The following is a 144,179-nucleotide window of genomic DNA, read 5'->3' as shown; positions in this document are numbered from 1 at the left end:
GTTAACCTCTATATATACACACAGTATATAATTCCCACAACTACACTACATAATAATGTTCACTTCTTTCCATTACTGATGATGTCTGTACATGACATTACCTGTTTTTATCCTTTTAGAAGATTTACATCTCCTTTAATTTCATTATAAAGAATAATTATCAAATTGTGAGGGGCTCCTCACCATGGAGGGCACAGGAGAGTTGATGGGGACTGTGGAAGGAAACCTAAATCACAGATAATGCATCAGATGGAAAAGTCTGCTGCATTCTGGTACTCTAAAATCAAAGGGAGTTAGTTATTACACCGGGGGCTGCTAAAGTAACCTGCTTATTAACATGGTCGGTAGTTGAAACTGCAGAACCAGACCTGGCAAATTTAAAATAGCATCAGTGGGCCGAATAATGTGCATCCTAATTGTGAGGGAGATAAATACCGTCCTCTAGTTTACTGTTCTTTGCTATTTTTATTACAATTTTTGCTTACTGCACCTGAATTCAATCTAATCTGGTCTAAATGCTTTTCATCAGGCTCTCTTCTCCCACACTGCAAAAACATGTTTGTTTGGTGTCAGTAAATATACAAACAGATGCACAGTGCTCATTTATGCACGCTGTGTATGTGAATCGAGCATGCAGGCCTAATTTGTCATTGTTAGCACAGAAGTATAAATTCAGTGAAGTTCAACGTGATGCTTGCTCAATAAGTAACATTCAGTAAATGATTTCTGGTACTTCTGGGAATAACAGAATTTTGAGATGAGCATGTGAGTGCAAGACAGTACTGTCATGTTGCTGTAATATTGATGTCTGATGCCTCAAAACACACAGGAGAATTGGGTTGGAATATTTCTCTAACATTTCTTTTTTTTTTTTCATCAACATTCATTTGAATATTTCTACAACATTCTCTAGTATTTCTTCAACATGATATAACTCCAGAAATAGTAGAAGACTTGGAACTTGAATTAGCTTCGATCGGAAACAGAGAGGCCTCAATCGACAAGAGTGGGATAGTCGGGAGCTGTCTTTGAACCTGCTGAAAAACTTCTCCCGACCAGTAGAGCGAGAATGGGTTGGGAAGCACGGAAGTGAAATGGGAATTGGAAATTAAGCAGCGACAGCGTGAATGAGACGGCATGTCACATTTTGGTGCGAATTAAGTTTATTCGGACCCACATTGCAGACAAAGCACTTTATTCACACAGGAATGTTCAAACACAAAACTAACTTATGTACAAAGAGTGTCCGGGACTGCAGGGACTGGACCAGAGATCAGGGAAGCTAGAAGCTCCAGGGGAAATCCTGGAGTCCAGAGACATGGAACACTGAGTGACTTAGGAGATTCAGGAGAGTGTGGTGACTCACATGGAAAACACAAATGTAGCAAAAGGAAAACCCCACTTCAATTTGCACCTCAAACATTCCAAGAGGTGGGGGTTCACCATAAACACATCAAGGAACTGAGTAATGATCAAGAAAACTGTCTTAGAACAAGCACTGTAAAGACTTATCTTATCTTTGAACCTCAGCTAAACCTAAACAGGATACTCCACTCAAGCTACAACAACGGGACCAGTGACTACAAGCAGGAAATACATGGATGGGTCATCCTGACCTGACAACCTCAATGCCTCAGTGTCAGACATTAGTTATAATTCATTACTGTTTTGTAATGAATTATAACTGACAGGATTCAACTCAAACTGGAGAGATTATCCCTATGTAAACAAGTTAGATATATGAATTGTCTATATTAATCAATGTATTTCAATACTGTAATCATATCAGATCTGAATTCTGAGTGTTTTTTTCAAGTCGAGAGACAGCTAAATAATCAACTGTCACCAGGGGATTAATTTGCAACTGTCATTGAATCAGTAACTTCTGTATGTGCTTTGGCTTCCTGATAAACTTCTGTTATGAACGTTTGCTTTATTCTAAATAACCATCGTCTTTAACTTAGTCATGAGTAATATAAAACTATCAGAAGAGTCACAGTGGCAGTGAAGTAATCACTCCTTTTAATAAGGTCCTCTGAAATCCACAATTTTGAACAAAGGAGTAATATTTTCCCTGTCTGTAGGCAAACCTCCAAATTAGCTTATAGCTTAGATTTTCCTGCTTCTCGACAAAAGCAGATAAAAGTTGAGATCATCCTTTGTTCACGCTCTTCGGCTTCTCTTCGCTTCTTCATCTCTTCCATCACCATGGAAAGGATCCTGCTCGTTCCTCTCGTTCTTTTGCCCTTTGCCCATTTTTCCATCTTTCTGCAACAGCTTTTAGGTTCATCAACCCAAAGTTCGCCTCGGGAACTCCCAAACTGAACGACATCATGGCGTACTGCCAGCCAGCTTGGGCGAAATTGAAGTCAAAGCAGGCTAAACCTGCCTCTTTCTATTCTCTGAATCTGGTGGTGTCTCACTTATTGCTGCACCCAATAATTTTCCAAATTGTCCTCTCTAAGTAATTACAGTCACTAGTTCCTTTTATAAGAGTTGGTGATCAAAGTGCAATGCCACTTTGACTACTAATAATCAAAATCACCTGGAGGTAGATTAATTCATTTGTCATTAATATTATTCACAGCCATATCTGAGGCAGTTTAAGTCAGACTGAAGGCTGAAACTCATGGACATCACCAAATGCAGGGTTTCCTCCTTTATGATGCATTGCCAGGCCTTTACTGCAGCTGTCTTCAGTTATTGCTTGTTTGTGGGTCTTTCTGCCTTAAGTTTTAAGCAAGTGAAATACGTGCTTGATTGGGTTGAGATCTCCTGGGTTGCTTTTGCAGTATGTTTTGGGTCGTTGTCCATCTGTACCGTGAAACACCGTCCAATCAACTTTACAGCATTTGGCTGAATCTGAGCAGAAAGTATATCCCTATACACTTTAGAATTCATCTGGCTGCTTCTGTCTTCTGTCACATCAACAACAAACACTAGTGACCCAGTGCCATTGGAAGCCATGCATGCCCGTTAACGCTGTCTCCACCATATTTTAGAGAGGATACGGTGTGCTTTGGATTGTGAGCTGTTCCAAGCCTTCTCCATACTTTCTTTTTCCCATCATTCTGGTACAGGTTGATCTTAGTTTCATCTGTCCAAAGAATGCTGTTCCAGTACTGGACTACTACTTTAGATGATTTTTGGCAAAGTCTATTCTGGCCTTTCTAATTTTTTAGGCTGATTAATGGTTTGCACCTTGTGGTGAACCCTCTGTATTTGCTGTCATGAAGTCTTCTCTTTATGGTAGATTTAGATACTTATACACCTACTTCCTGCAGAGTGTTCTTCACTTTGGTGGACGTTTCGGGTTTTTCTTCACCATGGAAAGGATCCTGCAATTATCCACCACTGTTGTCTTCCGTAGACGTCCAGGCCTTTTTAAGTTCCCGAGCTCACCAGTGCGATCTTTTTTCTCAGAATGTTCCAAACTGTTGATTTGGCCACTCCTAACATTTCTGCTATCTCTCTGATGGATTTCTTGTTTTTTCATCCTAATGATGGTCTGTTTCACTTCCATTGAAAGTTCTGTTGATCGCATGTTAGGATTCACAGCAACAGCTTCCAAACAGAAATGCCACACCTGTAATCAGTTCCACACCTTTTCTCTGCTCAACTGATGATGGCTTAATGAGGGAACAGCCCATGCAACCCATGAAATAGCTTTTAAGACAATTGTCCAATTACTTTTGGTCCCTTGTAAAACAGACGGCTACATATTAAGGAGCTGCAATTCCTAAACTCTTCTTTCAAGGTTGATGTGAATACCCTCAAATTAGAGCAGAGAGTCTGCACTTTAAGCCAATGTTAATTATATAACTGTATTTTGAATATGTTTTGGTAAACAGCTAAAATAACAAAACTTGTCTCAGTGTCCAAATATATATGGACCTAACTGTATTTCATCCACTGATCCCTAACCAGAATCAGGTTTGGCTAATCACCTCGTTGCCTAAGAAGAGGCGGAGACCACAAGGTGGAGAAAGCCAGGGCCAGGGCACTAATCAGTCAGATTGAACATAAAGCTAATGAGGACTACCTACAAGAGGCACAGGAAATAAACACAAAGTAAAAGTCCCACACACAGGAAGCCAGAACTAGAACCATGACACAGTATCAGGTCAGGAGGCAAAATCTCACTTCCACTCTCTGCCAATCTTTGTTTCAATCAATCCATTTCCGTTTAACACCTGACTAACTTACACTCATGGACCACTGCTAATTACATCTTAAGCATATGTGTATTGTAAGTTAAGAGTATTGGTCATGGGTTGGAATGTCACTGAAGTGTGAGTAATGCGCTGGTAAAGAGTTTATTCATTAAATTTCTCCCAAATGTTCCCGACCTGAGCATAAACGCCAAGTTGGGAGCAGTGTTAATTTTGACAGCAATATTAAGTGTAATTTAGTTAAACTATTGTAATATACAAAATATTCTAACTTTAAATTAAATAAAAACAAGTTTCATTAAATATATATGGAATATGGTCTTTCCATAAAAGACCAAAAATTAGATATGCATTGTTTATAACTTGCATATGACATTCTTCTTTCTTTAAAGCAAAAGTGCAACTCCAAAATATTTAAAAGAAAAATTGTATTTGGCAGTAATGCCATTGCATCAAACGTGAAATTGATCCATATATCTTCTCTTCATTTTCTCCCAGCTGTTGCCATTTCATTATAGTTTAAGTCAGACAGAAACTCAATGTAGGCTATGCAAGATAATGTTGTGGACTCGTGTACTCGTGCATCCTGCATTGCCAGGTGGATTAGTTACTTTTCAATGTGCATGTGCATCTTACAAGATTAGTTCTGATTGGATCTTTTCCAAAAACGTCCCTCACTCACATTTTCCATTTTCCACGATGTCTGTCGTTAGTTAAGGAAAATGTCAATATATTTTAATTATAGTTTTCTTCATCATCACTTAATTATTATTTAGTTATCGTCTCATTTTCGTCAGTGAAAACTTGTCGTTGATGAAACTTATAACGAAAAAAATTTCGTCAACAAAATTAACACTGGTTGAGAGAGAGCAGGAGGTTCGAACATGGCCCAAAACATGTGTGGCTGTCACATAGTTGCGTGAATGTTTCAATATGTTTTAGTAAACAATTGCCACCTAATGGTGACAGCATGCAAATAAATGAACAGACGTTGAATGGGCATGTTTACCATGGAATCAAGACACACCATGTAGGGGCAGTTGTTCGACAATCCCCAATTTAATTAATGAATCTTTTCAATCAATCCATTTAAAGGTATGCTGCTGAGGTTTGACCACTAGGAGTGCTGTAAAGCAATGTTTCAGTAAGCACGTTGCTATTTTGTGCATACATGCAATTAGAAGACCCCTCAGGACCTTGCCTTTTTGAAATTCCATGAAATAAAAATCTCAGAACTAGTTACACTGTCAAACAAAAAAAGCATGTTATAATCCTATTTCTGTGATTAAATGCTATTGCACTGCAAATCAACCTTCCTGCCAGCAGTTGATGTGCATCTGAGCAGTAGCACTGGTGCACTGGCAGTAAAGGAAACAGTAGCAACATATTTTCTGTTGTCTGGTTTAATGATGTAATTTTGTTGACTTCAAGCAACATGTTTGGAAGACTTTCAGGATATACACCGTTCAATTTTGGTTAGAAACACAAAAAATGTATTGACTGCAACACTGTATTTCTCCACTTACTGCTGTATGTGCTTTGGCTTGCTGATACATGCTAAATATACACCAGGACAAAAGTACACAACTAACTTGCTAATTAGCAATGTAGAAATGCATTTGGACAGGTCAAAAAGAGGTTCTTAATTACCACCATTAACTATCTTAAGCTTTGTAAGCTACAGTAGAGAGCGGAACCATTGCTATCCAGTAAGTTCCATAGTGCTTGACTGTGCATTTATATCAATGAGAAACGCTGTTGTTTTGCACAAACAGCATTTTCCACTGAGGGGAGTATACAAGCTTGATTTGCAGACATAGAGTTACTCACTGTTATTTTTAAAGTCTACCTGCACCCCATTAGCTAGCATGACAGAGGCACAGGAAGAGTGGCACAGCAGCATCAGTGATCAACAAACATCACACCATGAGGTTTTTTTACGTAATCTTTGGCAAACAGTTTTGCTTACAATCCAATATGTGTTCTAATTTCCTAACTTCTTCAGTTTTTTTGCACCTATTTATTTATTTGTACATTATTTCCTTAATGTTGCACTGAAGGAAATATAAACCAAATCTAGAAATAGGTGCATTCGGTACAGCTCTTAATGACAGCTGTATTCTCTAAGGCAGAAATCATGCACCATAAGCATTTAATGTATTTCCACAAGACTGCACTTTACCACAGATTGCGGTTCATTTTGAAGTGGTAGAGTCAAAACAGTTCATCACTTATTTTCTGTGTAGAGAGAAAATGACATGTTTACTAAAAAATGTAGCTTTAAAAACTTATGGTGTGGTGTAGGAATTACTAATTCTTCTGATACTTTCTTTGTAAGTGATTCAGATAGCTTTCGTGCATTCAGGTCAGCTTGCTTCATGATAAATTCATGAATGAAAATCAACATGATGAAAAATGCTTAATGAAATAAAAACTTTTGCTGTTATTTCTGTTCTTCAACCACTGTATATACTTCCATTAGTTTGACTGTAAATGCATACAGTATTAATAAATTTTTACAGTGTCCTTCAGCTGTTCCTGTCATCATGCAGTTTTGATGGCCTTGTTGTCCTCTGTTGTGTCTTTCTCTTTCTTTGGGGCTTTACATAACATCCATTATCTATACCCACTTATTCCTAACTAGGGTGATGGGGATTTGCTGGAGCCTATCACAGCTATCTTTGGATGAAAAGCAGGGGCACTTGCTGGACAGGTCACCAGTCCATTGCAGGCTTTACATGTTACATGTAAAGACAACTAGGCGATTGGTCTAACCTGTTCCTATAATGATCAGAGCAGGAGTATTTAGTCCTGCTCTCTGCCTCAACTAGTTGTTGGATTGTGGTCTTCCCTGTGTTCATTCCTTTTATTATTCCTCTGTGAGTACTCACCTGTTCACTGTGCATGGCTCCCTCCTTCTGTGTTTCCTTGACTTCTTCCTTGTGTGTGAGTTCGGCATCTTCTGGTGTGAGAGAGCACACTCTCCCAAGTCTCCGTGGTCTCTCTCCGTTCCTGTGTTCCGTGTCCCTGGACTCTAGCTTTCCTGTCTCCCTGTGTTGCCACGCAACCCTCTTCGTTCCTGTTCACTATACTCTGTCTCGGAGACTGCGTTCCTGGCCATCCCATGTACATACTTCAGTTTGGTGTTTGAATTTACCCGGGGATAATAAAGTGGCTTTGTCTGCATTTTGGGTCCGATCACCTTTAATACGCACCGAACGTGGCTTGTTTAACAGATACCCTTCTCTCAAATACTTTGAGAAACAAATATTTTTAAAAGGAGTCTTAAACTACCAAGAAATAGGGCAGTTATATTTTATATGTAACATAAGGGATTAAAGAGATACACTGACTTTAATCTGAGTACTATTTATCTTCTGAAGACTTATGTTGATTTTGGCCCTGGAGGGAACTTTCTAAAATCTTGAAATAACACTAATGACAACATTAGGGTTACTGTGTCAGGTCATGTTAACCAGGTTCGCTCAACTCGATCTTAAACATTACAAAGTTTTAATGGAAAACCTGCACTGCAAATCAGGAGAAATGGACATTTATTATTCTTTATTTTGTATCCCAATTAGCTTCCCCAAAGCAGCTGCACAAAAACAATAACAATAAAAACAAACAATTAAAAGTCTCAACGTATAAATAAAACGATAATCAAATAATCAAAATTAAATTTACACACTGTGTAATGGGAAGTGGACTATAGGGACCAAACATCAAGATATCTCAGTCTCTGCTTTACCAGTGTTTTCACCAGCTGCCCCAATTTATTCCTTTTTTAGTCTCTTGCTAGTTCCCCTACTTTATGGAAGTGCAATAGAAAATTGCTGCAGTACTCCTTTAAACCCACATTGCACATAGGGCCATCTACTGTATAGTTTCCTTCATGAGACTTAAGCTAATGCAGGAGGTGCATATGAAGTGCTCCTGTAAGTAAGCTAATAACATCAAATTACATTTGATTGACATTTATGTATATGTTCTCAGGATAGGTTACTGCAGACAATTAATAATTAAAGATAGATAACATAAGGACACAGGGTTTGAAAGGCTTTAAAGGAAAAATTCGCCCTTTTTGTTTTGTTTAAGAGGTTGAGTCATGGCAACTGGACTTCTAGTGTGGAAACTAATGGGGATCCAAATAAAAAATAAATAACTAGAATAATAACTAGAAGTCCAGTTGCCATGACTCAGCCTCTAGATAACTTCACCTGGACAAATGAGAATCTTCTCAGACATATTTGTTTTGTTGTTTGCATCAATAGGCCACCTTTATCAACAGCTTTAGCCTATCAGGGAAAAGCTTATATACCAATTTATTCATATACCATGACTGGGTTGAATATTTAAGAAAATATACCCAAAGAACATGTTATATAAGGTTTATCACACTGACTTTACAGAGACCATGTACAACACACAGCTTAATGTGCTCAGGTCACATCCTACTCTCTCGCAGTTGTCAAAAATTCCAGGACACACTAAAAACCATTAACTGAAGTGAAAATAGGTGAAGCAGGTTGAGATGGAGTGAGTACACTAAAAAGGTAAATTACCACATTTTGTCACATAATAACTCCTGGAATGTATTGGGTATCACACATTGATTATATAGTTTAAGAGTATCCAAGGGTGGAATATTCTACTTTTTATTGAGATTCTGGCTGTGCTCCTTGACTGGAGATAGAGGAGTGACATTTCATTTCACATTTTTGTCCAACATGGAGGTGCTCTAAATGAATTGCCTCCACTATTACAACCACTGCATACTGGTAAATGGGTTATTTCTAGTGCATTTTGAGCAATGGATCCAAGCTCATGTGTGAGGAATATGACAAGCAGTTCTGCAGGGCTGCCAACACATTTGGATGTTAATTGGCCTGGTTCTTGCCAAGGTGAAGTCAGCCATTGTTAAAAGTGACCTTTGGAGAGAGTCTGCAGGCACAGATTTTTCTTTTAAAGGTGTTTTATTCTGAAATCGCATTCATGAACACCAGGGTATTAAAGCATCATTGTGATTATGCTTGATTTGGGACTAAAGCTTGTTTTCCTCATCTGTGACATCCTGTTTTTTAAATTTCACTGTCTCTATATCACTGCAGACATGAATATATCTTTATATGGCTGGAGATTCTACTGTTGTAAACTGAAGGAGTGCTAGGTATCAATGCTACAACATATTGATGTCTTTGTGCTGATTCAGTCATTGAAGTGTGTGAGACCTGAGTGTGTAAGAACCTATTCCCTATTCGCATTTCAAACTGTTTAATTTATGGACTCTGGTGGAGCCTGTGTTTCTGAAATTCCTGTTGTAAGGTATTGTGTTGGATTTGTTTTCCCAAAGTGTCTTTCGCTGCAAGTTCCCCCGAAGTTGTTAAACTTCCGTGTAAACTGCTTCAATCACCTGATTAGTACACTTGTTCAGGTCCTCTGGTCCTCTGGGTGCCGGGCCGTGTTCCCACTGACATCGTCACTCCTGTTCCAGATCTTCTTAGTGGCTTGGCCACCACTGCGTCTTCTGTTCCTGTCCATGGTTCTGCCATCTCTTCCAAGACGTCCAATTCTGTTTGCCTGAGAGACCGCCTTCCCGAACGGCCCTTTGTACCTGTTTTCCAAATTTAGTTGTCCGATATCCAAATCATGTTTTGTAACTTTATGTAATCAATTCAATTCAGTGCCTGCAAAGCAAATCATCCAGTGGCCTGTATCGCTTGGCAGCCACCTGGACTATATTTATGCTCTTTCTCTCTCTGAGCCGCTGTTGTCTGGTGTTTGGGTCATGTTGACCACTTCAGATTCACTCTTATAAACCAAATGTACAAAAACAGTCCAGGCACATAAGGTACATCACCTTCTGTCGCATTTACACCAGTTCAAGAAACCTCTAGCAGAACCGCGCTCAGTTTGGGCAGTCACCTGCTTCGACCGATTGGGGTGAGTGGATAGAGGAGAGAGAAAAGAACAGTAAACCAGTTAAACAGTAGGCTACAGCAGAAAGAATTCAACATATGTCACAGACAAATGTTGCAAATAATCACAGACTGACCTAGACCCAGAAGCTGGGACTGAAGAATGCACACCTACCTACCACTTCCTATTACGATTTTTCAGTTACCATATTCTCAGAAAAGTTACAAAGACAACACTGCTGCCACGAGACTTTTGTGCCAGAATTGAAACTGAAAAACTTTAAATTGAAACAAAAAAATTAGACTTGAAACTGAACAAATATGTATTTTCTTTGTGTCCTCATTTCTGTTCAGCTATTCCACATTCCACATCAGTCAGTCATGTAAATCACAGCTGCATGACATATACACAAGTAAATACACAGTGGTCAGTAATGTGATTAGCAAGTCTTCCCTACTGCAACACAAAGCAGTGTCAAAATTCTTTGTCAAATTCGCACATGGAGGTAGCAAACATAATGTCTGTTAAATTCACACAGGTATTCTATAAAAAATTTTCCGTCACTCATCCCTCCTTCTTTCATAACTCCAGCTAGAAACAAAAATGGACAGGATTCCTCAAGGCAGAGCAAAACTCTTTTTCAGAAATGTTAATTCACAAAGATTTTTAAAACATTTTGTCATTATCTTCCCAGAAGTAATGCTCAGCGCTAGACACTGATGTCATCTTCATGAAAAGAGCTTCTCAATCAGATATGTAAAGAGGTTCAGGGGAGGCATTGTCTTTCAATACAATTCAATTCAATTTAATTTGTATAGAGCCAAATCGCAATGCAATCATCACAAGGCACTTTACAAAAAGACTAACAGAAATCCAACAAATCCCTTATGACCAAGCACTTGGTGACAGTGGAGAGGAAAAACTCCCTTTAAGGAACGAAAAAACCTCCAGCAGAACCAGGCTCAGTTTGGGCGGCCATCTGCCTCGACCGGTTGGGGTGAGTGGATAGAGGAGAGAGAAAAGAACAACAACAATAAACAACAAATAGACACTGAAGGTTGGTGGGGCCAGTAACTGCTGATTGTCTTTGGAATACCCCACCATACAATGACATGTCTGATATGATATGAGTAGGGCTATTGCTACTGTGGATACATCCTGTTTGGAAGAAGGAAAAACCTCGACTCACTTGCTGAACATGCAATATTCAAGCAATATTTCTTATTCTGGCATGGTGACAATTCAATGAAATCAATCATCCAATGTTGAAAAGGGTGGGGGAAGGCTTTGCAATGGCATTGTATTGGCACCAGAGGTGTTATGTGCTGCACAGATACATCTTCTGCAGTACTCAGCTGCATATGTTGCATATGTACCAGTGGGTATTAACGAATATGCACATCCTCCTTTGGATGCATGATCTTTACCATGAGCAAGCTTTGCATAGAGATTGAACTAAGCCTTAGGTAAACAAGGTTTGTCGTCTGGGCCAAGCCATATCCCCAACCTCTCTCAGCCTGATGAAGCCACTTGGATGGGTGGCAAAATGTTTCAGCTTTAAAAGGAAAGTCCAGTTGCCATGACTCAACCTTTAGATAACCTCCCCTGGTTGACTGAGAATCTACATTGGGATATTTGTAGTATCTCCTGTAAATAGTTTTTTTGTGGGTGGGGGATAGTAGAACAGAGGCAACAGCAGCAGTCTTTGTTCAATAGACTTGTGTCAAATTTATCACTTCCACTTCCTGATTTTCTACGAACCAGTCTTTCATACTCCTCTGCTGGTCCCACATCTACCTGTGCTGTGTGAGGGTACCTGCTTGTGTACAGTGTGAGTGTGCAAAGTCTAAGAGTTGTTGTGTAACAGGAGTCTCACCTACAACCTACCATTTGTATGCAAATTGTGAAAGGACATTAACCATCTGGGTGAGCTGTGTTAGATATTCCTCATCTCCCTGTTTCAAGACCTTTATTCCATTTGGTGTTGAGTGTAACACTATATCAAACTGACACATCAAATCTCTAAATAATGTATATGTTTTCCGGTTCTGTTTAGACTTTTTGTCTCCATCTTCATACTGCCTTCTAATAATCTTACTCTCCCTCACATGACATTCTTTTTTCCACATGCAATACGCTTTCCAGTCAGCTTGGAACACCTTGTGTTTCTTTCTGTCTCTTTTGGACAAAGACCTGTGTTGCTCCGCACTCTTTCCTTCTTTTCAAGTTTCAGACTGCCTTCTACAGGAAACCCCAGTTCCCACCATACTGTTAGTTGGTTACAACGTCTGTTGTACTTTTTTCTCATTTCTTCACATAACGGTGACAATTCAGTTGGTAGACCAGGCCTTGGCCAGTAATTTGCTTCTCTCTTAGTACCCAGTCCTAAACCCATTTACTGTAGTAGCCATTCTCTCGCGCTATCTTTCCCTGTGCGACTATCTCATTGCACTGATACAACAGTAATCAATAACACAACAGTCTCTACTAAGACGACGTCTCGTCAACTACGCAACCACGGAGTGAGTTAGAGCTCTTTCTTACCATAATGTTACAGGTCTGTCTGTTTGTACGACGACGTGGCAGAAAATTCAGAGTCCAGACCATGCATCCATCCCACTTCCCACTTCTGACACCGAATCTGTTGTGGCAAAAAATAATTAGGAGGCAGAACTTAGGTTATAGGATGGCAAGCTTAATAGGCAAAGCAGCAGAGTCACAAGCAGAGCATTCGTTCTGCAGAACGGGCCAATACTCATTGACACAGGACATAGGTAATAGTTTTTTTATACATACTCAGCAGTTTCTATCACATGTAAATCACACTTGCAGTTACAAGCATATCACATCCAAATCTTTGGCTGTTAATGGCCAATTTTTCATTGCAATTAATGTACCAGGTTTTGGCACAGAAGGAGGAGGAAGCTAAAGTACCAATGTGTTACAAACAACTGCTTACCAGCTGTATAGACTGGATGTTTGTTGATACATCCAGTCAATACAGACCAACATCAATATTTATTTGTAATTATGTTTTTGGGCACCTGATAAATGCAAGGCCAATATTCACTCTCCTCTTAATTCAGTTTTGTTCATCACAAACTCCTGATGGATTTATCTGGCTTTTTGGCTCCTTAATGTTTACAGTGGTGTTAAAAAGAATTGACCCCCTTCCTGATTTCTTATTTTTTGCATGTTTGTCACACTTTAATGTTTCAGATCAAACAAATTTAAATATTAGTCAAAGATAACATAAGTAAACACATCATGCAGTTTTTAAATGAAGGTTTTTATTATTAATGGAAAACAAAATCCAAAACTACATGGCCCTGTGTGAAAAAATGTTTGCCCCCGAAACCTAATAACTGGTTGGGCCACCCTTAGCAGCAACAACTGCAATCAAGCGTTTGCGAGAACTTGCAGTGAGTCTGTTACAGCGCTGTGGAGGAATTTTGGCCCACTCATCTTTGCAGAATTGTTGTAATTCAGCCACATTGGAGAGTTTTTGAGCATGAACCGCCTTTTTAAGGTCATGCCACAGCATCTCAATTGGATTCAGGGCAGGACTTTGACTAGGCCACTCCAAAGTCATCATTTTGTTTTTCTTCTGCCATTCAGAGGTGGACTTGCTGGTGTGTTTTGGATCATTGTCCTGCTGCAGAACCCAAGTTCGCTTCAGCTTGAGGTCACAAACAGATGGCCGGACATTCTCCTTCAGGATTTTTCGGTAGACAGCAGAATTCATGGTTCCATTTATCACAGCAAGTCTTCCAGGTCCTGAAGCAGCAAAACAGCCCCAGACCATCACACTACCACCACCATATTTTACTGTTGGTATGATGTTCTTTTTCTGAAATGCGGAGTTACTGAGGATCTTTTGGTCTACTTCACTTTGTCAGGCAGGTCCTATTTAAGTGATTTCTTCATCGCGAACAGGTTTGGCAGTAATCAGGCCTGGGTGTGGCTAGAGGAATTGAACTCACGTGTGATAAACCACAGTTATGTTCTAACAGGGGGGGGTAAACACTTCTTCACACAGGGCCATGTAGTTTTGGATTTTGTTTTCTCTTAATAATAAAAACCTTCATTTAAAAACTGCATGATGTGTTTACTTGTGTTATATTTGACTAATATTTAAATTTGTTTGATGACAAACATGCAAAAAAAAAAAAGAAATCAGGAGGGGGCCAACACTTTTTCACACCACCGTATAGGCCCATATGTTCACCAGCTAGTCACTAATGTTGAGTTGTGTGTTTGGTGCTGAACAGATAGCGTACAATAGGTTTATTCAAGTCCTTTCACTGAAAACAGCTGCTGGCTATAACTGGAAACAAGGCTGATGAGAGTGATGTCTGTGAACCAAACAGTAAGATTAAAGGCCATAAAACCAACACACTGACCTGAATAATGCAGAAAATCTCCATGGAGTGGAGGTCAACTGCAGAGTCAGGTGATAATTCTTTGTGGGAATAACCCTATTTACATTACAGTCAGTAGAATTATTGTTAAAATGTGATTCTTGTAGCTCCATGTATTTTGATTTCTCACGTTACTGTATCTACACACATAGTAACAGGAATAGTTTGTCTGTTTAATGAGTAACTAGTGTCAGGGTGATGTGTAGACTGACATAGCCATTTTAAATAATTTTTAATACACCTATGCACATAAACCATGTCATTTGAAAAACCTTAGGTACACGGCCTTTTCAATTTACTGCTTTCCAATGTCCGTTGCATCATTTCAACAGCTTTGCTCAAAATCTTTCTGGGGAAAAAAAAAACGTGGCAACCCAGCAACAGAGACTATGCAGCCAATAAGCTCAGTCAGTCTGATCACTGCAGATACCAGCAACAACTGTCACAACAGAAATACAAAAACAACTTCAGCATTTACCCTGTGGCTGCAATGTTAAAGAATCTTCTAGGCCCCCGACAAGGGCCCAGGACATTAATCACACTCAGTAGGGTGTGGAGGATGTCAGTGGACACTTCTAATGCTGTGGCTAAAGATGTTATATTTAATAGTTTGCCTCTCTTTCTCTTTGTCATCTTTTCCACATTCAAACATCCTCATTTTATTTACCTACAGACACTGTGGAGGAGTATGAGGGACTGGCTGAGAGCAGAAAGGTAAATACTCCCTCTAGTGGGGCGTTACACTGTGTAATGACTGGGGATCATTGGATCAACTAGTTCAATATGGCTCAACATACACAACACTTACTATTTTTTTTTTTTTTTTTTGGTTAGAAAAGACATCATACAGTCTTCTTAGACTGACACTGACCACTTGTTTCATATATTACTGATTTAAATTCCTTTATTTGGCGGTTATGGAAATTTAGAACAACATAATAAATTGATAGACTGTTTAAAGTGCCTATAATTGTTTGATTGCACATCTGTTATAATGTGTAAACAAGACAAAAACTATTCAGTTGTTGGTAATTCAAGGCAAATAAATTATTATGACTATGTCTTCTTCAGATTACAATGCTAATGTGATTATTTTTGTGTACTCATTCAGCAGTGATTGAGAAATGCACAAACCGTGACTGTCATTTGAGGCTGTTTGCCTCACTGATTTGAATGGTGAAATATTGTAAAAATGACCATCGTAATTTGCTGGTTGAGGGTGATAAAACTTTCCTGGCTAAATATAGCAAGTGAGAGAGGATGAGATCAAATATATGCAGGGAAAACTGCCGTGGAAGCCAAGGGCTCCAGAGTGAGAAAATCGATCAAAATGATCATGATGCATGCTTTGCACACATGCACACATCTAGTATTAATTCAAGCGGTATAAATATGTAAATGAAGTCATAACATTTAACAGTGTTGACAAAATATGAGTCAATGTCAAATAAGTTTTAGACACAAAGGGCCACATCACTCACCTAATCTCCAGATAGCCACAGTAAATTCTGACCTACATCATAAAAATGTGATCTCCTTGGCCGCAACAGTGAACCTTCAGGTTTCCTTTTGGGTACAATTATAAACAAATGGCAAATTGCATTGGTATAAGAGTTGGTCACGCAGCTTATATCTTTATTTATGCAATGAAATTCTTATCAGAAATCCACTTCAGTGAGATTGTAATCTGTTCACTAATCAAAATTGTGTCACAGAAACAACTGAATTGGATGTGACCAATCACCTACACTGCTTTATCAAATCAAACTCAGCAAAAGACTCAAACAACCTGCTCCCAATAGACTGTACCTATCTATCCATCTATCTATGATGTAGCGATTTAGTGATCTAGATGTAGCGATTTGTGCTGCCCTGGCAGTGGCTTTGCATCAAGAATGTAGTGGTTTTTAATCCTGCACTGGGCTAAAAAATTCTTACGGATGCACAAACATACAGGTACAGCATCAGATAATAATAATCCTAATAATTATAATCTGTTACATTAGGTTTCATGTATCTAATCAAAGATCTATTAAACATGGAACACAACACCAAAAGTTACCAAAGCAGGAAACACCATGTACAGTTTGCTAGAATTAGTCTCAAATTAACTCATAGTGAATTCCCCTAAACTGTTGAACAGAGAGGTATGGGGTAGGGGTGGTTGACAAGGTGTTGGTTTTCTACCTCCAAAGGTGTTAATACCTTTTGACAATCGCATTTACGTCTGAATGACAACTTCCGGCCTTGTTTTGTTTCAGTCAGGAACTAGTCAGTTCTCAGGACCAGTCATTACAGCTTCTTAAAAATATCATCCTGCTGCCTGTTTTCGCTTAAACTCTTGCCAATTATCTGTTGGAAGATTCATTCATTCATTATCTATACCCGTGAATTCTTATTCAGGGTCACTGGGATCTACTGGAGCTCTCTTTTGGTTGAAAGGCTGAGGTACACCCTAGACAGGTCACAATAATTGACAATGCAGCTGCTCCATACCACACCACAAGGCTCGGATGGAGACACCAATCTCCCACACAAGGACTGCCACGGAACATAATGTCTGTGGCCGTGTTGCATTCTCTTGCAATGTGCACTGCTTTTATGGAGAGAAAATGTGTGTGAGCCCACAGCAACAGGTGACAAGCAAGGAAGAGGAGACGTATTGAGTGCACCCCCACCTATTGATATATGCTGCCACCATCCTGTTTTTTGCCTGGACCCATAATATGGTAGACCTTCAACAGTGGGGAGAAGTGCCTCAGAGCTCCAGTTCGTTTATATGTGCTGTCTCCGCTGACTGCCTGGGAGAGGCACATTCCCTCCCAGCCAAACAGAGAGACATCTGTGAACACTGACACGAGTCGACGGAATGCCCAGGGGAACCCCCGTGTGAGTGTTAGGGGGATTTCCCAGTACCGCAGATCCGGGCTCACAAATCCGGCAAATGTAATAGGCTGAGCAGCACCACTGAGTGAGCTGCTGCCAGCATCCCTAGTAGGCACATAACTGATTGGGCCATGACGACTAGGCGGGGAGCGAAGTGATGCCGTAGGGACGAGACGGTTGTCGCTCTAGTGAGTTCAGCTCCACTCCCAGATACAGTCTGAGTGGGCTGTGGGGAGCTCTTTTTCCAAATTATTGCAAAATCGAAACTGCTCAAATCAGCCAAGTCTCATTTCCTGTCTCTACAGGGGCTCTGGTGCTGTCTTGACACACACAAAAGGTACGAGGAGTCAGTGAGCAGTTGAACAGCAGGCAGTTGTTCTGGTAGCTTATGCCCTGAAAACGAAAGCGCAAAAATTCCTGGTTCCCAATCTGTTGGGAGTTGGGGAGATCCCTGGTGAGTGGTAAGACAAGGAGTCATGTGACTCTGGATCCAAGGCCAGCTCCAGAATGGGCTGGAGCTCATTACCTGGGGCCGGAGATTAACCATGGGAGTGTAGGGAGGAGGCATCTCCTGTACTTGCCTGTACTTTCACTCGCCGCAAATCCTGGTGACATTGCAGTCTGCTGAAGTCATCATTTCAAAGAACAGGCAGCTCTTTAGCTTATATATATATATATATATATATATATATATATATATATATATATATATATATATAGATTCTGCTTGTTCTCTGTCATAAATTCCTGCTCCACGCATCATCTTCTTCTGACTCTTTCCCTTCATCTTGGATGCAACACACAGGGTGCTAAAGCCAGTACTCTTGCAGCGTGCAGGGTTGTCAGTCACCTGGTGATCTACAGTAGCCAGAAACTGTCAGAGCGTGAGAGCACCAGGATAGCACCATATCCTTCAGTCTTTGCTTTGATCCAGTGGCTCCACTGCATGAAAGATACCACCATGCGGATCACCCATTGGTTTTTGGTCTTACAACAGTTCCCTGGCCTAGGTCAAGAAGTGGGGGTATGTTGAGCTGGGGCCATGTGTGAGATAGTTACTTAGATCCAGTGATTATCGTAAGGCATTGTCAGGTGTGTGTGTGTGTGTGTGTGTGTGTGTGTTGCCTGCTTGTGTAAATGCTGTATACAATTCTAATGTTAGCTTCTGACAGTTTGAAACCAAAGAATGTAAGATGCCATGTAATTATTTTGTTTTGTTCAATAAGAAGTTTCAGTTTTGTAAACTACAATGTTTAAAATAAATTCCAGCAAAGTTTGGAAGCAAATTATGACATTTTATCTATTATGAACATCTATGAAAATATGATTCAAATTTGAAATGACATAAGGATCACTTCAAACTAAGTTACTTTTCTATTTCTGTACCTGAGGTCTACTTATTTAAATGATTTAACATGCATGCCAGTCAGGTCCACCAAGACATCCATCAATTCCTTTCACAGTGTCAACAAAGGGATACCATCAGATGAGCTCAATCTCCCTGTACTTATTAGGGGAAAAAATCTAGGCTTTATTCAGTTTATTCAGTTTTTTATTAAAGCTCAAACTAACTTTGTCAAACCCACAGTCAGTGTGTTTTATTGGACACCTTTATAATAATACGCCCCTACAATTGTGTCCTGTGCCATTTTGTGTGTAATTGAAGAAGAACAAAAATAAAATGAAGATTAAATAAATACTAAATAAACAGTTAAAGTGGTTCATCTGTCTAGTGTTCTTCTGCAAATTGACGTGTTACAAAAATGTCTTACATTTCCCCTGCTAAGTGGACTTGGACTTGGTCTAGGCTTAACCTTTTCCATTGTGGCTCTTGCATTTGTTGGCCAGAGTACAACCTTCACTGATTCCTACTACATCACTTGCAGTAATGGGATTTGAGCACTATGAAGACAATAGCTTGTGACATTACATGGAAATGCTTCCAAGGCAAATGGCTTAAAACACTCTGTCCTCCCCTCCTTCTTCCATCTCTCACTCCACCTTTGATTCTCTATTTCTGTCAGAGTGAATAACAGACCAGTTGTCTTATCCATCCCTAAACATCAGCTCCTTGTTCTCAAAGCTGGGCACAGCCAGACATACAGTACTTGTTTCATCATCAAAGCTAATACAATGCCAATAGACCATAATGCACCTATTAACAATTCAAACCGCAGTGTAAACAAGCCTCGCTGCTGCATTTGACACTGTTTTCAAGATTCGTATTTTTGTTTGAGTATGTCTGACCCAAAAATGAGCAGCCAGAACTTGTTGGATTCCTTCAAAGAGGAAATGTCTTGGGAACTAATTTACCAGCTCTACGGGACAGCATTGTTTAAACTTTTTCTGTAATGAAACAAAATATTTTTAGCGAGATTTTTATAGCCTGTCCTATCTTGTATTTTGATGGTGCTGCAGATAAAGCTCAAGGTGCACCAAATTCAAGTAAGGAGTAGTATATACTTTTTTTTCCTGGAGAGCATTTCCAGACAACAACAGTGACAACTTTGTAAGTTGAGACTGTGCATCTGAGGGCTGAGTGAATTTTATACAGATATAAACTTGTGGCAATCAAAGGAAAGTCAGAGAGAAGAAAATAACTGCCATGGAAAATAACAAAAACTGCTATAAAAGTGGAGCTGCTGGAGAAAGGTCTGTGCCTAGAGACACAAAGTAGATGTGTTTTTAACCTGTTTCCAGAAAAACTCCTATTAATGGCCCTTGTCATTACTTGCTTGTCTGGCTGGAGTGATGCTGATGATACGTATTGACAGACAAAGCCATAACAAGATGCTGTGGGCATGATTGGTTTCACAGAGAAGATGAGATCAGAGTCAAGACAAACGTTTTTAAGAGTCACCTGCTGACTTTAACAACACTTAAACTTCACAAGTCTCCTCCCTTGTCTCCCAGCAGAGTCCACTGTTAACTTTACCCCAGAGAGAGACACCGTCAATGTACATCCCATATTTCAAAGTTTAAAGGTGTATTTCATTCTTTATGAATAAAACTCAAATATGATACATACACTCTCCCTGTCTTTTACCCTTTTCTTTTTATACTGGGGTCCAATGACCATATTCTTTGATACTTATACTTCTACACAATAAAGGGACATTTGCATTTGATCATCATTACACAATGTTACATTCAATAAAAGGTTATTCAAAGGGAAAATACAGTATAAGCTGTAGCTCTAGAACTAGCTGAGTGCACAAGCTTGATAAATGCCATGCTGTAACTGCACAGTTTCCCCCAAAAATATACTGTTTTTGTACCATTATTCGCTGTCACATAACTGTCTGCAACTGGGGATATACCTCCTCTAAAGTTGCTTGATGTTCTCACAGTAAAATCCAAAAATAGTAAGTCTTTAAAAAACCTCCAAGACATCTGAACTGGCTTCAATGTTTAGTAGTTTAACTGTAAAAGTTTGCAACTGTTTTTAAAGCTTTACATTTTGTTTTGTTTTTTCACCTTCTACAGTTTTTTTTTCCAGCCTCAGCTTTGTTTTCTTCTAGTTCTACCTTTTTCCTCTAAATATCTAATGCCTTAGTGCAAAGCACCTTTAATAATCCTGTTAACAAAACATGCAGTACAAATGAGGCTACCTTGCCTGGGGCCTGTTTCAGAAAGCGGGTTGAACAAACTCCAAAGTTAACCCAGAACTTTGGGTTGACTGACCTGACATGGGAAACTCTGAGTTTCCGGTTTCAGAAAACCAGATCAGAATTAGTTCAATCAACCCGGACTTAACTTACCTTAAGTAAAGTGTGTGCCTGATAGCATATAAAAGCCCACATCAGTGGAACACAGATGCAATGATTCACCATGGCAACAGAGAAAAAGACACTCCGCATATTTTTCCCCAGTGGAATTGGGAGTTTTAATCGCCTCGTATGCAGAACATGAGCATGTTTCTTAAAAAAAGCAATACCAACACCACAGCAAAAGAACGTGAGTTACCCATTGACACAGTCAACTGTTTTTACTTTCTGTATTAAAACTCTGTTATAAAACTTTTTCAACACTTTCTAAATTTTTTTTAAACCTCTCGTGTTCCAACATTGATGTGCTCCTCTGAGCGTGTTCATTATCCATGCAGGTGCAACCCTACAGGTGTCAAACCAATGTGGCAGCAAATTAAAATGAAATATAAAAATCTCCTTCAAACAGGTAGATATTATTATTATTGAATTATTTATCATTACATATATAGGGCTAGTAGACTATGATATATCCCCTGTAGGCTAAAATAAATATATCACAATGTTCAATTTCCATATTCATATTTCATGTCCATTTTTATAGCTAATAGGCTGAGGCCCAGAAAACAGGTGGGGGTCCAGCTCCACCACCTCTCACAGAGGCTGAGGAGATGGTCCTCAGCCAGAACAGTGGCCGACCCATGGTAGAAGGCATTGCTGGAGGAACCTCATCTGTCCCAAGCACCTCTCAGGACCCATCAGTCTTTGTAAAAGCTTGTTTTTCTATCCTTTGTCAGGATTTTTTCAGTGATTCAACATATCAATGGTGTTACATTGACCTTCTGTAGTGGTAAAAGACTAGTCCTCACTTGATGAATACTATCGGCTACTTCTTTGTAATGTTTTTAGATATTCTCAGACAGTATAGACAAATCATAATGTACAGGGGGGTTTAAGTTTGAGCATTTATGTGGGCTCCACGCTTAAATTACCATGATATTGTGGGGTACAATTTAATCTATTCTTTGTCTCCAAACAGTGACTGATGGTGCAACATGTTTGGTTGAGCCTTCTGCCATGACAGAACTCCATGGGCCTACTGTTGGAAGTATTTTTATTCTTCTTAGTGCATTGTCCTAACAGAACAGAATGGAAATGAATAATTCATGAATCTTGCACAGATCCAGGCCACTTTGCTTCCATGTTCGTTTTCACGTGATGCATCACATATGACCTTAAGCACACAGACAAAAAAAATCTGAATTAACTGTGATGGAATTATCTTTTATAATTAATGCTAAAGGCCACTATTTACCTGTACATTAATGCTGTGGAAGGACTTCATATTGACATAATTGCCTTCATTTACAGAGGGAGCCATGATAAGGATATGAGTCCCATCTATGCAGCTGATCAAGCCTGAAAACCATAAAATATACAATTGATTTGTGCAAATCTACAGGCTGGATGTGCCAATTGTTGCTTGTAGTGATACCTGTAATGTAGATTCCCTCTTTGATAAGATGCATGGGTCTGTGACTAGGGAAGACAACAAAACTGTACACCAGACATCTGAGCGCAAGGGTCACATTGTTCTGATTTTGGAGCGTGTCCATGACAAGTCATATGGGCTATATAAGGGTGTTAGGACTCTCTTCTGGGACTTCCACTGAGGACCTTTATCTTGACACTGTCTTCCCTGCTCAGTCTTTGGCAGCTTTATGTTTCCTAATTATTTTAGCCTGTTATCTTTGGGTATTTATACATCTGGTTTTCCTTTGTTCTCTGTCAGAGCACTAACATAGTTAGGTTTATTCCAATTCATGAAGGATAGAGCCTCAGTTTCACACCGAGTGGCGACATTGTTTGCTTCGTCAAAGAAAGCTGCTTTTCTTTGTGGCTGAACCTGGTGAGCCCAGGTAAATAATGATTAATTATATACTGCATTTGGGCCCTGTGCCTCGCCCTTCCCCATCCCACCGCAAATCATACCAGGGGGTGAGGATATCATGAAGATAATGACGCGAACTGGCAGAAAACGGTATCACTCATAAAGTTATTCTTTAGAAAAAGAAAAGACATCTAGATGGGATTTGATTATCCTCACGACGTAGAATTCTGCGAAGCAAAAGGGCACGCCATATCTCCTGCCTCTTCTTCAGTCTGAATGCCTTATAAATAATAAGAATAAAACCTGCCAGTGAGCAAGTTTGGTTCACAGAGTAAGTTACCGCGGTAACTGACTCAGAGTTAATCTGAACCTGCTTTGTGAAACTGAAATCCCTGCATATCTCTCATTTCAAGGTTAACAAACTCTGGGTTTTCACTAAACCCACTTTTTGAAACAGAGCCCTGTTTTTGCTGCAGTGTACGCTGTGAAACATCAGGAAATTACATAGACAGCAATGACAAAAAACCTAAAAGAGCAACAGTGGTGGCTGAGGATGAGGATTCAGGCTATAGCTGAACAGTCTTGAAAGGTGTAACTGTCATCTATCAAGCTAAACAAGAGATGCTGCTGCTGGAACCAGCCCACCTTGGAAGTGAAATCTGCCCCAAATGTATCTATTTTAAAGTCTAGGGTGAAAGACATTTCTTTTTTGCTTTTAATTACTATGCTACTTTTTATTTAATTTATAAATCACCATTTAAACTTGCCTGTAGTTTATAAAACATGTCTGCACTCACGTTAAAATTGTCTCTGTGTTTATTTTATATATTATATTATTTTCTTAATTCTTCCATTTTAATTTGTATTTTAATGATTTATGATTTCTATTTCCTGTAGTGTTTTCTGTCTAAGGTGAGTGTGACCCTTTGTCAGTTTGTTTAGTGCAAACCTAACACAACATTATTTGAGAAGCAGCAAAAATTTTATAAATTGATATGTGCAACATTTTACCATGCTCTGCTTAATGTTTTCCTGATCACTGCTTTCTGTTTTTATCATGACCCAAACTAGATTCATAACAGTCAGCTGGTCCAAATTAGATATTATTTATGCAGCAAAGCAGTTTTATTTGTAGACCATGGTTTAAGAACAAGTCATAGTTTATTATCAGCTTAACTGCCCTGAGATCATGTTCATCCTGTTCCTACTGCTGATTGCACCCTGTGTCATCATGAGCCTGATCAGATAAGAAGCTAAACAGGCTCCATAGTTCAAATCGAATGAGAATCATTTCTCCAACTCATTCGTTTTGTGAGCAAATGGGCTTGAGCCGATTCCTAGCTTTCTCCTCAAATGCCACATGACTCATTTTTGAAAGAAGCATTATGACTACCAGTAAGCAAAAAACATACATTGAGGGAAGAAAACTGGCTACAGTATTTCTAATGTCATTTATGTGTGTCCATTGAGTTGGGTTCACTGCTTGTGGCAATGTGTTAATTAGTGAAATGACGATATCCATTCATTATTTGGATGACAGGTTGGAAAGAAGAAGAAGTTATATTTTGCAAAACCCACATCTCAGTGTATAGAACTTGTTAAAGTTTGGTTGCTGTAATTTTCAATCAATTAATCTATCAACTTTTTTTTCTAAATGATTTATTGTTTTGGCTATTTGGGGTAGCACAACAAGCTGTAAACACAGTATTCATCAATTATTACTTAATAAATTTGCTTTATAATCAATCACTTGCTTAATTATGTATATATCCATGACACAAGGACCAATATTAGGCTCTATATCATTTCCTCTACTGATGGGAAACTCGATTCTTTTTACTGACTTGAGTTTATATGAGTCACTCACCAGGTTTTTGAGTCATTTGAGTCACTGAGTCAATCACCTAGAGTAATAGTGGAGTAATAGTGGATAATAGTGGAGTATTGCCATCGTAAACCAGCAACTATATACAATCTAACACATTTTACACATTTTATCTGAACCTCTTTTAACATGATTGCCCACAATTATTTGAAACTGAAACTTTAGTGACAGTAAAGCTTACATATTTGCCACATTTCTTCTGCTACTTAAATATTGTCAGAGTGATTTGTAAATTTTAAAACAGCACTAACTGTTTTTGTCCACTAGGCGGCTTTAAAACTGTAGTAATAAACAATCCTCAATAAAGTTGCATGATGCAACAACTTCACTATACAATATAGCTTAAGCCTCGTCTGTAAAATTTAAAAAGATAAAATATTTCATATTAGTTTACTATAGTATAGTATAGTATAGTATAGTATAGTATAGTATAGTATATTAGTGTTCATCAATCTTTAAATTATCTATTTTCAATAAAGACCAGAGTAGGTCTTTAACATCAATGTTACCACTTGAAAATGATGACTAAAAATAATTACCTTGTGCTTGTATCTTCTCATCATCATTCTTCTTTTTTTTCCTTTTTTCTGCACCTGAAGGATAGATTTGCTTCATTTTTGGTCCAATTTACAAAATAAATCAAGGTACAGAAAATGGGCAGGTGGCAGGAGCGAGCAGGCAGGTAATGAGGCAAAGGCCATGTATATCAGTGACAGCAGCACGCTATGCAACGTAATGACTCGGACCACTAGTGGGGGCCCCCTAGTGGTGACGGGCCCTAGAAAGCTGCTTAGTTCGCTTATAGAGAGGGCTGGCTCTGTCTAAAGGCTGGATGCCATTAGACGTTAACACTTTTTTGGCTATCTAAAAGTGCCCTTTAATAGACCTTCAATACAATTTTTGCCACTGCTTTCAGTTTGTCAATCTCGCCTCTTGGCAACACTGGCATTTACCAGTAACTTGGTGTATTGTTAAAATACTGCCAACTATTATGTTAGAAGTGTAATGGGGGTCTAGTTTACAAAGCAGATAAATTAATTTGTTGATTTACCACATCACCAATCCAACAAGTAGATGGGTTTCACTCTGCCATTTCTTGTCTGCCTATGTAAACAAAGATGAGCGATGGTCTTTGTGTGACTAACAGATCTTACTGTGGGGGTCTTTAAGTACATGTTATGTGAATTATATTTCAAATAAAGTATAAGCTTATCTTCACTTTTAGAATTGCATCTCATAATAGTCTATTATTCATGGCTTTTCATGCTTGATTATTAAATAGCACTTCAAGGTTCTGCAGGAGTTAGCCAGTAGCAACAAATGAGGCAGAGAATTGAGAATTGATTTCTTATTGAGCAGAGAAAACACCCTCCCCTCCTAAAGCCTACTGTGCTAGGCACTTCATGACAACTTTATGCAGGGCTTACATATTTCACTGCCATTGTGTTTTCCACAAGAAACAAAGAAATGGCGACACAGACTTGCTCTTCTGTGGATTTTGTGATGCAGCAGTGAATGCTGGTCTGTGGGGAAAAGAGCTAATAACAGCAGTGAAAGCACAGAGTTTCACTCCTGAATTATGAGTCCCTTAGTCCCAGAGCTTTTATTGTAGCCTTTATGACACACAATATATGCTGGTACCCACACAAGCATATGTACATTTGTTAACACACCTACAGATGCTATAAGATATGCTGTGCACACCTTCCTTACAAAAGTGCTTCAGCTTAGCCATATTTTTAGGATGTCTGGTGTGAATGGCTTTTTTGTGCTCACACTGACATACACACATATCGGGCATATATTTATACATGTACATATCCATTACTGTGCAGATGACACTCAGCTATATCTACTTATGTAACCTAATGAATCAAATCAGTTAGCTAAACCTCACACATTCTGTGAGGAAATAAAGGTCTGGATGACTACTTCTAATTTCAGAGGAAACAGAATTTATTGTATGTGGGCCTAAAAACATCAGAAAAGATTAACTAATAAAATAGCTATTCTAGATGGGATAGCTCTTCCCTACAGTACTACTATAAAAAAACTTGGAGTTATTTTTGACCAAGCTATGTCCCTTAATTCACACATAAAAGAAATCTCCAGAACTGCCTTCTATCACTTGCACAATATTGCCAAAATTAGGAACATCCTGTTTCAAAATAATACAGGAAAAATAGTCTGCATTTGTTTTTTCAAGGCTAGATCACTGTAACTCATTAATATCTGGATGCCCCCAATATCTCCATAAAAAGTTAATCCAGAATGCTGCAGCCAGAGTCCTGACAGGAACTAGTGAGAGAGATCATGTTTCTCCTATATTAGCTTCTCTTCATTGGCTCCCTGTAAAATCCAGAAAAGAATTTAAAATACTTCTCCTCACATAAAAATCCCTTCATGATCAAGCTCCTTCATACCTTAAAGATCTCATAGTACCATATTATCCCAATAGACCACTTCGCTCTCAGAGTGCAGGTCTACTTGTGGTTCCCAGAGTTTCCAAAAGTAGAATGGGAGGCAGAGCCTTTAGCTATCAAGCTCCTTCTGCTTCTGGTGAAACTAGCTCCCAGTCTGGGTTCAGGAGGCAAACGCGTCTCTACTTTTAAGGTTAGACTCAAAACTCCCTGCAGTTTACAAATGTCATCATCTCATCATGGACTAGACTGGTTCTTCATGAGTGGGTTAAGGCTGAAGCATGTTTCTGCATGTACAGAGGAGACTTTTGTATACCTTTTTCTTTCATACTCACCCCTCAGCAGGAGCTTGCTCAACCCAGTTGGCACAGACTGATGGAGATATTTATGTGTGTTCCCACAGAAGCCTAGTTGCAGATTAAGGCAAAACCATTGGTAGTATATAAACGCAATTTATAGTAGACAGGACTGGAAGACTGGTGTTTAAATGCCATGCATTCTAGCAAAGCCACTATTGATCAGAAAGAAACCAGTCATTTGATGGATGCCTAGCTTAATTACAACAATTAGCACACACTGGAAAGCTTTCTGCATACCTTGGTTGACAGAAACGTACATTTTACTGGAACTCCTGAGTGATGTCTATTTTCCTCTTACACCTTCCAAAAATATAGAGCATCTATAGCTAACCAGGCTAAGGATTTTTCAAAGAGGAGATGTAAAATATAATTTATAAGAAGAGATGGATTTATCCTACAGTAGTGAATGTCAATAAGACTCAGAAAAGCAAGACAGTCAGAGCTGGAAAGAATCATATCCAGAGCCTCTGCTGAACAAAATGAATGCAGGCAGGTTGTGTGATTTGCAGTCTGCAGAATTTCTGTAATCAATGTTCTGGTTTAATATCTAAGTTAACCAATATTACATAATTTCTCCCCCAAATCAAATCATTATCTCACAGATGCCTTATATGAAACAGACATTTTAAAACCTTACAAAGGCATAAAGGATTTTTTCATCAAAAACAATCAAAATGCTAACTTCCTAATGGAATCTATTTTTTTCTATGTATTCACAATATCCCCTCAAAACAGATAACGAAATCCCCTCACAACACACATCATCAGCCAAGGAACACAATGATTCATTGTACACTACTTCATGTTGATAGCTTGATATCTTGACTGATTTTTCTTTCTTTGCTCACTTAAGAATGGCACAAAATGTTCCTGCTTCAAGTGAGAATGTTTTCTATTATTGGTGTGTGTGCATGTGTGCAAGAATGAGAGGAGGGTTGGCAGGGGATTCCAGGCAGCATGGCAGAGCAGGTAATTGTCTCCCAAATATGTGTGTAGGCCCATGGCTAAACAGGGTCTATCAAGCAGGCGCCATGGTGATTGTTGTGCAGCACTATTGTTGTTCCATTTTTCATTCCCCTCGCAACAATGGAGTCTTCCCTCCACATTTTGCCACAGCAGTTGGATGAGCCAACTTATCTCCGATTCATCCAATGGGAGAAAGTCCCCAAATGCGAAAACCTTTTGAGCTTTATGCTGTTTGGCTCCCTGGGGAAAATTAATAACTGAGAGAGTAATGCTCTCAAAGCTAGCAAGACAGATTTAATGCCTCACCTCAGAACACCTTGGCATGCATGTTTCTCTTACCCCCACCCTTGGCCCATGCACTCTTCTTCCTCCCTTCCTAAACTGCCTCATGGGGCCTGTACTTAGTGTTAGTACAATACAGAGGACTTGAACTCAGAGCCCTGGTAAATGCTCCATGAGAAAAGATCAATTTTTCATGAACAGGTCCTTGGGGTTTTAAGAGTCAGGCAGTAGCAGGCACAGTGGTCTGCTCTCAGCAACCTATTAACAAAAGAAACACTGTGATCCCACAACACAATGTAAATCTGTGAGGATTTTCTTTATGGTGAATGTGATTTCTCTGATAAAGCTGCAGAAACTACGTTGGAAGGATAAAAGCCACACTTTGTAAGATTTCAAGAACTTCATGTCTACTACTTAACAAGTTCAGCCATAGTGTTAGTATTTACTTTGTTTAACAACTTTGAGGAAAATAGTGTGACTATGAATACTGCTATTTTCATATTTTTGGTTTCATGACTTGACTTGTGACTTCTGGCCAAGTATGGTGACCCATACTCGGATTCTCGCATTAAACCCATCCAAGGTGCACACACAGAGCAGTGAACACACACACCGCGAACACACACCCGGAGGAGTGGGCAGCCATTGGTGTGGCGCCCAGGGAGCAGTTGGGGGTTCGGTGCTTTGCTCAAGGGTCTCACCTCAGGCGTGGTATTGAAGGTGGAGAGAGCGCTACCTATTCACTCCGCCCCACCGACAATTCCTGCCGTTCCTGACATTGGAACCCCCAGTGTATTCATGCAAATACAGTATAGATATCTAAATTGTTAGCTCAGAAAAATGTGTATGTTTTTTCAAAAGAATAAAAATTTTAGAAAATGGACAGAAAAGGATTCAAAAATAAATATCACATCCTTTAAATGGCAATGTTTAATGTGTAATGCGTTTCATGTTTGATGTGTCTTTTGCAAAAACAAATCCAAGCCATTTAATTTTAGCTGGACTTTGGTATTGTGCTTTCAATACGATGATATCTGTGAGTTTCAAACATAAATATACAGTTTGTGTCTTGTGGACACAAAATGTCTGTGATATTTTGGCTCAAATGACAGTAAGTACATAATATTCACCTATAGTTGTACTAAATAGTGGAACTGGTAGCAGAACAGACGTCTCATCACCCCAGTTCTTTCTGTGGGTGAATTCTGAAGTATCACTGTGGACACTTTAATAGACTTTTCAAGAGGCTCTTTTTAGTATTAATTTCATAGCTGCATAGCTGCAGGAGGATTTAATTTGTTCGGGTCTGTTATGACTCTTTGGGTCACAGTGTGAGACTGGAGAAAGTCCAGTTTGGTGGCTACACAGCTAATTGTGTATGAAATACAGCATGCCTATTTCAAGCCAAATGATGTTTCTCCCTTTTCATCAGCTGCATTTTCAAAGCAACAGGGGTCGCTGAGTGGCACTGAAATCAATGAGGCATTAAAAACCTATACATTTCTGTATTGTTAAGTACATGCTTTAATACTTCATGTTCAAAGCGTCCTCTAATTTAGCATGTCATGTGCCATGCTAGTGGATAGCATATCGCCAGCATACATCCAGCATACTAAGACAATGGTAGAACCTCTTTGAGAACCCAGAGCATGATTTTTTTTCATGAGTCTTTTTTTAAATATCATTCACTGGAGCTGAACAGGGAGAAGGAGCAATCACCCAACTGATTAGATTAGTGGACATGGGACAGATAAAGTGTTGGTCACTGATTGAGAGAAAACGGAACACAGGCCAAAACCTGCTACTGTGGATCACATTAATTGTGCTTTAAGTCTCCCAGCCTGTAGCTTAGCAAACCCTTCTTCCCAGGAACACAATTAATATGGAAAGTCTGGTTGCCACATCCTAGTGTGCTCATCACTGTGCACACACAAGAATACTTACAAACACACACACACAAACACACGCATGCATTCATGCTGCAGCTCTGGGGGTGATTAGAATGTACGTTAGGTGCCTCACAATGAGTTTTAGCACAGTCCACATCAGTCCTGCCAGTCCAGAGGGCACAGCATTAATCCATTGCTCATTGCTCATATCTTGTTAAAAGTCTCTTATAATGTAAGTGCACAGGATCATAATAACTGTTGTGGCTGTTGATCAACAGCTGGTTTGAATTGTTGGACTTCATTCAAGAGTCAATGACACCTTTCCCAATTAAAATATCTACTATTGCCCATCCATCAATAAAATGAAAAGGGACACAATAGTAATATATGTGTGTATGTGTGATTGGCTCAGATCAGAATGGTAATGAATTATCAGTATCTCCTCCACAATACTTTCTCCTGAGCTAACTTGTGGACGGTATAGTCAGATGGTTTTGCACCAGGGAGTTCTTAAAAAAGTTGTAGCTGACCTAACAGGTAAGAATGCTGCACTGAAGGGACAAGACCGGAGATGTTGAGCAGAGAGGAGTCTTGGAAGTCTTAGGCTCTTATGTTTACATGTATGAGCTACATGAGAAAATAGCAAAACAGACAAAAACTATATGAGCACTGCCTGCTTTATTTTGCATTTTACAATCTACCAGGTAAGCAGCTTGGCTTGGTGTATTATCTGTTATTTGTTCTTTCTTGTTTTGTTGTTACACAAGAATGTTTACATCAGATCTCACATGATATGCATCCTACTCACACAATAGACACATCATACAAGTTTCAACCCATTTGTGACCTAAACATGGCAACCAACCCAGTTGTGCTGTTGTTATCTGCGCAGGGAGTAGACGCAGGAATTTGAATCAAGCATCACTGGTAGAAATTGGAGAAGTCTCAGGTAGTGTTCTGGTGGAAAAAAAAAAATATATATATATATATATATATATATATATATACATACACAATCTATTATCTTGAAGTTTAATATATATATATATATATACATATATATATATCTCAAAGTCAAATTGGCAATGCCCATGCCTTTTGCAAAGTGTCTCGCACTGATTTTATTATGTGACACAGTGGGAAAAATTGCATTACTCAGCATGTTAAATCACAACGGCACAACAGCACAGCTGAGGCACAGAAGGGCACACCGGCCATCATCAGTAAAGGACATGTGGCGTCAACCCCTATTGCCAAAAAAGAACTGAAACCACTCCCACATTAGTCTGTAAAATGTGATGCTATAACCAGTCACAAATTAATATTAACATAAAGACACAGGAGGTACCTGCTCATGGAGCTGTCCAAAGGTTGTAAACAATCTACCTTTACCTTTAGAACGCTGTAATTAACGTGATGCATTTTAATTCTTTAATGTCTAAAGACAAAAAACCCCCTCAAGCTTAAAAGACACGACTGTTTATATCTGAACAGATTGTAAGGAGTTGTTTCTGGACTTTAACTACCATTCACATAACAACCCACTGCCCTTTCAATCCTCAATTTCATCCTCATCCCTCTCTTCTCATTCTTGCTCATTAAAACCTTCCCCATCACACCAGTTCCTCCCCATTAATTCTCATGCTGGCCTCTGGAACTTTCTCAACTCAAGAGTTTTTGTCACTTCATTTTATGATCCTCGTTTCTCCTTTTCTCCCGTTTTACCCTCCTTTCACAGGAGACTCACACATCCTCCTGTACCAGTTTTAATTCTTCTTGATCTCGGGGCAGTCTCCCTCTAATTCTCCGGCAGCCTTCAGTATTCTACCTGCAGGACAGATTTACACGGACCTCGTTTCACACTGAATCAAATTCTGTCAGCTTTTTGGATCTAATATAATATCTGTGCTGCAGCGCATCTTCCTTTTTTCCAAAAAAAAAAAAAAAAAAATTTTAAACCTCGTACAAAGTGCAAGTCTGTGCGAATTTGTCAATCCATCTGAAGTTGATTACAAGATGAAGTCAGAAGCGAGATTTATGTCCTTGAAGGGTAGGAAATTAAAGGTTTATGATGCCAAGTTTAAACAAAGGACTTTGAAAGGATAAACAAATGAATAGAGAGATGAATGGATGCACATGGTGGATTTCGCAACATTTAAAACCAGATCATAAAGTGTAGCGTTCTGAGAGAAATATTACATATTTTGTTTCAGAACAATGATCAGCAGCAAAGACTGCAATTTTTAAATATAAACATGCATATTCCGGTGCAGTGTAGAAAACTCTGAAATTTAAAGTTAATAGTTTTTATTTTTATCAGGAGGATAGTCTTGTGACTGTGAGCCACTCTGTCACTGTCCTTGTGGGTGACTCTTCCTTCTGATGCCATACTACACTGGTCACACTGACACAAACAGCTACTGAAAGCTCCCTTAGAAAGTGTAGAAAACCTATCAGACAGTGTCAAGTGAGACAATTAGACGCTCTATCTTAAATTTACTGCCTGTCCAATAGTATAACATGTCAACTGTTGGCTAGCCGATCATTGTGCTGATGATCACACTCATAAACACGCCGTGCGTTGCTGAATAACTAACCATCTGATGTGAGATGACATTTTTTTAGATAAGAACAAATGGGGTCTTGTCCCTTTTTCTTCTGTCCACAGCCCTCTCACCAAACAGTTTAAAGTGCTAAGAGGTTATTTCCGATCTCCACCATGTGCTTTCAATGGGAGTGGTGAAAAGGTTAATGAATTCAACACTGTAAGCCATGACTCTCCTTACAGTGGGCACAGTGAGAGGTGGCATGTGCACAGGGCTTCAGCGGCATGCTAATGAAGGGGCAGTGATCAAGGAGAGTGTCGCTGCCCCCTGAAGGTGGAGATCAGCAGGTGCAAGACTTGTGTGAAGGGCCAATGAAAGGCAGGATGAGGAAATGTCAGATTTCATTTCATACAGTGCCTTTAATTATATGATCACTCTGGACTCATAGATGTTTTGCTATTTATTGGTTAAGAAATAGATTTCAGTTATCAAATGCTTCAGTGGAGAAGTATCACATTTTTTTTACAATTTAGAAATGAAAACGAGATGATATTTAAATAAAAATGAAGTGATGACGAACACTAAAATATATTGACGTTTCTGTTAACTAATAAAAACGAGAGGAAAAGATCCAATCAGAATTAATCTTGTGAGATACACATTTGAAAAGTAACTGATCCACCTGGCGACTTGGCAATGCGCGAGTCCACGACATCATCTTGCACACATTGGGTGTCTGTCTGACTCAAACTATAATGAAATGGCTACAGCAGTGAGAAAAAGAAGAGAAGATATATGGATCAGTTTCAAGTTTGATGTCAAGACAAACAAGACCTTGTGTAAGCCGTGTGGACCGGAAATTGCTGAGTACAACATCTGCAAGTGAATCATCCTGAAATTCACCCAAAGGTAAGGACATTTTTGCTCATGCTATTTTGTGTTCTGTGCTGGAGGCTACTAACTAGAGAAGTGACTCCGTTAGATCGCACCTTTAAAGTGATTGACATGCTAAAGATAAATAGTATTTGTTGCTGTTCTCAAATTGAACCGGTTATTCTAACAAAGTGAAGAGCGCACGTTTGAAAAAAAAATGTTAATTTTTATTTTATGTAAGATAGTGATGTTACGTTTGTGAACGAATCTGCCTTTTAAAGTTTTAGGTAGGCCTAAACTACCTCGTCCCCTTAACGCACTGACTCATATTTGTTGTTCACTAATGTCTTTGGTGTGACAGCACAGCGCTGTGTGTGTGCGCAGGCGCAGCTCTGTCAGTTCGTGGCACGTTCATGAACGAAATATTTTGGTTTACTATAAAGAAAAATGAATGTCATATGCAGGTTATAAACTTGTTTTTATTTAATTTTAAGTTTGAATATTTTGTATATTACAATAGTTTACACTAAATTACACTTAAATTAAACCCAATATATTTTAGTCGACTAAATCTACTAGTCGACTAAAATCTTATGTAAACTAAAACTAAAACAAAGCAGATGACTAAAATATGACTAAAACTAAAATTGCATTTTAGTCAAAAAACTATGACTAAACGAAATTAAAATCTGCTGTTAACATTAAGATATTGTTTAGGACTTTGACGCTTTCCTCCCTTTTATATTAAAATAATAGAATCTCTATGGTCAAACAAAAGAAACCCTTTACAGATACCGCCAGTGGCTCCAGAAACTTCTGATATATGCTTATCATTCATTTTTTGATTATTTTGGCAGCAAAATTATGAAAATTATAACTGCAGTCTAATTTGCACAAATGCACCATGGTAGCATTCATGTAAGATTAGAAAACACTACTGCAAAAAAAACAGCACTGTTAGATCACACTCACACTAGCCAACAAACCAAAAAAGATAAAGAGAAAAGAAGAGGCTTAGAGAAAGAAGGAGGAGCAGTTTTAAATTTGCCACTGTGCTTCTGTATGCTGTGTGTGTGTCAATGAGAGAGACAGAGCAAGAGAGACAGGGAGGATTTGTGTGTGTCTGTGTATTCCTGTCTCAGTATCTGAGCTTTGCATCTCACACTGCATCTCAACAAGTTGACAGAGGGCGTCAGCAGCAAGGGACCTGAACCAGTGACCAGAAACAATCCCCAGACAGACTGTGTATTTCTGTTTTCCCTTTTCACATCCCTCCTCCCTCCCTTATAAATCAAAGTCACATGCAGGCCAGTGCACAGCTCCAGTACATCAGGTGGAAGAAAATCCAATCTCTTTGATTGGGATATCATTTGCATAGTGTACACAGTCGCTATTATGATTATGATTAAAACAATCACTCCAAATCCACACTTACAAAAAGTCAGCAGAGCAGAAATCACATTATTGCTGTGATTGGCTGTAGATAACTTTAGCCATGCATGACACTGAAGAATAAATTCTTTGCAGATGCATGTTTGCATGGCATTAGGCCATATCAGTCAGTAGTGATGTAGTGTATGGTTCAGGATTCAGAGTCACAGGCCAGCAGCTTTGTGTTTACCCAGTAGTTATGAAGTCTATGGAATCAGTGCAGGGGCAGGCTGTGTTTTTCTACTCCCCTGTGCAGTTTTTGCCTTCTGCACTTAAAATGACAAGCGGCACGTCTCTGGCCCCTGCAGCTCCGACCGGGAAGGCGTCCAGTCAACAAAGAGAGGGTGAGGGAGCGAGGGAGCAATAGGGATGGATGCACCATCCTTTATTTATGGAGCTGGAAGAAGCAGCCATGACTGACATCCTAGGATAGCAGAGAGGTCCATCTCCCTCCACCCACTGCCTCCTGCAAACCTCCGGCAGTCTCACACCCAGGACGCTGTCACAAATACACACCCACATAAAACATCAGGGCTGTCGGGGGCAACCCTCCTAGCTCCTCCTAGCTTCAAAATGTCACCTTGTCAGGATTGCTCTGTGTTTGACAACCTTTGAGTTTGCCAAGCTATAGAAGAGCAGGTAAACTTTTGAGTTTCACCAATAAAGTTGAAACTCAACAAATTTTGGAGATACACGTTTATGATATGACAACTTTGAGTGTACACTCAGCACACTCACTGACATGCACACGGCCTCAGAAAGAGAGGCCTGGATATGAAAGTGAGGCATAAAAACAGTTACATATGTCTTGAGTCACATTCTGACACACTTTCATCCAGTAAGAAGCATTATTCTCCGTTGAACTTCAGTATAGGCTATTTCTCTTGTTCTGTGCTGTCACACACTGCTAGCTTTAAAACAGCTGAACCAGTGTCCATGCTGCCCCTGTTGAAGCAAAGCAAGTGCACATGAAAGCCTTTGCTCCAGCAGTGCTCCATAAATATTGCACCACACAAACATGTTTGGCCAATTTACGTGTTTTCCTTTGTCTGACAGCTCCATCAACAAGCAACTGGTTTGTTTCAAATCACATAAATAAAATATCAGGAGGAACAATATATGTGTGGTTTTTTTCTCTGCTGCATGGCATGGATATGTTGGACTACAAAGAAATGAGTGACAGCTCATACAACTTTGATTTTATCTGTTGTAGAATGCAAAAGTGCATTTTATTCCACGGAACACCATAGCGCTGGTCTTTTTCTTAAAGCTATATATAAACTTCAAAGCAATCGAGAACGATATATAATACCCTGGAAATAAAATGCAGAGGCTCCTTTCTTGAGCTTGCCGCAGAATGTTTAAAATTTAAACATGCTTGTCGCAGTTTTTACAAAGCGCCTGACAAATTATTAGCAACAACTGTGAGAACATGAAATGCCTCCCCAGATCGAATGCTTTTTTAATAGTGTGGAGATGGTACATCGGTGAAGTGTTAGCTTTGTTTGGTGAGAGATCACTTCACAGAGCTTCCCAATTGGTCTGACAGCTGGGGAGAGCTATGTAATATGTGCCTTAACAGTTGAAATATCTAGCAAAAGGATGGCAGTACCTTTATACATCATGTTTGCTGATCGATAAAGGAAAGAAAGCTGACACCTTCTTAAGAGTTCCACTTGTCCTGAGACTTTGAAAGGATCTGAAAAAAAACTCAGAGTGAGCCGCTTGGAGGTTCAACAATAGGAATAAAAGAACTGTTCCTTGAGGTCAATGGCAAAACTTGATCAGCTGTTCACCCATGGCTTGCAACACACAAGGATCAGTAGCCCATCCTTGGGAGCAATTTGAGTCACAGAAGCACGAGCACTGTCAGAGCAAAGAAGAATTTTTTCTTTTTCATGCAGTGTCCCTTCTTTTATCTGCAGGTTTGTGGTTTGTAGTGTGATTTGAGTTTTACTGTGGAGACACAGGCTCTGAACTGGAGAGATACTGACAGAGATCAGGCCAAAGCTTGCATGGCAGTTACAGTGGTGCACACAGGAGGTGGTCAAGTATACAGTTCTGTGAGCAATGAGAGGAAGAATTACCAATTCAACCTATAGAAACTAGAAGCTTGTTCGTTTCTAGCAATGTCAACCAGTACATTAACGCAGATGTTATCTCTTTTAGGGGGAGCCCAAAATCCCGTAGCATTTCATTTTCAAAAAAGGCATTTTAAAAACTTATTTTTAATAGTTGTATAAATGTTTTTTTTAACAAAATGTAATTTTCTGCACTGTCAGTTGTGTGACTAAAACTTTATTTATGCATCACACACACCACTAGCACTGAAATTATTCATTAGAGTTCATTAACAGAAATCAAATCTACACCAATTGATTATTCGTTATGTCAGTTATGTTTTACACAAAGTAAAAAGTCAAGATTCTAAGATTTGAATATTAATTGGTTTTCTTAGTCAGTTTTGGTAGTAAACTAAATACCATAGACTATACAGCGGGTTCTAACAAGCAATTAATGAAAAAAATCCTCTGCAGATTAATCAGTAATTATTTTACTTGAAACCCTAGACAAAATCATTCAATAAATTTTTATTGAATTTATTTTCATAAATACATTTTCGATCTATCACGTAATAGAACTAACACAGGTCACAGGGACTCTAGTGATACATTAGTGTATATCAAGTTTGACACAAAGAGACTATGCCCAACCACACCTACAAATACTTTAATGTGCACTGAATAATTAGTGTTGTAAAGGAAGGGAAATATGTGACTATGAAAGTTTGGGGTGGGGTTAGAGAGGAAGGATAGATTTTCATTTATTCTCAGTATTAATCAAAATAAACAAATATGAGCATAAGTCTGACTGAAAATGTTAAATACTACAAATATGACCAGTTTTCACCAAGCATTCCACAACAGTGTAGGAAATCCACAAAACGGAAAATCCTTACTATTTAACAGTAATAACTGAAGGTTACTGTTACTGTTTAACATTACCCATGTTTCCTAGTAATGCAGGCTTGAAACCATCGACGCACTTCATTGTTGTAAGACACTGTTTAAAAAGAAATAAACTAGTGACCTGTAAGAGCAGCATTTAAGTTAAACTGCATTGGTAAGTGTTGAGCTGGTGCAGCCTTTAAAGTGGTCAGCTTAAGACTTTGGTGCCTCCAAATGGCAGAAACTGGCAAGTGCTAGAAATTATACATTCCACCAATCTTCAGACCTACATTTGTTTACCAGAATATAATATAATATACATTAATGTCCTGAAGATTTATCTGTCTTGATGAACGTGACTATGAGCCCTATTATAAGTATGATAAAAACCTTGTGTGTGTTTTCATGCAACCACGTGTCTATCGGTTTAAACAGAGGTGTGTAGGTTACATGATGACATATTAGACAGCTTGTTCATTCTTGACCTTGGTAACAATAATAATAACTGAAGGTCTAATTACTATGCTTTTTTAAAGTTCAAAGTTTGTCTGTCTCTGTTGCCATGGAAACCGTTAAGCTGTTATCATCTGACCTAAGACACTTGGTCCTAAACACGGTTTTTAGTCTGTTCTGTATTCTCTGTGAACATGTTCATTCATTCCCATATTAAATCACTGTTGTTAAACATATTTAATATGCACCAGCCAGCGTGTACCTACTGTTATTGGTAAATGTATCTGTTTGGGTGTTTCAGTAAAACAGAAAGGGGAATTATCTCAGTTTCACTTTGCTCACCCTGTCAGCTGTCTTTTCAAAACGACATCTGTTGTTGGTTTGTTAGTAAACTGTTCCAGTGTGAATCAACAAGCCTGTCATTGTGCTGTCAAAATAAACACAAACTCACAGGTAGAATTTCCCTTCCATTAAAGAAAGAAAAACCCATAATGAAATAACTTGAAACTGACAAAAGTAATAAGTAAAAATTTACTGAAAATGAACTAAGGAAAATCAGACATTGCTTTTGAATTGTGGTTCAACAGAAGCATTTAGGAAACAAACTAATGAAACTGGCCTGGACAAAAATGATGGTACCCATTTAATATTTTTATATTTTGTTGCACAACATTTTGAGGCAATCACTGCAATCAAGCAATTTCTGTAACTCTCAATGAGACTTCTGCACCTGTTGATGGGTATTTTGGCCCACTTCTCGTGGGCAAACTGCTCCAGCTCTCTCAGGTTTGGAGGGTGTCTTCTCCAGACTGCATGTTTCAGCTCTTTCTACATATGTTCAATGTGATTTAGGTCAGGGCTCATAGAAGGCCACTTCAGAAAATTCCAAAGTTTTGTTCGTAGTCATTCTTTGATATATATTATCCTGTTGGAGGACCTGTGACTGAGACCAAGCCTTCTGACACTGAGCAGCACATTTCGCTCCACAAGGCATTCAGATTCAAGACACCCTGTGCCAGATGCAGCAAAGCAGCCCCAGAACATAACCAAGCCTCCGCCATGTTTCACAATAGGTAGTATTCCTTTCTTTGTATGCTTTGCTTTGCAGTTTTGCATCTGTGAACATAGCGCTGATATGATTTGCCAAAAAGCTCCAGTTGTGTCTCATCTGTCCAAAGGACATTCTCCCAGAAGCTTTGTGGCTTGTCAAATATTCATTTTGGCAAATTCCAGTATTGCTTTTTTATGACTTGCTTTCACCAGACCCTCCTGGGTCATTCTCCATTAAGTGATGGATGGTGACACTGTTGTACCTCTAATCTCTTTGGAAGTTGTTCTGAGCTTTATGTGGTCCATGTTCAGTGTGGTACACACCATGATACCAAACAGCACAGTGACCACTTTTCACCCTTTAAATAGGCCGACTGACTAATTAGTTTGAATTAGTTTGAAGACACCTGTGATGCTAATTATACGAGACACTTTAGTTTAACATGTTCCTACGGTCAAATTATTTTCCATCCTTTCTAGGGGTACCATCATTTTTGTCAGTTTCAAGTTATTTCAGTGACCACTGGGTTTTTCTTTGTTAATAGAAGGGTACTAACAATTTTGTCCACGTGTGTACATAGACAGCATGAGCACAGCCTTAGCCCTCAGAGAAAGGCTGAACTTATCAAGGATCTATTCTTTCCCACACTCTTGTGCTCTGAACCAGGCTAGGCCTAGTCTGATTTCCCTGGAGGGAGACCACAGCAGCTCTGATATTCTCCAGCAAACTTTGTCTCCTCAGCAAACTTAATGCTCAAAAATCTGTATGTGTTGGTTCAGCTGTACACGCAGAAGCTTGTGTGGCCAAAAGGCAGAGACAGCTCCACCCAGTCAATAATACATCCAGCATTTTCTTTTTTTTTTAACCTGTCCTGTGCAGGTGCTTGGACAGTGTAAGGATCTGGATGCCTTGTTTAGCCAACAGTTGCATTTCCAAGAGGTCTTCAACCAAGTCCTCTTGTTGAATAGATCTTGTGATGATGCCAGCTACAGGACAAGTCAATGGGTTGAAGGAGAGAAGGGATAGGGATAGAGAAAGAGAGTAGATAGAAAGATATAAAGACAGATAACAGAAAACAACAATGGCAGGGGTGCATATACAATATAAACAATAACATTGCTTACACAATGTTAGCAATATAATGTGAAACAAAGTCACTGATAATGCATTACTATTGACAGTGATAAGAATGCAATACAATATTGTTAATAATAATAGTAATAACAGTAATAATACCTATAATGTTAATGTAATTTACAGTGTCAGCAATAATAGCAACCCAAGACCAAAGCCCGCCCAATACCAACCCACCCAGCTGCCCCACCTGGGGACAGCACGATCCCTGAAGACCCAGGACTCAGCCCACAGACCCACCCACATCCAGGAAGTGAGGTCACTATCCGACACAAGGGGCCCATAGTTGTCAGAAGTATCACCCGTGCAGTGCATATATACATTAGAATTTTTAAGACCCATTCTGAGTATCATTTGTCTTGTGTAGTGTGTTCTGTGGAATATTTTGTATTGCATGAGCAGTAAATCAGGGTTTTTAACTAATCATTTCGAATCAATATAAGCGTATCCAATTCCAGAAATTTTGATCTCCGCCAATGGATAGATCTGCCTCCCATTTTGAGGTTGGGAAAGAAATCACATCATCAGTTTTTGATATTAAAACATAAATTTTGGATAACACAATTTGATAAATTTGCTTACCATTGAAGGTGGGCATAAGTCAAGTAGACTACATTTGAATTTTGCTCAAATAATGGATTTCAATTGTTGGTATTCAAGAAATTTAATGCTGCTAATAACATGCTGTGTCACTAGTTCATGGAATGGGATAAAGGTTCCATATTGGATAATGTGTTCAAGATACTGTTAAGCTGTGTGTGTGTTCGAAGGAGGAGAACCCACACGCATATACCGAGACAAGAAAAAGTTTATTAGGAGTTAGGGTTATATGAGACGAGTGGCGTCCAAATCCGGTAATGAAAGGTCTCTTGAGCAGTGGAGCTGGAACGTGGACCGGATCACCCCGAGGGAGTCCAACTGACACTGTCGGTGAAAAGGTAAGCCCACGAGATGAAGAAGCACAGGTGGCAGAGGTAAAACTGGTGACTTGCGGAGAAATATCCTCGTATTAAACAAAGGTAATTCAAATTGGTAGTAAGCCAAGGTGAGACACTACCGTGTAGGTAGACTGATGAACTAGCGGTCTGAGTGAGGAATGAGTGGATGGAGGCTGTAGCTCACTGGTGGTGACCGGTTTTAGCTGGGATACATGAAATACTGGGTGGACTCTCATGGTTGAGGGCAAGGCTAAGTGGACCGCTACTGGGTTGACCAGGTGAGTGATCTTGTATGAGCCGATGAAACTTGGGGACAATTTCTTCACATCAGACCTCAGAGGAATGTTTCTGGTAGATAACCAGACCGATTGTCCTACTTGATACTCCGGTGCGGCGGTCCGACGACGGTCCACCACGCTTTTTTTCTGTGCCATGGTGCACCAGAGGGCCGCCCAGGTCTGGACACAGGCCCGTTTGCAGCACCGGAAGTGATGCTGAACAGAAGGCACAGCGATTTCCATCTCTTGAGAAGGGAAGAGAGGAGGTAGGTAGCCGATCGAGGCCTCAAAAGGCCTCCTCCAGGAGGAGGGGTTGGTGGCAGTTAGACACCGGAGAGTGGCTTCCACCTCCTGGTTTGCTCGTTCGCATGGAAGCCGGAGAACAGGCTGACTGATACCCCCAGTACCCTACAGAAAGCCTGCCATACTCTAGACGTAAACTGTCCTCATCCTGGGGGATCCCACGTGCTCCGTGAGGCGTCTGACCATCTCTAATGCTGTGGGGAGTTTAGGAAGAGGAACAAAATGCACCTGCCTTGGAAAAACAGTCGACTATTGTGAGGATAGTAGTGTTACCTTTCGAGGGAGGCAGACTGGTAACAAAGTCCAAGGCAATATGACACCAGGGCCGCCTTAAAGGCGGTTTTCCATTCATCACCCTCCCTGATTCGGACCAGATGATATGCGTTACGGAGGTACAATTTGGTAAAGATTGCTGCCCCGTGCAACGCCTTGAACACCGAGGAGAGCGAAGGCAGAGGATAGCGGTTCTTTACGGTGATCTCATTGATCCTGCGATAACCGGTGTCTTTCTTTTCGACGAAAACAAAATCCTGATCTGACTTCGGAGGACGATGGATGGATTGGCAGTAGAGTTTTTGACTGGGCTACTTAACAAGATCTTGGCGAGTGAGAGGATGCCTGAGGAATGGAGGAGAAGTGTATTGGTGCCCATTTTTAAGAACAAGGGAGACGTGCAGAGTTGTGGAAACTACAGAGGAATGAGTCACACAATGAAGTTATGGGAATGAGTAGTGGAGGCTAGGCTGAGGTCAGAAGTGAGCATTTGTGAGCAGCAGTATGGTTTCATGCCAAGAAAGAGCACCACAGATGCAATATTTGCTTTGAGAATGCTGATGGAGAAGTACAGAGAAGGCCAGAAGGAGCTGCATTGTGTCTTTGTAGATTTGGAAAAAGCGTATGACAGGGTGCCGAGAGAGGAGCTGTGGTTTTGTATGAGGAAGTCTGGAGTGGCAGAGAAGTATGTTTGAATGGTGCAGGACATGTATGAGAGCTGTAAGACAGTGGTGAGGTGTGCTGTAGGGGTGACAGAGGAGTTCAAGGTGGAGGTGGGACTGCACCAAGGATCGAGCCCCTTCTTGTTTACTGTGGTGATGGACAGGTGGACAGATGACGTTAGACAGGAATCTCCGTGGACCATGATGTTTGCAGATGACATTGTCATCTGTAGTGAGAGCAAGGAGCAGGTGGAGGAAAATCTAGAGAGGTGGAGGTTTGCTCTGGAAAGGAGAGGAATGAAGGTTAGCCACAGGAAAACAGAGTACATGTGTGTAAATGAGAGGGACTCAAATAGAACGGTGAGGTTACAGGGAGCAGAGGTGAAGAAGGTGGAGGATTTTAAGTACCTAGGTTCAACAGTCCAGAGCAACGGAGAGTGTGGAAAAGAAGTGAAGAGACGTGTGCAAGCAGGTTGGAACGGGTGGAGGAAAGTGTCAGGTGTGATGTGTGACAAAAGAATGTCAGCAAGAATGAAAGGAAAGGTGGACAAGACAGTGGTGAGACCAGCAATGTTGTCTGGTTTAGAGACAGTGGCACTGAGAAAAAGACAGGAGGCAGGGCTGGAGGTAGCAGAGCTGAAGATGTTGAGGTTCTCTCTGGGAGTGACGAGGATGGATAGGATCAGGATGAGTACATCAGAGGGAGAGCTCATGTTAGATGTTTTGGAGACAAAGCCAGGGAAGCCAGGTTGAGATGGTTTGGACATGTTCAGAGGAGGGACAGTGAATACATTGGTAAAAGGATGCTGAGGTTAGAGCAGGAAGGAGGCCTAGAGGAAGACCAAAGAGGAGGTTCTTGGATATAGTGAAGGAGGACATGAGGATAGTTGGTGTGGGTGAGGAGGATACAGAGGATAGGGTTGAATGGAGGCAGATGATTCGCTGTGGTGACCCCTGAAGGGAGCAGCCGAAAGAAAAAGAAGAAGATTGCACATATTAAATTAAGTGTAATACACATTAATTTTAATAGAAGGTTTAGGAATACTTGAAATCATTTGTGGGCTATTATGTTTTGTTTAAGATGGGAACAAGGAGAGGAGGATATGTATTGCATGGAGTGATCACATTAACCAAGAAGCAAAGGAAAAATGTGAGTAGTGAGCAGTGATGAGTCAGGGTTAGTGATGGGATGAGAGTGCTATATTATACAGCTATTAATCCAATGCCCACAATATATGAACCACACACACGTACACACCAAAATAAAAACAATGCATGCAGGATTGCACAAGGCGTTCATGGTGACTGTTAATACTTACCAACTCAAAAGCTGCAATTTGTAAATAGAAATATTTAGAGGTTAGGTGGCTTTCATGTAAATCACTAAATACACAGCATACTGTATCACTAGTAAAAACAATTTGAATTTTTACTTGAGATATAATACGCTTGTTCGGCGTATTTAGTATCACTAAAGTCATAAATTAACAGTGTTGTCTGCATCTAACAGGTATCTAATAAAAGGACAGAAGAAACTGTTTTTGTATGACTTGTTTTACATGAGCTATGGTTATTACATAAAAGCTATTGTTGCAATGATATAGTACAACAGCAGTGTTATTTCAAGTTCCACACAGACACATGTACTTGGTACTTGTAGTTTATACTTTTTAACTGCAGTGTCATCTAAGCCTGGACAATGACAAAGGTCTTTTTTTCCAACCTTCCAGTCGAATGATGCGTGCTGGCTACTGTTCACTGAGGCATGATTCTTTGGATCGTGGGGTAAATGCCTCTGGAGCTGATCCGCATGTTGATATACCAGGCATGAGGCAAAGCAAGTTGATCTTGGCTGCTTTTCTATTTTGCAAACTAATATTATTTGCAGTACACAGTTCATTGAGGCATTTTGCTGAGAGCTTACTGAAGTGTGTGTATGTTTGTGGAGTAGCATTTCTGTCCTGTATCCATCCATCCATCTTCTATACCCGCTTTTTCCTGAAAGCCAGGGTCACGGGGATCTGCTGGAGCCTATCCCAGCTCTCTCTCGGGTGAAAGGCAGGGGTGAACCCTGGACAGGTCACCAGTCCATCACAGGGCCACATAGAGACACACAAAGACAGACTCTGTCCAGTATGAAAAGGTGAAATAAGTCAAATATTATACTTAGTTAAAGTCTATATGCAGTTCAGTCATATATATATTTAAATTTAACTACAGATAATAAAATTGTTAATTATGAGGAACAACATTATGTTATGTGTAAACTAGCCTCTCGTCCACTACATTTGAGTTTGTGTACAGATGATACACTCATTCTTAGTTATTATAGCATAAATTTAAAAAGAAATAGACAATTTGAATATCTATTTTACCATACTAACATCCATGTTGACGAACAGCGCTTAACTGCATTTGGAAAAAACTTTTATTGGCGTTATCACGGACTAATAGTCAATATCACACTATCCAAGCCTATTATATTTACTTTCGCTCCAGACCGGAACCTTTCGCAGTGGTCGTATTTTTAGGATTGGAACCTGCTGAATGGGTGCACTAAGCTCCTCTCTTTGTCTCTCCATCCCTCTCTGCTCCTTTTTCTATCCTTCTCTCCTCTACTCCCCCTTCTACTCCCCTTTCCTCTCCACCTCTCTTCTCTCATTCCCCCTTCTCTCCTCTTTTCCATTTCCTACTCCTTCACATGTATATGCAACCACTGAATGTCACTAACTTTGTGCCTTCTCTCTCCAGTAGTTTGTGCAGTTGTTACTGCAGTGTGGAGTTACTGGCTCGATCAACTTGCACATTGTTAAATTGTTGTTTAAATTGTTGTTGTTTATAACAAATAAATTGAATTGAATTAAACAGGGCTAATAAGACTAGGTCTATACTGTACCTGAAAAGTGCTGTTTTTCATTTCCACAATCTCTACATGGATCATTGGTGCAGATGCTGTGCTTATGCCTGAGACATACAGTTTTACTGCTATCTCATGCATCAAAGTTTAACATAACATAACATAATATAACGTAACATAACATCTGTGGAGATTCTCAGTCGTCCCAGTGAAGTTATCTAGAGGTTGAGTCATGGCAACTGGACTTCTAGTTTTTAGGTCAAAACGAAATGTTTCACTACTCATCCGAGTAGCTTCATCAGTCATCAGTCTGATGAAGCTACTCGGATGAGTAGTGCATGAAACTCTTGATACTGTGGCCCCTCTGAAAAAGAAGTTAGTGAATCAGAGGAGATTAGCTCCATGGTACAGTTTACATATTTGTACCTTGAAGCAGGCATCACAAAGGCTGGAAAGGAAGTGGCGTTCCACACATTTAGAAGAATTAGCCTGGAAAAACAGCATATAAAAAAGCTCCCCATGAAGCCAGAACTGCATACTATTCATCACTACTAGAGAAAAATAAGAACAATCCCAGGTTTCTTTTCAGCTCTGTAGCCAGGTTGGCAAAACATCACAGCTCTGTTGAGCCCAGTGTTCCCTTAGCTCTCAGCAGTGATAACTTTATGAGTTTCTTTACAAAGAAAACCATAACTATTAAGAGATAAAATTCATGAGATGCTTCCTATAGCTGCCATAAATGAATCTTCTACAACAGTAGCTCTTGAATCATCTATAAGACCTCAGTTATGTTTAGACTGCTTCTCTCCCATATATCTCTCTGAATTCACAGTTGCTTCATCTAAAACATCAACATGTCACTTAGACCCCATCCTGACTAGACTGCTTAAAGACACCCTGCCATTAGTTGCCTCATCTTTATTAGACTTGGTAAATGTATCTCTAGTATCAGGCTACGTACCACAGGCTTTTAAGACTGCAGTAGTCAAACTCTTACTCAAAAAACCTAGTCTTGGTCCGGGAGTCTTGGCAAATTATAGACCAATAACCAACCTACCATTTATTTCTAAAATCCGTGAAAAAGCTGTTGCTAAGCAGCTATCACACCACTTACATAGAAATTAACTATTTGACGATTTTCAAATGTTAAAAGTCACAAACGATCTTCGCTTAGCCTCAGATAATGGACTCATTTCTGTACTTGTCCTGCTAGACCTTAGTGCTGCATTTGACACTATTTACCACAGCAGCTTATTACAGACTGGAGCATGTAATTGAAATCAAATGAACAGCATTAAAATGGTTCCAATCTTATTTATCAATTTGTTGATATTCATAATGAACCTTCCAAAGTTAGTTATGGGGTTCCACAAGGTTTTGTGCTAGGGTCAATTCTGTTCACCTTATACATGCTTCCTTTAGGCATTGTTATTAGGAGGCACTCTATTCATTACCACTGCTATGCAGATGACACTCAGCTTTATCCAAACCAGTTAGCCAGACTTCTGGTGTGTCTAAAGGTCATAAAGGCCTAGATGACCAGTAACTTTCTACTTTTAAACTCACAGAAAACAGAAGTTATTGTATTTGGGCCTAAAAACCCCAGAAACAGCTTTTTTTAACAATATAGCTACTTTAGATGGCATAGCCTCCAGCGCTACTGTGAAAAACCTTGGAGTTATTTTTGAACAAGATATGTTCTTTAATTCACACATAAAACAAATCTCTAGAACTGCCTTCATTCACTTGCGTAATATTGCCAGAATTAGGCGCATTCTGTCTCGAAATGATACGGAAATCATTCGTATCAAATCATCTATGCATTTGTTACTTCAAGGCTAGATTACTGTAACTCATTACTATCAGGATGTCCCAGTAACTCCATAAAAAGCCTCCAGTTAATCCAGAATGCTGCAGCCAGAGTCCTGACAGGAACTAGCAAGAAAGAACATATTTCTCCTACATGATCTTCGCTTCATTGGTTCCCTGTAAAATCCAGATTAGAATTTTAAATCCTTCTCCTCACACAAATCCCTTCATGATCAAGCTCCTTCATACCTTAAAGACCTTATAGTATCATATCATCCCAATAGAGCAGGGGTGTCCAATCCTGGTCCTCGAGGGCCACTGTCCTGCTTTTTTTCGAACTGTCCCTGGTCAGTCCATTAGAATCTGGAAGATACCATCTCAGATGAAGGTGGAAGTGAGGGAAGACAAAGTGAAATGGTATCCCCCAGCTTCTGATTGGCTGAACACACCTGATCCAGGTAATGAGTAGTGGGTAGCTCAGGGATAGTTGGAAAACAGTTGCCCTCAAGGATCAGGCCACCCCTGCACTCAGTCAGCGAGCGCAGGTCTACTTGTGGTTCCCAGAGTTTCCAAAACTAGAATCGGAGGCAGAGCCTTTAGCTATCAAGCGCCTCTCCTGTGGAACTAGCTCCCAGTCTGGGTTCAGGAGGCAGACACTCTGTGTACTTTTAAGGCTAAACTTAAAACCTTCCTTTTGGACAAAGCGTATAGTTAGGGCTGGCTTCTTAGTTATGCTGCTATAGGCCTAGACTGCCCGAGGACCGTCAGTGCACTGAGCTCCCCTACCCTACATTACCCTACCCTAATCCTATCCTCACCCTCCCCCACATGCATATTCCACCATTGAATATCACTAACTTCGTGCTCTCTCTCTCCCCTAGTTTGTGCTCTCTCCCTGTCTCTCTGTCCTCTCTCTCTCTGTACCTTCTGCAGGTATGCCTGGTCCTGCAGTTGTATATTGCTCATGTGCAGTTACTGGCCCCACCAACCTTCAGTGTCTATTTGTTGTTTATTGCTACTGTTCTTTTCTCTCTCATCTATCCACTCACCCCAACCGGTCGAGGCAGATGGCCGCCCAAACTGAGCCTGGTTCTGCTGGAACTCGCACTTCAAGCTCGCCAAGTGCTTGCTCATAAGAGATTTGTTGGGTTTTTTTGTTTTTTGTAAAGTGCCTTGAGATGATTGAATTGTGATTTGGCACTATACAAATAAAACTGAATTGAACTGAAATGACATCTGTGATTGTTCACTCTTAACCATTATTTATAAGTGTTAAAAACATATAAGCCACAGAAATTCGGAAAACGGAAAACTCCCTGGGAACATAATAAGGTCTGAGACCAACTGCCAAAAGCTCAATGTCCTTACAACATATCCTTTCCTTAATGATAATATGACCAAATATTATTATTAATAATAAGTCATATAATAATGCATTATTATATAATAAGACCTCAATAAAACACATTATGCTACACTCACAAAATACTCTCTGGGTCTTAACCAGTGCCTCCAGCTTTTTGTGTAGCATCAGCTCTGTTTTCACCTCTTCAGCATAGCTGAAATATATTCCAGATTTGTTCCATTGTAAGGAAAAGGATGCCAACTCTTCTATAGATTATTTTCCCAATAGTAATATCTATAAATCATTAACCAAATAGTAGTCAAAAATATATCAAAAAACAGTGAAAAAATGGTGAAAACTTTCCTATCATTTGCTCATGTACAAATTCTAGAATAATGGGTATAGTGTCAAACGAAAGTGCAGCACTAAGATCTAAGAGGACAAGTACAGACGAGTCTATTGTCTGAGGCTAAGAGAAGATTGTTGGTGACTTTAAAGCTTAGGGGGTTAAGAATGTTAGAGTGAAAAGTGACTGACTGTAGTTTGTTGGGGGGGTTACGTAATAATAATAATAAATAATAATAAATTTTATTTCATGGCGCCTTTCAAACTCTCAAGGTCACCTTACAGAGAGAAAAAGGAAGCATACAGCATGAAATACATAGAGTGCATTAAAACAACAATAACAACAATGCATAAACAGAGGGCCAGAATGTAAAGGCAAAAGTGCAGAGCATCCAGGAAGTGGGCGATGTACAGCAAAAGCAAATTGAAACACAAAAACCCAGATGACAGAACAACAAATATGAAACAATATGAGACAATATGAAATAGGCAGAGGGTGGTAGAACATCACGGGCTGCATTGGGAAGTTAAGAGAGTTAGGTGGAAAACGCTATATGGAACAGATACGTTTTGAGTGATGATTTAAAAGTTGATAAGTCCGGAGACGACCGGATGCGATGAGGGAGAATGTTCCAAAGGCGGGGCGCAGTGTGGCTGAAGGATCTAGCGCCCATGGTGGCCAGGCGCACTGTAGGGGTGCAGAGGAGAGTGGAACTGGAGGAGCGGAGAGTACGAGGCGGAGAATAGATATGAAGTAGATCAGTGATGTATGGTGGGGCAATAGAGTGGAGGGCTTTGTAGGTGAGGAGGAGGATTTTATAGTTTATACGGAAGGACACAGGGAGCCAGTGAAGTTGTTTAAGGACAGGGGTAATATGATGTGAGAATGGAGTTCTGGTGATGATTCGGGCAGCAGAGTTCTGGACAAGTTGTAGTTTATGAAGTGATTTGAGAGGTAGACCAGTGAGGAGTGAGTTACAGTAGTCCAAACGAGAGGTGACAAAGGCATTAACGAGTATGGCCGTGCTATCGATGGTGAGTGAAGAACGGATGCGGTTTATGTTACGGAGATGGGAGTAGGCCGACCGGGTAGTGGTATTGATATGCTGAGTGAAGGAGAGAGTACTGTCTAGGATGACACCCAGGCTTTTAACTTGGGGGGAGGGGAGGACAGTATTGTTGTCAATTAGAATGGAGAAGGTGCTGGTTTTAGAAAGGGTGGATTTGGTGCCCACGAGGAGAATTTCAGTTTTGTCGGGGTTGAGTTTCAAAAAGTTATGGGTGAACCAGGATTTGATATTATGTAAGCAGGTAAGGAGGGAGGGAGGGGGGAGGGCAGAAGATGGAGCAGCAGAGAGGTAGAGCTGGGTGTCGTCTGCATAACAATAATAAATTGATGTTATGTTGCCTAAAGATATGTCCGAGAGGAAGGAGATAAATAATGAAGAGGAGGGGCCCCAGGACAGAGCCACAACTGACAGTAGAGGGCTGAGAGTGGAAGTTCTGGAGATGGACGGACTGGGTGCGGTCAGAGAGGTAGGAGGTGAACCATGAGAGGACCGAGCCGGCTATGCCGATGGAAGCAAGGCGATGGAGGAGAATATTGTGTGAGATGGTGTCAAAAGCTGCAGTTAGGTCAAGGAGGATGAGGATGGAGACAAGGCCAGAGTCTGCGGCTACTAGGAGGTCGTTGGTGATTTTGACCAGGGCAGTTTCAGTGCTGTGAAGTTGGCGGAAACCAGATTGAAAGTGTTCGTATAGGCTATTGGCGGCAAGGTGGGTATGGACCTGGTGGTGGACAACTTTTTCAAGAATTTTAGAGAGGAACGGGAGATTGGAGATAGGGCGGAAGTTGTTAAGGTTCGCAGGATCGAGACCAGGTTTTTTTAGGAGTGGTGTGATGATGGCTGTCTTGAGTGATGGGGGTACGATACCAGAACTGAGGGAAGTGTGAATAATGTGGGTAACATGAGGAAGGAGAGAGGGGAGACAGAGCTTGACGAGGTTGGTTGGTAGGGGGTCAAGTTTGCAGGTTGAGGGTTTGGATTTGAGGATCAGGGAAGAGATAACCGTGGTGGGTGGAATGATAAAACTCGAAAGCAGGGAGGATACTGATAGACAGGGTAAGGTACAGTGGAGGCAGTTCGCAGTGTCACAGATGGGGGGAAATTGCTGGTGTATATTTTCGATTTTTGATGAGAAGATATCCAGGAAGTTATTGCACAAGGTGGTGGAGAGTGAGGGGAAGAGAGGAGTATCGGGAGGGCCCAATAAATTTTTGACAGTGGAGAAGAGGGAACGCGTGGAGCCAGAGGCGGATACAATAAGAGAGGCATAGAAGTCAGATTTTGTTTGAGTAATGGTTTGCTTGTACTTCAGTATGTGGTTTAGGTATAAGTCCTTGTGGGTGGATGAACCTGTTTTTTTGAAGAGACGTTCAAGGCGACGGGCTTGGGTTTTGAGGAGGCGGAGTTCGGGGGTGTACCATGGAGCAGAGTGCGTAAAGGATACAGATCTAGTTTTGAGTGGGGCGAAGGTGTCGAGTAGATTTCGTAGCTCACGGTTGAAATTGGATAACATGTTGGAGAGGGACGGTGAATAATTAGTACATGAAAGTTTGTTGAGAGCAGCAGTGAAGGAGGGGAGGTCGATGTTCTTTAAGTTACGGAAGGTGATGGTGCGGGAGAGGTGGGATTTGAAGATAGGTAGTTTGGAGTTAAAGCAGACTAGTTTGTGGTCGGAGAAGGAGGTGTCGAGGGTAGAACATGACTGAGCTGTGACGCCAGAGCAGCAGACTAAGTCGAGGGTGTGGCCTAGAGAATGTGTTGGGGAGGTGATGTATTGTTGGAGCCCAAAGCTGTCCAGACAGGAAATGAAGTCTTTTGTTGTGGTGTTGTTGGGATTGTCGAAGTGGATGTTAAAATCACCAAGAAGAATTATGTTGGCTGACAGAGAGATGAGGTTAGCTAAGAGGTCAGACAGTTCATCCAGGAAGGTCGGGTTAGGTTTTGGTGGGCGGTAGATAGTGGCCAAGAAGGTTGGTGTGTGACCATGAATACGTGCTATGAGAGCTTCAAAGGACTGAAAGGTGACAGTGGGGTGGATGGATATTTTGTATTTAAGGTTGAACAGTATGGCGAGGCCGCCACCACGTCCCGAGAGGCGTGGATGGGTGAGATATGTGAAACCAGGAGGAATAGATTGATTAAGTTCAGTGAAGTCGTTGGGCTGCTGCCAGGTTTCAGTTAAGCACAGGATGTCGAGATTGTGTTTTAGAATAATGTCAAAGATGAGGGATGCTTTTTGAGAGAGGGAGCGAACGTTAAGTAGTCCAAAATGAGTGTTATGGAAAGGTGTAGAGTCCATGTATCTGGGGATGTTAGCTAGAACAGAGTGGTTGATCAGGCGTATACCTGGTTTCCTCGGCTGAGGTCGGGAGGATGACCAGATGGAGGGGATTGGTAGTATGGAGTCAGATAGTCAGGCTTGTGGGACAGAATGGACAGGTTGTCCAGTGTTAGCGTGTGGGGTACAGTGAACTGCATGTTGAATGTTGGTGGAAAGTATATGGGAGCCCAGGCGGTTAGGATGCAGACCATCTCCTGCAAAGAAGGCAGGTCGGTTCCAGAAGAGGTTGAAGTTGTCGATGAATTGGAGATTGTAGGACAGGGAGACAGACTTGAGCCAGGTGTTGAGACTGAGGATTCTACTGAAGCGGCCAGAGCCTCTTCCAAACGTGGGGATGGGACCAGACATGAAAATAGTCTTACCACAGTTGCTTAGGAGGTGGAGGAGAGAGAGAAAATCCTTTTTAGTTAGTTCAGACTGGTGGAGTGGCGTGTCACAAGTTCCAATATGAACAATCATTCTAATGATGGAAGACGGAAGTGTTGGCAGTAATCCAGGAAGCATGGCCAAGATGTCTGAGGTCGTAGCTCCAGGGAAACAGTGAGTAGTGGCGTTGAAAAAGCGTACATTCCTTATAATTGAGTCTCCGATGATTAACGTGGTTGGGGGGAAAAGGGGGCGTGGAGAAAACGCCAGTAGTTGGCCGTTTGAGTCGTGTCGTCTTGCTGACTGGCGGGGAGGCGGGGCGGTGACATCAGGTGCTGAGGTGGAAGATGGAGGCGGCAGTTCGGTTGGTCCGTAACTAGGGAGCCCGTGAGTGTGCCTGAGCACGGCCTCGCGAAGGATCCTACGGCGCACTGATGTAGTAGCTGAGCGGGATGGAGACTGTTTTCCGCCGGGGCAACGGGCTTCGCGAGGAGCACTTGGACTAAGGCGGGGGCAGCGGGTGTCGTCAGAGGGGAGCGAGAGCAGGTGACGGCGCCGAACAACATTGGCGGGTGACGGGGGTTGTTGGGATACCGGATCGTTCCGCTCCGGTACGTGATTGACGGATGAGACAGTATGTAGGTCCGGAGTGGCAAAAGACAGAGGTGCAAATCGATTGGAGAGGTCTAGGGAGGGACGCGGAGACCCGTGGTGGTATTTTTTCCGCCCACGGACCGCAATCTCGGTCCAGGAGGACCGAAGACATGGTGTAGAAGAGGAGGAGGGTCGTGGACAGGTTGACGGGTCCCATGGGGCAGTGTCCTGGAGAGTGAAGGTAAGTGTGGAGATCTTCCTCGACTGCTCGAGGGCAATGTCCCTGAAGCTAGTCAGTATGGAGTCTTTCTGTTGGAGATCGTGAGAGAGGCGGCGTATTTCCTGCTTTAATTTGGTGATTTCATTGTTTGCTAGATGCAGTAGTAGATTGGCATTGTCCGAGTTGGTATTGTCAGGTAGTGTTGGCGTTGTTGTTGTTGTTGTTCTTGGTGTCGGTGGCGTTGTAGGTGCCTCGCTGGTTGTGTTGGTCGCCATCTTGTCGGTGTTGAAACATCAGCTGTGATGTTACGTAGGGGTAACTTTGGTACTGTTCAGCAGGCTGACTGCAGTGGGGAACAAACTGTTCTTGTTGCGTGAGGTCCTGGTCCTGGTGGACCGTAGTCTCTCGCCAGAGGGGAGGGACTGGAAGAGTTCTTGTCTGGGATGAGAGGGGTTGGCTGCAATTTGGTTGCACGTCTGTGGGTCATGGAGATGTACAGCTCCTGGAGAGATGGGAGACTGCAGCCAATCACCTTCTCTGCAACGTGGATGACACGCTGCGGCTTTGCCTTGTCTTTTGCTGTGGCTGCAGCAAACCAGACCTTGATGGAGGATTTCAGGATGGATTCGATGATGGCAGTGTAGAAGTTCACCAGCATCTTTGAATGGAGGTGAAACTTCTTCAGCTGCTGCAGGAAGTAGATCCTCTGCTGAGCCTTCTTGGTGAGCGAGCTGATGTTCTGCTCCCACCTGAGCTCCTGGGTGATTTACTATTGTTAATAGACATTGCTTAGTCTCATCTGTGCTTTGAGGAGTCTGAGAGTCTGTGTTAACCTGTGACTCTTTTTTTGAATTATGTGTAATGTATAGATTACTGAGGTCACAGGACTACCCTTTGGGAGTTTTGACTGTCTGCTCATTTATCATAACTACAACAGGACTCATGTCATTCAGCCACTACTACTTCCACTGTCCAAATGAAGCTTCCACTTTTCAAGTAGAATACCACGTTTACATCATATAGGCCTTACTGACACTGTAGTTATAGGGAAATGGCATGTTTTCAGCTTCTGATGTGTCAGAAATGGTCTCTCAAGTGATTGTAGTCTAAAGACACCTATGTCTGGAAGGCCCAGTCACCGGTTAATCAGTATTCCTGGCTACCATTACACCATGAAGACAAAAGCACACTCCAAGCAACTCAGAGAAAAGCTTATTGAAAAGCATAAGCCATGGGATGGATACAAAAAAAAGGCACTGAACATCCCCCAGAGTTCAGTTAAATCCATCATCAAGAAATGGAAGAAATATGGCATATGTCTAAGTCTAACTAGATCAGGCCATCCTCATAAACTCATCCTCATCCAAGGGGGGTGAACAATTTTTATAGGCACTGTAGGTCAGCTTACTGCTCTCCCTTTGTTTTATGGGAAATACATAAAAATTGTGCAAGAATTTAAATTTCATTTTCACCTCAGGATTATTCTCTTGTGGCTCTAGTCACGCAAGTATTTAAAACTTTTGGTGTCATAAATAATCGCATTTCCCTCAGTTGACAGAGTCAGAAATCTATCTCCCCTCTGTCATGCAGCCTGCAGCTGTTGCAGACAGCTGTGGTCAGATTTTCTCATGGGTATGTTTTAATTATTATCATGCAAAGCCCCCCTCTCCCTGCAGAAAGAGCGGTTTTCTATGATAACAATTAATGTGTTGCTCCCTGCAACAAAGTCACTCCAGTGTCCTTGAGGGCCAGCTGCATCTTCACTGCAGAATAATAATAGTTTGATTTGATTTGGTGCTGCGTGGCTGCTTAGCTACACAAATGCTGGTGGTGAGCCACAGATCTCATTAAAAGGGTTAGGAAATGGCAGTTGGAAGCAGATGCTTCTCAGGAATCCAACAAGTGATTTCCTCACCAAGGAATTTAAATTTGATGTTTATGCCAGAAAGCAGATAAAAACAACCAGAGCAAACAGTTGTATTAAAATTTGTATTATTTATTAGTATTATCAAAAAATTAGAGAAATAAAAATTTGACAATAAATATGTCAGCATAAATAAATAGTCATGTCAAGCAAAAAAGAAAGAAAATAGATGTGTATTCCAACAGTGCCCTTCTTACACAGACTTGCTGCTATAGTACATTTGTATATATTTACATTACCTAACTATCCATAGCATCTTGACTTTTGGCCTCTTTACTTATTACCTCCTAGCTGTTAATCATCTCCCCTCCCAGTGGCTCTTCCCTTGTAACTTTTATTTCCCAATCCTCTTCAGTACAGGAGTTCAGTGAAAGCGCTGCTCTCAACATTCTTGGGCTTGTTTCAGTTTTCACTTGGTCTCAGGGAATCTGGTCCGGATAAGTTTCTTCTTCAGTCAGGTCTCCCCCTCTTGTACTTTCACTCTGCCCTTCTTTTTCTGTCAATGCACTCCATCTTACGGCTCTCGTCTTTGTTTATCCTTGGAAAAGTGATGAAGAAAACTGGGGATTAGGCCAAAGGACCAATACAAAACATCTGGAGGTTTGTCCAATAAGTCACATATAAGCACATAAGCACATTAATATGAGGTGAGATATGTTAAGCCAACATTTTGTACTTCTTTTATCTTGTTTCTATTATTTTGCAGAACAAATAATAAAGATTTCCAAGACAGGATTATAGTTATATGAAATAGAATCTGATACTACATCTTGGGATTAAATCAAACATTTTTAAGTTGACTTGATTTTTCTGCCATCACCCTGCATGAAAAAAGTGCTAAATCCATTTAAAGTTGCAGATTTAGCTGGTTACTGTAGCACTGCTGTCTACTTGAAAACACATTGTATGCAGATTTAGACTGAGTCGAATGACTGTTGAAGCTGTTGTGTAGTTTTTAAAAACAATTCTTCAGATTACTGATGTCACGGCATAAAGAGCAATCAAGGCAACGTACTTCATCCAGTATTATAAGAATAGCCTAATATTTAAAAAAGAAAACATATCGAGTTCCAAAGTTAGTCTAGTTGAAGGTGATAGTGTGTGTGAGGTGATGTGTAGGTCTTTTGTATGGTGTAACTTACCTTTCCCAGCATTTCAAAAAAGCCTTAGCCAGCTTTCCCTCAGTGTTCATACAGATTTTCTCAACGGAGTTGTCTGGCCAATTCATGCTTATGCTGAAAAGTAGAAAGTAAGAAATCAGAATGATAAAATAAAAGACAGACATCTACATATTTCAATGTTCTTTTAAGCTTACATTAATTCAGTTTTATCACATCCAGGCCGTCTCTCAAGTACTTGGAAATCTGTCATGTTGCCTTTGATGAACTTGATTGTGTTGGGACATGAACAACGTCCATGAAAGTCATGAGCTGCAGAGAAAAAGTAGAAAAAGTTAGAAAGCAGATCAGGCCTGTGGCAACAGAACAAATTACACATAGTCACTTTTAAACCGTACAACAGAATGAAACAGAAATTCTTAATCCTTTGTAAGCCACTTTAACAATTTAACTCACCTTCATACAGCTGTATACAAATTACAGCCACTACAACCATCAGGAGGGTGCAACTTTTCTGTGATCTTTGCATTTTTCTGTTTCAGAGATGTCTCTAAGGAGAAAGTCAGAGCTCAAGCAGGCAAGATCCACTTGAAGTGCAGAGTCAAAAATGAAAAGCTTCTCCCCACCTCTTTCCCTTTTATAGGCACTGCAGAATGGCTCTATATTTTTCCAGTCAAGCCCACCCTCTGGAATTTCCACCCTCCCTCTGAGGAACCCAGACAGAAAGATGAGGAAGGTAAGGGGTACATAACACAGCATGCTCAATAAGTGGATTCCTGATTAAGTAGACGGAGTAAATCATAAACAGTGACTGGACTACATATATAAGTGGTTAATACAGCACAAGAACTGCAGATATACACTCAGAACATAACAAAAGTTGGACTAGAAGTGTAGCTTTTAAAAATAATACTTCGAGGTAGAGATTTTGCAAAAAAGCAGTTAAGGCAAGGTACTTCATCTCAGATGTTCAGTGTGCCAGCTGAAAGGTGATGTCATTTGTGTGGGTCTTTCGCCTGGTGTCACTTCCAGCATCTCAAAAAAAGCTTTAGCTATGTTTCCCTCAGTATTCTTTCTCAGTGGAGCTGTCTGGCTTGTCCATGCACCACAACTTACCATTGCACTCCTCTGTAAAGCTGATTAACAACTGATAGCTTACAGTATAAAATGAGGATAAAGCATTCATTTTTTGTGTAAATGAAAAAAAAAAAACGACTGGCTTGTTCTCAATAATGAACAGTGCTCATGAAATTGTTAGTTAGAAAATCATCAGAAAAGTTTGTCTAATCAGAAGAACAACTTTGTGTTTTTGTATCCCTGAGTATCCCTCATGCCTGTTAGCAGTTTATTGCCAACCAATTACATGCTTAAACTGTTTGCATACTGCATGCATGCTGTGGCAAGTATCAGCTTTTTCATGACTGAACAACCCGCTGCATGTGAAGAGATCGCTTTCCCATGGCCCACACAGTAAATAAATTTCACAAGAGATAATCATCTGTCACTCACTTAGTCTTTGCTGTGCCAAGAGCAGACGTCTACATTTCCCGGACACAAGATGAAAAGGTTCTACATGCAAAGAAGTACTATACATGAAAGAAATCAAATAAATTGCAGATTCACTTTAATTACACAGAGTCCATTGATCAGTTATCCACCTATGTGACAGAAAACATTTTGGGGTTGCCAACACACTTATTAAATACAGATCTAGTGATTCAGAATGTCACATTTTTTCACTGCGATATGCTTGCAGTGCCCTGGCAGTGGTTTTGCATCAGGAATGCAATGGTTTTAATTCTGCAACTATCCTTACTTTTCCATTTTTAAAATCTTTTTTACATGCTTGCTCATGTTTGAGTTGTGGCAAACCTTGTAAAACAGGAATGTGGGAAACAACACAGAGATGGAAACCTATCGATGGCCTTGTAGAATTGCAGGGTGTAGGTGATGTTACCCTGTTGGAAAAGAAAATGCTTGGCAGCCTTTTAAAACCAGATTGCAGTATCCTCATTCGAAATGGACTCACAAATTAGTAATGAATTAGTGATGTATCCCTAAACCATAACCTTGCTCAACAATACCTTTTCTGGTTATGTATGTCTAAACACCACCACAGACAGGTCAAGTTCAGAAATGGCATCAGCATCAGGACAGGGCAGAATGGTATAGATATTTTATAGACAGTCACGACTACAGTAATAAAGTTTTAAAAAATGACATAAGACAAACACATAGGTAGATGTAATCAACAAGTCCAAGGTTGGACGTCTGCGTATTGCTCAGAATTTGAGATTGCCCAAACCTCCAGCACATCAAACACACAGACTGCAAATGCCTAAAAGTCCTTTTCTTTTTAATTGTTTTCTTTTTTTTTGACTAACGTATAACATAACAGGACCAGCAACATTTCTTGGGGGTTGATACAAGCTGATACAAGCATATTTCTGTTGTTACCTGGAAACAAAACGTGACAAATTAATTGTCGGTCTTGAGAGTCATGTAAGAACAGCAAATAAGACAAATAAGGAAAAGGAGACATTTGCAGCATGCACTCTCACCACAGAAATTCTGATGCAAAAACAACAGGTTGATGTCCCGACTGAGCTAAAGTCAAAATCACTCAGAAATAGTCAGGGCGTCATCCCATCTTGACAGCTGCTTCCTGCAGCCCAGCCAAATATGTGACTGCGGCACAAAAACTAATGACAAAGCTACTGTGACATTTAGTACCTCATTAGGTGTTTCAACTGGATCTCTGTTTTAATTATTTTTATTTTATCTACTTTTTCACTAGAATACAGTTACGTTCTGCTGAAAGGAACGAAATGAACAAAATGACTCAAAAAAAGATTTGTTCATTTTGCTGAACGAGATTCAAAGAACCGAATCAGTAAAATGATCCGAACTTCCCATCACTAAATTCGAGGGCAATTTAGAGTCACTGATCAACCTGACCTCAATGTGCTTGGACTGTAGGGGGAAACCAGAATAACTGGAAACAACCCAGACAGACCAAGGGAGAACATGTACACTGAAAGATCTCAGGTGGTCAACACATAACACAAAATTCCACCCACAACAAAACTTGGAAAGAAACTGGAAGAAATTGTGCCCTCAAACTGCTCTTGAAAAAAGATAAGTATTAACCCCCACATACAAATGCACCTTTAAAAATTAGATGCAGGTACTAGACTGTATCCAGTTTGAACTCAGAAGACTCAGTCATACATGTCATGCTAGAGGTATAGCAGTCATGCTGAAATTAACCTGAACAAGGTAACAATGTGTCTTGCGAAATAATAAAATTATGCAATGTAACTGTACTGTGACTGGTTTGATTGCCAGCAAGCATTTCAACTCATCCTGTCTATAACTTGAACATTTCCTGTGTTTTGTCCAAAACTGTAGTGCATGTCAAGACTGGAGACTGGCAGCTTGCAGCTATAATACATGTCTGTATGTTTAGGTCTTCCTTGCTGTCTTTGTTTGCGGTTTCTCAGTTTCAAACTGTAGGCTATTCCTTTCCTCGCTGTTTGATGTGTGTTTGAAATCTCCCTCTATCTTCTTACACTATGTTTTATTTCAGCCATATTTCATTCCACATCTCAGAGGGTTTACACATCACGCGCGTATCTTAGAGATATTACAACCAAACTTTAAATTGAATGCAGCAAATGTTTTATATGTTTCTTTTGACATGCTGTAGTATATCTTATTGCAGGCTGCAGATTAGAGTAACACACTTTTCTAAATTAATGAGCTTTTGAGAATAGATGATTTCTGCACTTCAACATCACCATGGATTCAATTAAGAATAGATCCCATTTTATCAACAAACACATTGCTGAACCAGCTTTTTACTATAAATGTTGTGCAATAGTCAGTATAGATAAGTTATGGCTCATTAGTCTTTTCTTCTCTGTATACCATGGACTTATTGATGATATATGAGTTAGGTTGTTTCTTTAAAATATCATTATGTTTCTTTAGGTTTGTTTTTAACATTTTTTAAAGGAATATGTCACAGTCATGTTCAGCTTGCTGTACACGGCATTGCGCAATGTGTCAGAGCAATTTGAGGTCAGTTAGAGTAAGACTCGCAGGCTTGTTCTGTGGAAATTTCCCCAAGGAGGTCACTCTGCTCACTCTCTCACCCTCACCACATGTTTGTTGGACACAGCTCAAGCTATTCCTGCCAAGACCCAGCTGGAGAAAGTTTCCATAAAGTCACAAAACTTGAAGGAAAAAGAAACTAAAAGTAGATGGGTGAACAATAAGCAGCCTCTAAAGATAATGAATGACAGCAGTGTTTAGTGACAGAGAGAATGTTTACACACTAAAGAACAAAGTAATTGTTGAAACTTAAGTTGTTTCATATGCTTTCTCACCATAGTTTTATTTAAAATGCAACAAAATGTCTTTAAAGATGCCAAGCATAACAAACGTTTAAATGTACACATACAGTATATTGTAAACTATGTACATTTATACAAAAAAATTAAGGTGCCTTATTTCTGTATTTGCCCATCTCTAGGACCAGCCCAAGCCTAGTCAGAGCCCTCGGCACAATATGATGAAAAAGGCAGGATGTATGTCTTAGAACCCATAGAAATTTCACATTTTTAGTAAATTCTGGGGAGGGAGTGGAGTGTAGCTGAGAGGCTGTTTCCATCTATTTAGTTTTTATATATTTTATGTAAGCCTTTTGGGGCCTCACCAAGATCACACCATCAATTTGTTCTGGAGCCCCCTATTGAGCGGCGGGTCCTGTGCAACCACTTAGCTCACTGAGTGATTATTTATTTGTTCTGCCCATGACATTTATTCCTTCTCATCTTTTGTTTCATGTGTTGTTCTCATTTAGAACTTCAAAGGGAATGCAATCACTTTTGGAAACTAGTACTCAATTACTTCTTACACATAAATGAATCATGCAACATGGAGCATTTAATTAAATTAAATTAAATAAATCCTGTCATGAAGGTTATCTTTTTACCCATTAATCCCAGCCCTCTGGTTCACAGAATGCCTGAAAACAGACTGTGCAACCAATCTAACAGGTGCCAGATCACAGTGATAAGTCACAGTTTGATGGATTGTTTAAGATGAGTGAAACATCATAGGTCAATATGAATCCAAAGTGTGCAGGTCCTCAAGGAATTTAGAAATATAAATATACATGTAGCTCTGATGCATGCCATTCAGTAGTGGTGACCTCTGAGGGGCCCATGGAGATAATAAGGACTTGGATAAGGGAGAATACTTTGACAGTGTCTACACACTCCTTCATGTTGTGGAATCACTCTCATCAATGGTAGGAAGCCTGTCCACAGCGGAGAGGAGGCATCCCGATTTCATTCTGCAAAGGAATGCACAACCTTTATGGCTGCTATTTAATTATGCTATTGACCTGAACATTAAATGTGCTGCCTTTGTTTATCAAAATGGATATCCTGTGCTCTTATGAGATATATCCTCACTAATAAACAATGATAAGCTGTTCAAATGTTTAGCTGATTTTGATGCCATAATTTAAATTTGAAGTGTGTGACTGAATTTAAATGTACCCTGAGAAGCTATAGAACAATGGGAAAAAAATCAAAACGCCCTGTGTATCACACTGTACAAATGTAATTAAAATTGCAAGAAATTAATTTTGTTATGTACCTATTTATTTTAAATATTCATTAATATAACACACTTACATGTCACTATAAAATGTTCTGTACAAACCAGGTGACTGATAATTACACAGTAATGATTTGTATTCTATTAGATTGCACAGTTCTTGCCAAGAAACTTTGATGTAAATTATGAAGAGCACATGAGAGTCCTGTGATGGACTGGCGACCTACAGAAAATAGGTAAAAATAGAGTCTGAAATGAGGGTCCTTTCTATAGAATTTTCATTCAAACACAGATTCACCTGTAATGTCTGTGATTCTTCCTGATTTCCTGTCTGACAGTGCTTCCTAGTTCTCCTCCATATTCTCACCCAGGATGCCAGGAGTCTTTGGGTGTCAAATGTGCTTTTGCTAAGGCTCTCAGCATGTACAGAACATGTTGCAGCGACATGGAGGTGTGAATCTGTAAGTGCTGTTGGAGGATAAGTCAGGCCAGGGGAGCTTGTATAATTCATCGCCCAGACAAGGCTAACAGAGACATTTATAGCCATGAGGCTGCAGAGTGACAGTCAGTAAGACTGGATGTGTGTTGGGATGTGCCTTGCAACTGGAGGGTAACTGTGTGGTCAGGGGGTGACAATGTGATCAGTGAATGTGTTATCGATGGGGAAATATCATTATCTCAATATACAGCTGGAACTCTGCTTTTATTGATTTTCAGTTGATGTTGTGGTTGCAGTATAGAAGTAATACAAAAAACTATGAATTTTAGACAAACATGCCTCCTATTAAACCATGGAATGTGTTGTGAAGTTAAGTACTGTGAGGTTTTGTGTCATCAAAGATGTAAATAAATGTTGCATAAATGCAAAAACGCATAAAGTGCAGTATTCAAGGAACAGTGAAGCATTTTTGATTCAGGAGATAAAACACATTACTTGTTTTATGTTCACTCCAACCTCTTATCAGTTACAGTGGTTGGTCCTGGTCAGCATAGAGGGGATACTAATTTGTTTGCTGCGGAAATACTATATTTCAAAGAAGAGTGTAGAGGCCAGGTGTTCAGTTGGTTTCGAGGAGAGATGAGACCTTTAACTTGTGAAAAAAAATATTCCTAAGTATGAAAGCCTTTATTTAAACAGGCCATTGGGTACATATTCTGGCAGGTTTCTACCTATTTGGCTCGCTTGATGTGTGCAGTCATTACACAGCAAATGCATCTAAAAGCTAAAACAAAGGTAGTTTTTCTCTTTATAATCAGTGTTAAACCAACTTCAAAACACAGAGAATGTCTTGCCTAGGGCACCTAAATGTCCAGAAACAGCTCAGCCAAAACACGCTGAATGTACTGTAGGTTTTGGACACTCCTCCCCTGTCATGTAGAGATGGCTTACCATCACAAACCATGACATATAGGAAAAGCTATATCAATAGGAATGCGTCAGCAATATGGGACAGAAAAGCTTCAACAAATCAATACAAGCAGCTAATAAAATAGTATCATCTCCATTTTATGGTAACATGATTATTGACATTTAGACCTAAGGAGCAAACTGAAGAAATAAGGTCTGTGGGTTTTAAAGGAGTGGAAATAGACTTATTCAGTGTCTCATTGCATGACAAGAGTGATTGTGGTGTGTATACCTAATATGAAATATGAAGCAGGAGCCTGGAGACTTAGTGTAGCATAAAGACTGGAAATGAGGAAAGCATTTACCTGACTTTGTTCAGCAAGTCGCTGTGCTAAAGCGCATGAATAGATCTCCAAGGATGTATTAAAATTTTCTCTGGAACCCAAGATCCCTCACAGGAAAGGCAGAAAAAAGCTGACTTACGTAAGGCCTTGTGTGTTGGTGGTAAGTCAAAGTGGAGTCTTAACTACAGTAAAACAGGTCAAACTGTTCAAAATTAGGATGTAATGACATAAATGACAAATATTTAGTCACCTTATATTGGACATTACACACAGCTCAAGGCAATTTCCAGTAATTCTAACATCCTCAAAAAGGATTTTGTAGATCGGATTTCTTCATTTTTTTTTATATTACATATACAGTATTACACACAAAGACTGATCTCTAGATACAGGAAGCACAACTAACAACAATTTCTTTTCAAATTATAAATATGGGTGTTAGACATTCTGAAACTATTTAATTTGAGATCTATTCAAGAATTGAAGAAATCGAGAGGTGGCAAATACTGTTTAGAGTGCTGTACACAAATTTGTTTGTTTAGTTATTATTATTGGTTTAAAGAATAACACAGCCAACATTGCAGCAGTTGGTCCTTGTCAGAAAAAATAAACAGATGAAGTCATTGGTGATCCTACTGGCAAAGAATTTGCATGCCTGGTAGCTATTATAGCGGTAGAAGTCAAAATGGTATGTTATAGGATTATGTACAAACATACAAATGTTTCATAAGGAATGGAACACATTCAAAACATTTTAGACCTAGGATAAATACAGTACATGTACACGTATTTTGACACTAACTTTGTTTTAAATTCCACAAGGCACACTCCAAACTCTAGATCCATACTAACAACAACAGTTACTTGGCAAATTTTGTTTTAATAACTTTAATAAAGAGCCTTCTCATTTTCTCTGTAGAAGAGAACAATATGTGTTTATTGCTATTTTTAATGAAAAATTGATATAAAGACATATTTCAATACAGATAGAGAAAATCCTGATGAATGGAGTTTCCACTGGGTGGGTGAAATGGTTTACCCTCATGGGTATGCATGAAGCACAGAGAGTGACTTGTTATTTAGGATTTTAAACCGTCGTCAGATATGAGGGGATAATGCTGAAAGAATGCTGCACAGCCTTCCATTAGTAATTCACAGGCTTTTTCTCAGAGACTTACTGAATCCCTTCAGATGTGCTATTTTTTCACTTTCATTTGTCATCTGTGCATATTTGCCGTTGTCAATACTCTACAATACTGTTTTGTCTCACTGCATGGATCTAAATAGCCTCCTGGCTAATTACAACCACTGCAAAGCCTGCCAACATAGTCAGAGTGTCATTTTGTTCAGCGGAAGTGGGATGGTCCCTGAGAGCATTTCCAGTAAGTACATTTTAGTCACTGTCTAGGAAAACCTTCTAGGAATTTAGCATCACTGTCAGCTGTGGTCAGTGAAAGTTAGTCTAGCTAGGCCGCGTTTTCAGTAAGTCAACATACTGTCAGAAAATATGAAACATGCCCATATTTGTCTTTGCCTCTGAATTTCCTTTTTGGCAATGAATAAAGTTTATCTTATATAAATTATAAATAATCCATAGTCCACATACAAATTAAAAACAAGAAATAAATAAAAGAAAAATAAGAGAAAATCAAAGCAAACAAAATATAAAACCCAAAAAACAAAAATATATAACTTATTAAATTAGAATGATACTAAGTACAGTATATGAAAAATGTTTAGTATAAGTGATGAGCAAGCACAAAAAGCATGTTTGATTCATTATAATTTTTTTTTCTATAGGTAACTAGAGCTAGATAGATACAGATAGATAGATAGATAAAGTGATGTTATTGTGACTATAAGTATCTTTTCTTGTTTCACATTTTTCAATCATCATACAAAAATTATATTTTATTTTGGATTTATAACACAAGAATAAGTAATGTGTAATATAAAAAAATATTTTTTATATGGTTATGACAATCTCTGGTACTGGGTTAACTATGCCAGGGCTTTCATTTGGCCAGATCGCAGCAGTTCCTGACATCCAAATCACACGTGAGCTTTATAAAGTGTCCAGCACCATTAAAGCTGTCCCTACATTTTTGATTATCAGCAAAAGTTCAAATATTGTCTCTTCTGGAAAGTCATCTGGATTATTGCTGTCCAATGCAATATTTGCAGAAGTAGCCGGAAGCATAAGGTGGTATTTTTCAGTAAAGCTAAAAATTGTCACTCAAGTCAGTCAGCCACAGTTGTCTGAAAATGTTTAGTCACACTGAACTTCGCCCACAAAAAGTATTTAACTGATGTTGTTTTGAGAAGTGACGTCCATGTGCAAATGCTATGTAGTCATAATTGTGCTGGAAGAAGTATGGTAGCAGAAAACAAGATGTTCCAGTAATGCATTCCAGCCAGAGCTGAGAGCTGATAAACAATGTCTATGAACTGCAGCACTTAGGGAAAGTGAGTCTCAATAGGAATAGCAGACACAAGTGAATCCTTTGTGTCATATCCATAGTTTCAACATTTCATCCCACTGCTGTTGCCGTTACAGTAAAAAATGTGAAACATGATTTGTTTTTAAACAGAAGTGTTAGTCACTATATTCAGTTGATCTGGAAGCTGATGCTTCATTGTAAAAGTGCGATCATCCTTTTCCCTTTAACAGACATCACCTGCTATATGGTTTACATTTTAAAGTTTTACTCTGACCCCTTATGGCTCATGACATTGAGATATTATTTCAGTTCATCTCTTACATAATTCCCTCTCCACCATGAATTGTGAAATATAAAATGCAGCACAGTCATTAATGCAATAATGGTAATAAATTTAATATGGCAGTTTATCCTCATTAAAATGTGGTTTTATCTGAGCCCAGATAGTTTTTAATGAAAATAAATGACAGAAATTTGCATTAAGGCTGGTAACACAGCCGCTCCTCATGCTTTCCTCACTGAGACTGTTACCTCAGATACAGCTCCACTGAGAGCTACTACAGTATAAAATGGTGAACACTAAGCTTGCATGCTAATGTGCTATTTGAGGTGCATTTATTTGTCAACACAAACCCTGAGATTAAGGCCAGGCCTGAATATAGATGCTACTGTGACTAAGAATATACTGTGAAACTTAGGTGCTGCATCAACACTGGTATCGTTGTTTAGTAAAATGATATGAGTGTCAAAAAGTGAATTGACAACACATTACCCTTTAAATTTAAGGACATTCTCAGCTGATGTTAATTTTGTTTAGTGAAGAATTTACTAAATGCTTAAGGCAGATCAGCACAGCCAGGTGACATCATTTTGGCAGACACGCCCCTCCGCGTCACGCCCACCCAAAATGATCTAAATACTTTTTTGCTTTCTTGCTGAAAGTTTGAGTAAAGCATTGATACTACTCTTATTTGTCTAGAAAGGCCAGCAGTTAGCTTAGCTTAGTGTAAAGGCTGAAAACAATGGAAAACTGTTACTAGGTTCAGTCCAAAGGAACTCAGCTTACCTACGGGTTACTGTAAAGCTGACTAATAAACACGTCTAATTTCAACACTCTTAAGTGTCTGGGAGCTGAGGAGACCAGTTGCTGAGGAGTTTGGTGTCTTCTGGGGGAGTTTCATTGCATGAGTAAAGAAATGGGGGGGGGGAAGGTTATCACTGTCACATGTATTTGAGAAAAGACTTGAAGGCAGGAGAAAGGCTGGGGGACTTTTCCATCCATCCATTTTCTATACCCCCTTATTCCCAGGGTCACGGGGGTCTACTGTAGCCTATCCCAGCTCTCTCTCGGGTGGAAGGCAGGGGTACACCCTGGACAGGTTACCCTGTCCAGGTCAGACACACAGAGACAAACAACCTCACACACTCACACTCACTCCTATGGGCAATTTAGAGTCACCAATCAACCTGACATACATGTTTTTGGACTGTGGGAGGAAACCAGAGTACCTGGAGAAAACCCACACAAGCACAGGGAGAACATGCAAACTCCACACAGAAAGGCTGAGTTGCGAACGCACGACCTTCTTGCTGTGAAGCAACAGTGCTAACCACTCAGCCACAGGGGATGTTTCTTAAATTACAAAAAAAAAAAAAAAAAATCCTCAAAACTAGATGCAATTCATATTTGACAGCTTTTATTTAGAAAACCAAATGTCAGAGAGGTGAATTCATGTAACAAATTTGAGGATGACTTAAAACTTACTTAACATGTCATCCTTAAGCAGCTGTTGAATAAGTATAAGAATTTTAATATAATTTGACTTTGGCTTTTGACAAGGCTGAAAGGTGGCTTGGTGGTTAACTGTTGAAGGGCCCAGGTTTGCAACCCACCAGGGACCTTTCTGAGTGGAGTTTGCATGTTCTCCGGTTTCCTCCCACAGTCCAAAAACATGTATGTCAGGTTTATTGGTGACTCTAAATTGCCCATAGGAGTGAGTGTGAGTGTGTGAGGTTGTTTGTGTCTATGTAGTCCTGTGATGGACTGGTGACCTGTCCAGGGTGGACCCCTGCCTTTCACCCAAAGAGAGCTGGGATAGGCTCACACAGATCTTCGTGACCCTGGTTAGGAATAAGTGGGTATAGATAATGGATGGATGGATGACTGACAAGCTACTGTATAACTGCCTTGGCTATGTAGTGCCCCCCGCTGGTCAGAAGGGATTACTACACACTACTTTACCTCATCTGTAAATGAACACCCTGGTTCAATTGTGCAGTACATAACATTAAAAAAAAAGATGCATAAGAAAATGAATGTTACCAATTGCTCAGTCCCATAACACAAACATTAAAATGTATTATTAAAAACAAATCATAAAATCATATTATTAAAACTATATAACTAAAATCTTCAACTCAAGGTGAAGAAATGGCCCATTTTATGCATTTAAACCCAGCATGTTCAGTTTCCATGGCATCACATCACAATATTGAAAATCAGCCACAGAGACAAAACATCTTTTGCTTCCACTTCTATCATATTCCTGTGTGTGCCTCAGACTAAAACAACTCACACTATACATATTCTTTTTTTCTTACTTTGTGTATGTTATTAATAGAAAGTGCTAAGGTCTATGGATTCATTAACCAAAGGCCGATTGTTTGTATGTGAAATTCCACAGTTCAGGTAGGAGAATCTGTCCACGGGACAACTATTAGTTATGTACTCCATGAATCTGGTCTCTATGGTGGCAAAAAGATAAGCTATTGCTGAAAGAAAACCATAAGAAGTCCTGTTTACAATTTGTAACAAGCCATGTGGGGGACACAACAAACGTGGAAGAAGGTGATTTAGATATAACCAAAATTGAACTTTTTGACCTAAATGCCAAATGCTATGTATAGATAGATAGATAGATAGATAGATAGATAGATAGATAGATAGATAGATAGATAGATAGATAGATAGATAGATAGATAGATAGATAGATACTTTATTCATCCCCCATGGTGGAAATTCAGAAAAATGAGACAGTATGCATTGTAAGAAAAAAAAAACATATGATAAAACTATGTATGGTGGAAAACTAACAATGCACATCACCCTAAACACGTTTTCTTCAGCAGGGAAAGTGAAGCTGGTCAGAGTTGACTGGAAGATGGATGGAGCCAAATTCAGGGCAATCTTAGAAGAAAAACTGTTACAGTCTGCAAAAGACTTGAGACTGGGGTGGAGGTTCACCTTCCAGCAGGACAATGACCCTAAGCATACAGTTCAGGACAGAACAAAGAGTAAGCAAACATGTTATTGATGAATGGAAAAAGCTAAGAAATGAAATACTTCTAAATAGTAGTGATAGTAGAAAAGAACATGTTTCTTTCTTTCCCTGGCCTTGCATCTTTTCATGGCATCTTATGTGGGCGGGACTTAGATGCAAGTGAGGGAAAGCTGGCTGCAATTAGTGGAATTGGGATTCACCCTATAGCTCCTCAGTGTTCAAAAACATCCATTTGATTATCGTTTTTTTCTTTTATCCCATAAAGTTGTCACTCTATTTGGAATATTGTTTAAAATGGTTTTGCGTGGCATATACACTCCCCTCCAAAGGTATAGGAACGGTGAGGCCAATTCCTTTATTTTTGCTGAAAACATTTGGGTGTGACATCAAAAGATGAATATGAGACAAGAGGTCAACATTTCAGCTTCTATTTCCACTAACTACTAACTAACTTAGAAGATTGCACCTTTTGTTTAAACCCATCCATTTTTCACGTGAGCAAAAGTATAGGAACATGTGACTGACAGGTGTGTTTTGTTACCCAGGTGAGTCCTATTACCTTAATTATTCAAACAATAAATAGTGCTGAATGTCTATGCTCAGTTTCAGATTTGGGTTTTGCCTGTGCAGTCTGCATTTATTATTAGAGGTGTAACCAACATGAAAACCAGAGAGCTGTCTATGGGTGAAAAACAAGAAATTGTGAAGCTGAGAGAAGCTAGAAAAGCAATCACAGCCATTGCACATTGGCCATAGCCAGTATAAGCATTTGGAATGTCCTGAAGAAGAAACCACTGGTGTACTAAGTAACAGATTTTGAACACATAGACCAAGCAAGACACCAAAAGTTGACCGACAAATTGTGAGAGCTGTAAAGAAAAATCCTAAAATAACTGTTAGTGACATCAGCAACCACCTCCAGAGGGCAGTATTGAAGGTATTACAATCTACTGTAAGAAGATTTTATGAACAGACTTTATGAACAGAAATAGAGAGGCTACACCACAAGATGCAAACCACTGAGTAGCAAGAAGAACAGGAAGGCCAGACTGGAATTTGCCAAAAAGTACAGAGATGAGCCTCAAAAATTCTGAGACAAAGTTTTATCGACTTATGAGACAAAGATTAACCTTTACCAAAGTGATGGAAAGGCTAAAGTTTAAAGAAAGAAATGATTTGCTCATCCTAAACATACAAGCTCATCTGTGAAACACAGCGAAAGTAATGCCATAGCTTGGGATTGTGTGGCTTCTTCTGGGACCAACTCCTTAATCTTTGCTGATGATGTAATACATGATTACAGCAGCAAAATGAGCTCTGAAGTCTACAGAAACATTTTGTCTGCCAAAGAAAGATGCAACCAAATTTAACTGGGAGATCCTTCATCATGCAACAAGATAATGACCCAAAACACACTGCCAAAACAAAACAACAAATTACTTCATCAGGGAGAAGAAGTGGAAGGTTTTAGACGGGCCAAGTTTTAGACGGGCCAAGTTTATCTCCAGACTTAAACCCACATACACATTACCTGCTAAAGAGGAGACTTTTGGAGTAACCACCCAAAACAAACTGAAAGAGACTGCGGTGAAAAAGAAGAATGCAAAATCTAGTGATGCCACTAGGTCACAGGCTTGATGCAGTTATTGCAAGCAAAGGATTTGCAACTACATCTTAAGTCTTATCCATCCATACATTTTCTATACCCGCTTATTCCTTAACCAGGGTCACGGGGATCTGCTGGAGCCTATCCCAGCTCTCTTTGGGTTGAAGGCAGGGGTACATCCTGGACAGGTCAAGTCTTATTCACTTCAATCTATTTTAATTCTATCTGTTCCAATACTTTTGCTCACCTAAAAAATTGGTTTTCCATTAAAAACAATGCAATCTTCTAAGTTGTAATGAAATACCTGGAAATAAAAGCTGAAATGTTGAAATGATCTCTTGTTTCATGTTCATTTTTTTTATTTCAAACCCAAATGTTTTCAGTCTACAGCAAAAAAAGAAAGGAATTGGCCTCACTCTTCCAAAACTTTTGGAGAGGAGTGTAAATTAAGTCTCTGTGGATTACCCTAAATGGGCAGGGGTTGTTGTTTTTTATGTATGTTCTCCACCTAATCAGCTAACAACACATCTGATGGCGAACATGTACGGAGTTAATAAGAAGCCTCAAACTATCCTCTTCTACAGCTGGTAGCTCTTCTTTAGCCTCGGTCTGCCTGGAATACAGAGGAATTTATGTTAGATAGCATACTGAAAAAATGAGGGAGGAGAGGTGGAATTCATAACTGCCTGAGAAAGAGATATGCTAGCCTGCTACCATTAATCTTACCTATTTAACCCTCATGTACTGTTCGGGGTGTTTTCATCCACCAAGGGTCATTTTTCACTCTTAATTTAGCCATAACTTTCACTGTGTTTCAGCAAATGCAATGATTTTTGGTTTAGATAGGTCAATAATACACTGTGGGCAAATTCACTACGCTTCCGCTATGTTTGGGATGAAAACATCCACTGAAATAAACTATAATGATTTAAGGCCCCAAGAACTACAGCTGGTACATCATCCCTGAATTTACCTTCAGGGATGAATAAAGTTGTCATATCATCTCATTTTATTTCATCTCATAAGGATATTTCTGCTGCAAATTATATACTTGCGCATACAGCACAGATTATGATACATCCAAACTCTCATGGCAAATAGGGTATCAAAGTTATGTGCCTCACACTGAACTGGTGGCTCCAGAGATCACTGATGCACAGACAAAGTCCACCTGCTTTACATTTCCCTGAATCTGAGCACTTACAAAAGTAAATCTATTTATGTCAAACAAACAATTAGGCATGTCTGGTTGAAGCCAAACCTCGGTGAAAGAAAGTGCCTTGCATAGGCCTGAATTTTCAACCTTATTATTCAGTGACTTGTGCACTGTGCAAAAACACTACCCTTTCGTTATGTTCAGGATGAAAACATCCACTAAAATAAACTGCTGTAAAAATATCCATCCAATATCCATCTACGAAACAAGCTTCCTAGCCTGTTTCCATACTGTGTACGCATTCCACTAAAACCCGGTAGGTCCCCGTCTGACTGAGACTCGTAGTATCTTAGAAGCCTCTTGCCGTTATCGTGCGTGTAAGGCACAGGCATCATCATCTTTTCTGGCTATTTCAGAATCCCCACCTAACAGGCCTGAAATGTAGTTTTACAATAACCTTTCCGTAGAGAAATGGGATATTCTCGTTCTGATTGTTCTTTAATGTAATTTCAGTATTGTCTATGGCGGTTTTTGAAAGGGACATGTAATGGGGCTTGTCAAAGCATATGTATTTTTCCTCTGCCCTCGCCTGATATATTAAAACACCGCCCCTTTTTCTGGACACGACTGAACAACACAAACCCAAATTAAACTAGTTATTGTCTTTACATTTTAAGGGTTATATTGATGACCTTGGTGTCATTTAAAGGAAAAGCCTCCAGTCTATTATTTCATGCTGTAAAATATGAAATATTACTCCCCTGCCCCAGCTGTTGGACTTTATTCAAATTTGTCCGACAAACTTTTTTAATGAATCTAGAAATACAATTTTGGTCCCAGGGCTGGGACCGGGTGCATCTGAGCAGAGGCACATGCATGTCTCCTACCAGCTGATGATCCACAATATCTGAATACACAAAAATATTATACAATCCGGCATGTATGTCTGCGGGGTGGGGTGCCGCATGTGTTTTGTCCCAGGGAGGAATGGACACTTCTCTTTCCGGGTCAAACCCTAGTATTTCGCCAGCCGGCCTTTAAATTTCACAATCTGTCCCTCTGCTCCTAAAATATATACTCTGTGGGAGATATGACTGTACCGCATTTTTTATGAACAATGTGTGTGTAACAGACATGGAGAGTTGAATTCTTGTGCTATTCTATCCACAGAATCATAGTGACCCACAGGTATAGACAGCATAAGGTTCTTGTTACTTAGTATCCTTTATTAATATTTTTGCATCGTCTTGGAAAAAGCTGAGCCATGTAGCAAGGTACTGGATTTCACTGATTCCAACCTCGTAGGGTTCATCCATCTGTATCGGTCTGGCTAATTGTGTTCTGTAATTCCATATCTTGTTATTAAGGTATAGGTGAACTGATGCATTGCTGGGCAATGTAACGTAAAATCCGGTACCCCTCTTGTCCATCCGTCCTGCAGGTATCCCTGGTCCTGGAGCTGTCTATAGCTGATGTGCAGTTATTGGTCCCATCGGCCTGCACATTGTTTAACTGTTATTTATTGTTGCTGTTCTTTTCTCTCCCCTCTATCTGCCCAGATGGCAGATGGCCTCCCAAATTGAGCTTGGTTATGCTGGACATTTTTTCTGTTAAAGGGAGTTCTTCTTCTACACTGTCACCAAGTGCTTGCTAATAAGGGATTTGTTGGGTTTTTTACGTAAAGTGACCTGAGATAATTGTATTGTGATTTGGTGCTATTACCAATTGATTTGAATTGAATTGATTAAATTGAAAAGCATGCTAAGACTAACCAGCAACATTCCTCTCGTGGTGAATCGAGGTGAATATCAACTCTTGCCCTTTAATCAGTGTTACAGAGTCCCTCAGTTTAGGAAGAACCAGCTGAAAAACTCTTTTGTCCATCATTGTATTTGGCTGCTCAATCAGCACCAGGTTGGGGCTTAATGAGATCAAACTCCAGAGAATTGGGTTTTGCCATGGTATGTTATTGTATATGTGATGTAAATGTAATTTTTGATAGTGTTTTATGTTTTTATGATGTACTTTTGACGGAGTGCCCCTGGGACACAAAAAACTTTTAGTATTGACTGAAAATAAAGGTTTATTGTATGGTATTGTAAATAAAGCTGGGTATTAACTTTAAAAAAAAAAAAATTACACAATGTTGTCTCATCTTGATTGCAAAGTACAACTTTATGCAAACGCTTTAAATACTGATGCTGCTGATTGCATGGCAAAAATAACTCCCTTGTGATTTTGAGTGCAATTTCATGGAGGTAGGGTGTGGATACTACAGTTACGTTTTTTTCTTTTTTGTATAGAAAAACCAACCCAAAATAAAACACAGACTCTGGAATGATAAACGGCCCTTTACTTTGCTTGGAAAAATTGCATAAGACTCATTTTGAGAAGAAAAATTGTGCCTGACTTGAAATATTCCATTACTCTGTCTGTCCTGTGTGGGAAAGTGCAGCCTTCACACAGAATGAAGGGAAGTACTGATTACAGTTGTAATTGATCCAACCATCTGTGAAGACAGAAAGACAGAATGAATTGGATATAATGCCAATATTTAACATGTTGTCATGTCCTATACAGAAAACTATGTGTAGACACATCATGGGTGGATGGCAGATAATCGACAGATAGACAATGGACAGATGGATAATAGATACAATGTCTATAAAAAATTAATCTTTACCCTTTTATGATTTTTATAAATAAATCATGTTCAGTATAATTTGTTTTTGACAAAAACAATTACAGAAAACTCTTTAATCTCAAAGTGAAAACAGGTTTCTACAAAGTAATACAAAATAAAGGAAAATATGTAATGTGAAATAAGTAATTGCATAAATATTCACCCCCTTCACGTTAGTATTTAGTAGATGCAACTTTGGCTACAATAACAGTCTGGACACTGCAATTTTACTCCATCCTTCTTTGCAAAATTGCTCAAGCTCTGTCACGTTGCGTGGGGATTGGGCGTGAACAGCCCTTTTCAAGTCCAGCCACAAATTCTCTATTGGATAGAGGTCTGGGCTTTGACTCAGCCACTTCAGAACATTCCCCTTGTTGTCTTTAAACCATTTCTATGTAGCTTTTCCTGTAGGCTTTAGGTCATAGTGTTGCTGGAAATTAAATCTTGCACTCAGGTGATCCCAGTTTCACTTTTTGAGAGACTACTAGCACCAATTAGCTGAACCTTTGTCAAATTAGGTCATTCATTTTAAAGGGAGTGAATATTATATATCACTTAACATATTTCACATATTTTTATTAATTGACATTACTTTGTAGAAACCAGTTTTCATTTTGACATTAATGAGGTATTTTATAATTTATTTATTGACCATGATTGATTTTAAAAATTAATACAAGGGTAAAACTTCTAAAGGGGTGAATACTTTTTATAGGTACTGTACATAGATAGATAGATAGATAGATAGATAGATAGAGAGATAGAGAGATAGAGAGATAGACCGATAGATATGCGGATGGATGGATACTGCATGTGTGTATTTTACCTGAGCTGAATACTGAAAGACATGGGTTGGTGTTGTATGGAGAAGGCTCGGCAAAAAATCCCTGATAAAACCAGGAACCATCAAGCCACATCCACTCGCCCTAAAGTGAGACAGTCATAAATGATCATTTCATGGAACTCCTTAATGGATGCATTCTATGGCTGAATGTTGTGGTGACACAACATTATTTAAAGCCACTGTGTGTAAAATTGATATTTTGCTAACATACAGGTTTGTTAGTAGATAAATGACTTCTAGTGAGCCCTGTTCTGCTGTCAGGTTGACAAGCAACACAGATTTGGGCAGAGACTTATCATGTGTATTAGCAAGCTTTATAGGTGCTGCTGTTTTGCATGAAAGAAAGGTTAACTGTTTCTTTTGTTTGCAGTCTTTATGTTAAGCTAGACTTTTGTTTTATCAATTCACCTCAAGGTAGAAACCTCCCAGCCAAGTCGCAGAAATGCCATTAACAGGGACTTGCTGAAAGAGGAAGGTATACTCCTGGGGGCTGTGGATGGAGACCAGGCTGGCCTCGAGACCAGCACAGTTAGCCTGAAGGAGACAAAGACCAGGGAGGATGAAAGATGGAATGGAGCAGCAGACCGAAGTGAGCACAGTGTATCAGTAAAGAGGGACAGAGATTTACAGAGAAACATAAGGTTGAATGATTAGAGGAGAAGGAAAGGAAACGATTGTGGGAGGGAAAAGTGAGTTACAGAGGGGGTAATAATTTGGTGTGGATAAAAGCCAAGAATCTACTGTACTGGACTTAAAGACCCTCATTTCCAATAACTGAACATACTGAAACATTCTCAACTTTTACTATAAGCTGATACAGCAAATATGTTTGTAAAGACTTGCTTATTTATATGTCAAACAGACAGAGAGTAATGTTAGCTAGAGATTTCCTTAAGCTGTGTTTCTTGTCAATCAAGTCTTGTGTGAGATCAACAATAAAATGAAGCTAACTCAGTCAGGACCACAGAGCGAAATTCACAAAAAAAAAAGTCAAACTGTTTTTCTTGTTAATGTGAGTATTACAATAGCAAATGATGTCCAAAACAGAAAACTGACCTGTTTAAAAGTTAGGTTGATTGAGAACTGAATGTTATTTATGACCAATCTTGATATGAAACACTTTCTAATGACTTATAATGAGTTATATTGGGTATTTACATCAGCTTCAGGCCAGGTGAGTGCTTCAGTGTTGTAGTAGTAACAGCGGCCCTGGAACCTTGTCCAGCCTTCAGGACACACAATCTCTTGTGCTATGAACACCACAATGAGAGAGAAGAAAGAAAAACCTCAGACATGGCATACAATTTATAACAGTCCTGTGAGTCCTTGGACAGTTCACCTACAATAGCTTTTTTTTTTTACTGCTGGCAATTACTTCTAGGTGGACTTGTTATACAGCAGTCACAATTTTTGGAAAGAATGATCCTTCCTTAGAGCCAGAAACCAGAGTATCATGTTGCAAGGTTGTAAAGCCTATCCTAATGTCTTCACAAATCTTAATTTGATTTTTTTACAGACTTATTTTTATATTGACTATTCTGTCAGATAAATATCAGAACCTTTAGAGGCTCCAATCATAAAAGTGTAACAGCGACCCTTGTGTCATGTGTTGGTAAAGTAGGATAAGTGTATCCTTAATTAAAATTAGTTTGTGAAAAAGGTTCATTCTGAATGTCTTCAGTTTCCTGTTCCCTATGAAGAATGTTTTGTGTCATGCAAAGAAAAAAATGGACTTACAGACTTTGGAGTTCTTCACACAGATAGAGGGATAGAGAAAATTGCATTGGGAATTGCTCCATGAGTCTGTGGAAAGAGATGATCAGAAAAAGGCCCTGAGTATAATTTAGCAGAGTGTTATGTAATTCACCAAATACTCTTTCTGCCTGCTGCAGACCATCAGGCAATTTACTACTATAGTCTCTAAAGCCCATTAATTTAATGTTTTATTAGGGTCCCTGGAGCCTTGTGTGTGTGCTTCTTACTATAAGAATTGAGCAATAGGCAGGGATTGCTGCTGTCTGGGGACTCACTGCTCCAGCTGTTGTTGTAGAACCAGGAACCATCAATCCATAACCACTGATCCTGGAGAAGAAGCACAAAATCATCAGCAGTGCTTTGCTGTATAGTAAAGATTAAAGATTATGAACATGAATAAAAAAACAAGATATAATTATAGTTAATTTACTCAAGAAGGATATTTATTAAGTGAACACTCCATTGGCAGGTGCAACACTAGCTGCCAAAGGTTCAACTGAACAAACAGTTGTTGTTGTATACTACCACTACTTCCTGGTGCTTGGCTTGTCCTCAGTGGACATGTTTGTTTTTGGATTAAATAAATACCCAAAACCCCATGGAGTCTGCTAAGCTTAGCAAGAAAGGCTAACCAATGAAATTATGTTTAATTACAGAGGGTTAAAATTAATTATTAATTAAAAATATATTAAAATATATTTTGGTTATCACAGGACGGACACATTGAGTCACTCACACTCATATTCACATATATGAGCAATTAAACTAAGCCCAAACTGCATGTATTTGGAATGTGAGAGGAAGCTAGAGTACCCGGAGAAAACCCATGCAACCACAGTTAGAACATGCAAACTCCACACGGAAAGGTCCTGGTTGGCCATGGGCTCAAACCCAGAACCTTTTTGCTGTGAGGCAACAGTGATACCCTTTGCTCCACTGTGCCCTGGGATCAAACTGTCAGATCATTTAAAAATATATGCATTGAAGTTTCTATCTTATATTGCTCTGTAGTTAGTGTATTTATTTATTAGTGTCTGACTTTCCCTGCCATCATTAGGCATCGGGTGTCTGGAAAACACAAAATTCAGTTGTCCTTAACCCTTAGGAGTCTACCATCATGCTGGCATGATGAAATCACATGTGACTCCTAACGGTTAATGCCTTCATTTCTTTGCAATGCTGCAGAACTTTTCCATAATGTTCTGGTTTGTACTTTACCTCTAGGTAGAAACCACCCAGCCAAGCATTTTGAGCTGTATAACTGTTAGTGAGCTGATGGAGAAAACCATACTGTTGAACACTGTGGACGGAGACCAACATGGACTGAAGCAAGACACAGTTTGTCTAGTGAAGAAGAACAGGACAGAGGGACAAAAAGAGACACATTAAGGCACAGAGTCACAGTCCTGCTGGTCTATGACTCATGTAGACAGACCCATACTCATGTAGAAAGATGTGAGGTTCAAACAGATGATTATCCACTGAAAACATTAGAAAAAAGGTTTTCTTCAGCCTGCATTATGTGTAACATTATGCACAACAAACCACATCACTAAATGGATGAGGCTCCATTCTAATATTCAAATGAATGCAGACACAACCCACTACTAAATTATTAGTGAGATTTTAACTTCAACAGATGAACCTGGTGTTTTTTTCATAAATTGTGTTTGGTGCTTCCGTGTATACCTGAGCCTGGGGCCAGGTCATGGCCTCATTCACAAAGTAGTAGCAACGCCCCTGGAACACCTGCCATCCGTCAGGGCACATCTGGCTTGATGATGCAGGTGTTGAGGTTGTAGTTGTCATTGTATGTTGTATTGGTGTTGAGGTTGTAGTTGTCATTGTATGTTGTATTGGTGTTGAGGTTGTAGTTGTCATTGTATGTTGTATTGGTGTAGTCATACAACAAGTAACACTTGTTGTAGTGTGTGTAGTTGGAGTAGTGGTGGCTGTATAAGTACTATCTAAGACTGTGGCATTCTCCACACTCTCCACTGTGTAAGACACAGAAGGAAGCACTGTGAAAACAAGAGTTAAAGCATTAAGAAGTGTTGTACTATAAAAAGACAAGACTTTGTGTTGTTTTGTGGGGCACCTGTGCCTCAGGTGCTAGAGCAGAACATCCATAAACCATAGGGGTGGTGGCTCGACCCCTCGGTTCACTAGTCCGTATGTCGAAGTGTCCTTGGGCAAGACACTGAACACCAAGAGTGTGAGTGATTGTGTGTATGACTTGTTTAACGGACAAAATAATGTAGAAGTGCTTTGAGTGAACTTAAGTGTAGAAAAGTGCTATGCTTTCATTTAACTCCTACGTGCTTACATGTTACATTGCTTTCACATTTAAATAACTGCCCAAATGCTTTGCAGGGGCAATGTTCAGTGCAGGTGTTGCTGTAGATGTTGGCACACCTGCAGAGTGGATGATAATCCTCTGGGTTCATTACAACTCTTTGTAGTAATGTAGTAATACAAACAACATCTTTCACATTATAATATATCATTTCATCTATTGCTAATTATAATAATGACTATTGATTAGTGGAGCTTACTGAAAGGTAACTGGAGATATATATCTCTGCAGGAAAGAACAGATGTTCATTCAAACCTTCTTGATTTTGCATTAAAATGCAGTTTCTATAGAGACAAAACTGTTTCAAATAGAGCAATCCCAAGGCAGTCAATATGGTAGGGTAATGTGAGCGACATACCTGTTGCAGTCCTGACAGAGACGAGAACAGCAAGAAGAACACAAAGGACAGGAGAAGATTTCATTGTGATATTGTGATGACTGACACCTTCCGAAAATATTCATCAACTAGCTCTTAAAATTCACTTCAGCCTTTCTTGTTGCTCTGATAGAGTGAATGCAGCAAAACGGATCTACTTGGATCTGGTGTATGACAGATGGTTCGCCAAAGAGAAACTTCAACCTGCTCTAGGCTTTATAGTCCCAGATCAAATGTTAACACATTTCAATCTAATGTGTACTAAACATGCATTTGATAAACTAATCAGCAAGTCCACATTCAGATCTCAATTTATCAGTGTTTGTTCAGGCATTTTCCCGAAAGTGTTGCACAAAGTGTATGTACTTTTCCCAGGAAATTTGACATTCTGAGACATGACTCAAATCTCGTCTCGAATACTATGACCTATGAGTTAGCTTCAGCACATATAGTTTGAAAATGAGCACCAATAGCAGTAAAAATGACCTGAAGTAGTACATGCTGACTTCAGTTGCTGGAGCTGCTAATCAGTGAGTGAAGGTCACATCTGAAATCGCAATGTTCTTGAAGGTGGACCCGATGGGATTAATTGTATTTGCTGTAGATACACTAGTAATATGTGAATAAAAAACTTGTTTATATAATAAATGTGATTTCAAATGTGAAATAATTTGATTTTGATAATGTAAAATCTGAATGAAAATGTCCGAAATTTTAACTTGATAACATTGATATCCACCTTTGACTATAAATGGTCTCTGATATAAATTTAAAACAACACCAGTAAAAGATACTACTCTCCCCTAGTGCTATAGCTCCAGTTAAAAGACATAGAGTGACTAAAAGAGTGACAGTTATACTGTCCAATCAGAGAAATCTAATCAATCTTGATTTTATGTTTTTAACAGAAACATGGTTAGATAGCAGGACAGGAAATGCAGTTCTTATTGAATCCACCCCACCTAATTTTACATTTCTATCAGAAACACGGGAAAACAAAAAAGGGTCGGGGCATCTGTGCCTTTTTAGGGATAATATGGTTACCCACAGGCTGTCATTTGGGGAGTTCTTATTATTTGACTATGTATCTTTTAAAATGGAGCAAAAATGATGTCCCTCTTGTCTCTATATAATCATTTACAAACTTCCCCAATGCTGCCAAAATTTTATTGATTTTACTGAGATCTGTACAGTTCCCTTATGTGGATAAGGCCTGTGACAGATACCCCAAAGAACTTTCTGCCGTCCTTGAAACCTATGGTCTTAGACAACATGTTAGTGAGCCAACCCATACTCATACCCATAGAGGTCATAGTCTGGACCTTGTTATTACCAAGAGTGTTAACGTTTCTAATGTCACTGTTACTGATGTTGCTTTGTCTGATCATTTTTGTGTCTTTTTTGATTTGTCCATAATTCCCAAAGATGCAGCTGGACCTACATTTGTTCAGAAAAGACACATATATGATAACACCAGGACACTGTTCATGGAGATGATTAGGTTTGAAAATACCACTTTTTCTCATGTTAAACATTTGTTGAACTCATACTTCAAGTGTTCTAAATGTCATGGATGTGAAAATGGCTGAAAATGGATGAGAAAAGGGAGTGCCGGAAGGCCGAACGAAAATGGTGTAAATTAAAGCTCCAGGTTCATTATGACATTTATAAGCAGATGTTGTGTGTGTTCAATGAAACACTATTTAGAAAGAGAGAAATGTATTTTTCTGAAATCCTCAACAACAGCAGTAACAACTCACGTGTCCTGTTTGCTACAATGAATAGATTAACAAACCCTCCGTCTCCATTGCCATTGGAACTAATTTCAACATCTAAATGTAATGAATTTGCATTATTTTTTAATGACAAGATTCAGGGTATTAAACATGCAATAAATTGCACAAGGCAGATACCAACTCTGCAGCCATCCAGGAGAAACTTGTTAGAACTGACACATTTTACACCTGTAAATGACAAAACAGTTCAAGAGACCGTCTGAGTTCATCCACCTGTTGCCTTGATGTTTTACCCACCAGATTTCTGAAATCAGTACTAAGTAGTTTGTTGCAATAACTCACTCAATTAGTTAATAACTCATTTCGGTCTGGTGCATTTCCAAGGGCCACTTTTTCACACACAGCCATGTAGTTTTGGATGTTGTTTTCCTTTAATAATAAAAACCTTCATTTAAAAACTGCATGATGTGTTTACTTGTGTTATCTTTGACTAATATTTAACTTTGTTTGATGATCTGAAACAAAGTCTGACAAACATGCAAAAAAATAAGAAATCAGGAAGGGGGCCAACACTTTTTTGACACCACTGTATGTATCATTTCAAACCGGTCTCACATCATGTTAAATTTACTAAATTGAACATATAGGTTCATACACGCAGACATGATTTATCCACTTTTTTCGTAACAGCAAGTACGACTTTTAAACTCATTTATTTAAATTGAAATTGTCTTTTGTGCCTCCTTGTTATGTGTAGTGGGGTTGAGGTGGTGGGAGGATCGTCACAGGACCTAAATGCAGGACACAGTCTTTATTACAGGACATCCAGGCACAGGTACGGCTGAGAGCTCTCTCAGCAACAAACTCGTGGAAACAAAAAACACACTAGACTCTGTCACTGTGTAGAAACAAAAAATAAACTAGACTCCACCACAAAAAACATTCAAGACTGCCACTCGGCATAACTTGTGCCATCCTTCACCAACATGGGACTAACCTAATCAATCCAAACGAGGAACAAATGAAATCAGGAGGTAAATCAGGAGGTAAGGAGAATAAAAGACTAATAGAAGACAGGTGAAATTAATCAAGTGGAACACAAAGCTACCTAGTAACTCAACTAGGCTAGACAGGAAAACCGAACCAAAATAAAAAGAGTTCATCCCTCCCCCCTCCCCGATCATATTTTGATCAACCTACAGTCTGGCCAAACAACAGAAGTATAAATACATAGAATTTGTAAACAGAGCAATTAGATCTAAGAAACTGTAAGAAACTGTGGTTGAGTAATAAAAAACCATATGAGTGGACTCAATAACAATGCAACTAGCAGAAAACAGTATGCCAAGATTTTCTTTGCATGTTGGTTGGTGTCTCAGACAGGTGCTCAGACAGGGAGGAAACCACTGTCTTTCCTAAAGTTGGAGATTCCTTGATGTCCATCGTGGGTTGCTCAAGGCAACTCATATGTGTTTTCTCTGGAACGTGTATGTGCTGATAAGTTAATCACCGGTGCAGCTAAGGTGGTGCTTGGCACACACCCTGAGCTGTGTTGGTCAGCACATTCTCACATTGTGTGTGTGTGTGTGTGTGTGTGTGTTTTAATCTTGCTGGGGCCACACCTGGGATGTGGCAGCCGGCCTCGTCAATCATCACCTGGTGGATTACCTCACCTTCCCAGCTCACCCTGGGAACACTACTCCCCGGCTAACCAGCCGTAGTGAAGACTGATCTCTCTTTTTGAGACGCATTTTGTTCTAGTTTTTCCTTAATTTCTTAAGATTTAAATAAAGAACTGTGTCTAGCATTTGGGTCCTACTCCTTCTCCTTCTCTCTCACACCCATACGTAACTAGAGAATCATCACACCATCATGGACAATATCTACTGTTTTTCTAAATAATTCAAACACTGCAGTGATTTCGTCAGTAGCTTCCTGTTTTAATGGATATTGTCAGCAAAGCCTGTAATTTAATTTTAAGGTGATCACCACTAGGTTTGCTCCTTAATATCATTGTTACTATTTGGCTAATATAACATTTATCTTATGCCCTCATAGTCCTAGGGACTTCCTGTAGAGCAGGTATGGCTATCTGTACCGGTATCGAAAAAAACCCCTAGCGATTAATGAGTAGAAATCCCTCTTTTTCACATGGTCCGTCAAGCCGAATGCCCCACTTACCACGTGAAATGTCACAGAAAAGAGATAGAAGGATACGTCAGCAGCAGCATCCCACGCCAGCTCCCATACCGCCAGCATTCAAGCAGCATCACTTGCCAGCTCCTATGCAGCCAGCATTCCAGCAGCATCCGGTACCAGCCTACACTCAGCAGGCACTTCAGCAGCATGCAGTGCTAGCGCCTATGACGCCAGACATAGCACAACTAGCCACCCAACCGCCATGGCCTGTGGCGCCCAACACACAAGCCATGACTACAGCACACGTCATGCAAACGTGCCAGAGTGATGCAGCCAGTCTACACCCTATCCAGCCAGTTCCTGTACCAGCACTCCCAAAGCTTTCAACTGAGAGTGAAAGAGAATTCACTGACCTCAAGAAGGCTTTAGGCCATCTTCTGAACCCTCACCCCGAGTTGTCAGAGCATGCTCTCTCCATCTCTCTCTGTTCTCTCTCTCTCTGTACCTTCTGTGGGTGTCTCTGGTCCTGGAGCTGTATATTGCCGATGTGCAGTTACTGGCCCCACCAACCTGCAGTGTCTATTTGTTGTTTATTGTTGCTGTTCTTTTCTCTCTATTCCAACACTCACCCCAACCGGTCGAGGCAGATGGCCACCCAAACTGAGCCCGGTTCTGCTGGAGGTTTTTTCCGTTAAAGGGAGTTTTTCCTCTCCACTGTTGACAAGTGTTTGCTAATAAGGCATTTGTTTGTTTTTTTGGGGGTTTTTTTGTAAAGTTCCTTGAGATGATTGTATTGTGTTTTGGCACTATACAAATAAAACTCAACTGATTACAAATTCAGAGTACTGATGGAACATTTGCTACTAGATGAAGCCCACCTGATGCCCTCACCATCACCAGCCATATAGTGAAGCCATGAAAGCCTTACAGTTTCAATGTGGCCAACCACACCAACTGGCCCAGAGTGAGATCGCAGCTATCTTAAAGATGCCTGACATAAAGGCGAGTGATACCAAGGCATTTCAGAGTTTTGCCCTTAGCATCAATCTTCTGGTTGGTATGCTGACAGTACTAGAGTGCCCATACGGCGTAGAGCTGACCTGCACAGGTCATGTGGATCGGCTACTTAGTAAACTTTATGCGTCTGTGAGGAGAGGTGACAGAGATAAAGAAGACAGAGAACGCACCGTCTGCTTTCTTTAATTTACAAAAGCACAGCATTTTGTTATGTTATTCGAATGATGTATTGCTCTTACCTGTACGATCAAAACTGACAGAGTAATTTAAGTTCTTTTTTTCGTTATCAGGAGAAGATGCCACAAAGCTCGACAGCACGTTCGTCGGTCCCAGAGGGTTAAGCCAGCGTAAACAAAACACCTGCCTACCACTAGACCAAAGCAACAGTCTACAGCAGTTTATCATGGTGCTGAGCAGCTGAGAACACAGGAGGACCAGCCCAATAGCAGTAACACCACTGCAGCAACAAAATGCAATGGTAAACCCAAATTCTAAAACCCAAACAAACCTCTGTATATTCTGCTGCACTATCTGAGCACTATCTGTGCCCTAAGATCCAGGAATGCAAACCCAAGCAGATCATTAGATGGATAAAGGATGGAACACACTGCTGGAAATGTGGAAGCACTAATCATAAGTTTAAGGACTGAACACACAACCTGTGAGGAATGTGATAAGGTGCACCTCAGGGTCCTTCACAATATTACCTCACAAGGCCATACTATTTTCCTCATGACACCAGCACAAGAGCAAGTTTACCCCACTAATCCCAGCCCAATGGGGCATGTGTACTTGAAGATAATGCCGGTTCTGCAGCGGAACAGGAAGAGGACCCTTAAGACCAATGGCATCCTTAACGACGGTGCTGAACGAACAATCCGGCTATATGCTGCTACACAACACCTCAATCTCAAAGGGAAGACAGAATCACTAAACCTCAGGACAATCCGCCACAATGTGGCCTGCATAACTAGCTCTGTAGCAAACTTCCAAGTGTCTGTGATAGCCAAGTCCAAATGAGCGCTACAGCATCAAGGGTGCATTCACAGCTACTCGCTTAGCCTTGGCTGAGTAGTAATACCCAGTAAAGCACTTACAGAGACACTATCACCACCTGAGGGCGTTTCTTTACAACCCTTCAAACGCATCCAGACACTTATCATCATTAGTGCCAACCACACTCAACTAATAATAGGCAAAGAGCCAGTGAGAGCTGGAACAAAGGGTGGAACAGTGGCAGTGCACACCCAGCTCATATGGACACCGCAGGGACCAGATTGGCTGGTGCAGAACCAAGTGTCAAGACAGCAGTGTTTCCTGACTACCCTCAGACCCGTGCCGGACGACATTTCCACCACATCGAACAATTATGGCAGGTAGACATATAGGGGTTGGACAATGAAACTGAAACACTGGCCAATTTAGTGTTGGAGGTTTCATGGCTAAATTTGACCAGCCTGGTGGCCAATCTTCATTCCACCAATACGAGCAGAGTGTGAAGGTTTAATTAGCAGAGTAATTGCACAGTTTTGCTTAAAATATTGCAATGCACACAACATTATGGGTGACATATCAGAGTTCAAAAGAGGACAAATTGTTGGTGCGCGTCTCGCTGGCGCATCTGTGACCAAGACAGCAAGTCTCTGTGATATATCAAGAGCCACGGTATCCAGGGTAATGTCAGCATACCACCAAGAAGGATGAACCTCATCCAACAGGAGTAACTGTGGACACAAGAGGAAGCTGTCTGAAAGGGATGTCCGGGTGCTAACTCGGATTGTATCCAAAAAACATAAAACCATAGCTGCCCAACTCACTGCAGAATTAAATGTGCACCTCAACTCTCCTGTTTCCACCAAAACTGTTTGTCGGGAGGTCCACAGGATCAATATCCATGGCCGGGCTGCTATAGCCAAACTTTTGGTCACCTGTGGTCTAAAACCAGGCGTTTCAGTTTCATTGTCCAACCCCTGTAGTACCATATAGGAGTGGGAAGCTAGTAACTCACTCCCGACAAGATAACAAAGCTATGTCTATCATAGGACAGCAATCATGAGAATGATGGTGTCACTCTGCGCTATACCACTCCTCTTCTCCACACATAACACATACACAGACTTAAGGCTTCTAAAGAAGTCATGATGCCGAATCTCAGGAGTACCGAGACACGACTGTCTAAGAATCCTGAGCAGGCCAAGGTATACATTGATAAGATACAGAAGTTTGTGTATGCCAGATATATCATCAAAATCAGCCAAGAGGCCGCAGAACAATCAGATGAGTCATGGTTCATACCCCACCACCTTGTACACTATAATGGCAAGAACCGACTTGTGTTCAACTGTTCATTCAAACACCAGGGCCTCTCATTCAATGACCAGCTTCTTCCTGGGCCAACTCTCGGTTCTACTTTGGTGGGTATCCTCCTCTGGTAGCCCATGTTGTGCTATCTCCGCCGTACAAAAGCATGTTCGTGACCACCACCAGAGCAATGAGGAGGTGCTAGCAGCGATGGAGCAAAGCTTTTATGTAGACAATTATCTGCATAGCCTAACAACCTAGTATTCGGCCAAGCTGGGCTGAGTGGGCGAGCAACCATGCTTCCGTCCTTGCACATCTACCTGCAGGTGCATGCACAGAGAGTGCCAAGTTATGGTTCATAAAGGACCGCACTGATCCCCCAGAACCAACCCTGTGGTGGCACTGCTCAACCAATACACTAGGTTACAAGGACCAGCCTCTGGAAAGTCATCTACCCATTATGAGGTACATCTACCAAGTCACAACCCACTGGGTTTCCTCCTCCCATACACCACCCATGCAGAGGTGTTGGTTCAGAAGCTGTGGGCAAAGAAAAGGGACTGGGATAATCCTAACCTCATTGCAGACTTTCTTGAAGCTTGGAAAGAGAAGTCTAATCAACATCATCTTGCCCAGATGCTATGCCACACCAATGGTCAACACAGAGGCCAGAGTGTATAACCTCCATGTCTTCTGTGATCCTGGAGACAGTGAATGCAGGAACATCAAGCACAAGCTTGGCTTGTCATAAGGCAAAGACAATCTCACAATGAGTGACTGGCAGCAGGTGGTTTGAATGCAGCATGATGTTGATAGGAAACAGGTGTGAGTGCTGGGTTCAGTTCAGAGGAAGGGGCAGGACATGCAGTGAAAGAGGTGCAATACCTAAAAAACAGAGGGGACACATATGAGAAGTGGATAGGCAAAATAATAGAATTTCACTGCACAATCTAAAAATGTAGTAGTAAGGAAATCAAAAGTAGGATAAAATTTCCTCACCACTGGATGATATAATGTTTTTGGACATGAGGACATTACAGTTCTTGGGCTGAGTGATAAACAGGGAGTTTGATTTTTGTATTTTTTTTTCTCTAAGCTCTGCTGGCAGTTTCTACTTACTTTTTGGAATGGCCTGTGGATATGATGAGGCAAAGTTAGTACATAGGACATTCAGCAGGTGGGGCAGGAATTCCACTTTAAAATTTGATGAAACCTGCATAAATAAAATTCTCAGTACAGCAATTTGACAATCCATTTTAATTCTTGACACATTCATCAATTAGCAGAAGATATACATGAGAAAAAAAGAACGATTCTGCAATGGCGGCAAAAACAAACTGTGCATCTTGTCTGTCTGAATTAAATTAACTGAATATACACTTCCATTAACTTCAGAGATGCAGAATGCTTTTTACTTTATATACCACTCTATAATTATTATGCAATTATACAATTGGCAGTTGTTCCTGCTGTCGAACTACACATTTCATAGAGTTGCAAGCATTACAAATACCTTGTTTACAATTCATGATGCACCACAGTTTATTGCATATCACTACAGACACAAACTGCAGAATGAAGAGATGCCTGTTTCTAACAGTGGTATGACTAGCTGTTTGTTCACAGCTCAGGTTCACACATGTACCCACTATATGTCCAGTGTTAATGAAGAAAGGCTGGTGGAGAAGGTAGGAAGACATTATGTTTCAGACTGGTTTCCTGTTACTCTGATCAGGACAAACTGGAAACAGGAGCAGGAAAACTTTTAGGATTATTCCTTAACAAAAAAAAAAAAGCTTAATGCTATACATACAATTGTTCAATATCAAATAAGCAAGGTATTATAACATCATCATTTGATTAGATACAGGGAATATATCTTATCCTGATATTGTGCAATAATGCATTTTCAAACTCATTATCAAATGTTACTTTATCCTGCTTGTTTTCACTGTAACATTATTTGCTATTTCAGTGGGTTCCATTTTAAAATGTCTGTCTTATAAAGTTGATTTTATTCCACAAGGACATGTCAGCCAATTAAAGCTGACATGAGAAAAGAAAATTACTAGTTTTACAGTGCTAATGCCTCTCTGACCTTGTACACAATATGGTGCTTTGAGCTAAATGCTAAAGTCAGCATGCTAATGTGCTAACAATAATAATATTAACATACTGATGGTTAGCAGCCAGTAGATCCCAGATATCCATTCAGAAAGTAGTCTGACTGCCTTTACGTTGTTTTAAATTTTGTTGCAGCCTGATACTGCAATTTGTTTAAATGAATTTTTTTCTCATTAATCTACACTCAGTACCACATAATGACAAAGTGAAAATAGAGGTTTAGGAATGTTTGTAAATTTATTAAAAAGGAAGTATCACATTTACATAAATATTTAGCTCAAGTGTCTCCCTTTTTTCTTGCTGAGATGTTTCTACACCTTGATTTGAATCCATCTGTGGGAAATTAAACTGATTATACATTATTTGGAAATGCACACACCTCTCTATAGGTGGTCTCACAGCTGGCAATGCATATCAGAGCAAAAAAATTCTGCTGCACTGAAGGTTCCCAGGAGCACAGTGGCCTCCAAAATACTGAAATGGAAGAAATTTGGCACAACCAGGACTCTTCCAAGAGCTGGTCACTCAGCCAAAGTGAGCAATAGTGGGAGAAGGGCCTTAGCAAGAGAGGTGACCCAATGGTCACTCTGACTGAGCTCCAGAGATTCTGTGTGGAGATGGGACAAAGTTCCAGACGGACAACCATCACTGCAGTCCTCCACTAATTTGGGCGTTATGGCAGAGTGGCAAGACGGTAGCCTCTTAGTGCCAAACACATGAAAGCCTGCTGGGTGTGACTGTAAGGAACAAGATTTTCTGGTCTGATGAAACTAAGAACTATTTGGCCTCAATTCTAAATGTTATGTCTGGAGGTAACTAGGAACCTCTCATCAACTGTCCAATAACATCCCAACAGTGAAGCATGGTGGTGGTAGCATCATGCTGTGGAGATGTTTTTTAGCAGCAGGGACTGGGAGACTGGTTAAAGTTTAGGAAAAGCTAAATGGAACAAAGTAAAGCGATGTCCTCAATGAAAACCTGTTCCCCCTCAAACCGGGCCAACGGTTCACCTTCCACAAAGACAACGACCCTAAGCACAAAGCCAAAACAACACAGGAATGGCTTAGGGACAACTCTGTGAATGTCCTAGAAAATCCACCAATCCAGGTATACAAAACCTGTTACATTATACCCAAAAAGACTTGAGGTTATAATTGCTGAGAGAGGTGCTTCAACTACCGAGTAAAGGGTCTGGATAGTAAATAAATGTGATATTTCAGCTTTTTCTCTTTAATAAATTTAAAGACATTTCTAAAATTCTGATTTCACTTTGTCATTATCTGGTACTGAGTGTAGATCAATGAGAATAAAATGAATTTCTACAATTGTAATATCAGGCTGCAACATAACAAAATTGAAAAACATAAAAGGGGTCTGAATACTTTCTGAATGCACTGTATGTAGATAATTTAGCCTGCTAGCATACTGATATTTGGTACAATAGTATTGGTTGAAAGTGTCACTCTGCCACGATAAGTTACCACAGTAAACCACCACTGTTCGCTATTTGTACTGTGGCACAGCATGTGATACACTGTAATGTCTGTCGGTGGCGCTCAGCTTACACTCACACATATAGCACCCTGCACATGCACAAACCACAAACTGTAGCCCATAGCCCACACTATAATGAATGCGTACTTGGAAACTGAAGTAAAGAAAACTTTCAGTTTTGCCATGCCATTTTTTTGTGTTTTTGCTTATACATATAACCTGTACTAGTGGAACAGAAAAATGTTGTCGCAGACAGGTATTATGGTAAACCTTTGTCTTCCCTGTTAAATGTCCCTGCATTCAGCTGGCAATAAGACAGTAGAAGATGAAAAAAAAAAAAAAGTGGGATGTGTGTTTGCAGCTGGACTGGTTATCCATCATTTAGAAAACACATAGGCATAAATGTTTGAAAAGAGGGAACAGCAACAAAAATAAAGGCAGTAAACACTTCCAGAGATTTAAAACTTAAATAAGAGATGTATTTCTTCATCTTTCTAAGATCAAATTGCTTGGATCCATGTTACTGTAAATTTTATTCAGTAAAACGTGAAATATGTTTTTCTTTTTTTCCCCCATCTCTTAAACTAAACAAAAATAAATTAGTGATCTGACGTTCTGCTGAAAAAAAAAAGGACATGCAGCACTCCATGATAGCAAAATGGATCACTATTTTACACCATGCCCCAGTCACGCCCAGACAGCCACCAATATTACAGGGATTGTACAGTGTGACTACACTACATTGTTTTCAATGGGCTTTTCCTTAGGAATGTTGCACTAACTGGTTTTGCAAACACATACACACTTGAACAAACCTCATCTTTCTTTTACAAGGAGCTAAAATGTGTGTCCCTGTTTTTTATTTGTGTGTTTGCTTTTTGAGAAAATGTTCAGTATTCTGCCTAAGAGATGGAAATGAAAAATTTCATGATTTAGATTCATGGATTCTGGTCGCTCTTGTCTTAGTGCTGGAGATATTTAATAATAAGCAATGAAGTTATGCCATTACATGTGCGCAACATGTGTTGCTGTCGTGATTGTTTCTGATTTGGGCCTGTGCAAAAATGATTAATGAAGTTAAGAGACAAAACAAAAAAAAATGACCCCAGCCTTACTGCCAGAGCAAAACTCAGGCTGGAATTAAACCTAAGCTGCTGCTTTGACAGTGCCTTCACCATCCTTCCCAATAATCAGCCGTACGCTGCTGATGCTTGTAGGAATGACACAGGCCGATTGAAAAAAGTGAGACAAAATAGTAATTTGGGAGAGTTGATTTAAAACAGACAGCATTACATTGTTAAACCTCCGGTCTCACTTCTCTGTGGTCAGCTATTTTGGGTTTTAATGATTTTAATAATTATTTTTGCTGATAAAATTGAAGACAACATATGGTTGTGACAGCAGCTGTGTGATATATCAGATTTGAAATGAGTGTTCACAAAGATGTTTTCATTCTAGCAACTGTACATGGTGTTTACTATTTTAGTAACTTATGATGTTGTGCTGGTGTTTTAACTTAAATGTTGTCTGCTGTTTTTGATATAGTATCATGGGCCAGAATTTGGTTTAATTGACCTCACTCCGAGTAATTCATTAAAAAAAAAAGAATAAAACAGCTAAAATAATACTGCCTTCAAATGAACCTAACAAACCTCTCTGTGAGCTATCCAAATGTTGAATTTATATTTGATTGAAAATCTATTCTGGTGACCCGTGTACATCAGGCCACAACTATTAAACTCTTCAAACTGTGCAGGATTTTATTTATTTTTAATACTATATGATGCAGGTTTTGTGTGTAAAAATAGGTTTCTTCAGTAACCCAAAATACTCTTTTTTTTTTTTTTTTTTTTTTTTGTATAGCAGATTGTATTTTGTTTTCAGAGAGCACCAGTTTTAACAGCCAACTTTGACTGTATAATGCATTAATTACATAGATGTGTGTGTTTTTGCACACATGGTAATACTTTATTTGCTTAATTTGAGAAGGATGGCCCATTATATTAGAGGCCGCTAAACATTAAAATTTATGGTCTTCTCATCGTGTTAAGGCTGTAGAGATGAAGGTTCTTAATGAGATACCTGGAAGAATTGTGGGCCTCATGTGCAATGCAGCGTTTCATTCAATAGACTTCTATATGATCCAGTTACACCCCAACATATCACTTAAGTTCCCCATGCTGATTGAGCAGAGAATAACTTCTTGATAACCTGACAACTCAAGGTCAGTTTTCATGTTACAGCCTTAATGTAAGAGAGTAACGGCTTCAATCAAGTGATCCTTCATCAGTACTCTAATTAAAATGTCAGCCTGTGATAGCTAACCTCACTACACAAACTCTCATTTACTGATTAAAAGCTGATGAACCAGTTAAGCCAAAAAACTGTCACAGCTTCCCTTTGATGTGATTACTGTATAGCAGCATGTACATACATAATAAACCACTTACCAATCAATCCACCATTTATATGACTTTGTTCGTGACACATTGAAGAAAGCTGGCAGTATAAAAGACAGTGGTTCTGCTGCCTCCTTTCACTGCTATTTGTATAAACTGTTTAATGTAAAGAGTTGACACATGGGAGCGGTAAAGCACTATAGTGACCATGTGAGGCAAATGATGAGGGTACACAAGAGGTACTTGTGTTAGACTTGACAACAAAAGTATGAATTCCACTTGATTCTGTGAAATTTCTGTGAAAAGCTCTAATTATCATTATAAACAGAAATCGCTAAACAATAAGGCCCAAGTAGTACCATCTGTGTTAAGTTTAAAGTTTAACCACTTCAAAAAGCATGATGCCAGACAAAACAAAGCATTTCAGTTCTGTGCCTCAGAACTCCCTGTACATGGAAAAAGTAAATCTGACCAAGCTCTTGCAGTATAGGCTGGCTTCTTCTAAGACGCCTTCCTCATCTCCGATGTCCCTTCTGCTTCTTGTTCCTGGCAGGGGTGCTAATTGGCTGACTGGCAGCTCCATTTTCCAGCTGCACAGGAACTGGAGCTGCTCCTGATGAAGACATTGGCAAGAACGGGTCTGCCTCATTGTCTATGCTGGACTTGAAGGGTCCAGCAGGGGAAAATTTCAGGGGACTAAAAAATATCAAGACAAAAAAAGAGGAGGGAGAAGTTACAAATGTAAGATGAAAGACAGGAGATAAGTACATTTACAGTGCCTTGCAAAAGTATTTTTCATGTTTTGTTGCCTCACAACCTGGAAATAAAATGGATTGTTTGAAGGTTTGCATCATTTCATTTACAGAACATGCGTACAACTTGGAAGATGTGTTTTTTTTTTTATTGTGAAGCAAACAACAAATAGGGCAAAATAACAGAAAACTTCAGCATGCATAACTTTTCACCCCCCTAAAGTCAGTACTTTGTAGAGCCACCTTTTGCAGCAATTACAGCTGCAAGTCACTTTGGATCAGTCTCTATGAGGGTGCCACATCTTGCCACTGGGATTTTTGCCCATTCCTCAAGGCAAAACTGCTCCAGCTCATTCAGGTTGGATGGTTTCCACTTGTGAACATTAATCTTCAAGTCTGACCACAGATTCTCAATTGGATTGAGGTCTGGGCTTTGACTAGGCCATTCCAACACATTTAAATGCTTCCCCTTAAACCACTCAAGTGTCGCTTTAGCAGTATGCTTTGGGTCATTGTCCTGCTGGAAGGTGAACCTCCATCCCAGTCTCAAATCATAGGCAGGCTGAAACAGGTTTTGCTCAAGAATATCCCTGTATTTAGCACCATCCATCTTTCCCTCAACTTGGATCAGTTTCCCAGGCCCTGCTGCTGAAAAACATCCTCGCAGCATAATGCTGCCACCACCATGTTTCACTAGGGATGGTGTTCTTGGAGTGATGGGATGTGTTGGGTTTGTGCCAGACATAGCGTCTTCCTTGGTTGCCAAAAAGTTCAGTCTTAGTCTCATCTGACCAGAGCACCTTCCTCTATACATTTGGGGAGTCACCCACGTCTTTTGGCAAACTCAAGTAATGGCTTTTTTCTGGCCACTCTTCCATAGAGCCTAGCTCTATGAAGTGTACGGCTTATTGTGATCCCATGCACAGATACACCAGCCTCTGCAGTGGAACTCTGCAGCTCCTTCAGGGTTACATTTGGTCTCTGTGCTGCCTCTCTGATTAATGCCCTCCTTTACCAGTCTGTGAGTTTTGGTGGGCGGCCCTCTCTTGGCAGGTTTGTAGTGGTACCATGTTCTTTCCATTTGAAGATGACGGATTTGATGGTGCTCCAGGGGATCATCAAACATTTGGATATTTTTTTAATCACCCGACCCGGACTTGTACTTCTCAACAACTTTGTCCCTGACTTGTTTGGGCTTCATGGTGTGATGTCTCGTGCTTAGTGGTGTTGCAGCCTCTGGGGCCTTTCGGAAAAGGTGTGTTTATACTGACAGATCATGTGACACTTAGATTGCACACAGGTGGACTTCATTTCACTAATTATGTAACTTCTGAAGGTAATTGATTGCACTAGAACTTTTGAAGGGCTTCATAGCAAAGGGGGTGAATACATATGCACATGCCAATTTTCAGATTTTTAATTTTTAAAATTGTATATATTTTTATAATATATATATATAAATAAATATTATATATAAAATATATTAAAAATATATGTTACAGATATTCCATCACATAAAATTCAGATTAAAGAATTAGAATTTCATTACAGGTTATAATATAACATGAAAAATGCCAAGGGGGGTGAATACTTTTGCAAGGCACTGTATCTATCGTTCAGCCATATCTTTTTTTCTACTGTCCTCTGCCATGCTACAGAAACAAACACTTATTTCCTTCTTTTTTTGTGACGGTAAATATTTCATTCTAAAAGTGATGTGGTAGATTCCCTGAATATTAGTTCATTCAGAATGTTCCCCAACCAATACCTTCTGTTGAAAAGGGTAGGCTGCAAACTGAAATGCTGATACTAATTAAAATGACTGAAAGATTTATTAAGGATTTTTTGCACCAGAAAGTTGGTAAGCAATGTCTAATTACCATAAAAGATTTGCATGAATCTGTAGATTCTATCACAGTGTAGCTCCTGATCAGTAGAACTGTTGTCCCTACTGCCCAAAGGTATCTGTTGTTCATGTGTTGATTTCACCCTGCATGCTGCACTACCATTGATACAAAGCCTCTCTCATTACATTCTATCTCTCTCAGTCATCTGATGTTCTTCAAAGAAATTGACTAAATTAATTCAAATTTAGAGACATGCAGGCAGCAAGCCAGCATTTATTTAAGTTAATCTAATGTTATCAATTAATGTAATCAGTCAACCATCTAAATCTTTCTCTAGATGTTCACTAATGATATATGACTATTGTATCTGATGCTTTAGCTTCTTCTGTCAAGCTAAACCCAGACAAAGAACAGCACACTGAAGAGGAGAATGATTCCAGTTTATGTATAATCAGCTTCTCTGCAGTATTACTACACAGTAGAGTGACATGGATAATGTGTGTGCGATCTGTGCCTTTCCCCCTAACCTGTCAGGAGAAGACAACACCTGTAACCCTAAAAAAAAAATAACAATGTAGGACAAAAAAAAATTGACTAAAATTTAACTACCAAATTTGACTAAAACGATGTTTGGCAAAGTCAGCAGCCAAAATTAATACACAAAAAACATTAGACATTAGAACTGTGATGTTTTTCCCTGTTTATTTCTAAATATATATTCATATCTAAAATATGTATTTGTGGCCAGTGAGATACGTTTGTTATGGGGCCAATTAGGTTTTGTTTTATATTTTGTCTGGTTTTGTGTGTTTGTTGTTGTAGCTTGTTTTACTGTCTATTTTGTGGTGTTGATTTTGTGATGTGGGGACTTTGCTTTGCTGTATTAAAAAATGATAATAAAACACAAGAAGAAGAAAAGGTTATAGGAAATGGACATGTAAAATAAAAAGATTGTGTAAAGACTGAGAAACTCTTGTGAAGGGAATGTCAAGTTCAACAAGTTTCTTAATGTGTGCGTGTTACCTGATGGGTGTGCGTGGGCTGCTGTTGTGTCGGCGTACAGGTCGCGTTCGGGGTTCAAATGAGAAACCTTCTTTTAGACTCTCAAGAACAGATGGTGCCACATAGGTGAAACCCTAATGAGAAATGACACTGACTAATTACAAAACTGAGGTTTCATTTCCAGTGGTTTCTGGAGTCCAAATGTAAAGATAAAAACAGGTAACAGCCAGTATCTCACAGCAAATGCAAGCTCTGCGCTGTGGCTGAGTGAGGTATCGTCTGGACTGTCCACTGGCGTCTGCCTGGTAAACCTGGTGTCAAACTGGCTAACATCCTCGTCTGACTGCTACACACAGACAGACATAGGAAAACAAAGATAGTCAAAAAGTTAGAGAGGCAGAAGTGATTGAGAGAAACACAAAGCTTTCTTGTGCCATGCAATAGTGTATACAAATGTAACAGTGAGACGTTTGGGGGCACAAAACAGGTGTACAGCAGGAGGTACTATAATAGAGAAAAAAAAAAAGTAGAGAGCTGAACTGACTATTAGCGCAGAATAATAAGCATAACATTAAGTTATCCTATTTGATAACATAATTGGCTCAAAACAAAAAGTCAAGACATACCAGCTGCGGCTTGTAGGGTGGCTCCACCCTTTTGTTCAACAGGTCATCCCAATTAATGTGCTTGAAGAATGGGTGTTTCTGTAGAGGAACAAAGGACTGCCAGTTTACAAAGCGTATTTTCACCAGCCACTTTCCAGCTTAACCTTGACCTTAGACACACACTGCTTTATTAGTTTGTCCAGATTATAACAATGTCAGTGGCACTCTTACGCACATCTAATTTAAGAATGAACATGCTCTATGTCCAAGGTTACTGGTTATTTATAAAGAAAGAGAAAGTAATACAGGAAATTATCCTGACAAAGAGCTTTGGATGGATGGGAAGAGATGCGAACAGCAGTCCAATATGCATCAAAGAACAAAATGACAATTGCAAACCTCACTACTAATTTCTGTGATGTATTGTAATAACAGTAGATGTCATGACTGTATACATTTAAAGTAATGCTGATGAAAAAAACAAACATATGTTTGAGAGCGAGAGAGAGAAATACACAATGTGTAACACAGTCGTTGAATATGTTTTCGATTCTTATAATACAACACCATCAGGTGATCCCATAGTGCATCCCACTGCTGTGCCTAAGAAAATGGAAATGTTACCTGAACATCAGCACAGTCAGCTTTACTGGAACCAAGTCTTTGGGTTGGATTCTTCTTCAACAACTAAAAAAGGAAGAAGGAAAGAGTGAGGCATCTCGTTATTGAGCTTGATGACTGCATGCAACAGCATTTTAAAACAATTAATTACTTTTGCATTTGTGAAACAAAGCTTTTTTCATAATTAAAACAACTTGCAACAGGACAAACTGACCTCTCATGGGTTCACATACCAAAACTAGCTACATGTTCATTATTCTTATTCATGGCAAAAATGACAAAAGGACATTTGTAACATCTGAGAGGAGAAACTAATTAATGGTTGTTATCTACAAGCAAGATCAGAAAAAGCTGTGTGGTGCCAATTTTGAGTGTGTTTCAATTGAGGGCAAAAGCTTCACAGGCATAAATGTAAACACATGAAACATTTTTACTTATTCAATTTGGGCTAACATCTCTATTAATTTAAGTGCAAACTGATTAAGTCCCACAGATAACACAGGCACCTGTAGTTCTGCAATGTATTTCTCATGTTTCGGCAGAAAAAAAGAGATATCACATATGAAGAAAATTGGACTACAACTGACAAAGACACACTGGAAATAAACTCAGTGTTAATAGGGCCAAACTGTGCAGCAGCTATAGTAAACCTCTCTAAGTCACAATTAGCTTTGTTTACAGAAATGGGATTTATCCCTCACATTGCATTGACAAAATAACCATATCAGTCCTGGGAATAGGTCTTTGGGTTAAAAAAGCCCTAGAGGTTAAAGAGTGGCAACCACAGTGTGATGGTAGATTATATTGCAAATCATTGAACACTACATCCTGTTCCTTACAAATAAAGGTAACAGTCGTGCGAGCCATTCATAGGTTTCATTCACAGTCTAAGGCAAATTTATTAATTATGCCTTTGACGGCTGGAGAGGAAGCATTAGTTTCAACAGTGTCTAGCAAATTGTGGGCTACAAGTAAATTTGATTTTGGGGAAATAAAAGGTGCAACTCCTGTTGTTGTACAGCCAAAGTCTGATTTTAGGCCTTGTAAAAAAAAAAAAAAAAAAACAGTATACACTAAGTCCTGAAGCTGTTGAAGGCATTGCTCCTGTCATTCAGTCACTAACAGATAAAGGTGCTATTGTGGAATGTCCTCAGTCACCCTGCAACACCCCCATCTTGCCTGTAAAAAAACCAAATGGTAATTGGAGACCAGTTCAGGACCTCAGAGCCATGAATGCAGCTGTTCAACAAGTGGCTCCTACAGTACCAAATGTAATAACACTGGTGTCTCAAATTCCAGGAGATGCTTGTTGGTATTCTGTTATTGACTTACCAAATGTATATTTTACTATTCCTGTTCATCTTGACTCACAGTTCTGGTTTGCATTCACTTTCAATAGTAAATGCTACACATGGACTCATATGCCACAAGGATTTTCTTCAAGTCCTACTCTAGTTGCAGTGGCAGTGGCTGAAAACCTCTCACACTGGGAGCCTCCATGTGGTAGCACACTAGTTCAGTATGTTGATGACTTAATATGTTCCCCAACAAAGCTAGCATTTCAAACAGACACAGTGTCTCTACTAAGTTTTCTGGCAGAAAACGGCCACAAGGTTTCGAAAGACAAATTACAACTTGTCTCACAATCTGTGCGCTATCTTGGCCGTATTCTAACTCCGGAGGGTTGCAAATTGGGTCCTGAATGCATCCAAGCAATTCTGGATGTACCAAAACCGCAAAATAAAAAACAAATGATGTCATTTTTATGATTAGCAGGCTATTACCGTCCATGGATTTATAACTGTGCAGAGATCTCCCAACCCCTTAATGACATCACACATGGGGGAAAACATCTGACCATAACAGAGACAGCTTTCACTGAACTAAAACATGCTTTGTCAAGCACACCCTGTTTAGGACTTCCAGACCACACAAAACCATTTAATTTATTTGTATCTGAAGGAAATGGATTCATGTCTGCTGTCCTTACCCAACAACATGGTGACAAACAACGACCCATAGGTTATTATTCAAAATACCTTTCTATAACAGAGAGAGCTATGGTGCCAAGTTTAAGAGCAGTAACAGCTACTACTGAAGCCGTCTTAGCTACAAATGATATTGTCGGATGAGTCCTCTTACAGTACATGTCCCCCCTTTGCAGTCCATTCTCTCATTCTGAAAGCAAAAACAGCTCATCTTATGCCAGCTAGACAGATGCATTGGCAGAATGTTTTATTAACAATGTCACATGTTACTCTCAAGCGCTGCACAATTCTTAACCCTTCAACCTTGCTCCCTACAGCTGAAGATGGAGAGTCACATTCATGTCTAGAGCTCGTGGAAGCTACAGCAAACCCACGTGATAATTTATTTGACACATCTTTGGTAAATGCTGAAGCTGTATTTTTTGTAGATGGGTCTTCAATGAGGAACCCAACAAATGGGTCACCATGTGTTGCTTATGCAGTTTGTACTGAATATGATATAATTGAAAGTGCCAGACTACCGTCTCACTTATTGGCCAAGACAGCAGAGTTGTTTGCCCTAACCCAAGCTTTAATTTTAAGAACTGGAAAAAACATCACAGTGTACACTGACTCTCAATGTGCATTTAATGTTTTTCACACCTTCCATGCTTTGTGGAAAAACCGAGGTTTTCTCACCCCAACAGGCAAACCTATTGCTCACAGAATTCTTATTAATCTTCTGAATGCATTATTACGCCCTGCTTCAGTAGCAGTGTGCAAATGCCAGGCTCACACTGGTGCTACTGATCATATCTCACAGGGAAATGCAAATGCAGATGCAGATGGGGAAGCAAAAGCAGCTGCAAGCTCACCTGTCTCCCCAGTTCTACAAATGCCCCTGTCTATTCAGGAAAATGTTTTCTCCCTTGATGATGTCTCCTTGTTGCAAATGGGTGCTGATGTTGGTGAACAAACTGCCTGGATAAAAAAGCGGTGCAAAAAACACCCCTCAGGTATCTGGGTAAACTTAAGTGGGCTCCCAGTACTCCCAAAATCCATATTTCCCTTCCTGGCAAAATTGACTCATGGGCCTGTCCATGTTTCATGTTAGATATTGTAAATAGATTTTTTTATGCACCAGGGTTTTCAGTGTGTTCTGAAAAAATTTGTAAAAAATGTGTGATTGTGCTACTAACAATATAGGTAAAAGTTCAGAAATGCCTAGGTCAGCACATCCATAACCAGAATGTCCCTTCAAACATTTAATGATGGATTTTATTGAACTCAATCCATGTTATGGCTACAAATATTGCCTAGTAATATTGGATATGTTTTCAAAATGGATTGAGTGTTTTCCATGCAGAGATGCTTCTGCAGTTTCAGTGGCAAAGGCATTACTAAAAGAAATAATTCCACGGTGGGATCTCCCTGCCATACTAAGTAGCGATAATGGATCACATTTTGTAAATAATGTGATAAAAAGTCTATCAGAAAGTCTTCAGATTAATCTAAAAACACATTGAGATGTTACAATACTGTTGTGCACTGAAGCTTATGTTCCCTAAGGTAAAAGCTGCCCTTCCTGAGCCTGTGACAAGACAACTCCATACCATCCAGCCAGGAGACTGGATAGTGGTTAAAGACCTTAGGAGAAAGCATTGGCACCAGCCCTGTTGGACAGAACCATAGCAGGTGCTACTAACAACCCCAACTGCCGTCCAGATTGCAGAGAAGGATACGTGGATTCATGCATCCCACTGTAAATCCTTCCCACATGGTGCCACCAAAGAGAAGACAACAAGGAGCTGAGAAGATACAGAGACTTTGTGTGCCGTTACCAGTTTTTATTATTGGAATAATCACCACTGCAGCCATCATTCAATGATGGAAACAAGCTCAAAGAAAAGAGTGACCTTTTACTTTTGACATCTAAGACTACATTAAGAACAGACAAAACCACAAAAGGAAAAATAAACAATGACATGTCACCCAGACAAGATCTTGAGCCCCGAAAAGATATCTTAGAGGAAACTAGGAACTATTAATAAGACGCAAAAGACAGTTGTTTGAACAGTCTGATTGAAAACCTTGTGGGGTTTGATGCAGATGAAGTGCTATCTCAAACCTCTGTTCATGTTAGTAGTTGGTATTCCTACATTCAGTGGCATAAAAACAAACTTTATGGACCACATTCTAATATTCTAGCTATTTGGGGTCCTTCCGAAAATTGGCATTCTCTTTTCCAACTAGAGACATTAAGATAGCTATGCAAGTATGTGAGTGAGTGAGTGAGTGAGTGAGTGAGTGAGTGAGTGAGTGAGTGAGTGAGTGAGTGAGTGAGAGAGTGTACCTTCTTGATGAGGTCTCTGGCATCAACAGTCAGGTATGGGGGCAAGTTAAGTTTACACTTCAGGATCTTATCGATAGTCTTCTTTCTGTTTTCAGCAGTGAAAGGAGGCTGGTGGAAAATCAGGAGTTAGGTCACATAACAAATTTTTAGCTTATCACTTTCTTCTGACAAAGTCACTGTATAATTTGTCTAATCTTGCATATAGTACTTTATCTTAATTTCTTATTTATATAGTACCTTTAATTTTAAATCTCCTTATTTTGTGTTTGCTATTATTATTATTATTGCAGATGCTTTTTTACCGAGACCTCAGCAACCAATTTCATTCTATTCTTGTACGCAAATACTGACTGGAATGACAATAAACTCCTCTGAATCCTTAACTGATCACTATTCTCTCACAAAGTTCTAACTTACGGATCCAGTCATCATATCGTACATCAGGGCCCCGAGGCTCCACCAGTCTACTGCTCTGTTGTGACCCGACCTGGTCAGGATCTCTGGAGCCCTGGGAGAGGAGAAAACATGCAGAAAAATAAAAACACAAACATGTCAAGATGATTTAAAACATATGAACTGGGGATGGAGAAAAATATTGTCAAAATATAATTCCATGCAATGGCATGGCTTTTAAAGTTATAAAGTGAAACCTATAAAGACATTGTTACCCACATGTACTCTATGGTGCCACAGAAGGTATGTGTCACTGTCCCATCATGAATCGATTCCTTACAGAGGCCAAAGTCAGTGAGCTTGATGTGTCCTTTAAACAGAGAAAAACACGTTGAGACTTCTACTGTTACTTACAGTAGAAGTAACAAGAAACCACACATCACAAAATGAATTTCAGCACTTACACTTGTATTTATGAACATCCTGCACACTCGGGTAATAAACATTTTATTATTACACTACATTGATCACTTCTATTTAGGTATATTTTTGTATTTTTCAGATAAAAACATTGTGCATTACCTTGTTGATTAAGCATGATATTTTCAGGTTTGAGGTCTCTGTAAATAATCCCATTAGAATGCAGATGACCTAGAGCCAGTGTGATCTCTCCTAGATAGAAACTACAACACACACATAATTTAAGTCTGTGTCCTAAATAAAATAATTTTCTAATAAAACAATTTAAGAATACAACCATCCTAAAGCTAGACATACTTGAAATAATAGAAAATATTTATGTTTGAAAAGTGGATTATTACCAAGCAGTATCCTCCATGAAGATACCTTCCTTCTCCAGCTGCATGAACAGCTCCCCTCCTGGTAAAACAAAACAAAGAGCATTTCACAATTCATTATTTCTTTCTCTCCAACTTTTGCCAAACCTCCCTTTCAGCAATCTTTCCCCCCACAAAAATATTAAAGCTGAAGTTATGAACACATTCACTAAAGTTGGCATTTGCCTCTCCCTCTTTCTGCCTCTACTCCTACAGCCTATGTTTTAGCCTCATCCATCAGTGCATCCTGTAGAGCCTCTGTCTTACCACTCAAACACTCCAGGATGAGGTAGAGTTTTCCCCCAGTTTGGAAGGCATAGAGTAGATCCACAATGAATGGGTGTCTCACCGTCTCCAGGATCTCTCGCTCTGCTCTCGTATGGGCTGTGTCTTTGGCATTGCACACTATCTTAGCCTAGAAACAAATTCACAATGAAAGTGAGCAGAGTACAGTGTGGATAAAGGCAAGGGAGGGGGAAAAATGAAAAGAGGCAGCAGGAAACAAGAGAATGGAGAGAAAGAACCGAAGAAATGACAGGTAAATAATTAGTTGATGTGTAGACAAAGGAAAAGGAATGAAAGACACATAAAAAGAGGGGAACAATTTCATATACTGTGTATCGTACAATTTGTTTCTACGCAAGACACTTGGGATTGTTGTGTACTATGTCAAAGTACCTTTTTCAGAACCTTCATGGCAAATATTTTCCCGGTCTTGGTGCCTTGAACCTTCCTCACCTGGAAAACCTGAATGAAGATATTCTGTATTAAAACCAATCACACAAAGGAAAGACAACGTTGTGTTGTAAAAACTAATGAGGCTTTTCCACTAGCACTACTTGGATCGACTCAACTCGCTTTTTGGGGTTTCTCATTAGGGGATAGTACCTGGTAGCAAGTACTTTTTTTAGTATCTCCACGGCCAAGGTTCCAAGCAAGCTGAGCCGATACTACAATGTGACGTCAACAGACTGCGGGCCAGGAAGTGACGTCACTAGAGGAGTCATGAGCACAATATTCAACTGCGTCCAACACAAGAATCAAACCCGTCATTTTTAAAAACTGCCAACAGTGACCATTTGTTTTCCATTTTTATAGTCTTTAGGCAGGCAAATGGCTAACGCTACTCGCAAAACAACACCGGGGTCCTATAAGGAGGTGTGTATGCGTCACATGTAAAGGACGTCAAGGCAGTTTTACACTACCTTGCTATGATGGCCACGTCCTTGTTGAGGTGGTACTCAACTGACTCAATAATTGAAAAGGACCAAAACGGAGTCAAGTCGAGTAAAGTAAAGTAGAGCCTGGTAGTTCTAAAACTGTGTAATAGAAAAGGGGCACATGATCAGGACTTTGCTAAAAGGGACATTTACCAAGTATGCATGTATTATTTTTCTTCCTTATTTACAGCAAACATCAATACCTATTAAAGCACCTTTATATTATAAAAATAGTGTTCTTCTTTGTGTTTTTATATATATAAACACAAAAAATAGCATGTGGAAGGTATCACAAGTACATGTGTACATCACCATGGGTACTCAAACACACACACACACACCTTCCCATAGGCTCCTTTTCCCAGCACAGTAAGAAGCTCAAAGCAGTCAGGTCCAACTCTCTCACTGTCTCTGTTGACACTTTCACTGGTCAACTCCACCTCCTCTGTATGACCACTGGGAAAAGGGAAAAGAACGACACATAAACAGAGACGTCCAGGAATGCATATTTATATTGTAGAAAATCAGCATCTAATATTATAATTATATGACCATATTTTTAACTTACTTCTCCGGTTCTGTCACAGTGAAGTCACAGACGTCATCCTGTAGATGAAAAAGCAAGCAGGTTTTACAGAAATAAAGATAAGTCTAGGTAAAGCTTGCTTAAATACACAAAGGACTGTGTCCTATGCAACATCAAAGCTGAAAACCTGTTCAAGTAACATCTTGTCTTAGAGACTCAAAAAAAAAAAGTTTATCAAGAGTTTCATGTCATTCTTATATATTTCAAATAATTAAATATTGTTATCATGTAGTCCGATGACCACTTATGGGGTACCTCTGTGTCACTGATGTCCTCAGTCTCCAAGTCTATGTCAAACACTCCTGCCATCCTGAAACAGAGACTGTACAGTCTGTTGTGTTTCATTAAACTGGAGACTCTACTGCAAGTTGACATTTAGTTGAAACTGGCTAACAGTGGAAAAAAGTGTTTAGTAATCACGAGAAGGAGCAGTGGGTAGTGTGGGCCAAAGACATCTTGGCCCATCTAAAAGCCAACGTAACCCTATACTCTATCAAGCAGCTGAGCAAGACGTGGCACAACTACATATTTGAAGTTTAAAACACATTTTGACGGGCATCGGTCTTCCAAGTAACTAAGGCTGTCACAGGCTCAGCATGTAAAGCTAACGTAGGTTCTGTTCTCACGTTAATCATGCAAGCTAATAAGATGGCAAATAAAATAACACGAGTGGACATGAATTAACCAACCCTCATAAATAAACTTAATTTATTTCATATTTAACAAATGTCACGCATGTTTATTTGAGCGCTGCGTATTCCTGAAACGTCACACTGGGGTTACAACTGACTGTCGCTTTTAAATGTCAGCTATCATCACAATGACAGTCTAGGCAGATAGCCGGTTTGACAGGTAGTCCGCCATTCAGCTACCAAACATGCTATTACTAGGTACCTTACCTGGTAACACAAATGACAAGTGAGTCCTTGTCTAGTCCGATAGAAAGAAACGAAGTTGTACTTTAAAGACTAATAACCATGTTTTTGTTAGCCAGCTAATGTCCAAACAACGCAAACAGCAGGTTCATGCTGCTTTGTTCAACATTAAAGCTCAGTGCTTATTCTTCTTCATGTGTGTTTTGGCAGCTGTTCTTCTTTCAGTTTATTCCCGAGAAGGTGCATACCGCCACCTACTGCAGCGGAGTGTGTAGAATCCATCCATCCATCCATCCATCCATCCATCTTCTATACCCGCTTTTCCTGGTTCAGGGTCACGGGGATCTGCTGGAGCCTATCCCAGCTCTCTCTCGGGTGGAAGGCAGGGGTACACCCTGGACAGGTCACCAGTCTGTCGCAGGGCCACATATAGACACACAAAGACAGACAACCTCACACACTCACACTCACTCCTACGGGCAATTTTAGAGTCACCAATCAACCTAACATGCATGTTTTTTGGACTGTGGGAGGAAACCGGAGTACCCGGAGTAAACCCACGCAAGCACAGGGAGAACATGCAAACTCCACACAGAAAGGCCGGGATGCTAACCACTCAGCCACCATGCTGCCGTGTGTAGAATCATCGCTTACAATTCTTCCATCCATCCATCATCTATACCCGCTTATTCCTAACCAGGGTCACAGGGATCTGCTGGAGCCTATCCCAGCTCTCTTTGGATATAAGGCAGGGGTACACCCTGGACAGATCACCAGTGGCTTTGAATTCATTTAATCCCAATTAGTCAAAAAGATTTCCTCTAGATCATAGGTCACTAACAGGCGGACCGCGGTCCGGGTGCGGACCCAGAAGCTGCCCCATACGGACCCGGACGTACAGCCAAAACAGAAGATTGTGATTTAAAACCTAACGGGGCGCTTCTATTTCCACCCGCGCAGCTTTTTTAGACTTTACAGTAGTGGAAACGCACAGACCATTTGCATGTGAGTTGAGCCATCCCACGTGATACCAGTCAGCCAATCAAGTCTGTGCATCCCAGGCGGTAAACATTACGACTCTACAGTGTAAACAGCGCTAGAGGCAAGTTACACATGAAAACAGTGTTGCCAACTTAGCGACTTTGTCGCTATATTTAGCGAGTATTCAGACCCCTCTAGCGACACTTTTAAAGCGACTAGCGACAAATCTGGCGACTTTTTCTGGTGTTACTTGAGACTTTTGGAGACTCTGATGTGTCTGTACTGCACCATTCTTACACTTCTCAATTTGCCGCAGTAAAACGGCAAATCAGCTGCAGCCGCGAGCCCCGTCCCAAAAACAGGCGACCCAGTCCTCTCGCAGCAGTCCCTCCCTCCCAGCTGCAGTCACAGCAGGAAGTGTTCACGCCTCCGGGTCCCGACTGCAAATGAATCGCGCGTGCGATCATGTATGTGTGTGATCTGTACTGATGCATGGCATAATAAAAAAATAAAATAAAAAAAGGTAAAATGTTCTTTGTCTAAAATAAATCACTGAATTTGACTCAAACAGCCTCAGTCATTTACAGCAAGGCAAATGTATTTATTTCTGAGAACTTATTAACTGCAGGCCGTCATGCTACATTATATGGCACAGTACAAATATTTTGAGTGTCCCTTATTCTGTCCCTTATTTCTTATAAAGAATCACAATTGTCTCTTACTTTCCATTTCTGAAGTTGGCAAAAGCGTCCATCACAATTAAAGCATGTGCCATGGATATTATGCAAATAGGGCGATGACGTCATTCAGCGACTTCTAGCGACTTTTAGGACAGCCAATAGCTACTTTCCTTACTGACGAGTTGGCAACACTGCGTGAAAAGACAGTACAAAGAAAAAGAAAGAGAGCGATACACGTAGAAAACAAAGGGAGAGAAACTGTAAAGTGAGACGGAGAAAGAGAGAGAACTTAGTTAATGAGAGAACATTATACATATCTACAGCCATACATATATGTTCAGTTGTGTGTTACATGACAATAAATATAGTCAGAATATTGAATACCTCTGGTCTAGATCCCTATATCTAGTTTCCCAATCCTGGTTTCCATAATATAGTGAATTAATGCTCATTTAACTGCCCTTGTTTCTTGACTTGTACTCAAAAATGATTTAAAGCTCCATTCCTGACCTGCCTCCTGTACTACTCCTCTTAGAATGTCTCTCTCTGTATTGTATCTGCGGCATTGCATAATAACATGTTCAACATCTTCCAGAGTGCCACACCACTGGCAAAGATCTGTCTGTCCCCACTAAATACAGAATTGATCTTACACCTCCATGTGCAATCCTTAACTGTGTGACTATCACCTCCTCTCTCTTCCTAAAGCCTGTTCCTCTGATCTGTTATCCTCTTACATTAACTGATTTCTGTATCCTATAGTAATGTCTCCCTTTCGTGTCTAAATCTCATTCTCTCTACCCTGTAATGTTAATTGCTGTTCCAATTAATAATTTTGCCTCTCCCCTACCATAGGAATCCAAAAAACTGAATGTCTACACCCAACATTTGCAACTGTAATAACATTATGTGTATTTCTGTCATAAGGTCTTCTCTAACAGTCTGTACTGACGTTAAACCCCTAAGTGCTGCTGCTGAATCTGAGCAAATAACAGTTTTTAGTGGCTTAACCTGTTCTACACAATGAAGACCAAAAATAATAGCAACAATCTCTGCTGTAGATATTGAGTTTATCAGTTAATCTGTTGGATATATTGATATTACATTCTGCAATGTGTTACATATTTCTACATGTGCATTATCTGGATTCTTAGAGCCATCTGTATATATTGTGATATATTTGTAAAACTGTCTGTCTAAATAATTATCGACTGGATATTATCAATGTCTACCCAACTCTTCTTGTCTTTCAGCAGTTGTAAGTCAACATGAACATCTGGGAGAATCCATGGGCACACATTACTTAATATTACAGATGGACTATAATTGTGTACCCCTGCCCTCCACCTGAAAGAGAGCTGGGATAGCAGATACCTGTGACCTGGTTAATCCCGGTTAAGCAACAAGCGGGTATAGAAAATGGATGGATGAACATTGTAAATGCTTTAGTCGCTATGGCTTCAGTTGGCCACCAGATGTCACTGTTCTTAGTTAGACTGAAGCCTCGTTGTCGACACAATTAGAAAGAAAGCCTCAGCGCTTCATGAGGCTTCACCTGCCCATCATTAGAATTTGTTGAGAATTGTTTGCTTCTGTCTGGCTGCCTCAGCTGACCAACCCTGCATCAGACTAGGGTTATGACCTACAGAAATCACAGAAATAAATGTGGAAATGTAGAAATAGATAAATAAATGAAAGAAGAAAATTTACAACATATATAGATTTATTCTTTCATTTCTGAATTCAGTTATTCGTTTTTGTATTTATCTGCGCATTTATTTAGATATGCATGTCTACTAATGTCATTTTTTTACCTAAAATTTAAAATTGACTGAGAGATATCGATTGATATTGATTGCAATAAAATGAACTAAAATTCAGTAACGCTTATTGGTCGGCAAAACCACACATTGGGTTGCAGGTGCATTCACTTCTATACCTGCTTCCCGCATGCTGTCTTGTGTTGCTCTGTATTGTTGTTAAAACTCTTTCCACATTGAAATACACCCTTTCTAGAAATTCCTTCAAAAATTCCTGGCCTGCGCCAAACCTCCATGATTTCTACTGTAACCTCCACCCGAAAACGTGATGTTAGATTTCCTATTTTTCCAGCAGGTGGCAGCATGTGAACTTCACAAAAAGTGCCCAAGTGCCTGCAAGAAACATCTTTTAACATTACTCAAAAAAAAGGTTTCTTAAAGTGGCGAAATTAATGGTACTACATTTGCCGTTACTGTAACACAGTAGACAGCATTACTTATTTAATAATTCTTCACTCACACAAATGTACAAGGGGAGCAGTCCTATTACAAAGGCAGAGAAAATACGAAATCAGTGAAAGGCATATGAAGCCAAGGGTAGGGGGTTGTCCTGGCTTTGAATGTTTTGGGAGGCCCTCCGTCGTCTTTTGGTTCGCGGACTACCATCAACATGGGGGGTGTGGTGACGGAGAAAGAGTTTTGAGGGGGGCGGAGGGGGGATCCAGTCCTTCCAGTCCGTTGTAGCATGAAAGCAAGTTTTTCGACAAGGGGAAGATGGAGGCGGTGGGATAGTATTAAACATGGGAGTTTATTTCAACGCATCGTGTGCATGTAATTTTACTGGCTCTTACCCATTCCCCACAGGGGATGTAGCTCCTCTCGGCCGGATTTTGCTTTATATTACAAAGAGATACAGGGGTTAACAGAAAGGAAGGACGAGCCATGCTGGAGCCAAAACGGTAGATTTAATTTAAGAAGAGGTCTGCCTGGGATTTTATTCCAAGAGTCTTGGACAAGGAGAGTGGAGTCAGAAGTTTATATCAACAGGTGAATGTTTGATCCAGTTCCTAGGCTTTCTGTTCAGCGATGAAAACAGCGATGCATAAACCTGAAGGTGTCAGCACCATCAGTTGGTGCAGGGGCTACCAGGACAAAACCACTGCAAGTATATTTGCACTATATTACTGACGCTGTAACAAAAGCAGAAATACGATACAGACGTGAAGGACTGTCGTCGCTACAAACCCCTTACAGAAACACACAAAAGCTTCGTAATGTGCGAGCTGGACTGTTCGTTGTGTCTGGGATTAAAGCCTTTGGTGGTGTCTTCTGGGATCCAGACCAGTTTAACCTGTTCTGATCTGACCCGGGTTTTGGGAGTCGTTACTACTGAGTTTGCGCTGTAGGAAGCCACTACTTTGTCAACATTTCGTATGCTAACATTACGCCCCAAACAACGGAAGAAAAAATTAGACACCCTCGTTGTTGGTTTTTAGGCTAGCTTTGTCGGGATTTACCTTCTGATAGTTGTAACCACCGCTCCACATAAAGTGACCACCGTGGAGTTGCCTTTTAACTTGTCTCCGAATATTTTCCTTCCGCCGAGGCAGCGGTCTCAGAGAACGAAAAGGCCGTGACTTCAGACCCGACTGGCCGGAGAAGCTAACAGTGGGTCTGGGACCAGGACCAGCAAAATAGAAAGCGCAACATTTAGGCCGCTTTTTTGTCGCTTTACCGTTTTACCATCGTATTACGGTGCTATAACACAGACTGACGAGCGAGGACACGGGTTTCCTTCTCTCCTTGGCCATGCGAGGAACTCGGTGCGTCGTGAAAGAATGCGTCGCTTTCTCCCGGCGTTAGCTCAGCCGCCTTTCCATGTAAGACACCAAACCTGGCTTTGTTTGTTGTTGGAGTAACACTACAATGGGTCTTACGAGGGTGAAACACAGCCATACACTCAGAAAGGACCTGTTTATAATCGATATCGAAGGAAAAGGGCTTTTGTGTAACGTGTTTACCGTGTGACTGGCCTCTGCTTTTGGCAGGCATTGTTTTGGCAAACAAACCCCTCACTCAAGACCCAGGGACTTATCCGCACTTTAAATAACAAATAAGTGTAATTTCATCATTCATTCTCTCTTCAGGGCCAACAGTAACACTATGCTCCTGGCCTCTGCTGTGGTGGTGTGGGAATGGCTGAATGAACACAACCGGTGGCGGCCATACAGTCCCGCCGTCTCCCACCAGATAGAGGCGGCCATCCGGAGCAGCGACCCCCGCGGAGGAAGCGTGGTCCTCGGCCAGGTGGACAGCCGTCTCTCGCCGTACATCATAGATCTCCAGTCCATGCATCAGTTTAGACAGGACACAGGTAAGAGTGCTGGGATCGATAATAGGTGGAGGGAGAGGATCCACTGTGTAAGGATGTCAAGGATGTTCAGGGTTTTACTTCAGGATGCAGGGCCATAAAAGTATCATGGTAGTATAGGAGAATACTATAGCTGGCTTTAAATTAATGGTGTACTTTGCTTTACAGTTAGAGTTTTTGTTTTTGCTTTCTTTCTATCAATTGTGGATTTTTAACATGGTACACATAGATCATTGCTGACCCAAAAACACATCACTTTGTATTTATAGTCTGTGCCTCTATTCATTGTAAAGATGAAATCTTATCAGCCTGGACCTCTCATGGAAGACATTTACAATGTCATTCAAGATTCGGTGGATTTGCTTGTTTTTCATAGCATATCATTTTGTATTTGTAAGTCTACTTCTGTGTCTGCTCATTTTTAGCATAGCTATGTATTAGTTTCATTAGTGTCATCAACTCACAGAGTGTGCTGAGGTTTAACTGAAATGTGAACAGCAAGAATGAAATGGTAAGTTGAGGTATAGATTGTTTTATGATGACTTGTGTACACAGGGCTGAAAGTAGATGAAGTGATTAGAATAGAATCTGCAACAGTGATTTTGTCCTCAAACTCAGCAGATGTTGATTGTAAGTAAGTTGATTTGTTGAAGACCCAGTCCATAATTGCTTCAATCAGTTAAAAAGTTGAGCCATATGAACATGTATAACTGGAAGGTTCTAGGTAAAAGATTGTCATAATTGTGAATTGCATGTTGGCGACATCATTATAGTCAGTGCTTCATAGCTTTTAGCTTATGAGAAAATGTAGGAAAAAATGTTTATGTCTCTTTAGTAGTGATCGCATTCTGGCCCCATTTGAACTGTTGGTGATGGAGCCACTCTGTATGCTTACATTTGAGCATTTAAGTACATTTTAGGTGACAAGTCACAGCAACAGACTTATTGCTAATGAATTTAATACTGTTTATCCATTTGGACAGGATTACAACTGAACATGTATTATAAAATATGCGATGTGTGCGTGTGTGGTTAAATAGGCCAAAATATTTGGAAATAGCATATAGGATTACAAACATGACCAGGCTTGTATGGCAACGAGAATCTAGTATTACACTGGGCTGCGTGATTCTGGGTAAACCATGACTCACCATTTTTTTTCACTGAGCATTGAGATCATAATTTTCTCTCATGATTCCTGAGAAATTTATCCTAGCCAGCCAGACTAACTCTTATCATACTCCATACAAAGAATTAGTCTGGAATCTCTTCGGTTGAGATCAATTTCCAGGGGGCGGGTCAGTGGACACAGAATAAACCAATCAGAGAAACTAATTATATGATATTGCGTCCAGTAGAGACACTAGGAAATGACTGTTGTCGTTTTTGTTGTAAAAACATGAGAATACACAATGTTATCACCAATTCTGTCCAATTATTTGAACAGGGTAAACAGCAAAAGCCAGTTGTAAAAAGATTTGCGTTGGCATTGAGAAATGTTACAAACAAGTCAGTTCCTATGTGCAAGGTTTGTTTAAATCTGGTTGGATGACTGGAGCATGAAGCCCGCCCCATTGCTGATAAATGGCTGTGGTCGGCCCCGTTCATATGAGGCCGGAGGCAAAGACTCCCTATGGCAGGAGTTCCAGACCCACATCCTATCGCTAAGAACGGAGTGGGTCTGGCTGGCCAGGCTAGAGCCACTTATTTCTGTCTTTATGTTTTGCGTTATATGCTGTTACATTCAGCACTAATACCATAGCTCTGCTGATGTGAGGTGGGAAAGATGTTGGAAAGGTGTGTATTAGGGAGTGATAAGGGTTGTACATGTACCTTGGACAGGCCTTAAATCCTATGTAAAGTCTTATAGTTCTTCTTCATGGTGTAGAGCAGTCCTGTAATTTGTTGATACAGCTTAGTGTTGAAATAGAGAGTGCTAGATTTGATGTAGTGGATTTCCCTGCTAACACAAGTTTGTTGTCACATAACTTCAAAATCCCCTTTTTTTTCTTTCGGCTTCTCCCATTTGGGATCAGTTGGATCAATTTGTCCTCGTGATTATTTGGTACCACTTTTACATCGGATGCCCTTCCTGACGCAACCTCCATAGCTGAGGCTAGCGGTCCCTGGTCTTCCAAGTTGGTCTCCTATCCAAGTGCTAACAAGACATGGCCCTGCTTAGCTTCCAAGATTGGACACTAGCAGGCACTCCCACATGGGTGTGGCGGCTCAACTATGAAATCACATAACAGTATGAATTGTAAACCCTCAGTCATGCAAGCCTAGAATCACAATATTGAGTGCTATGTTAGTTTGGACTAATATTTGCTATACTATAAATAATTTCTTGGTTTTAAATCTCTGATGCACTGAAAATGCTATGTAATATATCTGTGTCAGTGTTGTTTTACTGATATTTATTAGTTGTTGTAACTCTTGTTTTCAGTCTGACCTTTTTTCAAGGTTCAGACAGTTGCTTCTGCTAGAGAGGGAGAGAGAGAAAGTGTTTGTCTGTGGTGCGTTCAGAACCAACAGTATGATGATCCTGAGCAGCTGTGAATGACCATTGTACCATTGGGTTAGCAGCATTCCTTAGCCCTTGTCTGTTATCACTACACACATTCACATAGCAGCTGCACACAAAGAAAAGAAACACAGAGCCCTGGTATTTGTCAAAAGAATGGAATATTTCAAGACCTAATGAGCAAAGAGTTCACTTTAGCTGTCCCCCTTCTGGGTGTCCTGTCGCCATCTCTTTCTTCCTCTTTCCCTTCCTTTCTCTCTCTGTCTCTCTCTTTTATTCCTCCTTCCTCTCCCTCTCTTTTGTATGAGTATTTAGTTTCATCAAAAGGCTGAGGTCCCAAGGGCCTTTTGATTTTGGCTTCAACATGGAAGAGATAGAAAGATACATGTGTGTGCCGTAGGGAGTTGTAGAAGGAATGGGAGGGGTTGTTGCAAAAGGACTGAGATAATTGGAAAGTCTGTTTTCTCTGCCTCACCCTCCCTCACTCTTTCTGCCTTTCGCTCCTCCACCATTGTTGGATTTTGCCGAACAGATGTGAATTACTTCATTGTAACTGCAAGACACACTCACACACACAAGGGGAAAATCTGAGAGTTCTGAGAAGCAGAACAGATTTCAGAAGCAGATGGGAGGGGTTGCTAGGGTGGGGGGGGGTCACTGGTTGTTGCAAGTTCATTAAAGTGGAAGATGGAGGGAGGAAGGAAAAAGGAAAAAAAGGTAAAGGGGAGCAGACACAGACAAAGTTGGATTCTTTCCATTTCCATTCAGGACCCAGTTCTATCCTGGCAAAATACCACAATTTTCTCTGATGCTCATGGACAATTAATCTATTTATTTCTTGTTGCTCTTTAGACTTTTTAAGGAGTAATCTACAAACATAGCACTGAGTGCTCAGACAAATGACCATTAGCTGATTGACTTTTGCTAACATGCATTAAGTTTGAGTGTGGATAAACTTTTCAGGAGAGGGGTTTTTGTCTTTAATGTGTATGTGATGTGACAAATATGGGGAGTGAGAGAGGGTAAGACATGAAACCAAGCCCTGAGGAACATTGCTGGGCTGTGAAGCAGTTTTGGCATAGTGGCCAAAGGTTTGCAACAATTTCATCACATGTCAAGTACTAGCCTAAAAAGTATTTTTCTAGTAGACAGTCACTGGAAAAGGAGCAGCTGTGAGAGGGTGAATACAAGATTTTTTTATTATCAGAATTTTATCCACTTGGTCCAGCATAATTTGAAAAGTCTAGAGGAGTCCTAGCATATTGTTATTTAACCTTATTCATATACATATATGTGGTATGTAACCAGCAGATAACAGGCAAATTTTGTGTGAAGAAGCACAAACATCAGGAGCCAATTAATGAGAGATCTGTACCAAAATGATTGTTCAAGTTGATGTGTGTGGTCTACTTATTTAAAGACTGAAAGTGACAGCCCATAGTTTTAAGGGAACCTGCAGTTTTTGAAAGAACCTTGTAAATAGTGTAGTTTGCTTAAAAATGAAAAAAACATGTACACAAGGTTTTAGTCTTGGTTCATTTTGCAGTGAAACGAATTGATTAAAATTGTGAATCATCTGTAAGCTTGAAAAAAATAGACTGCATTTTTTGCCCTGTAATGTTCTTCAAAAGAAACCTGGTAGCTGCGCTCTCTTCAAGCTCCAAGCTTCTGAGCTCAGCCTTTCAAGCTACAGGTTGTACATGTTAATTACTTGACTAGTAAAATTGCACTGTGTCATCAGCCAAAAAAAAATGAGAATGTGTCTTTACAGTCATATATAGAAAGCAGTCTGCCCTACTGCTCTGTATTTGAACGTTATTCATGTTCATACTTAAAAATATAGATTTTCTTTCATCCCAAACTAACAGGAAATATAATACACGGTGCTTCTTGTATACTAGAGGATGAATTAGTTTTGATGAACTTTCCTCAGTTACTACCACTTTATTCATAGTGATATTATTTTGCAAGTGGGAGTAGAAAAAATATTACATTAATAAAAAACATGACCTTTAAAGTTTGAGTTTATAACCATTTGGGACGTGTAACCAACAGAAATATGGTCATATGAGTGTTGCTTACTCTGATCACATACAGTTGTCTCAGTGTCTGGAGTTACAAACTGGGTTTGAGGTTCGTTTTAGTCAGTTCCTCAGTGTACAATGGAGTGCATGATAGACATCTTGGTTAAGCTAACCGGAGCTGCAATGAGATGTTAAGGGTGGAAGGTGGGAAATGAATGTCACTCTATCAGTAAATATTCTATGTAAGTCGGAAATTACTAAATTCAGACCACTTGGGCTGCAACCACTGAGAGAAGCGTGAAATTTATGAAATGCAAATAAGCTTACATAGCTTTTTGCATTTTGTGACGTGTGTAAAAATGAGAAAAATCTATTTAAATTTTATTTTGGAGAAGCATTTTTTTCTAATTCTGAGGGCATCTTTTTTTCTCCAGCTGCATGTTGCTTCTCTCACTCCAGCTGGTCCTCCTGAAGGAGACATTCCCAGACCCCCCTAATGCCCAGGGTCGTTAGGGTCAGGATAGAGGGGGGGGTAAGGGTTGTTGGGGCCTCCCTAGAGATGAAGGGGAGGGGAAGGAATCAAATATTTACACTGATTACAAACCATGTTACAACAGGATTACAGAATAAGTTTAGATGCACTGCAGTAACCTGTGTTTAAAAGCTAGTATATAGGAGATTTGTGGACTGACAGTGCAATGAAATACCAGGCTCTGTAGTGAAAAATCACTAGTTTTCCTGTCAGTGCAAACATGTTTGAAGTTTACAAAAAGTCACTAACCTGAATAGTGGAAGAAGGGTAGCTGATACTAATGGTAGGTACTGACCCTCCTGATTGTGCCCATAACAGAGTATGAAACAACAAAAGCTGGTACTGAATGTCTCATCAGATTCATAATCTTTGGCCATATAGTTCCTGATGCAAATTATTTTTGTTAATTAGAATGTTTGTAAATGTATTAAAAAGGAAAAACCGAAATATCACATTGACATAAGTATTCAGACCTTTTTCAGCAAAACATGAAAATTAGTTCAGGTTCCTCCTATTTCTCTTGACCTGTACTGAGATGTTTCTGCACCTTGATTGGAGTCCACCTATGGTAATTTAAATTGATTGGACGTTGTTCTGTAGAAGGCCTCACAGCTGGCAATGCGTATCAGAGCAATAACCAAGCCATGAAGTCAAAGGGACTGCCTGCTGAGCTCAGAGACAGAATAGGCACAGAGCTGAGGAAGGCTAGAAAGAAATTTTGCTGCACTGAAGGCTCCCATGAGCACAGTGGCCTCCAAAATACTCAAATGGAAGAGGTTTGGCGCAACCAGGCCTCTTCCGAAAGCTGGTCATCCAGCCAAACTGAGCAATAGTGGGAAAAGGGCCTTTGTAAGAGAGGCAACCAAGAGTCGGAGCTCCAGAGATCATGTGTGGAGATGGGACAAAGTTCCAGCAGGACAACCTTCACTGCCCTTAATGGCAGAGTGGCTAGATGGAAGCCTCTCCTCAGTGCAATGCACATGAAAGTGTGCTTGGAGTTTGCAAAAAAGCACCTGAAGGACTGTGAGGAACAAGATTCTTTGGTCTGATGAAACCAACATTGAACTGTTTGGCCTCAATTATAAAGGTTGTGTCTGGAGGAAACCAGGCATCTCTCATCAGCTGCACAATAGCAACTAAGTACAGAGTAAAGAGTCTGAATATGTAAATGTAGTATTTCAGTTTTTTTCTTCTTAATTAATTTACAGACATTCCTAAAATTCTGTTTTCACCTAGTTATTATAGGGTATTGAGTTTAGATTAATGAGAATAAAATGAGTTTAAGCAATTGTACCAGGCTGTAACATAATAATAGTGAAGGGGGTCTGAATACTCTCTGAATGCATTGTATATGGAGTTCTACCTCTTACCATACTCTCTCTTTTCTTCTTCATCTACCTTTTTCTCTGCTTTTCTCTCACACTCTCTCTGAAGCTGAAAATTGATTTGGAACTCAAAACCCAAGGGAGTGGACTCTTTCTGCTGAAACATGTTAGAGACAAAGATGGTGAGTTGTAAGTTAGGGGGGTGGGAGTCAAGAAAGGATGGAGAGGGCAACAGAAAGTTAAACAACATGGAATATTACACCTGTGAGATTCAGCAGGAAAAGATGACAGCTTAAAAGTGAGATGTAGAAAGGAGCTGAAGTCAGGTGAAAAGAAGGAAGATAAAAGTGAAAATAGTTGACAGCACCTGACAGAGAAATTAAAATGCGAGAATGAAAGAGTAAAGACATTTGCGACCACTTTAGATATCTTGAAATCCCTGACACTGGGTGAGAGGTGGACTGCACCCTGGACAGATCCCCCAATCTTATCACAATATACTATTATTTTCAAGATCACTTATATAACAGATGCACTAAATTCACACTATTCCTCAGTAGAACAAACTTCATGTTAGCATATGGGATTTAGTCTGTTCTGTCTGTGCACACATCATAAATTGTCTGAAAATAGTGGGAAGGAAACCCAGAAGACGGCAGCTCAGTTAGCACTGTTGCCTCACAGCAAGAAGGGCCCAGATTCGCAACCCGCCAGGGACCTTTCTGTGTGGGATTTGCATGTTCTCCCCGTGCTTGTGTGGGTTAACTCCGGGGACTGCGATTTCCTCTAACAGTCCAAAAACATGTATGTTAGATTGATTGGTGACTCTAAATTGCTTATAGGAGTGAGTGTGAGTCTGTGAGGTTGTTCATCTCTATGTGGCCCTGTGATGGACTGGTGTCCAGGATGTACCCCTGCCTTTCAGCCAAAGAATGCTGGGATAGGCTCCAGCAGATCCCTGTGACCCTAATTAGGAATAAGTGGGTATGGATTCCGGATGGATGGAAACCCAGAAGAAGGAAGATGGAAAAGGGTAGAGCGGTCACAGCTCTGTGTGACAAGTTACTGTGATAATAAGATTATTTTACACACAATATCAGCAAACATATATGAAAGCATGTGACAACATTATTGAATGTTTTTGTCATGTATTATTATGGCTCCATCTGTAGTCATGAGCAAAGATTCCCTCTACATTTCCATTTGACTTTAACCTGAAATTAATCTACACTGTTAGTTGTAACTTCACACCAAGACCAGACCAGTCACAACTTTTCTGTTCATAACTCAGCTTGTTAACTAGGAAACAAATGTAAACACGAAAGGCACACACACACGCACACACACATACTTTCAATCTTTGTGAGGACACTTATAGACACAAAGCATTCCCTAGACACTTACTGTAACCTTAATAATCACAACTAATTGCCTAACCCCAACCTTTACCCTAACCTTAACTCTAAACCAAATCTTAACCCTCAAATAGGAGATTGAAAGAAGTGAGGACTGGAAAATGTCCGCACCTTGCCAGAATGTCCCCACTTTGATAGAAATATACTCAAAATGGTCCTCACAAAAATAGAAGTACAAGTACACAGACAAACACAGGGAAATGACTGCCTGGGACTCATGTGATAGGGTTTAGTGGGCTTACAGGGAGGTGATGGAATCCATAAAAAATAGAAATGTGAATGGAGAAATGACATTGGTGACAGAACGTGGTTAGTTTGAGGTTTTGGTCATGATCTGATAATTGACCTGATTGATCTGACGTGAGTTGGCCTAACTATAGAAGTGCAGTAATAAATGACCGAACCATTCCTTTAAACTGTGTTAAAACAACTGCATAAATATTGTAATTACCATTTTTACATTTCTGATTATTATGATGCTGCTCTGTAGCTACAGCAGGTAAAATAAGTATTGAACACATCACCATTTTTCTAATTAAATATATTTCTAAAGGTGCTATTGGCATGAAATTTTCACCAGATGTTGGTAACAACCCATGCAATCCACACATGCAAAGAAATCAAACCATAGATGTCCATAAATTCAGTTATGTGTTATAATGTGAAATGACAGGGAAAAACTATTGAATGTGCTTACTGAAATTTATTTAATACTTCATACAAAATCAAATCTATGGAAAGAAACTGAAGATCAGAGTTCATAGAAGAGGACCATGGAACCTTTAAGATTTGAAGAGAGTTTGTGTGGAAAAATGGGCCAAAATTACACCTGAGCAATGCATGCGACTAGTTTCTCCATACAGGAGGCGTCTTGAAGCTGTCAGAAAAACAGTGACATGTTCAATACTTATTTTTCCTGCTGTAGCTACAGAGCAGCATCATATTAATCAGAAACGTAACACTGTATGTAAGAAGATGATGTATCCATTGAGACTTTAACTTTGTATTACAAATTAGAATTTAGCATGAATAAATATTCTAGCCTCAACTGGTTCATAATGACAATACCTTACACATCAGCTTATGACAGATGTAGATTTAATGGTTAATGTTTTAATTATTGTTGTTTCTTCACTTCAGTCGAGCTAAGTGAAACACACCTGTTTTTATGGGCCTTTTCTCTTTTTATAAAAGTTTGTACAAAATCGGCCTGACAAGATTGCATAATTATCTAATAGCAAAGGAAAAAAAACAAAATAGGAAAGAAGCAAAAGTGAGAACAAAAGGAGAAGATGACATCAAACAGCAAAAGCAGGAGATACCAAGATAAACAAATCAAAAGAGGGAAACGAGAGAACAGAGAAAGTGGAACAGTTATGAGGAAACCAGAAAGTTAAACAAGAAGTGAAGTGAGTGTATGAAAGAAGGTTTTCTCTCAGTGGCTAAATGTCAGCGTGAATTTCTAGAAAAGTTGTTGGCTCACCCACATCATTTCAGTGTCTGTTTTCCACTCGTATTTCATATATCTACTAGGGATGGAAATTGATAAGATTTTATTTATACCAATACCTATTTTGCACCAGACAGAAAACTAGTGTTTTCAGTCATTTGAAACTGCTACCTAATACTCATCTCTTCACCCATGGGTTTGTATTGTTGGAGTTTAGGCTGTAGTTTCCTTTGTGCCAGGTCTTCCTCCTCCATCTGCTTTTTATAAGCAAAGCACTCCAGGGGTGCATGTGAACACACCTGTATAGACACAAACGTAAGTCTGGCACAGGTCACGAAGTGCGGCAAACGCAATGATTTGATAAAGACAGTATTAGAGCTCTGTCAGCTTCTAAAATGGATCAAATGAGAGAATATTTGTGTGTTCTCTAATAATTCATTCGGATTCATCTGAATATCATTTCTGTTTTATGTTGCTGGTGGGAAAATTTGCCACAGCTTTGGCTTCTTACAACCTTTTCAGCAGTGTCAATCTCATTTTAGAGTTTTAACCTGCAACGTATCAGTTTTGTCCCTCTATCTGATCCCTTGTTCCTCTGCTACTCGAGCAGACCCGGGCCTGTTAGAGGGCAATGTGTGGAGAAGCAAAGTTAGAGGTCAAGAAATATTTATGACAAGCTCTTCAATACAAGTACAAAGATTGGCAACACAGTTTTTGACTAGGGCTGCAGAATTCTAGGTAAAAAATATATTACTATTTTTGTTTTCACTCAGAAATGAACTCAGTTTTCTGGGTAAATATGTTTTTTGGTGATTCTTGAACAATATATTGCTCTTTTTTGTTGTTTTTTTTTCCATTATAAGTTGATAAGTTGCCTTTAGAAAGATAGAACTACTGATCATTACTGAAATGGAAATAGCAAAATATATACTTTTTTTTATGCACGTTTTACCTCAAATTTGATTCCCTGAACATATTCAAAAACACACCAATTTTTGCCCCTACTTCAACAGCGTGCAAATATTTAGTTATTTAAAGCTTTTGTAAACGACCTCAAAACAATGGCTCTACAGCGCCCCCAAGAACGCTCGGCGCTTGGCTAGGCGGTCAATTCAGGGGGGCGGTCAACTCAGCGGGGGGCACTCGGGGAGGGTGTCCATTTGGGGGGTGAGTTCAAGGGGAGGCAGTCAATTCAGGGGTCCGTTCGGGGAGGCTGTTCGCTCGAGCCAAGGGCCATTTATCGCCACTTGAGGCTATATTTTCCTTTTATTTTGACAAGTTCATACAATGCTCAGTACCATCCCAGAAACAACTCATTCACAACAAAAGGGCAGGACATGTATCAATACACTGCAAGCGAAGAGGAAGAGGAAGTGATGGCTCATCCAGGCTGCTGATTTTTCCCATGATGTCAAAGATGTTGAGGCTTTCATGAGAAGTGAGATAAGCATAACCATAATCCTGACATGCATGAAGCGTGACCCTAAAATGCTCGCATGCTGGTCAGTGGGAGTGTGTGTGAGTGTGTGTGAGTGTGTGTGAGTGTGTGTGAGTGTGTGTGAGTGTGTGTGTGTGAGTGTGTGTGAGTGTGTGTGAGCGTGTGTGAGCGTGTGTGTGAGTGTGTGTGAATGTGCGTGAGTGTGAGTGTGTGAGTATGAGTGTGAGTGTGAGAGAGAGAGTGTGCATGGAGGGGTCATTGGTAGAAACAACAATAAAGACCAGATGGCCAGTCTCTTACTCCACCTGCCTCAGGCCTCTTTGTCTTCTCCCACTCTCTAATATAATTCACACACTTTCATTTCTTTGACTCCTTACCGTATTTCCCATGCTAATTTTTCCTTTTACTTTTCCTTTTTAGGAGAGAGAGAACAGTAGAAATAGGGATTTTGCCATATCATAAGATAGGCAACCCATGGACAGACATATAGATACTGTTAAAACACTCATTCCTGTAGCTTTAGCTGACAGATCCAATAACACATGCTTTTATCTGACAAGTGTTGGATAATTTATTGACATGGAGCACACCCTAGCATACCTACATTTGTAGACACATGATTACACAAATGCACACACCCAGTCTCTTGTGCTCACTAACTTAAAGTGAGTGAAGTTGAGTTTTAAAGTTGTTGCCAGGTTCCTTAGAATTACCATCCACTTATCATCATGAACAATTCAGTGTGGCCTTCTTTTCCCTAACTCAGTCATTGGTTTAAATTATATACATTTATCTACCATATGTACTATAAGGATGCACCTAGCCAACTTTTTTTCTACCAGTACCAGTTCTGGCTCTAACAAGTGTTCATTCACATTATGGACTTTGGGAATTGAAGTTGGGAGATATTTTTTATCAAATGTTTTAACTTCCAAATGTCAACAGTTATATCAACCCGAAAACTAGAAAAATTGTGTAGAAATTTTGAGTGTTCCTACTGCCTTGGGCTCATCCTGAAAAACCAAGTAGCTGCTTAGGGATGGTTCACGTGCAAGAGCACCGCATGATATCTAGTTTCCTGAAATTAATAGTCATGAAGGAGAAAGTATGCATATGTTGTGCTATACGACTGTAGACTTTTATTGTGGAAATCTTGCTGCCATTAAAAATTGCCTCTACTGTTGCAGAAAGCAGTATTCCAGAAGCCAAAGCACATGGAATGCTGAGATTATTTGATTTTATTTAATGAAAGGCTTTTATTTTAAAAATGAGTTGAAGTGCAGACCTTGAACTATGACATGTAATTGTGAATACTGATTATACTTTAAAGAGGTGAAGTAAGCCCCACTATGTAATTGCATTGCACAGCAGGCACACTAAATTAAACTGCACGATAGCACCCATGTGGTTATGTACTATTAGAGAGAACACCATTGTTGCAGTTGATTGTAGTCTCAGTTGACTCTAGAGCAGGTCCATCACGTTAAGTTACCTGAAAACGAAACTACATAAATGTGACAGGGAAATAAAAAATGCAACATTTCTCTGCATATTATAGTTGCTTTTGATTAGTAACAATTATATATTTTCCCCAAACACATAAGCATATCCTTTCTACACGTCTTTTGCTGTAGCATATACTATGAATACATATTGTATGACTTCCACAGAACTCTGTTGCATATGAGTTTCTCCATTACTGCAGCAAATGAACTACTGTACAATTATCTGCCAATATCACCTTTTTGTATTAGACTCTTGTTTACCCCTACATGCCTGCACAAGCCTCCCTCTTCTTGTCCTGGCATTGACTCAATAGTTTGTTACCCATAGAGACAGAGGTAGTTTCTGGTTGACTGGTTTACAGATTCTCCTCTCATCCATCTGTCCCACTGGTGAACAAATAGATATTGTTGTTTTATGGTTATTTATTTGTATTTTTAATTATTTACTCAGCTGTACTTTGCTTGTCTAGCTGTGCCTTTAGTGAAATATAGTAAACATAGAATATGACAGTATAATAAGAGCAAAGTGGCTGAAGTGCTTTCTAAACTGTTTATCTTCCCACTCTGCAGAGCTAAGTATCACAAGGCTAGCATTCCCCTAGTCTGTGACACTATTTTGATGAATGCACCCACTTATGTCAGAATTTTTAAAAAGACACATTTTGAAAGTCATGCATATAGTCAGAATGCTACATCAGGACATTGTTGCATATACATGTTTTCAAGTTCCTTTCTCAGACACTTTCCATGTCTTTATTCTTTATGCATGTGGATTATTTATAGGTAATTAAAAGCCAACTAACTTATGTTTTTGGAGCGTTTTAAACGAGCAGGCAATTTCTAAGAATTAGAGAAATGTAATGTAATGTAGTAAGCTGTAGTTTAAGTTCACATCTAGCACACATGAAACATGTATATAGTAGATGCTGTGAAGAGGTATGGCGTTACATCAATGTCAAAACTAGAAACCAAGGGGTGCAAAAACAGAGCAAAAAATATAGACCTACAGTTCACAGGTGCAAATATCCCACTTGCAAGCACAAATGTGAAGCTTGCGCGCACAAAAAGAAGAGCTGCGCTTATGTTTAGCATATCACAAACAGTTTTTTCCCTCCACAAATGTGTTTTTTGCTCTCCATTTGATAGTTTTCTAGTCAAAAGTCAAATTACAGATGTCTTTAATAGACTTTTGACTAGTCATAATTAAAGATATCTGAAATGCAACACACGTATGAGATATATTGTCTTTCAAAACTAATATATTACTAGTCACAATTCAATTGTAGATATCTAAAATTCGAATTCTGACTAGTCAAAATGTAATTGTAGATTTCATAAATAAATGCTACAACGGCACATTGAAGTTATATCGGATATTTAATATGGAATTGATTAGTCAAAATGTAATTGTAAATATCTGAAATGGTCACTCTTCCTAGTCAAAATGTAATTTTGGATATCTGAAATGCAGTTATGGATTTTCCAGCCGGCAGTTAGCTGAACGTCTCTCACACACACCGCTAAGTCAAGGGCTCTCTCCCACAGGCAAAAACAAAACAAAACATCCCCATGGCATGTTCACAGGCATTAGGGAAACCTGACGTACCATCGTAACAACCCACTTACTAACTCGAGTAAATTATTCACAATAACAGTCTACAATATGAGACCACTGAATACTATACCACCATCCTCAGATAAGCAAACACAGTCTGTCCTCTCCCTCTCTTTATATACTATACTAATGCTCATCTTCAATAACGCACAGACATTAGTTGGCAATAACGATAATGCAACCTAAGGATGCCATCTGCCATTAAACACCAAAGAAGAAGAGGGGAGTGTTTGAGTGTATCAACACTTTATATTATGGTAATGTTAATTATTTATCAGTCAATCACACTTTTAGAAGAAATACTGTTTGACTGATAAATAATTAACGTTACCATAATACAGATAAAGCACAGATTGTGTTCAACCTACACTTGTTTGTCCTTGTCTGCCATCTTGGACTTCTGGAGAAGTTCTCAATCAATCATTCAAAGTACAGTCAATCACAAAAGCAACCAACAGCATTTACTGACAAAAAACATCCATTAGCCCATCCCCAAATGATATGTACTTTAACTGTCAGCCCCACCTTACTTGTACTGCTGTATTTTATATCCTTGTGTCTTTTAAGGCTTTGTGTATCTGGTAGTAATAACAATTTGTTTCTAAAAAGTTAACAACCACTTTTTCCCTTCTTTCTTCCTCAGGAACTATCCGTCCGGTGAGGAGAAGTTTTTATGAGCCAGCCTCAGCTCCGGGTCAAGGCTGGCAGTGGGAGTGGGAAAATGATGCAGGTACATGGACGCCCTACGACATGGAAGTAGCCATCACCATCGAGAACGCCCACAACCGCCAGCAGCCCTGCCTCGACCTGACACCGCTCGGATTCTGCTACCTCATAGATTTTCAAAACATGACACAGGTTTGCTTCAGTTCTTTACTTGGACATCAATGACAGAATCAATGTGAAAATCAGATTCTATTTTAATTCTTTTACCAAAGCAGTGATTGCTTTTAAGATCAAGTAACTAAACATTTTAAATATGTGTTTTCCTGTCCCCCTGCAGGTGAACAGACAGAGCCAGAGGTGTCGTAGGATCCAGAGGCGTGCTGACATGGCCTACCCTTTAGTGTCTGGTCCCCTCCCCATACCCAAAGGAGGAGGAGTAGGAGGGGGTGGAGGGCTAACAGGGGCCTTACTGGGTGTTGGGGTGTCAGGGAGCAGCATGGGGACTGGAAGCTCTGCCTACTCTAATGGAGGCTTACCAGCTACTGGACTGGGTCAGCCTTGTTCCTGCCAGCAATGCATGCTGGTCCTTAGTGTAAAAACAAATACAGGAGGAGCAGGGGGAGGAAGAACAGGGATACAGTCCATAGGTAGACGCTCATTAACCATGCAGCAGCCCAAGAACTCAGCACCCATTACCTCCAAACCCCTGAGTCCATTAAAGTCAGCCACTTTGGGAAGAGGACAGCAGCAGAACACAAACTCAAACTCCAACTACTATCAGACGCTGCCACATGGCCTTGCTATCTCCAAAAATACAGCCTCTCCAGGACGGAATGCCCAGCTCTTTGCTCAGTCGCTGGCCGTCCTCACTGCTGGCACGTCCTCTTTGGGTATCTCGTCGTCTTCTAACAGACCACCTCCCCCGTCCCTCCCACCTCCTCAACCTCCATCATCCAACCCGAGTTTGAACCCGCCATCCATTCCCCCCAAACACTCCTCATCTGCAGCCAATGAATCAGTGCCAACTGCCACATTAATTACACCTGCCAGCAATGTGACCACACCCCCTTCTCCTGTGCCATCTCCATCACCAGTGGTGATGAAGCCACAGCGAGCTTCATCATCTGTGACAACAATGTGCCATGCCCCATTGCCACAGAGATCAAGCTTAGCCGGACTCAGCCGACCAGCATTACAGAGGATTGCCATGGCCCAATCCAGAGCGCTCATAGCATCAGGGTGAGTGAAAGAAGCACACACATACTAAGACCTCTCAATGAGGAAGAATTAAAGTCCAGTATTAGTAGCTTCACTACATAACTCTTATTGTAATTTGGAAGATAGAAGGTGATGATAGTGCTGCATATTTTTACATTTATTGCAGCAGGTTTTCAGAGATAAAACGTCATAGTCACCAAGATTGTTAAAGCTTAAATCATATATTCATTTTCAGGGGTTGTAGCATGGAACATCTGAAACACTAAAACTGAACATCTATATGCATGCTCTTGAGAAAAGCACGAATGCATGTTCAGACCTGCACTTGGTCTGTTTTGATTTTGTTTATTCTTTTATACACTGGAGAAAGCTAATTTTAAGTGCCATTATGAACAACTTTGATGTCAGACTTGTGGCTATGACTTCAAAGTGTTTTCCAAGCAAAAGGGATTGTTTTCTATTCATTATGCAAAAAATAATCTCTTCTACTCATTTTGACTTTTTGGTTGTAAAATGTACCATTATCTTTCAGATAAGACAAAGGTTAGTGGAAATTAACAGGACCTAGGACCACTTAATTTTTTTATCTGGGTAGATTATGAGATTGTGGACAGCAGTGTGTGGTATATGATCAGAGGTTAAGTTTCCAGCATTACAATGCTTCACAGTAATACCATGGAGAGGAAAGTTATTTACTCACAGAGGTTAATATCAATCTGCCATGAGTCAGCTTCTTCTGTGACCATAAAAAGGTAGATTTCATAATACTATTTTCCATGAGGTCATCCAGCCATGATAAAAGCCATTTCATGAAAGTATCCCAATTGTGTTTTTTACGGCAGGTGTATGTTTTGGTGGAAACGTCTAACTGTGAAAAAGCCTTCTGTTGTACAAGAAGTGATGCATTTTCAGTTTTAGTGTCCTGCTAGACCACAAATAAGATTTTTGCAAATAAGTACTTGCTAACTGAAAGAGAAGTCAGATGGTTTTGAGATCTGGATTTTTTTTTTCTTAGTCCTCCCTCCTCCCTTGGCCTTGTCGCTTGTTCCCTGCCCCCTTCACTCCTTCCTTCATTTCTCTCCTCCCTCTTTTCCCGTCGCGTCTCGACAGTGTGGGCCCCTAAGAGCTTCATTGTTGGTCTCCACAGTAACCTTTGTTTGGTTACCCAAGCCTAGTTTGTATTAGCAGCACAATGCTGAGTCTCGCTGGTTTTCATTACTTTGTTTTCTTCTACTTCCCCCTCTCTCTGCTCAGTTTTATTTTATTTTCCTACCTTCTTTTTCTCTATATTTCTACAGCTTTGTTGATTTTGATGAATGCTTGCATTTTTCCCGTTTTCATCTACTTGATCTGCTTCCTTTAATAACTAGCTTGTAGAGTTTTGGGGCTATTTTAAACATGACATAGTTAATAAAAATTCTTTATCCTCATAGCATTTATTATGTTAGGTGGATGTCTTGAGGTGGATGCAAAGTGGTAGAACATCCTTCATGAATTCCAGTGCTGGATTGGCAACATATTATGTGAATACTGTTTGCTACTGGTAGTGATCCAAGCAGGGAAAATATACATATATTTTGTCTGTGTGTGTGTGTGTGTGTGTGTGTGGACAGTCTCACACAGAGCCTAAGACAAGGGCTGATGGGAATGAGGCGGGGCTATATGACAAAGAAACGAGTCAGCAAACTGTCAAAGATTGATTACACAGTGGTGCAAATCAGGCCAGCCCCAAAGAAAAAGGGGAAGGTGACACCCACACACACTCACATGGACGCATGCAAAGTAATGCCCAGCTGTGAAGGCATTTACAGACATACACACACACATTGTCCTTCTCTTTTAAACAGAAGCCGTAAATATTGACTGTCCTAATGCGAAATGCAGTGAAGAATGTGTTCTCCTTTTCTCACTCTACAGTGGAAGATTAAGGGAATGAGACAGCGAATGAATGGTTGTTGAGGGGAAGTGGCCTGCATAGATAGCATTCTGAGGAAAAGCAAATTAAGCAAGAAGGCATGCCTGTATGACAGACACCCGACTTTATTTAGGAAACAGGGAAAAGATAAGGCAAGTGATAAGGACAAAAGCACAGAAATGTGCAGTAACTGTGCAATTAATCGAATTTTGATTAGATTTAGATTTTGATTTCGGGTCTCAACAATCACAAAAACTATCAAAAAAATGATTATTCTGTTTTTCAGGTTATTTTGGACTGAGTTCTTTGATAGTACTGCGTTCTTTGGTAGCACTTTCGCCCCTCCAGAAGCCCGAACTCTCTCAGCCTATACTGTCAGTGAAACAAGTTTGTGGTATCTGGTAGCATTTAAAAATCAGAGCGAGTGAAGATGGCGACGTGGAAGCTATTCCGTCAGTTTGGATTCAAAGAAGCGGACATGGATCAAAAACATTATGTGCAAGAGTTTCTACGTAAGCCACCGCTTGGTAACACCACTTTTTTAACCATCTAACATTTAAACACAGACCGACATATGACCAACTAATAAAAAAGACAGAACAATGAACAACCCCCTTAACGTTCTTCGCTACACAGTCATCAATTAAAGACACACTTTTCAGTGCAATGCTGAAGAGTATAAATAGCATTGCTATTTATACATTTGAATATACTTTATATGATTTGTTTTAAGGAGAATGCATTGTTTTGTTCAATAAATGCAACATATTTCCAAAGTGTATTCCAATGAGTAATTGTGTAAAATAATCGTGATTAGGATTTTCTTCCATAATTGAGCAGCCCTAAAGTCCAGTTTAAACGTGTTGGCACCTGTTTAGGTCACCAACAGGTTGCACACTACATCTCTTTGGAGTCTTTCATTTTAATTATGTATGGCCTATAGGAGGAGCTGTAACCACAGATAAGGGATGCATCTTACTATTCCACACACAGGTAGAACTCTGGACAAAACTGGCATTCTTGAATGTCTGAGAAATATGAAAACAATGTGATTGCTATATGAGTAGCCTACATGGGTAACACTTGTGATGACCATTTTTCAGATCAGCAAAAAAGGGAGGACACAGATGTAATTTATTACAAGTACAGCACAGCAAGAAACTTTTGGTTTAAAAAAAATAGCCTATGATTAATAACCTATGATTGTAATAAAAATAAAATCTGTGTAATGAATTACTTAAAAAGCAATATCAGCAGGCAAAAAGCTGTCCTTTTCTCTACAATTGTTAAAAATGTAGGATTAATCTACAAGTTTAAAAAATGAGTTATTAATCCACGGGTCTTGTGCCGAACTGTGGGTTGTGATCTGCACGGATCAACTGCAGTCTGTTGCATGCCTATTTTCAAGAATAATTGTCTCCTGTGTCTGGTGTCTTTGCTTTGTCAGTAACTGATAAAATTTGAATTTATTTGAATTTAAAGACTAACAAATTGTAGTATCTTCTATGATCAGTGTGATGTACATGTGATTCCTGTTACACAGCAGCCTAAACATGTTAGGCATTTGTACAACCTGTGAATATTTTTTTTTAACCTTGAATGAATGTAAATGAGCAAAAAATACAGAAACTGAATAAAACTGTAAGCACAGGACAGTCAACCACAAACAGTTTATAAAGTAGATGTAGTGAGTTTCCAGTTAGTGCCATTTTTATTTGATTTTATTTTGAAATAAGACGTTACAGGTGCTGACATTGCCCTGCGACCTTGGGCTAAATCCTAGCTTACTGAAAATGGGGAATATTGCTCACTACCTGACACATCATTCGATGATAATAAACTTCACCTGGTAGAATATCTAAATAGAAACAATGTTAAGAAAACTTAGGAATTAACAAAATTAGATGGTCTGAATTAAGCAATTAAGGAAAAAAATAAATACAAAGTATTTCTAGAGAGACCTGGCTGATGCTATCAGGGACATTGTAATCTAAGGTACTTTTCATACTGGTTTTACTTGTAGCATTATTACTTCTTTTTCTCTTGGGTGACCAAGTAGTAACTTTTTTTTAGAAGAATAATAGAAAATGAAATGTGAAATATATTCAAACTAACCTCAGTGAGCAATGAAAGAGAAAGTAGACAGCCAGACTCGACAGTCTGTATCATCTGGTATCTTTGGAAAAAGACATGCACATAGTTTCATGTCTGAACATCCTCAGGCAATTTTAAGCTGTTAAAAAAATAAATATACAGCCTTCTCCCAGCTTGCATTTAAACTTTACTATGACTTATGAAATGCCAAACCAGTCTGGTAAAGAGGTCCACCTGTCACATTTTCACTAGAGCAAAGGAAGACCACTTGAAACACCATACTGGGCTTGTGTGTCTGTGTGTGTAAAAGGAATGTGTGTGAGGCTGTGGGTGCAGCATTGTGTGTCTGACAATATGTGTTTGAGAATGTGTGGGAATGCGTTATTGTCTTGTGTGTAAATCAGTCCAGCTGATGTTCATCTGGACCCAGGGGAATAGGAGGAGCAGAGGGATGATGGAGGGTGTGTGAGAGACAAAGCCTGGTCACTGTGATCTGGTGGGAGGTGGATGGAGGGTAGAAGGGTGGGTTTGAGGTTGAAGGGGGTCAAAACACTGGAGCCCATTCAGGCCCTTTCTCCCTAGACGGGATCTTCCTTTTTTAAAGGTCTCTTGTTTTTTCTTTCACTCTTCTCATCCTGAGAATCTCCCGGGTTAACCCCTCTAAGAATTTAATAATTTCCCTTTTTGGGTCATTTTTAATGGAGGACGAAAGTGTCATGTATAAATGAATAAAAGTAAATAAGCAATTAAACATTTTTTTAAAATTACATTTAGTAATTAATGTGAGGTGCTGGTAGTTCCCAAAATAATTTCTCACACTTTAAATAGCCTCATTGTTCCTAAAAATCTAAACATGGGAGTCTATTGGAAAATTTAGCACAATTAAAGGTTTATGTTATGGCCATATGTATTCGTTAGGGCTGCAACAAAAAATGATTTAATTGGTGGAATATGTTTTTGATTAACCCATTAATCAGATTTTATAAAAGAATATAGAGAAGTCTGTTTCCAACATTTTATGGTCAAAGTATTTATACAAGCTTCCAAGGCTGGGTATCGTTAAGGATGTCACGATACAATACGTATCTCGATACATGGGCAACGATACAATATGAACCTAGATACAGTGTGGTATGATATGATATGATTTGATACCAATATATAATGCACTATATATATGTATTGCAATACTCATAATTTTAAAAAATAGTGCTGAAAATACAACTTTGCAAAGCAAGTTTTAAAAGAGACTGATTTGTAACACTGAAAAGAATAAAACTACATTTTCAGACATTCAGCTCTTACTTTCCAAGGGTCTCCAGGGTCAGAATGAGCAGATCTGAAACTCTGCAAAAAGTGAGTTGAATGTTTGAAAGGACAGAGTTGAATGTTTTCAAAGCAAGTTTTAAAACTTGATTTGAGACTGATTTGTAACACTGAAAAGAATGAAGCATTTTTTCAGATACTCAAATTTTATTATCAAAGGTTTGAATCATAGCTTTCAGTTTTGAAACCAAAATTTTCACATTAAAAATATATTTTCAACATTCAAATCCTAGTTTTCAGTGTTGCTGATTCTGAGCCTATTCTCACCTCATAATCAATGCCCATGTGTCAAGCTACGTATCGTATTATGACGTCGTTAATGATAGCCAGCCCTATTGAACATTGAATAACATAATAATAAAGTGCATGTGCGGATTATTCTTACATTCATATTGATTATAAACATGAAAAAAAGCCCTTAAGCCTCAGCTCAGTCTCAAAAGATGTGCCCAAACATTGTGCTTTTTTTAGCTCATAAGATCTGAGCCCATATAGTGTTGTTGAAAACCCAGACTTGTTATGCTTGAATTTGCTCCTGAAGTCAAAGACGCAAGTTGTAAGAGAAGGACTGGCCCCATCTGCCGCATTGGGCAGGGAAACTACAGCAGCCCCTTAGGGCAGTAGGAATATTAGGGTTTGGAATATCAATATTGCATTGTTTAAAAAAAATATTGATTTATATCTAAATAGATTTTTTTGCACAGCCTTACAAGCTACATATGTAATAAAAAAAAAAACTAACTTGAATTTTATTTGTGTGATTACACTGACATTTAAACAGATCTTAAATGTTATTAAACTAAAAACTGCACTTGTTTACTAGACTTTCACACTTCACAAGCTAAAGTGAGTGATACATGAACCCTAATGACATGCTTTAAGACATGCACTTGAACATTGCTAGATATTATCCTGGTGAGCTCCATGTAAAAACACAATTGTCCGAGTAACATGGACCGAACATTAACCAGACTTTAGTCCTAAGAGCTCTAGGTAGTGTCATCATGTGAGCCACTGTCAGAAAGACTGTCTGAAACACTGGGACATTTAAAAATGTGACTTTCACTCTTCTTCGCCTCTGCCATTATCATCTCCACAGCTGCTCCCTACGTCACAGTGTGCACCTATATCACCAGACCGAAATAATCAAGAAATAGTGTTGTAAAATATTTTAGTAATCAATTTTTATCGATTTCATTGATTAGTTGTTGCAGCCCTAGTATTCATTATTTTAACTTGGTTCCTCAGCAGTCATTTTGGCAGTCACGGAGGAGGGAGCTGCCATTGCTCTGGAGAAGAAGCCAATCAGAGCCTAGTGAATTCAAAAAGCCTCTATTTCTGAAGTGCAAAACACACCACCCAAGTTTTCAGATTAATTAACGTGCTCTGGGGCTACGTGTGGTGTGGTGGTTAGCCTGTCTGACCATGAATGTGGTGAGACTGGTTCAACTCCCAGACCAGATATCCTTTGTGTCGCCTTTCTTCCCTTACTCTCCCTTCCTCTCTACTAAAGGAGCTCTATCTGATGGTCTGATGAGCCACAAGTGTGGGCTGGCTGGATTTCTGACAACAACGCTTATCCTGGATCAGACTTAACACTGCCCTCTTTTCATTGTCTTCATTACCTCATACAGTTAAGCCTTCCTTGCTAACGCAGCAACCTATTAACTGTGTGTGTGTGTGTGTGTGTGTGTGTGTGAGTGAGAGAGAGTGAGAGAGAGAAAGATGACTCAATGTCATTGACATGATCAGGTGCGAATGTAATATAGGTGTATGTCATTTTATCAGTCTGTTTATAACAGAGTAGGCTGTTTGTATGATGTTTGCCTTGATTTTTGGGGTGATCACCGATCCTCGATCGCTGAAAGCTGTATCGTCCGATACCATTCACCGATTACAGGGGTGTGTGTGAGAGAGAATGTATGTATGTGTATGTGTTCAGGTGTGTGCACTACAGAAGCCAGAAGTTCGAACCTGTGAATATCGAACTAACTTTACTGAATCCAAGTAGGACATGGGTCACCCTTCGTCTTCCTCAATAGACAGCGGCTGCTGATCAAGGCAAATGAATTCCATTATTTTATCTGATGTTTCTTTATGCTTCATACTGTCCTTGCAGTAGGGTTGCTGTCTTTGAAACGTTTCTGTTATCGACGCCTGAGTGAGTGGCGCCTGAGCTGCTGAACTGTCCCACTCTCTCTTCGCGCTAGCTAATTTTGAGAACTGCTCATGTTCCTTTACGTGACTAACCTTCAAATGCCTGATGACGTTGGTGGTGTTAAAATGTTTTGGGTTATAGAGACCGCCGCTCAAACTTCCCAAAGCGAATATCGGCCGATTATAATCGGCGACTGATCAAACGAAACCTCGATGCAAAGAATTTGCTTCGAGGATTCATTGCAGCCTTAATCACATCATATTGCCAGCATCTGTCGTGGGAAATGGGAGATCAAGCCTCAGAAGTGGAAGAGAAAATAATGCATACACCACAACCTTCACAGTGTCAGATGTTATATTGCTGTGTATGCAACGTTAACTAAAAATTATGCTTTAAGCACATAGTGGTAAGGGTTCACGTCATGAATTTGGCCTTTCTGTAAAATGACCCCGCAAAGAAGTGAAGGTTTTAATTTGATGAATGCTTTTTTTGCTCTCCAACTCAGTTTTAATAGCAGAGGTCTGATTTCAATGTGTCTTGAAGGATGTACTGTATATTTCCAAGCAGAAAAGGTAAACTAGCATCAAAGCCTTCTGTGACTACCGGTGTTCTATTACAGTGTTTTTACCTTAGTGATGTAATGGCACATAAATTAAAATAAATGTGTTTTGGAAGCTTACAGCAGTACACGCTGTGACATCGATCATCAGCAATTTCTGTTGTTTACCTTCCACTCAGTGTATTTACTGTTCTACTCACACTCTGTTTTGCTTTTCTCTCTAAAGAATGTGAAATAACAGCTCATTTCCCAAACACTAATCCATCCACTCTAGTGCAGAGAATACACACACAACCTAGTGAGTCATACACCTGTGTCGTCATGTGTGGCTGAGTATGGTTAAGTGAAAGCAGCTTAAGATGCTGACAGAAAGCCTGTTAAAGCTAAACAAACAGGAAACAGCAGATCAGCACCAAACACTGCCCTTGTCCATCTTAGTCTGCTTGTAGGAATGATGAGTGTTTGCATTTGTCTGATAAGAAAAAACGTATTCTCAGGCCTTTGATCTCAGTTGGTAGACCGGAGGACTGTAGTGGTGAGTGCTGACATCCTTAGGTTGCTAAGGAAGATTTGATTTGTATGCGTTGGTGGTTGTGTTCCTTATTAAAACACGTTGTCTATTCCTCACTCTAGAGTCTTAATACCAAATTACCAACATAGCTGACATATTCCAATTTGGCATATCTCAAAGTTTAGTTAACAGCAGATGTGACCAGACTCTTGGCTTTAAGAAAAGTCTCTAAACATTCTCAGCATGTGTTTTTTCCCCTCACCTCCAGCAGGTATTTTACATCTGGCAGACAAAGAGCACTTATGTGCCATAAAGACTATAATTTCATTCTAACTAACTGCCACTGAGTGATTTCTAAAGAGTTATGTAAATTCATATTGTCAAATTAGCTGAACTGTGAGGAATTCTATATAATTCTTTAGAAAAACTGTTGATATCAGTTTGTGTATGTGATATGTGTGTATTTGTTAGTTGGAGATGATGATGATGGGCTTTGTGATGAAGCAGGTAATTCCCAACTAGCAGCTGCGTGACGTCTGTCTCTTTGAGCTCACTGAGCAGATGGAAACTCCATGGATTAGTGTTCATAAAAACACACAGCTCAGAGGCACTCTAGCTGCCAAATGAAGTAGTGCGCTGTAAGAGAAGGAGATGCAAACATAGGAAATGGAGAGGTAGAAGCAAAGTCACATAACAGAAAGGAAGAAGAAAGCAAGGAGAGCTGAGTTGCTTTGTGTCTTTTTTTTTTTCTCTAATTTTTCTGTAAGTTTGTGCAAAAACATACTACATAATTATTTTGTCAACTGTGACCTTTGGGTGCAAGAATGACAGTTATCCATTTTTCAAAGTGAGTATATATTAGGTAGTCGCCTGGTTATCTCAAAGTATTTACCCACCTCTTCTACTTGATCTGACAGTCACTTTATCCATGTAAGGGAAGCGTGGAAATCAATGTAACTCAACAATTTGTGTCTTCTGTTGCAGTGTGCCAACTGTTCCAGTGAAGAATCTCAATGGATCCAGTCCTGTCCACCCTGCACTGGCTGGTAAGAACAAACACACACACACACACACACACACACCAAGGCCTGCCACCAGTCACTGGAAAATCTGAATTTTACTAGCGAGAAAGAATTTCTGCTTTCAAACTAAAACTGTGCAGTCCCACTCTTCTAACAAATCTAGATTTTCTTCTGTATTTCAGGGATCACAGGAATCCTGATGAGTGCTGCTGCTCTGCCTGTGTGTCTGACCAGGCCTCCTAAACTTGTACTTCACCCTCCACCTGTGAGCAAGAGCGACATCAAACCAGTGCCAGGCTTTGGTCACGGCTGCAGGAAGACCACCAAGAAACAAGTCCGCAAGGGTAAGACAAGAAATACCTGAAAAACAAAAATAACGTCCTTAAAATTTCATTATTCTCATATTATTGAAACCATCCTGCACCTGATAAAAGAGAACCCTCTGTTTATCGTCAGCCTTTTTGCTCAGTGCAGTTGGCATGCTGTAAGCTTGTAAGATATGATTCACCAAAAGAATTACACAACAGTCTGGACCCATATTCTTGCATTGCATTTGTCCATCACTCCTTTGTTTCCCTTTGTCTGCAGGTAAAACTCCAGAGGAGGTGGTAAAGAAGTATTTGCAGAAAGTAAAATGTCCACCAGAGGAGGTAATATCTTATTAATACAGTACACATATAATGGTAATGATGCAGAGAAATTAGGGTTTTATAATGGGGTTTTCTTCCCTAGGACTGCACTATCTGTATGGAGCCACTGGGCGGACCGTCTGGATACAAAGGTCCTGGTGTAGGGCCTGTTTCCAGGGCAGAGTCAGTCGGGCGACTAGCACAATGTGGACACCGGTACCATTTCCAGTGTCTGGTGGCCATGTATAATAATGGCAACAAAGATGGCAGGTAGGTTAGACTGACAAAATTCTCGTCATTTCCTCAAACATTTTTAAGAAAATAATTAGAATTTTCCTCTTCTCTCAGTCTTCAGTGTCCCACCTGTAAAACCATTTATGGTGTGAAGACTGGCAACCAACCGGCAGGGAAGATGGAGTACCACATCATCCCTCACTCTCTACCAGGGCATCCTGACTGCAAAACCATACGCATCATCTACAACATACCCCCAGGCATTCAGGTACTTGAACACAACTGATTTTATTCTCCTGGTGGTATTACTTGGTCAGGGTCAGGGAGATCAGCTTGGGCAACTAGTAATTTGGATTCTGTTTCTCTGCTCTCAGGGACCAGAGCACCCGAACCCAGGAAAGCCCTTCACTGCCAGAGGCTTTCCTCGACACTGCTACCTCCCAGACAGCGAGAAAGGACGCAAGGTAAGCACGATCCAACAGCCTTTTCCAGACACCTATCAACCTATCCATTTTTAACACTTTATTATTGGTATTTATTTAAAGTCGAACCTCTCATCATTTCTTTTCCCAAACCTTTGCTAAGGTACTGAGACTGCTCCTGGTTGCTTGGGACCGCAGGTTGATCTTCTCAGTTGGTACTTCAAGCACTACAGGAGAGTCTGACACAGTCATCTGGAATGAGGTATATACTTAGTAACCTCAGACTCTCTCACACATTAATTTGATTGACTGTAGTTTGTGTAACACATACTCCAGGTTTATTATCACTGACCTTAAGGCAAAACCTTTTCCTTCTATTGAAGGTTCACCATAAGACAGAGTTTGGTTCCAACTTGACAGGCCATGGCTTCCCTGATCCTGGACACCTTGACAATGTCCTGGAAGAGCTCAGAGCTCAAGGCATCACAGAGGATGATGTACTGATGGAGAAGTGAAAGGACAAGCAGCTAGGTGGGAACCAGATAACATTGCGAGAGCAATGAATAGTGGAAGGATGGAGGCAGAAGGAGGAGTAGAAGAAAAGCATGAAAAAAAAAACAGGAAGAAAGAAAGAGGTCCTGCGCTGAGAAAGACTCTCTGCCAGCACTTAAAGGGGGTGCAGGGGGATGTTTCAGATTATGGAAGACTATGATTTTGTTTTGCAGAGGTAAACACATTTCAAGATATTGATAGTCACTGCAGAATTCGTCTGTCAATGCGAGTCTGTCCAAAGTGGGAGTTTGAAGAAGCAGCAGCACATAAAGAAAACCAGTGAATAAGAACTCCTTGAAGCCTTGAAATGAACACACTCATGGTTTTGCTTCTAAACCACCAGGTACTGGAAAGTTGGAAACTGAGAATGAATCGGTACTAATATTTAGAACAAAAACAAGTTTACTTTACTGAGAGAAACAATAAAAGGTGGTAAAATGTTAGAGCAGTTCAATAAACACTAGGAGAAAAAGGGCAAAGAAAAAGAAAAGGCTGTGGTGGAGGAGACTGGAGGAAGGTGAACAAGAGTACAGCAGAAAGAGAGAAAGATGGTGCACGAACGTAGGGTAAGATAGGAGTAGAGTAAAATTTAGCTATCAATAAAAACATAAGGAAACCAAGAGTGATGAAAGGAGCACAGTCAGACTGGGTGCTTGCTTTGTTCAGCCACCTGCCTCAGTGTATTTGATGTTTAGTGATGTTGCTCCCTCTTTTGGTGTTTCTAACAAACTACACCTCAGCCTGCAAACCACTGGATCAAATGAAAGCATTACCTTTGTATCAGGTACTTTGTATCATCACCGTAATCGTCAGCTATTGCCATTCCATACTTTACCTCTTATTTTTGAATTGATGGTTTTTTTATTAACTAGGCTTTGTATTTTTTTATGGTGTGTAAAATAACAAAAGACCAAACTAAGGCCTCATCATTTCGGCCTTTTTGGAGTCTTACTATTGAGCCACAAGTTAACCTTAGATACACAGGTACTGGTATGTACATATATATGTTCAGTTTATTTTTGTCCCTTTTCATGGTACACATGGTTTAAGTGGATGTAGATGCAGCAGGACATGTGTAAATGTGAAGACAAACCTGATGAAGATCATCACTCTGGGGTTGCCCTAAAATTAAGTATTGAGCATTTGTTTCAAGGCCTCAGTGTTTAGTTCTAGTTGCTCAAAGCTAGGAGAAATGAACCGACAGCCTGGGCAGTAGGTTGGAGGATTGGGAAGAATTGAGGGGAGGAGAGAAATGGAGCTGAAGCAGAGCAGAGGGTAGAAGAAAAAAAAAAAAACTTTTCATAAATTTAATTGGGCCCATACTGGTAGACTTTTAGTGGATATCAACAAATAATTGCGGTTTTTCACAAAAGATATCCAGACATTGGGACTGGTAAAACTTTTGTCACTGACAGCTCCAGTCATCAGACTTCACAGAAATTTATTTTTATGCAGCTTTTTAAGTTTAAGGTCCTGGTTTACCAGTGGGGCTTGTCATAGTTCTTTTACAGCCTGGATAAGCATGAACTTTCCCAGGATCATTACAAAAACTTAAGAAGTGAGTTAAAAAATATCTGGTTCTAGCATTTTTAAAAAAAAATAGAGATACAAGTTTTTGTTGACATTAACTATGACCTTTGAGTTGATTTTGGCAAGAAACATCCAGTCACGAATGACTAATCGCAGGCAAGAACTAAAGACAGTCTACAACTTTCATAATGATGGATGGTACATAAAGATGCTGTGGGCTAATTCCCTAACGATGTATGTAGTGGACCTGTTTGTCATGGCAAAATGACAGGCAAAACCTGAGTTCTCAGAAACAACAACAGAACAATTACAACTTGTTACTTTATTCTGGGAGACGTCTGTGTTTCTGTAGTTGAGGATCTCATTTAACGTGTAGGAATCCAAAAGTTAAAACCCCCTCCAGAATCAGTGCACCTTCCCACTTCATATTTCACTGACATTTTTTATAAATTTCAGATTAACGGGAGGCACTTCATACCTGGATTTGCTTGTCATTGGCTGCCATCATTAACTGTAACCTGTCCAATCAGACCCGCGCACAGCTTCTGACCTGGAAGACCTCCACTCTCTATCTGATTTGAATCAGACGAGCTGTTGTCAGACATTCAGGCTTTAGCACTGTGAATGAGTTAATTGAATTAGGACATTTAATCCTTATACGTAAACATTTTCAGGACAAAATATCAAGAGCCCTATTTTTAGCTGGAGAAGTTGAGTGCAGAGGAGAGGCAACTGCCAACTCTCCCCTTCTAACCTCCACCTCCACCACCTGATAACACACTGCTCAGTCTCTGAGTTGGGGTGACCTTTTCTCACAATGTACAAGAACTGTGTATGTGGGGGAAAGAGAATCGTACTGTATATACTACCAACATGCTCCTAATTTAGGGTATTATTTGGGTACTGTACTCGATGCTGGCTATGGTACTCCCTGTATAGTAACTTCTTTATTGTGTTTTAATATGAAATGTAGTTACACATCTGCTTTTTAATAGCATTTTTGACACTATCATAGACTAAATTTAGTTCTTGATTTTATACATTTATGTTGTATTAATTATGCTCTTTCTTTTCATTTGTTACAACAGGTTTACAATGACAGTATTGTTAAATACTGTCTTTTTTCATTATGTACAGAAATTAAGCTGATTTGCATCATCTTTTCTTTGGAAAAGGAGTTTGATGGTAGATTTTTATCTGAGTGTGAAATACAATGAATTTCAATAGCAAGTCAAACCCTTGCTATTTACTTGCTACATTTGCTCTCCAGTGACGTAAAGAATAAATTTCTTTTTCGGTATCACCTGTTCCACTATTGTACTGCACTGAGCCTTAATCTGAGCACTCGATATTTGTGACCTTGGAAGGTTTCATAACAGATTTGTCAATGGACATTTTGGTCTCGTGTCCACCTGCTGTTTTAACAGCAGAGTGTCAGGAGCAGGAGGCTGATGAAAATGACCACCAACATTGACTTTGTATGATTTATAAGTCACCTATATTGATTTCAGTTAGCCTTTGGTTATTAAAAGAAATAATTCTGAACTGATTTCTGTGTGCGAAAACGTTAAATGTCATCACTAGTTTGTAGGGAAATCATCAAGTGGGAGGATAAAAATAATGTTGGCTATTTTATGGATATGACACATGATGTGCAGTGTCCAAAGCCTTGTGAGAAAAGTAACAAATTGCTCTGAGCAGTAAGTAATATTTTGTTTGGTCCCTTCTTTAAATAATTGTGGATTTTTACCCATCACTTGTTCCCATCCCAAAGGAAGAGAGTGTTACTATCTCTGAACATCTGTAGATAAAATCCTTTCATGGAGTAAACCTGTCTATAAGAGGAGGGTGGGACAGATATATGCAATGTGCTGGTATGGGAGAGAGAGAGAGAGAGAGACCATCAAAACCTGATAAAAGCAGTGTAAATATTGAACAATACTAGCTGGAGTATGATTAATT

General features: G+C 39.8%; 3 protein-coding genes and 1 long non-coding RNA gene across 6 annotated transcripts; 1 reads left to right on the top strand and 3 right to left on the bottom strand.

Moving 5' to 3' along the window:
* Positions 1-75,884: 75,884 nt before the first annotated feature.
* On the bottom strand, positions 75,885-78,585 carry LOC113128096 (ladderlectin-like). Its single transcript, XM_033325164.1, has 5 exons — positions 78,567-78,585; positions 78,166-78,257; positions 77,416-77,541; positions 76,990-77,089; positions 75,885-75,989 (listed from the first exon to the last, which is right to left on the bottom strand). The coding sequence occupies exons 1-5, from the start codon at positions 78,583-78,585 to the stop codon at positions 75,904-75,906; spliced, it is 423 nt and encodes a 140-aa protein (XP_033181055.1). The 3' UTR covers positions 75,885-75,903.
* Positions 78,586-78,780: 195 nt separating this feature from the next.
* LOC117152687 (uncharacterized) lies at positions 78,781-80,086 on the bottom strand. The gene is made up of 3 exons (XR_004463144.1): positions 79,981-80,086; positions 78,990-79,089; positions 78,781-78,810 (listed from the first exon to the last, which is right to left on the bottom strand). It is a non-coding gene; the product is annotated as an uncharacterized LOC117152687 (long non-coding RNA).
* Positions 80,087-90,204: 10,118 nt separating this feature from the next.
* On the bottom strand, positions 90,205-107,956 carry LOC113128183 (ribosomal protein S6 kinase beta-2-like). Of its 2 annotated transcripts, none has more exons than XM_026303298.1 (16): positions 107,786-107,956; positions 107,142-107,196; positions 106,869-106,906; positions 106,642-106,756; positions 105,759-105,827; positions 105,348-105,495; positions 105,066-105,123; positions 104,827-104,927; positions 104,524-104,614; positions 104,269-104,359; positions 103,852-103,959; positions 99,535-99,597; positions 98,932-99,009; positions 98,544-98,651; positions 98,327-98,439; positions 90,205-95,400 (listed from the first exon to the last, which is right to left on the bottom strand). In XM_026303298.1, exons 2-16 carry the CDS (start codon positions 107,193-107,195, stop codon positions 95,220-95,222), a joined length of 1,416 nt encoding a protein of 471 aa, XP_026159083.1. In that variant the 5' UTR covers position 107,196; positions 107,786-107,956; the 3' UTR covers positions 90,205-95,219. The 2 variants fall into 2 exon arrangements, with proteins under 2 accessions (XP_026159083.1, XP_026159084.1); XM_026303299.1 differs by having other exon boundaries at positions 95,220-95,400; positions 107,142-107,208.
* Positions 107,957-111,921: 3,965 nt separating this feature from the next.
* On the top strand, positions 111,922-143,517 carry LOC113127890 (E3 ubiquitin-protein ligase DTX4-like). 2 transcript variants are annotated; one of them, XM_026302780.1, is made up of 12 exons: positions 111,922-112,229; positions 113,330-113,556; positions 128,025-128,239; positions 128,385-129,286; positions 138,813-138,874; positions 139,033-139,194; positions 139,439-139,500; positions 139,583-139,749; positions 139,828-139,981; positions 140,088-140,177; positions 140,299-140,397; positions 140,519-143,517. In XM_026302780.1, exons 2-12 carry the CDS (start codon positions 113,346-113,348, stop codon positions 140,648-140,650), a joined length of 2,256 nt encoding a protein of 751 aa, XP_026158565.1. In that variant the 5' UTR covers positions 111,922-112,229; positions 113,330-113,345; the 3' UTR covers positions 140,651-143,517. The 2 variants fall into 2 exon arrangements, with proteins under 2 accessions (XP_026158565.1, XP_026158564.1); XM_026302779.2 differs by lacking the exon at positions 111,922-112,229 and adding an exon at positions 112,378-113,062.
* Positions 143,518-144,179: the final 662 nt, after the last annotated feature.

Source organism: Mastacembelus armatus, chromosome 1, assembly GCF_900324485.2.
Source record: "Mastacembelus armatus chromosome 1, fMasArm1.2, whole genome shotgun sequence".
Lineage (NCBI taxonomy): Eukaryota > Metazoa > Chordata > Actinopteri > Synbranchiformes > Mastacembelidae > Mastacembelus > Mastacembelus armatus.
The sequence above is the reverse complement of the archived record's forward strand: the minus strand, read 5'-3'. Positions and strand labels throughout refer to the sequence as shown.

What these genes read in the sequence shown, in the direction of transcription:
- LOC113128096 (XM_033325164.1), bottom strand. An exon ending in TCACCTGGCCTGAAGCTGAT is followed by an intron (nt 77,542 to 78,165) that starts GTAAATACCCAA and finishes TGTCTCCTTCAG; the next exon opens with GCTAACTGTGCTGGTCTCGA. An exon ending in TCTTTCAGTATTCAGCTCAG is followed by an intron (nt 75,990 to 76,989) that starts GTAAAATACACA and finishes CTGTCTTCACAG; the next exon opens with ATGGTTGGATCAATTACAAC.
- LOC113128183 (XM_026303298.1), bottom strand. Translation starts at nt 107,195, where the DNA reads ATGGCAGGAGTGTTTGACATAGACTTGGAGACTGAGGACATCAGTGAC. An exon ending in CCATGAAGGTTCTGAAAAAG is followed by an intron (nt 105,496 to 105,758) that starts GTACTTTGACAT and finishes ATTTGTTTCTAG; the next exon opens with GCTAAGATAGTGTGCAATGC. An exon ending in CACCCTACAAGCCGCAGCTG is followed by an intron (nt 98,652 to 98,931) that starts GTATGTCTTGAC and finishes GTCTGTGTGTAG; the next exon opens with CAGTCAGACGAGGATGTTAG.
- LOC113127890 (XM_026302779.2), top strand. An exon ending in ATTTTCAAAACATGACACAG is followed by an intron (nt 128,240 to 128,384) that starts GTTTGCTTCAGT and finishes GTCCCCCTGCAG; the next exon opens with GTGAACAGACAGAGCCAGAG. An exon ending in CAAGAAACAAGTCCGCAAGG is followed by an intron (nt 139,195 to 139,438) that starts GTAAGACAAGAA and finishes CTTTGTCTGCAG; the next exon opens with GTAAAACTCCAGAGGAGGTG.